This window comes from Talpa occidentalis, unplaced genomic scaffold (assembly GCF_014898055.3).
Source record: "Talpa occidentalis isolate TD23 unplaced genomic scaffold, MPIMG_talOcc4v2.1, whole genome shotgun sequence".
Lineage (NCBI taxonomy): Eukaryota > Metazoa > Chordata > Mammalia > Eulipotyphla > Talpidae > Talpa > Talpa occidentalis.
In genome coordinates this window covers 116,558,086-116,702,264 of record NW_026555331.1, presented here as the reverse complement: position 1 = coordinate 116,702,264, position 144,179 = coordinate 116,558,086, and the positions used below count along the sequence as shown (strand labels likewise).

General features: G+C 33.3%; 1 protein-coding gene across 2 annotated transcripts; it reads right to left on the bottom strand.

Moving 5' to 3' along the window:
* Positions 1–82,663: 82,663 nt before the first annotated feature.
* HGF (hepatocyte growth factor) lies at positions 82,664–143,726 on the bottom strand. Of its 2 annotated transcripts, XM_037510847.2 has the most exons (19): positions 143,655–143,726; positions 143,275–143,401; positions 136,402–136,567; positions 133,212–133,324; positions 131,654–131,768; positions 127,104–127,246; positions 121,068–121,188; positions 119,511–119,629; positions 110,170–110,344; positions 107,313–107,440; positions 104,011–104,113; positions 100,564–100,697; positions 96,412–96,450; positions 95,161–95,257; positions 92,674–92,748; positions 91,278–91,424; positions 90,765–90,871; positions 90,511–90,656; positions 82,664–86,261 (listed from the first exon to the last, which is right to left on the bottom strand). In XM_037510847.2, exons 2-19 carry the CDS (start codon positions 143,360–143,362, stop codon positions 86,085–86,087), a joined length of 2,193 nt encoding a protein of 730 aa, XP_037366744.1. In that variant the 5' UTR covers positions 143,363–143,401; positions 143,655–143,726; the 3' UTR covers positions 82,664–86,084. The 2 variants fall into 2 exon arrangements, with proteins under 2 accessions (XP_037366744.1, XP_037366753.1); XM_037510856.2 differs by lacking the exon at positions 143,655–143,726 and having other exon boundaries at positions 127,104–127,231; positions 143,275–143,572.
* Between the last annotated feature and the right edge of the window lie 453 nt (positions 143,727–144,179).

Sequence of the window (144,179 nt, the reverse complement as noted above, 5' to 3'; positions counted from 1 at the left end):
CTATCACCCCTCTTGTCAAGAATTTGAGTTCCAAAGAATTCAACGTTGAGAAAATAATTTTTTGGCATAAAGTTCCTTAATTTTTTGTACAAACATAAATTTTTAATCATTTAGTCTCTGGCATCATGCCAGACATCAAAGAAATCATGACATCAAAGAAGTAAAAACTGAAAAACAAAATGAAATAGCATACTTCTGTTATTCCAAATATTAAATGCATAGAATAGTTGGCAGTCGAATATAAAAAGCTAAATATGTTCATTTTCATCCTGTTATCTGTTGTCTTGTTATCTGGTATGATGAAATGCTGTCCAGAGTCATAATGTATTCAAGAAAGCTGTCAGGATTTTTTTATGTAAATTTATTGCTTACCTATTTAAATCATAATAATGTCCAACTAATTTTCTATTTCTTATGTATTTCTTATTCAGCTTTCCATTCAAACATGAGACATTTATTGATAACCTGTAGTGTGTCATTCCACTTTATGCACACATGAATAAGCCTGCTCCTGTTCTTTAGGAACTCACTGCTGTGTAGAACACAGATATAAATAACTATAAAGTTATGTGATAAATACTATAACTTTACTACAGGTTTAAAGAGAAGGAAAGGCTAAACCTAAAACTGGCAGAGAGTGTCAAGGATGTCTCAAAGGAATACAATCAAAGGAAAGGGAGGTGAGAAAGTGATACCATTCCTGTGAGCAACCTCTTGACCACAACCATCCAAAGTAGTTTCTCTTTTACAGTGTGACTTTTCCTTTATACTCTAATGTCTGTTTCACTAATTGTAATTTAACATACTATTTCTCAAGAGATGAAAAAAAAGTTATTTGATACTGTCTACAGTATTTAATATTCTACTAAATAAAACCAATGAGTTAATATATATTGAATGAAACAGGAAATTGTTCCAAAGAGTTGGTGATACTTCTATTTCAAATGAAGGTGGACCGTTAGAGTAATTACCCCCTCCCCCACAAAAAAGATATTAACTGATCTCCAAATTTGGTTTGTTGTTCGGATAACTTAAATTAGAGAGAATCTGGGAACTCAAACAATGATTTACTCTCTTTAGTCATTTGCAGGTGATAACTATGATAGCAATAATAGGAAAGTAATATGAAAACTACTATTTTCCTATTTTTCTCTTCACCAATCTAAGATGTATTTGCTTTTCTTTATTGATGGTAATATATTTGATTACTATATTTTGAAGTATGGGAAAACATTTAACAGACATTCATAATGTGCAAATGGTTTTTGAAAGTTACAATTATACCTCAGAGATGAAAGTTAAAATACTTCAAACTGTGTTTTAAAATGTACACTTATATAACTATTTTGTATTTGCTATAACAATAACTTTACCAAAACTTTTGAGAAAGAAAACAAAAGGAAAAATGACACATCAAAATGCACCTAACAAGTTGGTCCTGTCTATTTTTGCTTCCCAGTATTTTGTAATAAATATTTTACTTTTTATCATTATATGTATTAATTATAGATATAGATCACATTTTTAATATAATACCATACAATATTTCCTATGTAGAAAAATAATCTTTACTAGTAAATTATTATATATATGAAAACAGTTCAGTTTGTCATTTTCCCATGATTATAACTTAAATACATATGCTTACTCAAATTGAGGCTTCTCATCATTTATGTTTCTAATTGTGATAATGAGTGTCCCTTGACAGAACAGGCCTTTTGTATCTGTTGCTCTGAGTGCAAGTTGAAAAACCTGGAAAAGAGTTTTAAGAACTTTACAAGTTGTAATTTTGGTAATACATAGGTATTTCTAAAATATGTCTCCGGTTCAGTTTATTTTAGCTTGTTTCCTCCAATTAGCCATAACTTTTTATTTTCCTTCTATACATAAAACATAAATATTAGTGCTTTATTAATTAACAGGATTAGTTATAATTTTCAAAATAGCTTCATTTTATAAGCCATTACATTTTATTAAAATGACTTTGTTGTTTGATTGTATGCCTACTTATAGATGATGTGAGCAAAAAATAAAAAAGTAAATTTCAGATTTGATCATAAACCAAAAAGCATTGCACTGAAACAATTCACAAAGAAGGCTGTGAATTTGTAGGGTTTTGAGGCAACCCTACAAAACAGGGTGTTGAATCACTCTTTGGGATAAAAGAGAGGAAGTAACTGCTGAATAATTAAGAATGTCATTAGATCTCAAATATCTTCCTCAACAGTCTGTCACATATCTCACCCTTTATTCATACATATCAGCAAGTGTCTTTGTGGAAAAGAAAACACTAATAAAAAAAAAGAAAAGACTCTCGAGGCAGTAAGATACCTACTCTAAATTTTTCTTAAGTAAATATTCTGCGTTTATAATGTAAAAGCATCCAAGCTGAGTGAAGAGTTGAAAATGATAATATCAAATTTGAAACTCTTGAGTGGGTCTCAACATATCAAACATCATAATGAATTGATTAGTCATGTAGTTGAAAGGCAAGTAGGTCTTAGCAGAAGTTGGTTGGATGTATAAATCAAGGGTCAGAAATATGATGTGGAACCACTTAATATGTAACTCATGTGCATAATCTCCTTTTATTCCACCTAATTTTAACCTTGTATTGTAGTCCTCACAATCAATTGCTTAAAAGAGCTGTGCCATTGGTTTTTCCATCATCCTATTGAAATTGAAATAGAATTCACTGTAGTTCTTCAATAATTTATGTTCTCTTAGGCTAGAAAGTTAAGACCACTTTCAGTTACTGAAATTCTTTCTCCTAAATATCTATTCAGCAGGAAATTCTCTATGTTTTTCTATAAACTCATGCATTTTCCTCCTATTTGCTATTTTCTAAAACATTTTGTTGTAATTATACATGTAAAATATTTCTAAAAATGGAAATATTGCAATAATAAAATAATCATAATTATTTTATTTCTCAAATTGTACCCCCATTTCTCTGCAGACAGACTATCTCAGTAGCCCTATAGCTGCTTTCTTTCCAGTCAGTTGTTCTTAAGTATTCTTCATTTTCCAATCAGAAATGATACTCCCCTGAAATGCTTTCCTTACCTTACCTTTCTCATAGAAATATCACAATTTGTTCTTCTTTCCTACCACATTAGTTTCAAAATCATCTGTAAAGTTTATTGATCTTACTTTGACAAATGATTTTTTTTTTGCCATCTTAAGTGGGGTGAAGCACGAATGTTCAATGAGCATCAATGTAAAATTGAACTTTAAGTTTCTTCCATTTCTTTGATGTTCAGAAAAATTTTAATTTTAATGATTTACTTGTTAACTGATGGGGAGACATTTGAAGTCCTCCCTCCCCCAAACCTCTTTAGATAGATCTAAAAAATTCAGATGTGATTTCTAGGTTTTAAGTAACCACACAAAAATTGATCTAAGCCATTCCAGTCTTTCACAAAAATCACACAAAATATCATTCCACCTTTAAAATATAATATTTTTCATTGCAATGTGTTTCATTTCACTCTAATACCAAAACCTGACAGAGACTCCACAAATAAAGATAATTATAGCACAATTTCTCTGTTGAACATAGAAAAGAAAATACTCAGTGAAACAAATTTAACAATACATGAAAGAATTATACATCATGAGCAAGTGGGATTTATTCCAGAGACATAGGGAAGTTTCAAATCTGACAATCAATGTAATTCACCAGATCATTAGAAGGAAAGATAAAAATCATGATCATTGAAACAGAAAACAGTGTGAAGATTTTACAAATACTAAAAATAGATATACCGTATAAACCAGCGATTTTTCTCCTAGCTATCTACCCAAAGAATATAAAACACTAATTTAAAACAATATATGCACCCCTATGTTCACATTAGCCCTATTTAATAGCTAAGTTATAGAAGCAGCCTAAATGCCCTAGGACAGTGAGTGGATCAGTGAAAAGGTGTGTGTGTGTGTGTATGTGTGTGTACCCAAACAATGGAATACTACTCAGCTATTAAAAAAGATGAACTTTTGCCATTTGTAACAATACTTTTGCCAGTATTACTCAAGAGGGTAATACTGGATGAATGAAATCAGAAGGAAAAAGACAAATACCACAGGTTGCAAAAATAGTCAGTCAAAAATGAACCAATGAAAATCTCTTGATCTGACTGCAAAACGAAGGCAACCAGAAGGGTAGAGTGGCTGGGGGGTAGTGGGAGAGGGAAAGGGCTCTGTGGAATATGGTGGAGGATAATTGGGGCACTGGTGGTGGGTATGGCTTGAAGACATACATTTGTAGAGGTATAAACTTATAACCCCGAAAGCAAATACAATGATAGAAAAATAACTTTACCTCAATAAATATAATGTGAAAAACAGTATTGTATTTAATTTCTTACATATATAGTTGAAAATTATAAAATTCACTGTCACTTAGTGAAAATATTAAATAAAGTATTAATTACATGATATCCAGCATCAAAATCCAAGGGATCTCCGCCTCCTAAGCTAACAATGCCACTTACAGAATCTACTTCAAAAGAATTTGCTCCTGTTTTTGGTCCAGATAACTGTGTCTCAATGGAATACTAGAAAAAGAAAAGATACATTAGGTACACAAAATTAAGAGAAAAATCATTATGATACAATAATGGAGCAAATATGTAGACAACTCTCCACTGTTAATTTCAGTCTTTCTTTAAGAACTAGTTTATGTTAAAATCACTGGCATACCCTGATATAGAATACAGGAAAAATAAGAGTTGTTTACCCTATTAACACAATTAACAGATAGGCTATTCTTTTTAGTGTACAACACTATATATTTTTCTAAGATTTAAAAAAATACCTGAATCTGATTCTACAAATTAATATAATTCTTAAAGATTGTGCAAAATAAACTCAGTCATTAACTTTGAATTTTAAGATGCAAAACAAGAATTACAATGATACAGGTCAATTTCATATATTAAGTTGAATGTGCAATTTGTAATTTATCTTAAATTTTTATTATGCTTAATCACTTGGTCACTACCTTTAAGAAGAGCTGAGTAGATAAATTTATTCTCAAAAGTAATGAAGAAAATTTAATTTGAAATAGATTTGATTTAAAGACTTCAATTACACCTGCAGATTATTTAAAATCTGATATGTAACAAGTTCCCAAAATATTAAATTTTAAAATTCACCTGTTATATCCCTATCATTCCTGCAAGTGGCAGAATGAGTAAAAGGACTATTTTCAACTGGGTAGTAGATATTTTTAAAATCTACTAAAAAGACTTATAATCAAGTAAGAATGGTTGCATATTCCTCAATAATTTCATATTGGCTAACATAAAATATTTTGAGCAGGAATTTTGAGTACTTTCACTTGCAACACCACATATATTATTGAAGGTTAAATAGAAATCAAGGACAAGAGAGAGATTAAATGACTTCCCCAGGATTACACTACGAGTGGAGGTAAAGCCATGGCTTAAACCAATCCATCTGACACCTCCATTACTTCATACCCACTCGGGCTCTATTACTTCATATGGTGAGTTACTAAATTAGATATAGTAAACTATTCCAATACATGTTTAAAAAGAACAGCTGCAGAGCAAGTATGCTGACTTTCGTAGTCCAATGTACCACTAAATTCTCCAGATAGAGCTTTATAAGTTCTTTTTATTTTGCCAAATCGCTAAGATACTTTACAATCATGAATCAATTATGAGAAGAGCAAGTCTTTCACAATTAGATCTAGTAATTAGGACACTGAAACATCAAAAAAATACATAATCATATTCACATGTGTCATTGAAATGCTAGAAAAGTTGAACATTTCTGAATAGAATCCAAAAGACAAAGCCTCAGTTTTGGCTCAGCATTGACATATTTCTCCCAGCTGCCCATCTCTATTAAACATCATATAATTTTCTTGTATACATCAAGAAAAATAATCTTCGTCTAAAAATGCTATTTTCCAAAACTAACACCAATATTGCATTAGAATGATTGTCAACTTCATTTACTCTAATTTGCAAACTAAATATATTAAATACTTAATCTCCAAAGCTTAGTGATTGTATGCCCAAGAATCTATATGCATCTCACACAATAATCATCACCTACCATCAGCCTATCACCATTTGAAAAGTCCTCATCTGTGGCCATCACTCTATAAATGGACTTAAATAATGGATAGTCCTCATCAATTTCCAAGGAAGCTGTGAAACAAAAAATAATACATTGTATCAAAAATTAAAGTATATGCTGAATACATTCACATCCTTTCTTTCTCTCTCCAAATACATATTTACATGCACAATTCTCAAAGTTAGATCAATGGTAATTTGAGATTGAATTGAGGAATTGGAAGAATATTTTAAGACAGCTATCTAATTTTTATCTTTGGCTTCCTCTCCTCTGTCTTGCCTCGAAGGAGTATCTTTCCTTATATCCTGACACTGTTTGTGGCAACTACAACTTATAGAAAAAGAGTTTGCTGACAGACTGCTTCAGAGTCTCACAAAAGGTAGTCTCACAAAAGATTCCTGTACTCCAATTTCTAGACATGATGAGGCCATGCATGGAGAAATACATTAGTGATTGACCACCAACTCATACCTTCTAACATCTCCCAGAAACCTTGTACCTTGAGTAAAAAACCCAAGTTACAACACATCATGTATGAAGTGACCTCAGAAAAATCTCAGGTTAACTTTTTTCTCCCTGGTGTTTGATGTGCGTGTGTGTGTGTGTGTGTGTGTGATTACAGTACACACTAAGGAGTATGAGTGTGAAATAGAGTAACTCAAGTTCATATAATAAGACATTTAAATTTAAAATTTTTCTATTTCACACACATACATTTCTGGAAAAGATTTGTATGTGTTATAATAAATAAATAAATAAATAAATAAATAAATAAATAAATAAATAAATAAATAAATAAATAAATAAATGTGTTTTTTAATATTTATTTTAAGATTTATTTATTTATACAAGCACTGGGTACAGTCAGAAACGCGGGAGGGTGAGAGAATTCACCAGAGCTAGAGCAGGGAGCAGAGCAGGCAGACTGACAAAGTACACTGCTGAGGGGAGCAGCCGGCACTGCAGGAGAGGTCTGCACACCATGTGGGACCCTCACCTGGTGGCCAGGGATCAAACCGGCACTGCAGAGGCTGCGAGCAGCTTCACAACCCAGCGCTCAACAGCTGCGCCAACTGGGGAGGCCCTGTGCTATAATAAATTTAAATTTAACATATTGCCCAGCTAAGTTTAATTTAATTGTTTCTAATTGATTATATTTAAAGTGAGGGACCAGGAGATATTTGAGTAGGTGAAGATAAATGATAACGATAGCTACCTCAGGCTTCCAGTATTTTCTCTTAAAACAACATAGGAAAAGAAACGTCACAAAAAAGGCTTCCCTCAGCATAACTTGAAGCTAGAACATGACCAAACTTAGTAATAACTAAGTATTTTTTTAAAGAAACAAGTTCACCAAATCCTGACAAATAATGGCCCAGGATTCCATTCCACCATGAGACTTTGTATCAATCAAAGAGTGATGCAGAAAAACTGTCAGTAATATTTTTCCTTGTCTTTTAGAGAAAGAAAAAAATGTATTATAATTACCATAGTACTATAGGGAGAATCATAAGTGATATAAAGCAAGTTTCACACCTCCCAGTTTTTTTTAAAAGCAAATACATGTAAAAAGAAAACTGATTTTAATACAATATTTTTAAACAGAACAATGAATGAAAAAAAATATGTGCTAAAGATATACTGCCATCTAGAATTTTTTTTACTCAATCAGAAAATTGAGATTAAAACATGTTTTAAACTTTTCAACATCAGATAAAATGTTAGATTTTATGACACTAAGTGTAAGCATAAAATATTAATTACAAAGAAAATCAATAGAGGAATAACTGTAATGGACCCTCAGTGGTTCCAGTAAGTCATTATTTTATTTATTCTTCACCTTTCTACCTTATTTCAAACTTTGCCCTTCGCTCTGAACTTCTTACTCAAACTTCTTTCTCACTTCTCTTACAGGCTCTTTCCTCTTAACTACAAAATAAATAGAAAACATTAAACTAGTGATAGCTCACCTTTTCCCATTAGATCTACACCCTACTTACATCTTCTCTCTTAAAAAGAAGGAACTGCTTGTCATTAAAGATAATCTCTGCTGGGAGGTGCCTCTTTCTCTTATTTTCTCAGGAACTTGTCTTTGGCTTTATCTCTGATTGCCAGACACTCCCTTACTACCATCTACTTTCCATTAGCATTTAAACATGACCAATTCCTTCCATTAAAACACACATACACACATACCTTGACCCCCAAACACACTTAATCTATAGCCATATTTCTCTCCTACCCTTCAAGACCAGAGTTTTGTGTATTTTACCCCTTGTTCAGTTTTTTGTCAACTCTGCTAGTTCTGCCTCCCTACAAATGTTGAAACTTCTCCCAAGGGTAATTAAGAGCCTCTGTGGTGCCAGACCCAACTGACACTCAGTGTCCATCTTATTTGTCTTCTCTTCAACATTTACACAGTTGACTTTTATTCTTTCTCTTGGCATAAAATGATAATGGCACTTTATAGGATTTACTCTAAAACTTTTGACTATTGCTAGAAAAATTGCCATGGATCAAACTTGGTAAGTTTCTTAAATAGCCATTTATTTCTCAGATCACAAAAAATCTTTCTTACAGCTTTTCAAATCTTAACCTACAACTTCTTAATTATTTGTGGTCTCCATTAGTTACTACCTTATTCTGTTGGGCTTGAGCACATACCTTTTACCACTTCACATCCTTAACAGAGCCAGCACTGGGAATGGAAAAATAGGAAGGGGTTCTGAGAGCCTACGAGAGCTTGGGAGAGATGATCTGAAGTCTTGATTGAGAGAGGAAAAATATAAATAAAAACAATGAAAGTTTCTACTTATATCCATAGCTAATATCATTATTGAATGTGTATGTGTGTGCATGTTGGCAATGAAAAGTTAATGTACATGGCTAAGAGAAAGCATTACATTTAATAGTGAGACAGAAAAAACAATATTTTTGTATCAAAATAATAAACATGCCATTCCTGAATGTAACTATGTTCCTTATACAGTTTTTAAGAGAATGTCTGTGATATTTGAGCCTCAAATAGTATCGATATACATAGAAAAATCCTATTTTTTTAATAATCAAATTAAAAGGCATTGACTATGGTATTTGAAGAATTGATTTTGCTTTACATGCGCCAAACTTCAAATTGGAAATTTTAAATTTTATGTTTTCAAAGGATATGTGTAGTTTATAGTTATGATTTTTGAAACAAGGAATAATAACCCATGTTTTCAGAACACCATGTTTAAATTATAAGCATAGAGAAAATTTCTTTCAGTCACTCCTGAAATAAACTGGAACCCTTGATATACTTCTACTTTTTTAGTTACAGGTACAGTCCAAAAGGGGAAGCCTTGAAGTTTTAAGGCATTTTGAGTTTCATAAATCTAAAAACAAATAGAAAGTTTAAATATGGACATGTCAATATTTATGGTTTGTGAGTGCATTAATAAATAATTGATTGCTTGGTTGATTGCACCTGAGCTTTGATCCCATCCCTTACTTTCTCTTTCATGAATTTTCAGCCATCTAGTCAAATGGATCTGCCATTTGTTTGTAAATTTTCCAAGAATATCTCTTTAAAAACAAATGCAACAGACAAAATGGAATCCAGTACAAAACTGCTCTCCTTTATCTTTTCCCAATTCATTCCTCAGACTTCTCTTCTGGCTTCCATCCCTATAACACCAGTAAAAGAGTTTTCAGTAGGCTCATTAGTTGCCAATGAGTACATGTACTCATTGGCAACTAATTAAATTAATGGACATTTTGATACTAATATTATTTGATTTGGGAATACATGTGTGCTACACTGTTCTCAATAATATTCTCTTCCTTTGTCACTTAGGGCATAAATACCTCCCTTTTCTACTACCACTTTAGTTGTTCCATAGTCTCCTTGGCAGCTGAACTTCTCCAGGTCATTAAGAGTAGGAGTTCTTCAAGCTTTGGACCTATGCCCTCCTTTCTTCTAATGCTCTACTCTCTGGCTGAGTAATCTCATCCAAGTCCATGGTTTCAATTAAAAAACATTTATAGCTCTGGGCAAGACCTCCAAGCTCAACTGCTTACTTAAATCTCTCCTTTGATATAACAAAGGCATATCAAACACGACATGTTCAAAAGTGAACTCATAATTTTTCTCTCCAAATTTAGTCTATTTCTACATTTTCCTATCTTAGCTAAGGATCTCCAAACCTGTTAAGTAAATCAAAAATCCTGGTGTTGTCTTCCACTCCTCTTTTATATTTAAGTACCAGATTAATTTACTGCTTATATATCTCAAGACAATTTTTTTTTAATCTTTATCTTCATCACTTTTCTAGGCCAAACTATACCATTCCATGCCTGGATGACTGAAGTAACCTGATAATTGGTCTTCCTCTATCTATGATCTTCAAGTTACTGTAAATGAACCAAATCTAGACTGCTGCCTGTTTTTTGTATGACTTGTGAACTGAGTGGCTTTATATTTTTTAATAGCTAAAACAGGGCCTCCCCGGTGGCGCAGCGGTTGAGCGCTGGGTTGCGAAGCTGCCCGCAGCCTCTGCAGCGCTGGTTCGATCCCTGGCTGCTCCCCGGCCACCCGAGGAGGGTCCCACAGGGCGCGCAGACCTCTCCTGCCGCCCGCTGCTCCCCTCAGCAGTGTGCTTCGGTCCCTCTGCCTGCTCTGTTCCCCACTCTGGCTCTGGTGAATTCTCCCACCCTCCTGCGCTTCTGACTGTACCCAGTGCTTGTATAAATAAATAAATAAATCTTTAAAAAAAATAGCTAAAACAATCAAACAAAAGAATAGTATTTTGTGTATTTTGTGACACATGGAATTTATTAAATTAAATTAAATTAAAATTTCCAATTTGAAGTTTGGCGCATGTAAAGCAAAACCAATTTTTCACAAAATATATATGTCACAAAATATATACTTATTTATATATTTGCTATGGTTGCAACCTTGTGTTACACTGGCAGAGTTGAATAAGAGATCGTATATGGTATCCTCATTACTTTATATAAAATCAATGTGATAACTATGTTATAACAACTTCCTAAGTTCTATGTTAATTTTCATTATCAGACCTACGCATCATGGCTAAAAAATAAATGAAGAATAGACTTGAATGATGTGCTTTTAAGGCATGATGAAGTGTGAATATTTTGTTACTGAATTATGAGGTAAAACATTGTGTTTACTATACACATCACTATAGCTGTGCTACTATGTACATTAAGTACATAAAAAACACTTATCAGATTCCAATTTGATGGTAAAACAATGATCAGAAGAAATGGAAAATTTAAAAATATCCCATCATGATAGATTCCATTCACAAAAATAAATCAAAATGAAGCTGCAACCAAAATAAGATTCTGAGTGATTCATTTATTAGTCAATGAAGGAAAACCATTCACCTTCCCATTAATAGACCTATATTACAAAATTTAACCAGTTGCTTCTATTATAATTATTATATTTAAATTTCTTAATAAAAAGTTGTTTTATTCACTGTTATGTAGGTACTACATTAACACTATCCTTGATTTTCATGTCTGTTCTTCAAAACTCAAAACTACTGTATCTGTGGACATCTCTTTAACTTAGGTTTCCTTACAATCTTTCTCCACATTCAATTGAATGGTTCTATTTAAAACATTTATCTACTTAAAATATTTCCAATATCTCTAATTCAATAAATGGCATTGTAAAATTCACATATTGTCTTTAATAATCTTTTTATATATTATTTAATGTTCTCTATTAATCACAGTAGCCTTTCAATTCCTCTTACTCATCATCTCTCTCCTGTCCCCAAGCTTTGTACATGCAATTCCTTATACATGAAACATTGCTTTCTCTATTGCTATTTACTCATATCAGATTTTGGATCTAACTAATGTTACTTCAATAATTTTTTAAAGTAAATTCTCAATTCTTTATAGAAAACTTTTCTGACTTGGTTAAACTCCACACACAAACACACATTGTTAGTTGTCATAATATGAAAATATTTTGTGAAACCTGGGTTATTAAAAATAAATTGCTTTTTGTGAGTATTTAACAAGTAGAAGTTTAAATTTATGTATTAAGTTGTAAAAGCCTATTTAATATTTTCTCTTTGCCTCTATTTCTTATAATATGTTGCTTGAAGAATCTCTGTTGAGTTTTTGTAATTACATGATTTTCTAATTTTTTAATTGTAGAATGATAATTTCTACACGGTAAATATTTTTTCCAAACTATTCTATATAGAGGTTATATGCTTTTCATATAGATGAATCTCTGTACATATTTTTTGTATACTTATATAAACACATATTTAAAAAAAATAACTGAAGATCTCCAAGTAGAGAAATATACCTGCCTCATTCAGTTTAGATAGCTGTTGAAAAGTAACCATAGGAAAATGACAAAAGATACCTGTGCCCTTAGTAAACTGGGCATCAGCAGTACAGTTTGGGGGTTCCGGGACATCAATGATATTAATGGTCAAAACACGTCTGTAGATTCCTCCAGAATCAATGATCAGCAGAAACTTTCTTGGATCAGTTTCATAATTAAAAACTTTGGTAGATGTGATTATACCAGAACCTAGTTGGAAAATAACCCATAAATTATAATTATAATAAATATATAAATGCATAAGTGTTAAGCCTTGAAATTTTAGAATTTCATAATTTTGCTATTTTATTTTATAAAGAACCTAAGCAAGACAAGACATGATCTGCTCAAAGTTATACAGAAACATCATATGAATCTTTAACTGAAAGGAATAAAATGAGGAATGAAAGTAGTCTCAATTATATTTTTAGCTAACTCACAAGGAAAAACATGAAAATAAATAGCAAATGCTAATAGTTGGTTTATTAGCAAAATATTTTGCTAATTCCTTTAAAATGTTTTGCATTCATATTTCTTATGTACAACTTCAGATTGGAAAATAATTTACAGGAGACAAGTGAAAAAAGTGGTAGGAGCAAAATCTGATAAAGATAATAGGAAAAAAAACCTGATATGGTGATAAAGGAGATGCAATAAATAACTTGAGAAGTTAGAATCCATAGGATTTTGTGATTGATCAGAAGTAAAAGTTGCGATAAAAGGAGTCAGTAGTGCATGTCTGCCATACTTGAAAATTGATTATATACATCAGTGTTTGCTTGCCTGTGCCCCTAAGATACCTACTTTATAAAAATCATACAAAGTTTAAAATGAAATTAGATCTTGGAAGAGGTTAATCAGCCCAGATTTGAATAATTAAATTTAAGATAAATGTGAATGTTTCTTTAAGGTACATACATTGGTTTTGAAGTTAGCCTCAATGTTTGAGATTATACATATATATTAGAACATAGGTTGTAACTGTAATCAAGGGAGAGATGAAATTGCTCAGATAATTCATATATATTGTGAAAAGAAGAAGCTCTAAATAGTCCAGATAACACAAACATATACACAATAAGCAAAGGAAGAATGTACATGAAAAAAAGAACACAGGAGGACCTATATAAAGACAAAAGATGGGGAAATCAGCAGAATATAGTGTCACACAAATCAAAGGATGAGAGTATTTCAGAAAGCATGAGGTGGGTGTTACTAAATGTTCTAATTTTTTTAAGATTTATTTATGCATACAAAGAGCTGGGGTACAGGCCAGAGGTGTGTGTGTGGGGGGGAGTTTAGAGTATCCACCAGAGACAGAGTGGGGAACAGAAAAGGCAGGTCTACTGAAATACACTGCTGAAGGAAGCAATGGACAATACAGGAGAGGTCTGCTGTGCCATGTGTGTTGCTCCCTGGCCAGGTGGGGGTTTGAACTCTGTGCTGCAGAGGCTGCGGGCCACTTCATAGGTTGCTTCTTAATCACTTGCGCCACTAGGGAGGCCCCCAATAAATGTTCTAAATCCTAAAGAGATATTGCATGAGTGCCAGAATATGATACTGCATTCAATAATAAAGAAGATGGCTATGGGGCCTCCCCAGTGGCGCAGCGGTTGAGCGTCGGGTTGCGAAGCTTCCCGCAGCCTCTGCTGAGCCGGTTCGATCCCCGGCTGCTCCCCGGCCACCAGAGGAGGGTCCCATATGGCGCGCAGACCTCTCCTGCCGCCCGCTGCTCCCCTCAGCAGTGTACCTCGGTCCTTCTGCCTGCTCTGCTCCCTGCTCTGGTTCTGGTGAATTCTCTCACCCTCCTGCGCTTCTGACTGTACCCAGTGCTTGTATGGATAAATAAATAAATCTTAAAAAATATATATATAAAAAAAAAGAAGATGGCTATGTACGGTGACATCTTAGTGGTAGTGTTATCAGTATTCATACTGTACTTTATTCAAGAATAAATGGAAGGTGCAGGATGGGAAAAAATGGTGTACAGACTTCTTTAAAATGATTGGTCAGTTAGAGAAGTAAAATATTTTATAAAAGGTCAAAAGAAAGACAGAAAAAGGAGAGAGATAATGGTCTAGAGTGCATTTTAAGGTAGAAGAGGCTTACAAGACAACTTAAAACGTAATCCTATAAGGGAACCAGCAGAAAAGAAAAAAAAACAGGAAAATAAGAACAGGATTATAATCAGTCAGGAAGATCTCTGAAGAAGGGAAAGTTGGAATTCCAAACAAAGATGAAAGGATGAAAGTAAATGAAAGAGAGCATAAAACTTTTTTTGTCAAGAGAACAAGGAAGATAATAGGTTAAAAAGAGCAGAATGTCTACAGATAGCAACAGAAGTAAATTATCTCCTGATTGTTTATACTTTTAGTTGAGTACATCTGATAAGAGAAGAGACTTAGGGGAGTAGGAGAATTGTTGAAGAGTAGGAGATATGTTGAAGGATTACCAGAGAGTATATTAGGTCAAGTAAACTTTAGAGTTAATATTTTGACTCAGTTGATTTTCTCTGAAAATACTCATCAGCCCGGGCATAAAAGAAAGAAAACAGTTGGATTTATGTGGTATTAAAGTGTTCCTGGGTAAAAATTTATAGAACAATGAATAGGTTATCTGAGGATATTGTCAAGGAGGGTTTAAAAGATGGATCTAGAAAAAAATAAATCAATGGATATGTGGCATTCTTGATAGTGACAAAACAATGTAGTAGGGATAACTGAAGAGCTTAAAGATCAGAGGCGTAAGATGTTGGAGAATAAGAGTACAGAAGTGGAAAAGTTTTGGCTATGGCCATGGGAGTGTGTGGATGGAAGATAATTTTAAGTGACAGGGATTTAGGAACAGATTTACAACAGACAAGGTAAAGATAGTGAAAATGTGAGATGCTGGATTGGCCATAATATGTATATTGAAGAAACCTAACAGATGTTGGCAGCACTCGAGATAGACAGAAACAGTGTGAGTGTGGTGTTCAAGTCTCCAGGGCTTGAGGGGGAGCGATTATTGTTTTTGGTAAGGAGCCAAATATCCCGAGTTCCAAATAGGCATGGGGAATTCCAAAGAAGATCAGTGTAATGGTCAGAAGTCTGCCTCGGAAGTAAGAAGTATGCTGACTTCCCACTTCCTGACCCAAAGATAAAGAGATGTGTGGGTGAATGAATAACATCAGCTGGAGGCATGTTGTGGTTGTGCCATAGAACAGCAAGTTTCAGCTAAAGCAAGAAGTATAGAAATGATACAATAGGTGGTAAAAAAGTGAGAATCAATTAGTTTATTTGTTTATATGCCACATAATGGAGATTTCACAGCCCTATTCAAAATATATGTAAATGCAAGATGAGTGTGAAGTTAGGTTGGGGACAGGAAGTTTGGAGAAGTCTCAAGATAAGAACTCCTACATATTTGCAGGAGTTTTCATTGTAGGCAATTACCAAGGATTACCAAGAGTATGAGACACAGGGAGTTTATGTGGGCATACATCCACTATATAATTTGAATCAGTCATTTCCATATTATTAAGGAGGCATTGTACAAGAGAATGGGACAATCTTCTGGGCTTTTGGCCAATGTTATCACTACTTACAGAGGACAAAAAGAAAAAAATAATGCTTAGGTCCAAATGGTTGACAATCAGGGAGCCTGAGGAAGTAGACATTAAGCATACATTATAGCAGGGAATTAGAAACTCTCATCAATGAAAGGCTTCTAGTATCTTGATCTTCACTGAGAGGAATGAAAGGCAGACAAAAGTGGAACCACTTTGAAAAAGGGTCAGAGTTGTCATGGTGGAAAAACTGCTTATTGTTTGTACTGGGTCAAAAAACCTCTAGACTGGTCAAGTAGCAATTGTTTCATGAACCTCTGTGTGAGAACCTAGCAGAACAGACTTCCTGATCACAAAGATTGGTGACTATGAACGTTTGTCAGAAAACAGAGTCAAGAATAGTTTAACCTTGTTAACACTTTTCTTTAACCAGGTACTCATCTTCTTTGCTTTCGTTATATGTCTCTAACTTACAAACCTTCTCAGCAAATATTTTAGGTTTCTGCCTTTACCTGTGTACTCTTTTTTTTTTTAAAAAAAGATTTATTAATTTATACATACAAGAGCTGGGGTACAGGCCAGAGGTGTGGAAAGTGAGAGGATTCACTGGAGACAGAGTGGGGAACAGAACAGGCAGACTGACTAAAGTACACTGCTGAGGGGAGCAGCGGGCGAGTCAGGAGAGGTCTGCTGTGCCATGTGAGTTGCTCCCTGGCCAGCCAAGGAATTGAACTTGTGGCTGTGAACAGCTTCATAGGTTGTGTCTTAACCCCTTGCACCATCAGGGAGGCCCCTGTAACTGTGTACTCTTAATTACAATTATTTAATCCCAAGGTACTTGATCACCTCTCATTTCTTTTTTTTAATGTCTACATTAACAGAGGAAACAGAGGCTCTTTATTGTTCAAATATTACTGGGAATCTGTAGGCTTAGAGCACAGTCCTAATGACTAGGAGGGAGGGAAGCTAGTAAGTCAACAAAGCTTAGAATCTACTTCTGAAGAAAAAAGGGTTGGACTTGCTCTCAGTGTGGAACTGTGCTGAGCCACAAGCCAAGCTTTCAAGAAAAGTAAAAAGTAACACTGTACTATGTTTCAAGAAAAGTAACACTGGGATGCATGAGACATAAACTTGTCTATTCCTATTTTCAAAACCATTTTCTTAAAAGTATAAAAATCAGGTCAGGCAATATTTTGATATTTTGTGATCAAAATACATAACCAAATACATATACATTATGACAGGTATTGGAAATGTAGGTAACGGCTCTCCTCTTTGAGGTCTCAGTTTAGAATCAATGCCTCGTTAATTGTGCATAACTATAGAAATTATAACCCAAGTACAATGCATCCTAGTGAGAAAATTGGTAAACTTTATTTCAGAGGAATTCAAAAATATCATTTGTATTTTTAACTACCCTTGATTGGATTACTGAAAACAAGTTTTTTTCAGTTTGGGTTTTAGGTGAAAAAACTATTCTACTTTTTCTTTAAAACTACTGAGAATTCACCATGCAAAGCAGAGTGGGTGCTGTGGGGAGTGCTAAGCATAGTACATTTTTCCTGCTTTAACTAATTTTTTAATTCTTACTTTTTTTTGGAAAATTTAATCAGAATTTCTTTTAATTTTTCTTTAGTAGTACAGACAGATATGTTCTGAATCACCAGCCTTATCATTCAAAGATCATTTTTCTCTAAAATGACTGGATTCAATCGCATACTAATCAATGAACAAACGTGTTTTTGTTTGTTAGAAAACATTTATGGCAGTATTGGAGTATTACAGATATGGACCAGGAAGGAATAGGCTACTTCTTTAAAAATTAAATGTTTATATCAATACCTACAACAGGTTTTGTTCAAGAAATCCAGCATCAGACTTGGGTTTAGTTAAATAATTTTTTTCATAGTATGAATCTTAAAATTGATAGATATAAAGTAAATAAAACGTAAATGCTAGAAATATTTACTTGCATCGATGATGAAATCCTTTGTTTTATTCAGAAAGTGGTAGACATTCGCTTTTCCAGCTACGTCCTTATCATAAGCTCGACTTAATTGTGTCCCAGGCACAGAATTTTCAAGCAAATTCACTGGTTCAATTAATATCTGAAGTTCTGCTGCCATGAGTGAAAACACTGAAGAGAGAACGGAGACCGTTTTTAGTAAACCCAAGTTAAAATATAAAAATGAAAATCTTTATCAATAATTACTTCATATATTCCATGCATTTGTCCCTCTAAATTACATCTGTAAGTAAAATTGATAAAACGAGTTTCATCTAAAATTGAGTAAAATACTTTCATTATTTTTTATGAGATGTCAAAATTATTATTATTTTAAAAATAACTTTAAAATTTGACTCACACTTCAATATTGTTTTTGCTTTGTTTGTGCAGAACCGATGAAAGAAAGAACAAGTTAAAGCCCCAGCTTTACTAAATCTTTATTTTACCCCTTTAACAACTACTATATAGAATAGTTAGTCAAAGGCCAGTTTCATTAATTTTCTATGTTACTGCTCTTTTCAGACAAATCATTTCACATGTACACATAAGCTAAATGAGATATCCTTTCTGCATAATTAAATTAATTATTTCATTGCTTTTCTTTTTGTTATAAAGAATCGGGACTATTTTTGGTTAAGTTGTGAGTCATTGTATATTATATTATACTACACCTCTAGAGTGAAAGGTAGAAATAGACATACCCTACAATTCAGTACCAGAGTAGGCAGTATTACTAAGAGACAATAGAAATAATATAAAACTTGCCCTATATTTTTAAATAGATCAATAAATAATATTTCATATGGAATTTTGTTATACAAGAGAGACATATTTTATATAGAAAGTTGCTCTAAGGCCCTAAAAGAAGAAAAGTAGAGTGCTGTTTGAAATAATTCAAGATTAAGTGTTGAATTTTAAACATATACACATGCATGCACACATATGCACACACACAGAGAAACATACACACCTAGTGAGTGTAAGAACGAGTAACAGAGAATAATATTCATTAAATGAAAAGGATGCCATCAGGGATTCAAGTTCCTTAACTAACATTTAAAGTAAAGTTTCTTAATAGTAAAGGAAACATCAGAGGTTAAACAAACCTGTGCATGTTAATAAAATCTTAAAGATGTTCATCTCTAGATCAGCTTCTCTAATTCCAAAGCATTGCCTACCAACAGATGTGTGGCTTTCGCTATTTATACGAATTCAGTCTTTATTAAAATTAAGCCAACAGGTCAATAAATTATTACTCAACCTTGAAGCCAATCATTTTACTCTGTTTAATGAATGATTGTGTACATATCATATTTCAGCTTCTGTGTCTGTTTTCCATACATATTGGTGAGAAGATTATCAGCAAAGCTGGTATCTTTATATAACGTCAATTTAAAGTATAAGTATTTAGTAGGTGGTATCCTATGGCGATTTTTTGGCAAGCAGTGTAGGTAATTTGCACTTTAATCCTTATTGACATAATAGAATGTGTTCTGTAATAGGAGAGTTATTTTTAATATGACTCCATATATATTTCACACTCTAATACAGTTCAATCAACACACATAACTGAATGCTACTAATTACACTTCCCGACTCTTTTGATGACTAAGGACTCCAAAGGGGAGCTAGAACCATAAGGGAGTTTGCAAACTTGCAAAGATATTGGATGGTAAAACAAGCTATATCAAAAAAGTGGGTCATATCTTGCAATAAAACAACATATAAGTTCAGAATAAGTAATACTCGTAAGAAGAGGAATAGAAACTTTCAAAGAACATGCAGCTTTTATAAAAAAAGATTTTAAAACACCAAAATATTTTGATAACAGAATCCATATTAGGAAAATGATTTTTAGTGAGTGTCTCCAAATATATGTTCATTTTTTTAATCTATAAAATCCATATGTAACAGTATAATATATTATGCTTATATGTAAACAAAATTAGAATGAATTTAAAAAAATGATATGTTTGGAAAATATGTCATGTTATGCATATTATGTATTATAATTATAAATATTATTATATTGCTATATTATATGAACATACCACATTAAATGTTTTATGTCTTTAAAATATTATAAGTAATATGGTTTATTATTTATTACTTAATAATTCATAATGAGATGAATATCAGCTGAAGATCAATCAAGCAGTATTTAAGAACCCATTTTACCCATTTTACATACAAGAAGCATTTTTTACATATTATATTTTATATAATGTGGTATATCAATATTTTTGTATTACTTAATAATACATAGAGCAAAACAAATGAATATGCTCATTTAAAATAATCTGAATTTTATATTGTGTGATTAAGTTCATAGCCATAGTGTAAGGTTTTTTCTTATGTACATACTTGGTGATTGTTAGAGATGATAAAGACCACAAACATCCCTCTGAAGTAACTATATAACTAAATGGAAGAAGTATATCAATTTAAACTAAATAAGCCATGAGTTGATCTTTCAGTTTTATTTCCCAATATGCTAAATAATTAGTACTGACAGCTATAAGACATATTTAATCTTTCTTTTTTTTTTAAGATTTATTTATCCAAGCACACAAGAGCTGGGGCACAGGCCAGAGATGCTGGGGGTGAGGGGATCCACCAGAGACAGAATGGGGAACAGAACAGGCAGACTAACTGAAGTACGCTGCTGAGGGAAGCAGTGGGCAAGACAGGAGAGGTCTGCTTCACCATGTGGATTTCTCCTTGGCCGGCCAGGGATTGAACTGGTGCTGCAGAGACTATGGATTTCTTCATAGTGCCGTGCTTAATCCCTTGCGCCACCAGGGAGGCCCAAATCTTTCATTTCAGGCAGATTTTTTTCAATATATATTTATTTCAAAATAATTGAAAGGTGTTACATTTCCCATCTTTGTCAGCTATTTTTGAAGTTTCTGAGAATTTTCATGTGGAAGATTTAAGTACTGAATAGGAAATTCTGTTTCTCAGTACAGGAGGGCTGACTTGGGATTTTTGTAGGTAACACATTTGTAATGGTTTGGATCATAAAATTATGCCAACATTTCTAAATTTCTCTCTCCATAATGGTAGTTTTTCAGAAAGCACTTGCTTTCTCTCTCATTGTTAAATGCTATATTAATCTTTAAGGGACTGATAGGATAACATTATTAATATTATCTTCCTTGAAGATTTACATAGTACAGAAATAGTAAACAACTTTGGAAGACTTGTTTTTTGCAAGGGAAAAAGAAATAACATCCTTGGGCCTTCCCTGGTGGTGCAGTGGTTGAGCACTGGGTTGCGAGGCTGCCTGCAGCCTCTGCAACGCCCGTTCGATCCCCAGCCACCGGCGAGGGTCCCCCCCCCAAAAAAGAAAGAAAGAACATCCTTAAAGTTGGCAATTCTTTCTTTTTTTTTTACTTTTTATTCTTTTTTAATTAATTAATTAATTTTAAGTGTGAGGTGTTTTTGGTATTACCACTTTAGTGCACCCACCACCATTTCCCCCATATCCCCCCCAACATAGACCACTGTGTTTCCTTCTACAAGGATGTTAAAAGCTTAATTTCTCTTCTGGATTTTAAATTTAAAAAGTAAGTATAAGTAGAAATACTAACATTTCTTTCTTGTCCAATGGTAGATTATTTTCCATATTAGCTTGTGCATGAGATTCACACTTTAGAGAATGTTACTTTAATTTATATGAAATATTCCACTAATATTTATTCCTTTATCCATTAATTTATACATTCATGTAATAAAGGGTAGAAGAAAATGGGAGCATGTGACATTGGTGGAGAGAGCAAGTTGGACAGAGAAAATATATTTTTGTTTAATGAAATAAAGCAGTTTCCCATTATTCAGTTTTGAATAAGGCTATGGCATGTCCACAAATGCTTCTCAGAAAGTTTCTCTTGAAGGGACACTAATGCTTGACTAACAAGATTAGAAAGTAAAGGATAGAATGATAAAACAAAGCAAAGCCAAGATCCTTTATAATGATCTATAAGAGCAGTAATGAATACCCCAAATATGATGTTATGGGGAACATTAGAGAGACACTTGTAAGTAATTTTATGGAACAATGTCTGTCAGGAATATATGTTCATATTGCAAACAATCATGCATATGTATGCATATATGTGTGTGTATGTGTGTATATATATATATATATATATATCAAAAATAAGTTGTCCCTTGCTTTAATGGTATTGTAAGATTGTAAATATGCTCCCTGAAAATTGAAATCATGCAAATCAAAATCAGTAAGGGGCCTCCCTGGTTGTACAAGGGGTTAAGAGACAACCTATGAAGCTGTCCACAGCCACTTCATCATGAGCTCGATCCCCAGCCAGGGAGCTAACCCACATGACGCAGCAGACCTCTCCTGACTTGCCCACTGCTCCCCTCAGCAGTATATTTCAGTCAACCTGCCTGTTCTGTTCCCCACTCTGTCTCTGGTGAATCCTCTAACCCTCCATACCTCTGACCTGTACCCCAGTTCTTGTATGCATAAATATATAAATCTTTAAAAATATTAATCAGTAAGAAAAAATATGATTATTCTAGCACTATAAAAATGTTCATCAAAATAGTAAAAATTGGGCCTCCCTGGTGGCACAGCAGGTTGAGCACAGCATTGTGAAGCTGTTCGCAGCCTCTGCAGTGTGGGTTTGATTCCTGGCCAGCCAGGAAGATACCTACATGGCGCTGCAGACCTCTCCTGGCTCACCCGCTGCTCACCTCAGCAGTGTCTTCGGTCCGTCTGCCTGTTCTGCTCCCCACTCTGTCTCTGCTGAATCCTCTCACCCTCCCACACCTCTGACTGTACCCCAGTTCTTGTACAAATAAAATAAATCTTAAAAAAAACCTTAAAAAATAGTTAAAATTTACTATAGGTTATAAATGAAGAGGGAATTAAAAAATTGTAAGCTAATATCTATTTGCTGCAATTTAAGTGAGAATAAAGGTGTTTTATTTCTTTATAAAAATCACTTCTCAAGAGATGATTGAACATTGCTTGCCTACTTCTTTTCACATAAATTGAAGTGTGGAATAAGGACATTTCTGTATGTTGGCAAATTGTCCTATTCTTCTCTGGGTTTGAATCAGCTTCCCATGTTTTATCTTTTGCACCTTTGGTGTTGTGAATTTTTTTGAAGATTTCCTTTAATGTTATGTTTTTTGATGATATTAAATTTACTGGTAGATCTTTTTACTCTTTTTTTATCACAACCACTTTCTTCATTTATGTTGATAAGTCACCTTCACTATGTTTCACTGACAGCAGGTCTAGAGTTCCTCAAATGGTGTCACTGTCAAAATTACCACAATCAGCTATTTTTTTTGTTAACTCCATTTATGTTTGAATGGAATTCTGCAATCTTATTTTCACAGGCTGTAAATGTTTATGCCACTCTGCATGAATATCACTCACTATTCCTTAGTGGGCAAATACCCAGAGCAGGGCCACTGAGGATCAAAAAGCTTGCACACAAGCCTAAGGCATCTTCTGGTGGGGATCAGCAAAGAAAGGAGTAAGGCAGGTCTGAAAGATCTGGGACAAAAGGAGATAGCACATTAAGAGGATGGTTACCATTTTCTGCCTCCCTACATGTCTCTCACCCACGTGTTCCTCTCTAACTTCACTCCAATTGTACCAAATATTTATAGTAAAATTTGTTTATAAATTAAGTCTATTTGCAATAAGCCTAGCCTGTTTTCTTTTTTTTTTTTTTTTTTTTTTTTTATTTTTTTTTTATAGAGGCATGTTTTATTTATTTATTTTGTTTGTTTGTTTGTTTTTTTTGTTTATACATGCACTGGGTACAGTCAGAAGCACGGGAGGGTGAGAGAATTCACCAGAGCCAGAGCGGGGAGCAGAGCAGGCAGAAGGACCGAAGTACACTGCTGAGGGGAGCAGCGGGTGGCAGGAGAGGTCTGCGCACCATGTGGGATCCTCCGCCGGTGGCCGGGGAGCAGCCGGGGATCGAACCGGCGCCACAGAGGCCGCGGGCAGCTTCGCAACCCAGCGCTCAACCGCTGCGCCACCGGGGAGGCCCAAGCCTAGCCTGTTTTCAAGGAAACAGTCTTAAAAGTTAGAGATGTCTCTTTCTAGACCAAGATCCTGATTTGTTTACTATCCAATATAAAGTTTCCCTTTAAGGCAAAGACCAGGTATTCTTAATTAGAATTTACTAAATTCAAAGATTCTCTTCCCTAAGTTAGCCCACTGCATATGCAGGCTTTAAAGGTCTCAGTTTACATCACTTTTTGGTATTTCCTACATAAGAAACCACTGTGGATGCTGACACTTGCCTTCTGCAGTTCTCTTGAGTAGTAATTTCCTGTCTTTGATTAAAAAGGTTCATAGTCTTCTACCAAAAACCATGAAACTACCTATGGGAAGCAAACCTATTTTCTTGCGTGTAACAATGCAAAATTTCAGACCTTTCAGAAGTTCTCACCATGAGAAATGCCATTATTTCTTTGTATTCATTCAAACAGATCCAAAACAAATCCAAAGTGCATAATCCAAAACAAATCCAAAATCCATAGGAGAGAAAATATCCCGTATGTATTCTGTGCCTTAATGGAAAAATATTAGATTCACAAATACTTGTCAAATTTTCAGGGAATTAGTGTAGCAAAGCACTTGCAATCAAAGGTACCTTGTTCTAACAAAAGTTGGTTCATCTCTAGATGTCATTAAACCTCCCTATACATCATTTCCCTCATTTATAATATAGTTATAGTAACTGCTTCAGAGCTATTATGAAGACTGTATGAAGTAATGCATAAAAGGAATGAACACAGTACAGGATATATAAAAAGCACTCAACAAATAGTTTATATTGTGTTAGTGTTACTTAGCATACCTCATTACATAACTCAAAGTCTAGGACAGAATCTTGTAGACCCTCATATAGTATACCCCATGGGATTGTGATATGAATATTTCCGGAAGTAACCTATCCTACTTTGAGTTCTGTTCTACATCAACACTAGAGTAAGATTCCTATGTAATGTTACAAAGCTTTCCCTAAGGAATTAAAGCATCTTTATTCATGTATCTACAGGGATTTCTTATGAACAGCTGGTAACTGTAGAAGGTTGCCTGAGTGGTACAATCCATCCTCCACACCCACCATCAAATAGTCCTAGTTTATAAACCCGATTATTCACTTTTTTACTAAAACATTCTCCTCACAGAAGAGAGTCCAAACAACCTAGTATGCAGTATTTCACATTTTGCTCATTCTACCTTTTCCCCTCCCATGCACCACATGTCCCGTAAATCAAGGTTTATTTAATATTCTCTTCAATACCTCCGTTTTTACAGATATGGTTCCATGCCCAGAAATGTCTCTATTTGTTCCTTCTGAAATCTTATTTATTTTTCAGGAACCAGATCAAGTATCATTCCTCAGTGAAACCATTCATCACTTCCCCCTTCCCCAGGATAATCAGCCATCTATACTACTATCACCAAAAGATGTCTTTACACACTGTATTATGGCAGTTAAGATGTGGCATATAAAGATTTGTTTACATGAGCATTTCCCTATTATTTAACTTGTGTTTATGTTACCACTGCTTAGGACAATTAAAGACTCATTCCCTGTCTTGTTTCTGAATGAATAAACAAGTCTCTGCACCTACCATGACATTATGGATTAAAATTAAAATCTATGAGAATTTAGTTCTTTGGATGATTTATTACTCATTTTTATTTATTTATAAGCTCTATAGTTTCATAGAACCTTATATTAAAGTCCTATCTGCAGGCTTATCCTATCAAACAAACTGGAGCCACAGTCCTTTTGAAGTAACCATCCTCTCGTTAGTTAGCCTGGAACATTCTTCAGACATGTTCACATATCTTGATCCATCATCTCCTTCAAGTTTTTGCTCAATTATGGCATTCTCATTGAGGTTTACTTCTGTAATATGATTTAAATAGAAATTTCTTATTTTTCCCCTTTCCCTGTTTTATTTTTTTCATGGCATTTATCACTCTTTAAAATACTATAAAATTGTTTATAATAGCTATTGATGATTCCCACTTACTTTGATATATACCACATGAGGACATTAAGGTATTTATCTTTTTTCCCAAGGAGAAATCTCCAGTAACTGGAGGAATATCAGGTTCAATGATTATTGAAACATTTCTATAGAAAATATTTTCACAATGAATTATTTCTAATTTCAGCAGTCTATGAAAACTGATTCTGAGAAAAATGTAAGGATTTGGTTTATGATATAAAAGTGGAAGATAAAATTATATAAAAGGAGGTAACTCTGCAGTGTGAGATTTCGCAATTCCAAGTACAAGGAGGTGCTTGGCAGTCTAGGTGACATAAACCAAGGTATTTAACTTTCCCAGCACAGTGTGTTCTCAGCAACCAATAGATGTTTGTTTCTGATGTCAGTATCAACCTCAGAGGACGCAGAGAATTTTTATTAGAGATGTAACACAACCAATTTTCCAAATCTCCAGTAACAAGTTAATAGTTAATCACAAGTAGGGGTAAAGGAAAGAGAGAACAAAGGATGGAGCAAGTTTAATTCTGTTTATTCCTAATTTTTAGTCCAGGGAAGTTTTTGTTGCAAAATGGAAGAGATTAAGCTATACTTAAGTAATTTCTTTTTTCTTTCAATGATTATCTGTTAGTCATATCCCTCTAGAGTAAACTTAATGTATGAAATAACTATAGTTTTTTTAAAACCTCTTTGAAAGTCAAGAACTAAGAAAAGCAACAGAAGGGTATGCTGAAAACAGTTAATTAATTTGTGTTCTGGCTAAGCAAAAAGAACAGAGGGGAGTGGGGGGAAGGAAAGAAGGCTGGCTCTGTTTGTTACTCATCCTGTGAGTCACTGGTTGCATGTCTGAAAAATACAGATCTTTTGTGAGTAATTCAAGCTCTTTTGAACCAAAGGTTTAAGTAACCCATAGAGGAAATGGGAGTTTGTAATTGGTTTCTGAATTATTACTATATTTTATAACTGGGAAAAACCCATCGATACATGAAATTCCTCATGCAACATATTAAATTAACAGATAGAGTTATAAACTTACAAGGTATCAATCTGTTTTCCTTAGTTTATATGTTTATTCAGTACTACACAATTTTAATTTATCAGAATTGAAAATTCATTTGAGTATTTGTTTCTTATTTGGTTAGTTGATAGGTTTTCACTTACATTTTATTCTTATAAAACACTTTAAAGAGACTAAGTTAAAGAATTTTTTTCTGTTAATTTACCTCTGATAAAAAAACATTACAGTTAAAAAGCACTCTAATTTTGGCTTTGTTTCTCCTGAATAGAGTGTTTATATTGACAAGCAATGAAGTAAAAGATCAAGGGCAAGGACTTTTTTGTACTTATTGCTCTTCTAAAATATTCTTTGGAAAGTTTCATTGTTTATACAAGTAGAAGTCTTGAATTCTTAAAATTAGCAAGCAGTATTTGGGTCATGTAGAATCAGTCTGTCACAAAAGACATATTGAAAAAGATTTTGCTGAGATTTAAATAGGAAGTCTTAAAGAGTCAAAGCTTACTGCACTAACCCTTCAACTTCCTGAGATTGTGATGACAAAAGAATTTATTCATATATTTAAGTATATGGAATGAACAAATGTGTGCAACTTTAGTTAATTTGTTGTCATATAAACAGGTGATGAATCTATAGAAGAACATGATGCAAGAACATGATGAGGTGTTCTTTGAAGCTTGAGATAACATATTAATTACTTCTAGGATTCTCTTTTGCACATAAGAAATCCAAGATCATGAATGGATATATTGGACATTCCATTTCATTTTTGGAGATTGTACTTATATACCTGGTTTGTGGGAGAGAGAACTGAAGGCCACCTAATATCTTAATAGCTCTTGTCATTTTCAGTTTCTTAAATCTCCTCATTTTTCTTCTCTTTAAAATTAAAATAAAATTTTCCTTAAAGTTTTAAAATTAATCAGTACATAATGACATATTCATGACATATATAACATTTCTTGGCTCATAAGGATACTAGATATGCTTAACTCAACCACTTTTCTTTGTATACCCAGTGATGAAAATTTTATCTTTATCTTCCTCTTCATCATCCCAAATTTGTTCTTGGAAGCTACATTAAACAAATTTCATTGCAATTTTTATTTTCATGAATTTGAAAGAAACATTATAGTTTTTCTTTAGCATTCCATCATCCTATTCTCTAGGTAACATAATATCAAGAGTCCTCCAAAATACAGTTGCTTCTTTTCAAAAGCACACCTTCAGATTTCTGAGCCGTGATGTCCTGAATCAACATGTGCAAGAGAAGGATGCTTGGTTCCAAACAGAGTACAATTATCTTGCAGTGTACATTGTACTTGGTAACATTTTAATGACATTTTATTCTTTACTAACTCCTGTTTATTTTCTGCTATTTTTGAGAACAAAATAGCTGTTACTAATTATATTCTGAGAAACTTAGGTATGAATACTAACTGCATAGCCACAAAGCCTACAATATTTCCCATTATGTCTATTATATTGTTTTGGGATACCCTGACTTTGTATAAGCCTCAATAGTCTCTTTAGTAAAATAAGTATAATCATACCCATAATATAGGTCATGTTGAGTGTGGCATTTGGCACATGGAACAACATTACTTAATAATGATAGGAATAGGAAATTATGTCATACTTTAATTTCATCAAAATTTGAGGGTATTCTAAATAACTACATCTTTATGCAAATTTGCCCTTTCCTACTTGAAAGGAACAAAGCTTGCAATTACAGTTTCAAAATATTCCCTCCTTAGCCATGAGAATTTTCAGATGTGAAGTCTTTTTCTGAAGTTGGGGCAGCCCATATTTATATATATATATATATATATATATATATATATATATATATATATATACACACACACACACACATAGTGTGTCATTAATTAAATATTGAAATAAGGAGTGAATTATTAATTAACTGAAAGAAAGAATGAATGAATGTATAACTGAAAGAGTGAATGAATCACTAAATATGCAGGGTTATTAAATCTGGAACACCACCATGCAAAATGCAATTATTTTATTTCCTACACATAAAAATACCTGAGGGGTCAAATGGACCACATTCATGCATTGCACTTTAGAAACCCATTTTGTTTTACATTTAAAGTGAGTAAAATGTCAGTAATTAAAAACCTGGAGATTGCATATGAAATTCCAAATCCAAATCCCTTGGAAAAATCATAAGACTTGCCAGCACATAGTATGCATTACTACATAATTGTTGGCTCAAATGAGATAGTAGTTGCCCCCTTTAGTCTGGCACAAACAGTTGCCATTCCTATATTATTATATAAAGAATGCCTCATGCATTATTCATGTCTCATGCATTATTAATCAATTAATGGATTGATTTGACCGTGAGATATAGTGAGTTTTATTAGAGCACTAACCTGGGATTTTTTTAAAAAATTTAACACTTCTATTCTCACTTAAAAGGGAGTAATTGACATTTTAAGTCGGATAAAAGAAATCAAGAAATGTGGGAAGATGGTAAAATGAAAAGTATATAGATGACCTCATCTTTATCTTAAAGGAAGCAGTTTAGTGAAGTGCTTAAGAAACTGAACCTTGGAATAGGAGATCTGACCTGAATTCTCACTTGTTTGGACAAACTGCTTAACTTCTCAAAGGTCAAGTTTCCTCATCTGAGAGGTAGGAGAAATAGTAATTATACTATTTCTACCTCCTAGTTGTGTTGTAGAGACTAAATATAATTATTGATGTACTTTCTTGGTTGAGCATAAAGGATTTAATCATGCCAAGACATTGATAAGTGACTGAAACAAATATCTGAGCTCAAAGAGTGAGGAGCTGCAAGCAGAAAGTGAAGGAAATGTCTACTGAGAGTGTATGAGATGAGAATATAAACAGATATGCCTGTGAAGCTTGTCAGTATATAACACCCCAAAATATACCACTTCAGCATGAGGTTTAATTGGAACTAAAACACTTAAAAAACTGCAGATGCAAAAAGGGCACTCTGGCCTCCCTTTTGTTTCTGAAAGCAGTAATAAAACTCTCATGTGAAAGATTCCCTCCCTCCACCAGAAGGAAAAAAAAACATTCATCCTCAGAGATGGTAAGCTAAGGCTGAGAAAAAGCTACACAAGCAGACTTTGTTAAATAGTTATCTTACTTTAGTCTTCTCATATAATTTAGCTGTGTTTCCACAATTGCTACTCGTTTTTTTTTTTTTTTTTCATCATACCATATAACATATAAACACTTGAGTTTATCCACATTTTGGGTCTTTATTTTCTTATGGGCTTTCCCATGTGCATGTAAAAATATGTATGCCTTTTTACTGTTACTCTGTGTAACATCGATTTAATTCTTAGGCCCAAGCAGTGACCATAAGAAGGCAGGGGTAAATTTTGCCTTCTTTATACCTAGATATACCTTGAATACTTTTCCCCATTTTGCAATGTAAGATTGTGTAAATTTGATGTCCTGATGGTCTATGATGGTACTGTCTTCACATGTGCTTAGTATATTTAGGCACAGCAGAATACAACAAATGATCCATCTGGAGAAGGTGGTAGAAACAGTAGAAATTGATACATAATGAATGGAGAGAGTGATATTCAGCAGCTGCCTAACAGAGAAAAGGTGGTATGGCAGGAGTTGATGTCTTCTTGAGTGCCAATGAGACATTTTTAGAAGCATAATTCAGGGCCTCCCCTGATGGCGCAGCGGTTGAGTGCTGGGTTGTGAGGCTGCCCGCAGCCTGCGCAGTGCCAGTTTGATCCCCGGCCACTGGCGAGGGTCCCACAAAAAGAAAGCATAATTCAGATTTATAAGTAGCTGACATACTTTTTGAAAAGGACAGGCAAAGTACTTGAACAACCTTGACATTTATTGTAAAAGTTAATTATGACCCTATTCTGATATCTGCATTGTCTATATATTTAGATATATAATGAAATATAAAATATTTTGTTTTCAATATTTGAAGCACTTTATATTTAATTTTGCTCCTGCGTAGAGCAGAGATAACTGCATTCATCAAAACTTGTATCCTATTTTTCCTGGTACACAACTAGAGGACATGTTTGAGTCTTCCTTTTATTAGGTGTTGCCCATGATATGTAGAAGTACAATGTACAATCCCAGGCCTGACACATAAACTCTCCACCATGATCCTACAAACTCTCAGATGATCTGGTTCAGTACAACTATTTGTGGTCTTTGGGTCCTATTGACTGGGAGAGCTACATGATTGAAAGAAACCTGAATCAGTGAATGACCATGTAGAAAACTGTTCACAAGCCAAAAACATCTGCATTAGTTGAATAACTGGTATTTGGGGGTACTTCATCTAACTTCAGCTAAATAACTTGAAATTCTCTCTTCACATCTTCCATTTGATTATCTCTGAGTCTCTATAAAATGAAAAATATAACCAAAACTAGCTGAAATCAGAAACCACAATTAGTCACAAGTTAGTAGCTCTTTGATCTAGCCACAGCCAAACTTTGCATTGTCTACCTGAGAACTATAAGAAGCACTGACTGTCATATTGTTCCTTGTGTAAAAGAAAGTAAACATGTTCAAACTTTTGTGGCCATCCTGTAAGTATTGAAAAGAAAAAAAAGAAGCACTACACACTCACAAATCTGTACTTTCCTTTCTAAAATAGGGTGTTGACCTCAAACAAAAACAGTTTTAGGCTACATCTACATGGGTGACCATGTGTGGCATAAAATAGATTTTCCAGCATGCGTTTATTTGGCAGTGACTTGAAAGTGCAACCAGATGTTTTCATGGAGAACAGCTCTTTTAGCCACAAATGTTTCCAATTTAAATACATTTGTTTTGACTCTATTTTGCTGCAGATGGAAAACATCCATTTTCTTTCTTTCCAATGGGGATAGACAGTGAAAGTTGGCAAATCTCATAGAGAATGATTACCCGTGTAGACAAAACTTCAGTGAAAGCTGTATTTCTGTAAGGAGAATTTTTAAAAGACAATTTTGCATTTTAAACAAGTGGGCTTATTTAAGGCCATTTCCCTGCCTCTAATTTGTACCATAAGTCTTAAACATCTGTATGTGTTTGACTACCTTACATTTAAATGATAAGTCAGAAGGATCTATCCAGCATGACAGCATCACTTCTGGTATGCCATCAATAGCTACTGTGCATAGATATTTAAGAATTTATCAGGGTGTGTACTATTAGAAGCTATTTAACAAATTTATTTGCAATTAGGAAGTTAAAAATAACAGGAACTTTAAATATCATGTAAAAATAACAGAACAGGTTTTCTTATATAGTCAAGACATGAAAAAAATGTCTTGTACATGACATAGTATAAAATTATCTTGGCTAGAATATAGATTTTTGTTTTTAAAAGCTTGGAATTATATTTAACTGAAAATACAATATCTTCTTTAACTAAAATTTTCTTAACATTTTGTTGTTGTAGTTTATGATTATAAGCAGTTTCTTGAAATACTAGAAGATATTTTAAAATTGTATTCACTATTGTAGCTATAAAATGAGTTTAAAAAATCCAAACACTGGTTTCAGCAGTGAAATTAAAATTGCACTTTCTCCTGAAAGTACAATATCTATCTTGCAGAACACTATATTTCCATAGACCAAGAACTGTGGTATATACATATTTAAAAATATATAAATTCTTCCTCTTCTAGAGGAGATAAAAAATGCTAAAATGTTAATTTTTATGTTAGTCACTATATGGATACAAAAATCATTGGTTTTTCATCCGAGACTTACTCTTTTAAATGTTTTCATTTAAGGTGTCATTCTTTATGGCAAGTATTCATATATATTTTATTCATATTTATCTTTCAAATTGTATTAATCTTTACTTGTTAGATACCTTCTGCCATTGATTTTCCAACAAAATTTCAGCAAAGTCAAACAGAGGACATGTTCCTAAAAACACTCTTCATACTGTGTTAACTACTTCAGTTTTTGACACCCAATATCTGATCACTTTGTCTTCATTTACAGGATATTGATCTTGTGAATGGATTCCTGTTAGGGATAATTTGTGTTTCTCCTAGATTACAGTTAAGGAAAAAAAACACTGAGATCTTGGCCATGTTTCCAAATCTCTCGAGTGGTTCTCCCAATTTGGGTTCATTGGGGGAAAACAAATGTATTGCTAGATCACAGAGTTAGACAGTGCCCTGAAAACTGATCACAGATTGTTTGAATGGCCCACTGGATCTGGCTGTTGGCTGGGAAAATTACAGATTAGAAGTAAATTTTTAGGGCCTCCCTGGTGGCGCAGCGGTTGAATGCTGGGCTGCGAAGCTGCCCATAGCCTCTGCAGCGCGGGTTCAATCCCCAGCAGCCGGCGAGGGTCCCACATGGTGCGACAGACCTCTTCTGCTGCACCCACTGCTCCCCTCAACAGTGTATTTTGTCAGTCTGCCTGCTCTGTTCCCCACTCTGACTCTGGTGAATTCTCTCACCCTCCCGCTTTTCTGACTGTACCCAGTGCTTGTATAAATAAATAAATAAATCTTTAAAAAAAAAGTCAATTTTTAGCAGCAGCGTGAAAGAAATATTCAGAAATTATCTGGAAAAGGAGAAGAAACAGTCGTCCATTTATGTTTTCTTTAATAGCACTGTTCTGTTTTATTTGTAAATTATGGGGAAAATATGAAATGTGATCACTTTGTTATTTACTTCAACGTAAATAACTAAATGTGATGGGTATAACTATAATAACTATAGTTATATAGTAATATAACTATAACTATATTATTGGATGGAATAATAACAATGAATATTCTTTTTTATTTCACTCAGGGTAAATCAGTAATTTTATGCTACATTTAATTAAGGAATCCAATATCTATATATTTTTCTAGAAAATTTATGCCTATATAAAATACAGCAATCTATTTTATGCTGATAAAACTTCTCACATACAAAACTGATTACAGAAATCTAACCTTTTATTCCATTTTTGTGTTTTTGATGTCACAATTTACCTCTTTTGTATTGAATTATTTTAGCTGCAAATATATGTAATACCCTTCAGACTTGTAAATATAAACTTACTGTCCTTTGAATTAAATCTTTCACAGAATGTTTAATTTAATGTTACAAACTTCTGTTTATTCTTATAAATGTACCCTTTTTAAAAACATGAATTCAAAGGGATTCAAATCATATTTTATAGTCACAAATGTAGACAGGCAAATGGTATTTCAGTGATTTTTCTGAATAATGTACAAAGAACACAAGTGTTGAAAATCAATATCCTATGCTCTAGGAAAATGAAAATAGCTATATGAATTTCAAATAAGATTAAATTTGTGCCATCATTTGCCTTTATATTAAATATAGATAGCTCTTGTTGTAATATAGGGTGCAGAAAAGATTGTTATGAATTTATAAACAATTTTCTTTCATAAATGACACTCTGGACCTATAGGAAATTGCTAAGATCTATATGTAATACATGGTGACTAATACTGAGTGACCAAAGATGATAATAACTCAGTAAAATGGAGAAACCATAATAAATTTGAAACTTCATATACAACTCAAAATTCACCCATGAGAAGGGGTCCTGTAAAATCAAGTATCTTTGAAATTTATGTAATAAACTTAATTTTACAAATAAAAAAATTAATTGAAATATGAAGAAAATTAAAGTACCTATTAACTTCAAGTAATTACTTAAAAGTCAATGTACAAACAATAAACTAAAAATACAAAATAGTCCTTAAAATATATGAGGTCTAAACAAAAATTTAAAAGGATATTGAGCAGAACATTAATAATCAATTTACTCTATCTTAGGACTCTTTAAGGGTCACAAAAGCAGAAAAGTAATACATCTAGATGCTGAAGAATCACTTTGTAAGAAATATATATGCCAGAAGTTGATGAACATGTGCTACAACAATAGAAAAATGAAAGTCAAAATGAGACTTCATTTTCACACATTGAAGGCAAAAAATTAAAAAGACTGACCTGACATTACCAATTGATGAAAGATGTGGAGCAGCTAAAGTTTGCAAACACTGAGTGGGAGTAACAATGATACAATACCATTGAAAAACTGACATACAATCCCTGTAATGTTAAACATACATTTATCCAAGATCAACAATTCAATCCTGGATATTTGGGGAAAAAATAGCTACAGATGTATAGGTACAAAGTCCTGTAAAAGAGTGTTCAGAGTGGTTTTATTCATAATAGCCATAAACTGGAAGCAACCCAAACATCCATTAGTGAAAATGAAAAAAAATGCAATACATTCTTATGTGGAATAAATTAATGGTAAAAATGAATAAACTATTCATATATGCAGTCATGTAGATACATTTCAAAGGTATTATATTGAGAGAAAGCAAATACAAAAGAATGCATGTTGTAGAATTCCACTTAGATAAAATTCAAGACCAGATGAAATTAATCTACATTGGTAGAAATGAGAAGTTTGCTGTCTCCAAGAGTGGAAGTTGGAGGAATAGGAAGGGTGATTAGGAAAGCACACACAGAGAGTTATAAGCATGGTTATATAATGTTAAAACTCAACACAGCACTACAGATGTAACATTTTATTTTATGGAGATGTAGCTGATTTGTAAATATAGACATGTATTATTATACCTTATGAATAAAGAAAAATATTAAAAATTATCTTTAATCATTAAAGATATTGAACAATTAACCCACCCCTCCTCCCACCAATAAAGAAAACAATTTAAACACACCAAAACCAAAATAAAAGGACCACTGCTTACTTGGTTTAAGAGTACACTGCTTTAATACTAAGATATGATAAAGTAATATAAGAGAAACTACTTACAAGCCAATTCGTCTCATGAATATACATTTTAAAATTCCAAATGAAACACTGGCAATTCAAATTCTACATGTGTGTATGTGTGACTCCGTGTGTGTGTGTGTGTGTGTGTAAAATCACAACTGGGTTGGATTTATTCTAAGAATGTAAGAATCTTTTATAATTGAAAATTCCCTCAATATAATTTACTATATTTAAAAGGTATATAGAGAAAATATATTTCAGGTGAAGAAAAATAATTTGATAACATTCACATTAATGATATCAAAGTCTAAGAATCAGGAATATAAAGGAATTTTCTGCAAAAAGCTATAGCAAACACATGTGGTGAAATTATGAAAACTTTGATTTTGAGTTTGGAAATGAGACAGTGCTATTTGATATCACTGTTTCTGTTTAACATTTTACTTGAGGTTTTACATATCCAGTGCAATAAAGCAATAGAAGAAATAGTGAGAGAGAAGAAATATAATTGCAATTATTCCATATAACATGAATTTGCATGAGAAAATCAAACAGAATACTAAAATATTCAGATAAGTAAATTTAGTGGTTCAAACTATTAAAAAAAATTGTATTCCCCTAAACCACCACAATTAGAAACTTAAAATTTTAAAAAGTCTTATTAACAAAAGATTTTTGCATCAAAAAACAAAGTACTTATAAATAAGTGCAATGTCTTATTAGTCTACAGAGAAAACAAAAAATTCAGAAACTCACATACACATAACAAAAATAGACTGAAGAACAGTGGGGGGAAGAATAATCTTTTAAATAATTAACCCAATACTTGGTAATGACAAATAAATAAATTTAGATTGTTTTCAAATAATGAAAAACTATACAACACAGTGACCCTCTCAAGGTGGTTGGGGCAATCATGGTGGTCCCTGAGCTCTTGCAGTTAGTCTGAAAACCAAAAACATTTTCTTAATAATACTGAGACATTATCTGCTATCATAACTCTTGTTCTCTCACAAATGTTTAGAGTATGAACATTCTCAAGTACAATTATTTTTCTAACTTTTCTTAAAACATTACCACTTGTAGAGCTTTCCTGTGGTATTAAAGTCTATCCACAATTACCTGAAAAAAGATATCAAAATAAACTTTTTTTACCAGCTACCTATGTGCATAAGACTACATATCCTTAAGTGGTCAACAAGACATGAGCAACAGATTGAATGAATGCAGAAGCTGTTATAAAAATCCATGCTAGTAATAGTGATATAGATTTGAAAAAAATACAAAGTGCTATTCTCACCTGTTTGTTTAGACAATATAGTTTTTTTTTCATTAAAAATATTACTTGTATTGGGCCTCCCTGGTGGCACAGCAGGTTGAGCACAGTGCTGTGAAGCTGTCTGCAGCCTCTGCAGTGCAGGTTCAATTCCTGGCCGGCCAGGGTGATACCCACATGGTGCGGCACGCCTCTCATGTCTCACCCACTACTCGCCTCAGCAGTATTTTGGGTCATCTGCCTGTTCTGCTCCCCTCTCTGTCTCAGGTGAATTCTCTCACCCTCCTGTGCCTCTGGCCTGTACCCCAGTTCTTGTATAAATAAAAATAAATCTTTAAAAAAAATTACTTGTATTGACATATAATGGTTTTGATATTGCTATACTAAATTATTAAATATTTTAAATATCTGATTTAAAATATTAACACATTGGTGGATATATGCTTATTCCATGATAGTCTACTATTCTGTGCACTTGTGATAGGTTTATTTTTTTGTGTGTATATTGCATTTCAATTAAAATTGTATTAAATGTTAAAAAATATTTTATTGGAAGTAGTGATTGTGCTATAAGGTAGAATTTTCTAGCTCTTTTTCCATAAAATATCACCTATGTTTATATCATAATTCTTTTTATTTCTTGATTACATTCTCAAGAGATGAATAGAGCCATTACTTCTAAGATTAGAAACATCAATTTCATTTCCTCATTATTACTCTTTTCCATATTTAATCAGAATGGAGATAAAAAAAAGCATTACTAAAAGTCTCATGATTCTTCATGAGGTAATAATTTGGCTGTTCTTCAACCATTCTGTTATCTGAATTAATAAAATGAAGCAATCAAAGTTTTTTTCCAAATTCATTTTCAGAATGATCTCAGTCAAGATGATTACCAGCAATGTAAACATTATTTCAATATAATCAAAGGCTATCAATAGAATTCACAAAGTATATTCCAATTTTTTCAGGGCCTACTCCAAAGATGTCAAGCAAAGTGAACCGAAGTTTTGGAGAAAAAGAAAAGAAGAATTGTCATTAGAATAAATGACAAATACTTGTTGTGCTTCAATGAATAGTAACTTACATATTTACATAATACTTTCCATAGCACTATGAAATAGGTGATTATTTTTGGAATTTAACATCAATATATTATTTATCACACATCAACATATCATCAAAACACCAATATGTCAGTATCATTATAATGTCAGGCTCTTGTATAGCTATCAGTGATCTAACTCTAGAGCAAATGCAAATGTGCACTGCCAAAGTTGGTGGCCTCCCAACTAATCAATGCATCATAGTCACCAAAAGTGATTATAAAGATATTAAATCACCAGTGAAACAATTATTAATCTATAGTTATTATACTTATGGGGTTAGAAAATTAGCAACCAGGTTGATTTTTCTTGAAGAAAAAATATTCAATAAGTCAGCCAGTATTGGGGATCTTTGGTGTCCCCAAAATTATCCAAATACAAAAATATATGACAACTAGTATTCTAAAAGTTATTTTCTTAGCCAAAATCCTGTCTACTTCTATATAATAACATTTCAGCAAATTTACTCTTTGGATGAACTAATTCTTATTTTTTTTTTTAATTTTTTTATTATTTTTTTATAGAGGCATGTTTTATTTATTTATTTGTTTGTTTGTTTATACATGCACTGGGTACAGTCAGAAGCGTGGGAGGGTGAGAGAATTCACCAGAGCCAGAACGGGGAGCAGAGCAGGCAGAAGGACCAAAGTACACTGCTGAGGGGAGCAGCGGGCGGCAGGAGAGGTCTGCGCGCCATGTGGGACCCTCCTCTGGTGGCCGGGGAGCAGCCGGGGATCGAACCGGTGCCGCAGAGGCCGCAGGCAGCTTTGCAACCCAGCGCTCAACCGCTGCGCCACCGGGGAGGCCCCTGAACTAATTCTTTATGGACATAAGTGACTTTACACTTGAGTCCCCTGATTTGAACAGTTATAAAGAGTCATATAAAGCATTTCAATTTTAATTTGCAGAAACTTAAATAGAGAGAACTAGAAGTAGAAAATAAAAATGGGAAGCTTTTCTTTTTTCTTTTTCCTTATACTTCCAACATTTCTTCTTAGGATCCTGTATTAACTTTCACTTAACAACAGTCTCTTAAGTATGCCTCTTAGTCAGTTCCCCAGAGAAAATGGTAAACCAATAAAAACAGAGACTGTACAATCATTTTTGGCATGAGAGCATAACTTATTTGAGCACATCAGGAAGCATCAATAAAATAGAGTGACACAGAAGATAAATGGAAATGTGATACGCTGTAGAGTTTAGATTAAAGAGTGTCTCTTCTAATATACACATCGATCTTGCAAGAAGATGGTCTAAAGATCTCTGGTGTCTATGAGGCTTCGCAGTCTTCTTGGGAAGATATAATGCAGATTTTATAGAGATCTACAAATAGAACACTGCACATAAACAGGGATTTCTGTCTTTATGGATTTCAAGAGATAATGTTTCGATTAGAAAATTGTATTGTTGCCTTGTGGACTGTTGCAAAGTACAAATTTTAAAAATACCTTATTTGAAGCAACCACCTTTGAGATATTCCTTGATTTAAAAACATAGAAACAAAAGAATAAAAGAAAGAAAAATCCAGATATTGTACTCCACTCCACAGAGCTTAAATAAGGAAATTTTACTAGCTCATCTGTGAGAAAATTAAAACTTAAAACAAATCAATTTCTACCAAAATGGCTAATAATACTTTATTTTATATTAAATTTTTTCTCTATTTCAAATCTGTACATGTGAAAATATTTATTAATCTTAACTTTGAACAGTGGCATATTTAAATATGTAGACAAACTTGAATAGTGGATCTGAGAGAGCATAGAGAAGAGAAATCAGTAACGATTTCTTCTTTTTCCCTGGAAAGAAAGGAGATCTCCACAGGGGCTTTGAAGCAGGAACTGGTTTCTACAGGGAAGGTGTCTGAAGTTCTGAAATAAGAAATGAGAAAATAATCCAGTAAACATCCACCAATTGACCTGTGGGATGTGATTCAAGTTGACTACGTGCCTCATTTTCTTAAAAACACAATGGTAGATTATAGAGGTTGAAGAGAATTGATTTGAGTAAGTAAAGAAGACTAGAAAAGTAGGGCAAGGGAACAAAAAAAAATAAGTAAAGAAACACAGAGAACACTGTGGTTGGTATTTCTCTATTATACATTTTTAGTTAGAACTTTTGGTTCCAAAATCAAAGTCATCCTACTCCATTCTCCAAAAGATAATTTTATATGACTGTCATGGTGTTGGAAAAGAGGAAATGTTAAGGAATTTGAAAATCATAAGAAAATTCTGGAAGCTATAAACAAATAGAATTTGAATTATGGGATAAATTGAAGAAGATGTGCAGCAATGCAATACCTAAGGGTAACAGGACCTGTAAGAAGCTTCAAAATGGGAATTAATAAACTCAGAATTCTTGAGTATAACTCAGAGTAATTGTCAGAGCAATTATAGGGGACTTCATTCTGAACAACTTAGCTAGATAGACAAGTGGGTTTTGCTCTTAGCCTACATACCAATATCTGCTCTTGAAGCAAATTAAGCCACCTATAAAGACACCTATTCCAAATATGGGTATTGTAGGACTAAGGAATCAGCAAAGCAGACCTTGAAGTGACTCTAGAGTCTGGACTACCACACATACAGCTGTTTACAAGCAAAAATAGGTTTACCTGTGAGCGAAACACTCAAATGCCAAGTGCAAATCTCTTCCTGTTTTGGTAAGGTGTATGTAAATGATGACTTGAAAATTCCATCATTACATGAATGATTAACTGGACTTACATAATAAAAATTTCTTCACAAGTATTTTGTTACCTGAAAATATGATTTTTACAAGAAATTCACAATAAATTTGTCATACTTACCTTGACTGATTTTATTTTAAAAGTGGTGTCAGCCCATAGGTCTTCTATGATCCAAGTCCTTTTTTTGTAAGCAAATAAATATTACATCATACATTTATATGTGACATATTTATCTGATACATATGTAGCTGTACATTTTCCCCCTATATTATTAAATAACCAATATTCTTAATACAATTTAAAATTATGTGACTTTTTTCCTGTGTTTTTCTGTTGAAAAACACCCCATTTAATATGTGTTGTTAATTCATTAACATAGAACTCAACCAACAACACTGTCATTCAGGTCTGAATGAAGTTTATATGACTAACAAGCACATTTTCTCTATAAGATACATGATAGCCCGCTTGCACTTTGGAACACTAGACAGCATTTTTATCACTGTTTAGGGTCCATTTTAAACAGTGAAATAAACAATGAAAAGCACCAAAAAAAGAGAAAATATAACATTAATGTGACTGCAAAAAGGACACTAGTTTATCCTAAGAGAGTTGAAACAAGGCATGTTCACCATCCCCTTCTTCAACCTTCACTGGAAACTTGCACACTGGATCCCTGAAATTTTTTTGCTATGCTTTGCATATCCATAAATGACTATGTTAGTATTGACTATGTTAGTATTCTGTTAGTATTGATTTGTAAGATTAAAAATAGATTTTAGCATGTAGGTAGATTCTCAAATATGGAATCTGACTAATAACAATTTACTCTGCAAAAGATATGTAGATAACATACAGAAAAAGAAGATATATGAAGTTGGATGTGTGGAGAAAGGTGATATCAGATTTACTTCTCAGTTTAGGAGCTTTAACCTAAAGGAATTTGGGTGAGTGATAGGAACATTAAAGATTTTAAGCTGAGGACGATAAGACTGTATTTTGGTTTTGTAATCAATCACTTTGACTACATATGTGGGGTGGGGAGAGAGAAGTGGTAAAGGGGAAGGTGGAGACTGATCAGAGGCATAGAAATAATCCTGGGAAGCCATTACAACACATAGCAGCAAAGGGGCAGTGGTCATGATGTGAAGGGGCTGACATTATAATTGTTTCAGTTTGAAGAATCAATGAAAAGGAGGAATGAAAGTTATCTTCCTTGCAGTTGAAGGTGCTGTGTACTGAGACAAGGATTAAAAGTGGGGGGGAGCCAGTTTTGAGGGAGAAATTGGAGAATTAAATCAAGCCACTGTAAGGGAGGAGAACATTTTTCTCTACCCCCTGTGTCAAAACAGATTAATGGAAGAAACCACACAAGTATTAACTTTGTTTTTAACATAAGTCTTCACACAAAAATCAAGAGCCAAAGAAGCAATTAGAGTTGAAGACTTAGACTGAGTCGGACAAAAGTAGTCAGTTTTGAAAACATGACAAGGAAAAGCGACATTGGCTAGAGCAGTTAATTGGGTGAAGTAACTGGGAGATCCAGGTTGTTGTTTGTACAGATTTCTTTTGACCTCTCTTTCCTACTTTTGATGATAATATTTCTTTCCTTCTGAAATTGGAAAAACTTCTCCCACATGAAAATTTCATTTGCTTTTAAGAAAAAGGTCAGAGTGTCCTTACACCAGTGTTTTCCATTATCTTTAAATCAAAATAGTATGCCAGAGTAGCATATTTGGATGTGGTATGTACTGAATTTCTTCAATCAGGTTGAATTTTAGGTGTCAATCCCATATCCAGGTTAGGTTTCAAGAAACCACTCAGGCATGTGAACCAGCTTTTAGATTAAATTTAAGTAATGATGAGGGGGCAGAGGGCTAAATTTAAAAACAAAGGAAAACAGCTAAAAGATTAAATGAGTTAAAAGAATATATGAAAGGAACAATAAATAAATAAAAATGTGTCCAGAATGGTAAGAAGGAAGTGGAAAATGTTTTAATGAATGCTAAATAAAAGTTTCCACAATGAAGTGGATGATAGTGTTAATTATGGCAAAGTGAAACAAGTTAAACTCAGATAGACTCCCAAGAAATATGGCAATTGGAAGGATTTGGTAATCCTCACACAGACAGTTTCACTGTATTGAATGTGAAATTAATTTAGGTTGAGAAATATACAGAAATAGTAAGTCTAGAGGATCTATTTATGATCAAATACATGAATTCAAGGTTATCAAGGGTTCAAATCTCAATTCTGTCATGTGGAGATTGTGTAAACTTTGGAAATTCATTCAGTGTCTTTGTACTTTCTACTTTGTACTTATCTATATAGTATTTTTTTTATAATAGCATTGAATATAAGAGTGCTATTCTGTAGAAGAAATGAATGCAAGTAAATGCATTGGAACATTACCTAGCAGAGTAAGCAATTGCTAAGCTAAAAGTTACACTCTGTTAACATATTTTTAAAATGAACTTCCTGTTAAAAGAAACACAACAATCAAATAGAGCATCTGTATAATTTTAAATCTGTTTGTTAGACATGTAAACTCTTTTTTTTTTTTTTTTGTGGGTCCCTCGCCGGTGGCCGGGGATCGAACTGGCACTGCAGAGGCTGCGGGCAGCCTCCCAACCCAGCACTCAACCGCTGCGCCACCAGGGGAGGCCCAGACATGTAAACTCTTAATCTTTAAAAATTAGGGGAGCCTTTGTTTACCATTAAGCAAAAACAGACTGTAGAAAATTTAATTATGTTATATACTTCAGTTTTACAAAACCAGTGTTTAAAAATAAACACTGGTTTTCTAGGCACAGAGAATTAAATAGCTTTCCCACAACTACATAGTTATTAAATAGGAGCACTATTATTTCAAATAACTACAGAAATTATTTGCTTAGCCAAAGAACTTATGATCTCTCTAGACTAAAACCTTGAGTCCTTCAAAGAAAATTTAATAATATTTTATACATACTTAAGGATAGCATGTATCATTTTAAAATCTATTCTGTGTTATACATTACTATGTTTCACATCTTAGATTTACTTAGGCTTAACACATTTTAAAATTTCTAAATTAAAAAATATATTAGATGATAAATTGTACCTTTATTTGATTTGATTTCCAGTTTAATCAAAATGTTATGTTTCATTTCTTTATCCTTTAACATCACGAAGTGTTGAAAATTTTTTTTAATGTTGTGGTTTTCTTGGACATTGCATTACCATGAAACTGCAATGTTTTAAGTGTGAAAGCACTAGAGCTTCAAGTTTGATTTGGCATGAATACTTTTCTTTGGCAAACCTTCAACTTCAAAGACATACATGCCTATTTGAGTTTTCTTATGGTTTTGAACCTCTGTGTGGGAAAAGAGGTTGGCTAATATGGTTAAAAATATCTCTGTGGTGTGCTGGCAGGTAGTAGCATAAACTGACAAGAAATGACTGACTCCATGAAAGATTTTCAAAGACTGTCCCAAGAGGAGGGAAAAAAAAATCATTCTGTTAACCATCTTAAACAAAATATCCTTATTAGGTACAGTTCATACTTGACAAAATTGTGCTTGATATTTATGTTAGCTAGATTTTCCTTGGTATTAATTCCAACAATTCAGTTTTTTGTTTTTGTTTTTTGTTTTTTTGTTTTTTTAATTTCTGGAACTTATTGCTAGAATCGTCTTTATGTTAAAAAAATTCTCTGGGCCCCCCTGGTGGTGCAGGGGTTAAAGTCTCAGTGCTATCAAGCCATTGCCTGAGACTGCAGCATGAGTTCAATCCCTCACCAGGGAGCTGACCCACATGGTGCAACAGCCCTTTCCTGTCTTACCCGCTGCTCCCCTCAGCAGTGTATTTCGGTAGATCTGCTTGTTCTGCTCCCCACTCTGTCTCTGGTGAATCCTCACAACTTTCCCCCACCCCTGCACCTCTGGCCTGTACTCCAGTTCTTATATGCATAAATAAATAAATCTTTAAATTACATACATACATGCATACATACATACATACATAATTTCTCAATGTCCTGAGCAATACACAGTTGTCCCACCAAATCCTTAAGATCACTTTACCGAAGTACTATGTTTCAATTCTATCTCTAATTCTTCCACTTACTCCTATAACAGAAAGTTCATTTTATCATTTTGAGGATTCAGGTTTCCTTTCATTCTTTCAGAATAGCAGTTCAACAAAATATATCAGGAAGTAAAAATACATTATATAGAAGTGCTGGTGACAGAGAGATGAAGAAACTCTGAGCAAAAATCCCAATATTAAGATACTTAATTTAGAAAGTAGTAAAATCAATAGTAATCATTTTAAATCATTATAATCACATCTTGCTAAAGAGGTATAATGAAAACTATTCATAAAGAGACCTAGACTAGTATAAATTCTGGAAGTCAAAGAAGCAGTGGATATGACAACCTTCATGGTATTCACGGAACTATGAAAAGGCCATCAAGACTTAACTAAAGGCTTCATTGGTAGGCATGGGGTTAGAAATGTATGTGCAATAAATATGGAGATGAAGGCAGGTATTATAGCATGAAAAATTTAATAGCTATGAAAATATTTATTAAGTGCTATAATAAAGGTACATTAATAAAGCTAGAATTATTTAAAATAATTTAATTTTCACACTAACTACATAGTGGAGGTTCATTTTTATCCCCATTGTATAGAGGAATAAAGTTGGCACAGAGAATTAAATAGCTTTCCCACAACTACATATTTATTAAATAGGAGCACTATTATTTCAAATAACTGCAGAAATTGTTTGCTTAGCCAAAGAGCTCTGTGATCTCTCTAGATGGACTGCTGGGTGATACTAAGAACTTTACATTATTTTATATTTATATTATTCTAAATCATTTTTTTGAAATGACATGAGAAACTAATAAAAGCTTTTAAGGGGGGTAAAGAAGTGGCATGATTATTTTATATTAAAAATACTCTGATAATTCTTTGGTAAATGCAGTAAAAAAAATACTCATTGTGTCTATTACAGTTTCCTGTGCATGCAATAATGGTGGCATAGACTTCGATGATGATAATAGGGATACTGAAAGTGGATAGAACAGAGAACTACTCAAGATTTAGAATGTAAAATTTTTGATTACTTGAGTTTCAAAAGTACAGGCCTTTTACCTAAAAAACTAAATATACTAACATATACATATAAACATGTATATTGTTTTTGTATTTCATGGGGCTAAAAAACAAAAAGTAAAAGAACAGTCACAACAATTTCACTGCTAGTTATCTACCCAAAGGACACAAAAATGCTCCACTCCTATCTTTATTGTAGCGCGGTTTATAATAGACAAGATAAACAATCTAAATTCTCTAAAACAATGCATGGATTAAGAAGCTATGTTATATACACAGAATGGAAAACTACTCAGCAGTCAAAAAATATAAACTTACACCATTTGCAGCAACATCAATGTATCTGGAATAGATTATACTAAGCAAAATCAGTCAGGAGGAGAAAGACAAATATCAAATGTGGAATATAGAGGAACCTGACAAATCTTCAAATTACACAAAAGATCTGAAGCATCCAGAAGGGGAGATAAGGAAGAAGGAGGGGAGATGAAAAGGAGGGGTCAGAGCACATTGAACTACCATTGAAGCTACAATAAGGGGGATGTGGTGGGTGGGAGCAAAGGGCAAAGCGGATCACTGAATTCCCATAGGGAGATTACTGAAGCTGTGGTGTCAGGTGTGGTGAAATAACATGCATTTGTAGAGGTGTAAACCTATACCCCTAACACATACATTGTGATGCAAATCAACATTACCTCAATAATTATAACGTTACCAAAAAAAAGTGCAGTACTTTGAAACAAAAGAACAGGCAAGGATTCATGAATCTCAGATTAAGAAATTCCATCTTATGTATCCTTTGCATCATAAATAAATTCTAAGCATAATTTATGTTTAGTGTGTCATGCATAAAGAAAATCAGTTTTCACTTGAGCCATTTTGAGCAAGTATCATAGCAGTACATGAAAACTATTTTTTTTTCAGAATATGATTCTGTTGACAATAATATTATGCTTTTTCTAAGGAATATGATGATATATCCATATATAATATAAAGAACAGTTTTGTTGTTCATTCCTGAATATAAATGTTCTCTTGGTTTCAGAAGAATGGAATGATAGTGTTTTATTCCAAATTAGTGGATATTTTTGACAATTGAATTTATCTTTGCTTTTTAGAAACTACGCTTTCAGGGTTATGGGCAAATGCTCCAGGAAAGCTAGTGGCTTGCAAAGTGGGTAAGATCTATTTGTAATTTTCTAAAAAATTGCACGTAAAAAACTAATTGCAAATGCTTTTATACATTTAAAAGCAGTTATGTTTCAAACCTTGTGTTATTAATAAATAGCCATTATGGGGCCTCCCCGGTGGCACAGCAGTTGAGCGCTGGGTTGCGAAGCTGCCCGCAGCCTCTGCAGCGCCGGTTCAATCCCCGGCCACAGGGCGAGAGTCCCACATGGCGCGCAGACCTCTCCTGCCGCCCGCTGCTCCACTCAGCAGTGTACTTCATCACTCTGCCTGTTCTGCTCTCTACTCTGGCTCTGGTGAATTCTCTCACCCTTCCGCGCTTCTGACTGTACCCAGTTTTTGTATAAATAAATAAATAAATCTTTAAAAATAAATAAATAAAAGGCAGCAAGATAATGTAAAAAAAATAAATAAAATAAAAAATAGCCATTATGATAAAAATTGAAGGCAAAATAAAGATGTTTTCAGAAAATAAAAACCTGAGAAAATTCAGTGAAACAGCTTTTCTAAAGGAACTCTTTTGGTAAAAGGAAAATCTCCAAAGAAGGAAGAAAAAAAAAATTAGGAGGCAATAGAATTATCAGAAATGGAGAATTAGTATTGACTGAATTAGTATCTGAATTAGTATTGACTGCTTAAGACAATATTAATAGAAGAAACCATATATCTCACCCCCCCAAAAAAAAAAAACCCATAAAAGTCAAAGGGAAATAAAAAAATATCTAATAGATCTAAGATCCCCGTACTGTCTTGGGAATGATGAAAATACCAATATACAGCAGCAAGTCAAGGATATATTATTCATATCCACGAGGTAACTCAAAATAATCACTGAGAGAATATACAAAGAACAGCTAACAGATGGGAGAGAAACAAGGTAATTAGAAGAAACCATTACAAGATGATGGCGAAAAGAAGGAAAAACAAGCAAAGAAAAAAAGTGGTCAAAGAAGATAAAAATTGTAAAGTGGTAGCTATTAGATATATCATTAACAACATTTCAAATAAATAGATCAAAATGTCCAATGAAAAGGCAAGATTGTCCAAAAGCTAAGAATTCTACATCAGCTACCATGCTGCTAATAAGAGATACATATTTAAATTCCAGAAAAAAATATTTTAAAATTTTCCCACAAACACTTGCAACAATTACTAAAAACTTAAGTACTTTCTCAGCATGCCCACAGTTGGGCTCCAGTCATGTTGGTTTGGGAAGCAGATGTTAATCAAGGCCTTGTGAATCTGGGAGTCTATTAACATTACTTCAGGAATGAAGTAATGATTTGATTTGAGGAGAGTGAGGGCCTTTTCTCCTGGCGTAAATTTTTTGCTCTTCTCCAGTGGAGACATCATCTCTCTGTAAGCTCCTGCCCTTTTCCTAGTGGAGAAGCAATAACTGCTCCCATCTTTATGACCTAGAAAGGTATATTTTGGGGGGGGGGTCTCATCCAGTTTTATGTTTATGAGTGAACTGCCTTCTCTAAGAATCTTGTCTTTACTGTCAGAATAGAGATGAGGTCACCCCCTTCTTGTCTGTAAACCAGTTGTTAAACAAGAAAACAATGGGAAGAAGATGATAACAAAAATCTTACAGGAACTTTTTCAAAGGATGTGAAAAAAGTGGTAAAACCCCCCTACACACTTTATAAGAACATAAGCATAATATCAAAACCTCACAAGAATATCACCAGAAAGGGAAATTATGAGTCAATGTTTCTCACAAAATTCATCATAAAAATTCAAAACAAATATCAACTAATTTGATCCAGATACCTATATGAGGATTTCTTAATATTTAGAAACAAGTGACTAAATAGTATCTTCTTGATCTGAAATGAGCCATATACAAAAACATGCATACATATTAATTCATTTTCAAAACAAACATATATTTTTCAAATATTGGAAGTATGCCCCATTTCCAAATTTAGAAATGAGACAAGGATGCACTTTATCACCATTTATAGTGTTCATTATTCTGAATAGCTTGCTAAAATAAAGGAGAGTAGTAAAACTGTTGTTATTTACAATTGGCATGATTATATAGATAAAAATGTAAAAGAATATACAGAGTACTATTATAATTATTTTCGATGGTTGCAATTTTACTATTAAAATTACCAAGTTAAGAAGGTTGATCAAAAATGGTTAGTATAAAAGTCACATATATAATTTATACATTTATAATCCCTCAACGTTACTGATAAAAATTAATTCCCCAGATTGTATAGTGGTAGATGTGCTTAAAACTTAAAGATTTATTTTTATTTATTTATGCATATAAGAACTGGGGTGTAGGTCAGAGGGGCAGGGAATGAGAGGATTCAGCAGAGGCAGAGTGGGGAGCAGAACAGGCGGATCTATTGAAATGCACTGCTGAGGGGAGCAGCAGGCGAGGTAGGAGAGGTCTGCTGCCCCATGTGCGGTAGATCCTTGGCCAGGGATCGAAATCATGCCTCAGTGGCTGGCGATAGCTTGATAGCACTGATACTTTAACCGCTGTGCCACGAGGGAAGCCCTGTACTTAAGGTTCACATTGTTTTACTGATCCATGGAGTAGGGTTAGTATGAGAGGAAACAAACAAACAAACAAAAAGTGGTATTCCCTGGAACCACTCCCACCCAAGCACAAAGGCTATATGTGGGTTATACAAGCAGGATATTAGATTATGCCTAATCAATGTGACCTATCAGGCACTGTGGGTGAAATTCTAGTTCCAATTGTTACTGTCAGATTTGGCAAAGAATGCTAAAGTAACTGCTCTGATTCCATTCTGCTTTTTAATCTGAAGGTAAGGACAGAAGATATACCCTAAATTTATGTGACATGTCCACAGGATTTTGTGGTTTACCATCCACCTTATGATCTCGACTTTTTGCTGGATTTGTTAATTATAAAAATTCTGGTAACATTCTGAAAATTAGAGGCTATTAGTTCTCAACTTTACCTAAAAAAATATAATGTAGGCAAAAATGTTCTCCCAGTTGGTGGGGTTTCTCTGTGTTTTTGTTATTGTCTCTTTTGCTTGCAGAAGCTCTTTAATTTGATGTAGTCCCAGCTGTTGATCTTTGCCTTCACTATCACTGCTTTGGGTGATGTGTCTGTAAAGATGTCTTTGATGTGCATATCATGTAGTGTTTCGCCTATATTTCCTTCTATGTATTTTATGGTTTCAGGTCTTATGTCTAGTTCTTTAATCCATTTTGAGTTGGTGGAATATTACTCAGCATTCAAAAAAGATAAACACATGCAATTTGCAGTAATATGGGTGGCGCTGGAAGGGATCATGCTCAGCGAAATAAGCCAGAAAGAAAAAGAAAAATACCGGATGGTCTCACTCATAGCAGGAATCTAGAAAACTTAAATAAGGGACCAGGAAAATGAATAACTATAAGAAAGTGAAAATCAAAATCAACAAAAACTATGAACCAGAGACCCTCTATGAGGGGTGGGGTGCGGGGAGGGGAAGGATTGGGGTCAAAATAAGGGGGTTGCAATTGTATGGGGAATATAAAAAAATAAATAAATAAATAAAGGTTGAAGCCAGAACTCAAAAAAAAGAAATACATTGTAGGTTTTTTTGATATTTTATTTATTTATGCATACAAAAACTGGGGTACAGGCCAGAGGTGTGGGGGGGTGAGAGGATTCACCAGAGGCAGAGTGGGGAACAGAACAGGCAGATAGACGGAAATACACTGCTGAGGGGTGCAGCGGGCAAGACAGGAGAGGTCTGCTGCGCCATGTGGGATTCTCGCCGGCTGGCCAGGATCGAACCCACACTGCAGAGGCTGTGGACAGCTTCATAGTTTACGTCTTAACCCCTTGCGCCACCAGGGAGGCCCAGATCCAATTATTCTTATAAAGATGAGGAAATGAGGAAAATGTGTTGGCTGTTACTAGATCATATTGAGTTCCCAATGTTCTTTCAGCAAAGTCTGAAAGAACAGATTGGATCATTCTTTGCAAACAAGATAAGATACAGAAAATAATTGAGAAGTATCTCCAAAGAAAGGGTAGTAGAAAACTGTCTCCTTAAAGATTGAGTCACAGGGTGTTTAGACTTGAGAGAGGAGGACCAGGAATATAGGGAAAAAATACTCAAAGGTTTAGCGAGTGATTTTTAAAAAGACATTATAGGCGCAACTTCAGATACTGCCTATAATTAAGAGATGTGTGAAATACAGCCTCTAAAAGAAGGTCCAGGAAGGTAAAAGACACATGAACCACAGAGGATAAAGACAGAAAGATAAGGACAGATTGACTCCAGGTCTAAGTGATGCTCTGATGGGAGGACATCTCCTGGGTGTGATTCTGCCAAAGACTTCAAGATGTATTAGATTTATTGGTACACTGGTGGTTTGGGGATTCCCTGAACAAATTTTCACTATTTATTCTATGGAAGACCACACCAGGACACAAATAGAAGATTATAAATGTGGAGTGCAGGCAGATATTGGGCAAGGAAAAAAAAAAGGAAAAGGAAAGAAAGCATTCTGATACAGTTTGGTTCAAGCACACTAAAGATGACAGGAAACAACTGGAAATCAAACTAATACCCACTCAGTTAAACATTTCTAAAATAAGTTAAAGAGTATAGAGAAAATTAATACTGAAGTAATAACACACTTGCTAAAGAGTGATGTAGCAGATAAAATGCTGTTCCAGGTCCTAAAGATACATAAAATCTTTTAAAAGTTAAAGAATTGTTGTGCTTTGGGATGTTCACCAATGTACTGCTACTTCTTTTTTTTTTTTTTTTTAAAGATTTCTTTATTTGTTTATACAAGCACTGGGTACAGTCAGAAGCGCGGGAGGGTGAGAGAATTCACCAGAGCCAGAGCAGGGAGCAGAGCAGGCAGACTGATGAAGTACAATGCTGAGGGGAGCAGCGGGCGGCAGGAGAGGTCTGCGCGCCATGTGGGATCCTCCTCCAGTGGCCGGGGAGCAGCTGGGGATCAAACCAGCACTGCAGAGGCTGTGGGCAGCTTCACAACCCAGCGCTCAACCACTGCGCCACCGGGGAGGCCCAGTACTGCTACTTCTGACTTGATCAGGGGACCCTATTTCAGAGGCATTAACTGTAGTCTCAGTTCAGAAATCTGATTTCTAAAAAAAAAAAAAAGTCAGAAGGAGAAAGACAAATACCAAATGATTTTACTCATATTTGGAATGTAAAGAAACAAAAGAAAGGGACAGACAATGCTAAACCAAATCAAACCCTAGAGATCTAACTGCATAATTGAGGATCCAGAAGAGAAGGGTGAGAGTGTGAAACAAAGTGTGCAGGTGCCTTGTGGACTGTGGTGGAGCATTATGATTGCCTTGGTGATGGGTGTGGTATGGTAAAAATCCATCTGAAGAAGTCTGAACCTATACCCCTAAACCATATATGGTGTTGTAAATCAATGTTAGCACAACAAAAAATTATACAATAAAAAAAAAAATTTGAACAAATACACAACTGAAACAAAAGGTGGAGATGGGAGATCCTGTGGAAGACATCTCTATTTCTATCTCTATCTCTATCTCTATCTCTATTGCTATCTCTCTAGAGACCATACACCCACCTCAACATAGGAGGGTGATGCTAAGTAGGAGAATTTGAATGGGCTGGAAGGACACAAGATCCTTCTCTGAAAAGGAGGAGAGTAAGAACAATGGCTTTTCCTCTCCCCCAACAGGAAAATATACAGTGCCAAATTGACCACTTGGAAAGAGTCTCTCAATTAACTCTAAGATCTCAAGCTATCTGGACACTAGCACAAGGGAAAAATGGGCTCGGTTGAGGCAAAAACATATTTTCTCCATTTATTCTCCTTACATGAAATACTACAGCACCTCCAACTTTGCATTTTGGAATCACTCTGGAGCCCTGTGTTTCTCAGGAATAATTGCCTTTGGGGCTAGGGCTTGACATTTTTATTGTTTTGTTTTGCTTTAAATTTGGTAGGTGAGAGGTCATGCTGTGATCATCTTGTTTATTGTACAAATTCTGGAACCCTCTTTCAAAGTGAGGCACTTGAGAGGCTTATTAGCATTCTGAGGTACTGTAGGAGGCACAGAAATTTCATGGAATAAAATCCGGGCTACAGCTTCTTAGTGGTACAGATTATCTATCCAAACAGCAAAAACATCATTTGCTGAAACTGAGCAGAAAAATAATCAGGGAGAATGGTTTTTTAACTTTAATTTCTTTGACCATTTTGGTTTGTCCTTTAGCCATTTCTAGTCTTTGAACTGGTGATTGTAAACTCCGCCAAAGAGCTATCTAGGGCTCTGAAAAAATGGCCAAAAATAATTTTGTCCTCTTGCGTTATTGTGATAAGGAAAGTTTGATAAATAACCAACAGTAAGATATTCATTAGGAGAATAATATCTAATAATTGCAAAGTATATATGTTTTCATATATGTAGGTTTATATAACTGTGTGTATGTTTTTATAAAAATGATAGATATGGTTCCTTTCCCTTATTTCTCTTACTGATAATTCAAGAGTTCAGGCAGACACACTATTTCACTATTTTGAGAGAACTGGAATTTTTTCTGCTCAAAAAATATTTTAAAATGAATTCTTTCATTCCTGATTTTCTTACCTGCCTTTTTTTTTTCAATTTGTGTGAATAGGATGAAGCAAATTTTTTCTTTTTTAAAGACGACCAACTGGACATCCCTGTTTTTCCAACATTTCCCTAGCATAGACTTCAAAAAGGTAGGATAACTAGCTGAAAATTAATTTAATGCAATGGCAATGACAATAATAGCTAACATTTATTAAAGTACTTATTACATGCCAGATGCTATTACAAAACATTTGCAATACTAAGGTATTAAATCATCATCACCCCAAACTCTGTCTTATTGTTATTCAGAGAACTTAAATTTTTAAGCACTTTATCTAAAGTCACAGTTTTTCCTGAGAAAATGTTTATTAGATTGGGAATTCATTCTTGCTTTGTGCAGAAATTTATAAAAATACATTCAAATTTTCAGAGAATGACTAGACATTTCTGGCAATATCATTCTATGTTTAAAAAAATTGTTGCAATTAAAAAATCCTCTAGAATGATTTGAATTTGCACTTAATCCAACATATTACTAATTGTGTAATCATAGCAAGCTAGTGTATTTGATATTATTTCTTTCTTCAAAGTTTATGTTAAGAAGTTATGCTAAGCATAGAGGATATGGTCATGAAAATAGAACAAAATCAGTGCTCTCTTGCGGGATTGTTCTAATGAGGATAATATATAGTAATCATGCAAACAATAATAAGATAACTTCAGATAGTTAACACTTCCTAGCCTTATTTTTCTTTCTTCTGAATTAATAAAAGTGCTACGTACTTCATGGTGACTGCTGAGATTAAATGAAATAATATCAGAAAAATATTTAGCAGGGTAAAAATTGTAGGTCTGCTACAGCTACCATGGAAATATTTAATGTTTGAATCTCTGTATAAAGTTTGTTATGCTTATAAAGTAACACATCCATGCTTTAACAAGATTTAAACAATAGGATACTAACTTTATCTTTGAAGTCTAAGCCATTTGTGTCCCCAGGGTTAGCAATATTCTATTTACTCTTCGAAATCTTTGCATTCATTAGTAGCTTTAAGGAATTTAAGATAAATATTTTCATAAGAAAGAGTTTTTATTCAAATGATCCCAAATCAACATATGCTTTGTCATTTGCCATATTCCCCCTAGGATGTAGAATGAATAATAAATGGCCAGCCAGATGTAGAACTTATTTAAGTACTAAACAAAGAGTTTATATTTGAAGCATTTATCCATAACCATACCTCAGCTGTGTTTTCGTCTGAAGACACATATTTCTTCTCAACTTCATGGATACACACCTTCTCTCTCTCTCTCTCTCTCTCTCTCTCTCTCTCTCTCTCTCCCTCCCTCCCTCTCTCCCTACCCCCCAACAGATATACACATTTCTGTAGTAAAAGTGCATGTAGTTTTAATATGATCAAGAAAACTTAATAAACTTTTTTTAATCTAAAAAATGGCCATGTTCACTAAAGTCTATAGGTCAGTGATTATCTGTGAATATAAAAAGTGTGTTCAAGATATTCCTATTTTATCCTCATCAAAAGTATATAAATGCTGTAAGTTTACACATATAAAATAAGTAGATAATTTAGTGTTCATTTTTGTTGATTTATTTTTCTGTAACTTTTATTTTATTGAGGTCACATTGGTATAACACACTGTATGTGATTAGAGAAAGGTAAGTTTACATTTATTCAGATGTATGTCATCACACCACATTCACCATATGTAATGAAGACTTTAACTTAACAGCTGTTTTATGGCACTTAGAGTGTGCCAAACAATGTTTTAAACATTTACAAATATTGATTAAACCATCATAAGAATGTAAAAAGGAATATAGCCCCTATATTACTGAGATGAGAAAAAATATTCCCAAGGCTTGCAAAGCAGGTAAGTGGCCAAACCAGATTCCTGGATAGCAGCTGGATTTCTGAGTCAAGGTCCTTAACCATAGCCCTCAGCTACCTCTGACTTGCAGAGCATTTAGAAGAGTACACTTATGAATAGTAAAATGAAAGTCAAAGTTGGTCTTATTTAGTATTATATCTCCCTGAATCTTTTCTATCCCTTTTTAACAACATGATTTCTAATAGTAATAGTATTCTAAGGTAATTTTTATATTCCTCAATGATTATCATTTGATTTAAATAGGTATTTGAACGTGGCATGGTGTAAAATAAGGATTGGCGCAAAATATATAGACATGCTAATCGGAATTTTCAGAATTTTTTCTAAAAATTTTATCAGAACTTTTTCCATCCTTGGTGAAAAACAGGATGCATGTGATAATAAATACAAAATGCATTTTTTGAAGAGTTGGGAAATAATATTCTCTGAGAGATTCACATTGTAATATACAGCTGTTAAGTAAACGTCATTTCACTAATAGTATGGTAATACACCAATTATTCAAAACTGATATATTCATCCAATTAATGCTCTGCTGTCTTATAATTACATAATAAGTGATTAATCGTTAATCACTTGATCGTTAATCAAGGTCAAATTCTCCATACTTGACAGACAGAACTGAATAGTTTCTACAAGGGTTCTAGGACATTAATCTTGAGTTCTTTCTATGTAATATCTACCAAAAGCTCATTATTGAATAGCAGCTAATGATTGTGACCTTTTTCCTTATTCTCAATCTGCCCATGGATTAGAAAATCTGGATGATCAGAGAACACCCTACCTTAATCCTATTAGGTACTTTTCTAGTTGGAAAGGCATTCCTTGAAGTGGCTCATATTCAATGGTGTTTGTTTAGATTTTAAGATATTGTGGGAATAAAAATTACCACTAAAAGAATTTTAATTGTGTAAACAGTGTCTTCTATTACATTTATTTTTTAAGCATGATTAGCACAGTTTCTCTTTTCTTCATTAGACCCTGACAGTTATCTTGCTGAATTGTGTGTATTTCCATATAAAGTATCATAAATCCTTTTGGAACACAACAAAGTCTATAAAGATAGGAAGAAAGGGGAAAAGAGGACAGAAACAAGAAAATAGAACCAAAAATAGAGACAGACTATGTAAATATTGTAAGTTTACAATGTTTGTAAATGAATTTCTAAGGTATAATTGCTTTCAAAATTGCATTTGTCAGCTTCTTTGCAATTCATTCAGATTTTTTAATCCATTTTTGCTTTCTTCATAATATTTGTAATGTCATTGTAAAAGAATGTTGGGGACTCTAACTTATGAAAAGAAACAATTAGCTGTTTTTCGCATGACTCTCAAAGTAGCAGTGACTTTTTTTTTTAGTATTTTCCATTTCTCATTTGGATTTATTTAAAGCATTCTTCAGTCTTGCCTAAAATAACATTTCTTACTTACATACTCTTACACTTGAGTCAATTCAAAAATAATGTGCAAAATCTGATTTTTTCAAAGAAAGACACACTTGTTTTCTTTTTAATGTCATTAATATTAATCACTCCTAGAAGTCCTTGATATTCACATGTGGGGAGTAAAATGGAGATATTATAAATCTGTTTAAACTTATAGCAACCTAACAGCTGTCGTATTCCATATGTGCTCCAGAGATTTTTTCCAGAATCTTTTAATGAGACATACTTGTATTGTTATGTACATACGATTTTAATGTGTTTGTTAGGAGTTTATATATTTTTTATTTCTCATTTTGTTAAGCATTCCTTTCTGACATGCCATATGTCAAGAAAAGAGACACATGACGTGTAGTTGTAGCTCTTCAGTAGCAGATGTGTGTTCATGGAAAACCTCAGGTTTTCTTATGTTAAACATTTATGTGACATTCACACCACAAATTAAAATCTCAATAGGCAGCAGTGATTTTTTTGTCTACACACAAATCTTACATAATAAATAAATCATCAAAGACAGCGACACTTAATTTTATCAAATATGATCAACATAAAAATAATCAATTATTACTAATTATACTTTTTAATTTTTGAGATATACTCCCTTAAAAACAGAGGGCTAAAGTTTCACAAATCGATGATTAATATTATTATTCATTTCCAGTAAACTTTAGCAACTACATGTTGTGAATTTTTCTTTTTAAAAATTAATTAATTAATTCAATTATTTACATAATATTTTTGCTGGGATAGAACTTGGAAAATGTATTCCAATAGATACTAAAGATGTCCATTAGAGTGTCTTCAAATGTCAGTGTCTGAAAGAAACACTGGAAGATGTCAGATGACAATGAAGCCATAATTGAATCCTCTGATAAACATATTTCATCCAGATATGCTTCTAAAGTGAAATTCATAGCCTTATATAGCAAAAGCTAGAGAGCGAAAGTCATCATTATACCTAAAAAAGCTTTTAATTGGATATTACACACCAAAACAATTCAGAATTGATGCAGCCATAGGCATTAGCAGTTAGCTACAAGTTTGCTAACTCATATGTGACCTATAGCATGTAATTCATACTATATCTATATTGAGTAAAGAATTATAAAAATCCATGATGAATTAAAATATAGAGCTGAAAGTTTTGATGCTGTCATTTAAGCCTATAGACTTAAAAAATGGGAGAGTACATATAAAATGCAGCCCTATTTAATTATGTAGAATTGGTATTGTGATGACTTTCCAGGCATCAAGCCCAATCTCAAGTAAATCTATTACTAAAATATGGTAAGTGTGAAGACTGATGTTTCGGTTATGTCTTTTTATAAAGACAATTTATTCAATTTAATCAATTCATTAAAGGATATACTCCATGATTATAAGTTGAATAGTAAAAAAGATATCATGTAAATTAAATAGTAAAAAGATAATCAGGAAATAACAATTTCACCATTTCAAGTTGGGATTATATCTGGGTATAAATGATATGGTAATATACAGCATAAAAGATAACTAGCAAATATTAAGAGAACAAATAAAAATTTATGTAGAAAGTGAGGGGAAAAATGAGAACATTAGAAGCAATGTTAAAATAGTTATCTTGATATATTGTCCTCTGTTGGCTACTTCAGGGACTAGTTGAAGGGATTTCTGGATATTGTAGCTTAACAAATGATAACCACTAGCTTGTGTGTGTTCAAGAATAATTTGGGTTTAAAACAAAGACTTTGTATATTAACTGCTAAAATTATCTTGTTAATTGCCAAAATATACTTGTTAGAAGCTCTAACTTCTAACTGATTTAAAGGACAAAGAAAACATAGGCAAATACATTAGGTGGGTAAAACTCCTAAAGTAATACTTACTTATAATTTACTTGTAATTCATTTGTAATTTTCTTCTTTTGTAATTTCTAGTTTATGAGAAAGTCATTGTGTATGCTTAGTGCCTACTGATAATGAAATTATTCGACCAGTGGCAGAAGAATATTATGAAAAACAAGGTTCATTTTTTGATGACACAATTTAGAGTGGAAAGTTACTGTAACAACTTCAGTCTTGGTGACAGTAAATCTTAAAGACTTCTCTTGAAGGAATGATTCTGGCTTTTCTTTTATCACATAAATTTAATTCCCTTGAAGTCAACTTTTAATAACCTCTACCATTCCTACCCATTCTGAAGTGCCCTACCCCTTTTCTGCTATCTGCTTTCTTTAATAATTTTTGATGAAAAAAATCATTTCTATGAAATTCATGGTTGTGTCAAGAAAACATTTTATAATTTTTAAATAGTAGTATAACTTAAATTCAACTATTGTGTATTTCTATGAAAACTGGGACAACAGATAAAATACAGTAACAAACACATTTATTCGGAGATGTAGTATCCCAGAGGACAAAGATATGGCAAATTGAGAAACTTGCAACATCAACCTTCAAGGAGATGGGCTGGTAAACAACTGAATTGCCCAAGAAAACCCTTAAGGAAGACGTTAGTTTTTCACATGCACAATTGTATATTATCATTTTGGGCAAATGAGAATAGTATGCCACTTGATATTATATGATTTAGCTAAAAGTATATGTGCACATACATAATTTTTGTTCAACTGTAGTAATGGTCTCCTTTGCTCTGACAAATGGAAAAAAAAAAGGAAAAGAGGGAGGGAGTTGGAAAGAAGAGAGGGAGGAGGAAAAAGGAGGAAGAAAGAGAGCAGGGAGGAGGAAAAAGGAGGAAGAGAGAGAGCAGGTAGAAGGAAAGACACTCTGTTAATGAAAATACTTGAAAACACTATTATATATTATATATCAGCCTGTATTTGTGCAAGTAAAGTTACTAAAATATCCCCAAGCAAAAATATTAAAGAAAACCAGTTTCTGTCTGCAATTCATCAGTGGAATCAGAACAGTGAACTAATTGGAATAATGTAGAAGTATTTGCATAATTGCTGCCTCTTCAATATTAGGAATTATCTTTTTCTCTTCTTCCATGGAATTTTTTCTTCCTACAGTCCTTTCTGAAAGGGAAATCCACTCTTGAATTGATTTCCTACATTTGGAGTTAAAAATCAACTCTAAAAACTTTCTACAAAACCCCCAGTTGCTAAGTTAAAATGTAGCAAATGGTTTTATCAATTGTTAGAAAAATAAAATATAGATGTTTATGAGCTTAATAGCCTGCACTGCACATTAGCGTGTCTTCCATGATCATATTAATGGCATAGACTAGACATTATTTCAATAACCACCTCAGTGCCTCAGCCAAAAGGATTGAATTTATAAAATAGCCTTATATTTATAACAGATAAATGTGCAGTGCAGTTGTATTTGAACTTGATTGAAAGCTACATTGAATTATATGCCATTCTTTGGAGAGAATTTTACTTTTAGATTTGCTTTTTGGAAAAAATCAAACAGCTGCTTTTAGTTTAAATAGTTTACTCTTGCTAAAAGCAATGACAGTCCAGAACATTTTTCTATCAAGGTTTATCTCCACTTGTTAAAGTTCAGATAAGAGACTGCCAGATTTTCTGCTTCAAAAGAGATAAGAACAAATGTAACCACAGACACTGCTCATTTATCACTAACATGTATGGTTTTACAGAACAAAGTAAAAATGCATCTATCTCTGCTTAAAAAGAGGATACATTTGAATTAGACCAAGGAGGAAACATCAGATATTTAATTTCAAAAGATAGTGGCAAAGTTTTTTATATGAGAAAAGAAGATAATTCATAACTAATACAATAATGAAATTAAAAAAATAAAGTTGATGAATTAGTTTTGAACTTCACTAGACTCAGGTGTTTTAAGAGTTTTTGGAAAAGACTTAATGTTTTAAAATAGTCATGCATCATTTTTCTAATGCTTAGGATTATAATAATGGTTTTACCATCCAAGAAGATTTGCAGATATTTTTGATACTTACGTAGAATCCTTTTCTATTTGGCTGTTAGCATTTATGTACACTTTATTGAACAAAATAATTTTCAGGAAATGTATGCAGGTAGTATAGTTTAGGCATGACACTATACTATAAGCACAGTGAATTGAAAAATAAAAAAAGTAAAGTATACTGGGGGTGGAGGGGAAATTAAAAAAAATAATCAGAATATTGTGTGATAGAGATTATGGGAGAAGAATGAATGAGTGATTTATATACAAAGGAAAATATTGGACATTGGAGTTGAAGAATAATCAGAATTATGCCAAATTAAGAAAGGGAAAGGAATTCCTGTCAAGGAGCTTGCAAAAAGGCACTGAACCATGAAAAGAATATTAGTATTATTTAGAATAGATATATATTATGCCTTGGGAATTTATTACCAGGTTATGAAATGGTCTGGTGGGAAACAATATAGGAAACATAGATTTGGGCCAGGTAATAAAGAAAATTTAATTGAAGCTTTGGCAAAATTGCATGGTATGATTCTGTCATGGCAAACACATCACTATGGTTAAAATATCTTTCGGTAACCCAGAAAAAAAAGGAACGATATTAAGACTGAAGAGTCATGTATATAAAAATTTGAGAAGGGTTTTGTACATCACGCTGTGTTAAAAATCTTTGTATTTTAATTGTTGTCGATGAAGGAATGTAAATTTAAGCAGGGAAATAACATGATATCTGTCTTTTGGGAAAACTACAGTGATGGTGCATAGTCTGAGAATGTGAACTTAATTGCCCAAGTCCAAGGTCATGCTAATTTTATCTTTCTATTTCCCTTCTTCCTTTTTCCAGTGAAAGCACCTTTTTTTTTTTTTTTTCTTTTTTTGATTCTGGGACCAAGGGGCATAGTATTCTATCTTGGTTGAGTTAATTATATTATCCTTGATCCCTACAATAAGAGGGCCAGAGGTGAGTATGTATGCCTGGCAGAGGAAATTATGATTTCCCTTGGGACTATATTTTTTTTCAAGTGTTACTGCTGGGGAAGTATTTACTTTTGTTATAAGCATGGAGCCCCTTGCAACCTTAAAAGCAACCTGTGGGAATAGCTGCCTTGAGAATTACAGGTTAGAACTGAAGAGAGGAAGAGGAAGACTGAATCCTGATAAAATTCTATCCCCATACCCAGTCTTCTCTGAGAGGAGCACCATCACATTCCTAAATTTTGTTTACTTGAGTATAACAAGTTGAGTGTGAAATGGCACCAGTCCTTCCTTTTCCGATCTCTATGTCATCTGCATTGTGAATTTTCAGCTCCTTCCATCAAAAAGTGGAGTCTGGGGGGTGGGGGCCAGGAAAGAGGGCTTGGGGTCAAAATAAGGGGGTTGTAATTGTATGGGGAATATAAAAAATAAAATTTAAATAAAATGTGAAAAAAATATTAATACACATTTGACTTTAATTCAAATAAATTGAATATCAAATTTAAAATAGAAAAAAAAAAAGTGGAGTCTGTTCCCCACACCTTGACTCTGGGACACTCTTGTCAATTGCTTTGACCAATAGAATGAGGCCAAAGAAACTGGACCAGTTCTGAACCTGGTCCATAAGATACCTAAAGAAAGTCAAATCCAGGGAAACCTGTATGGAGAAGAGCTGAATAAGTACAGCCAGCTAATAGCCACCCTGCCAGCTTAGCTCAGACATATAAGTGAACCCAACCAAGATTATCCAAATCCAGCCTGTATCAACAGAACTACTCACCTAACTCACAGACTTATAGAACAAAATAAATTTTAGTATTATGTTCTGCCGAGAATTTTCGGTTATTTCTGATACAACATTATTGTAGCAGTACACATTTGATAAAATAAACCAGTAAACTTCCCATTTTCAAGTAATTTGGTTGTAGTTAAGATTCTGATGCAATTAAATGAATCCCAATATAACCAGTTAAGAAGACATTTCAATAATAGATAAGAGTTCAAATCTGAAATAGTATGGATGCCCAAGAATTAACATTAAAAACCAACCTGATGGGTAATGTACAAAACTTATTATATAAATTAATCTGTTTTGGGGAAAAGGGAGGCATTATTAAATACAAAGCTAAGATTTTAATCTTGAAATTTGAATTATTTGTAATAGTTATATATAATTATTTGCAATGATTATAATAATAATTGTATATAATTATTTGTAATGATTACTTATAATTTAATCTTTAAAATTGAATTATTAGTAATTAGATATGGTAAAAAAAGAAACAGAACATTTAAGAGGTACTGGGAAAAGAGTTAAGAATAATTTAAGTATATTGTATCTAAGACATAGGACAGAAGGGAGGGGAAGAGTAAATGTTTAATATCTCATGTGACTATGGAAGATCTAATGCAATGGCTTCTGAAATGAAGGCATTGGGTTTGATAAATAGCAAGGTATAGGTGATTTTTCCAAGAGCAATTTCAGTGGAAAAATAAAATAAAAGTGAAAATATGAAAGAAAATACAATCTGCTTAAGTCATTAATAGTTATTATTCTATTCCATATATCTCAACACTAACATGTATTATTGAAAGGTACATGTACATTTACCCATTAACTCTTTCAACATTTATTTATTTCCTGCTTTGTCATGTTTATTACAAGTCATTGAGACAGACTCTTATCATTGTCTAGAGGAAGAAATAACATGTACACATGTACATGGAAAACATCAAAAATAAGATGAGGGAGGAAAACATTAAATAATATAAAATGTCAGGTGACAATGCAGAAAGGAGAATTCAACTCTGCCTTTCATAAGACTGCTTAAAAATAATATATGAATTGGAGCTTAAAATGTAAATATAAGTGCAAAGCAAATAAATGCTCATCCAGGCAAAAAGAAAATGGTTTCCTGAATGCACAGAATTTTTAAAGTTTTATGGAATATTATCAAAGAATTTTATCAGCCTGACTTGTCTGGAACAGAAATTATGTTATGGAAGTTGTAATCAGTGAAGTCAGAGACAAAAGCAGGAGCCAGATCCTGAGGACTTTGTGCATTTCTAAGATTGGGATTTGTTTTATGGAGAAACTTAAGAGCAAAAAGCAGGGCCTCCCTGGTGATACAAGGGGTTAAGCACAGCACTGTGAAGTTATCTGCGGCCTCTGCAGAACAAGTTCAATCCCCAGCTGGCCATGGAGCTACCCCACATGGGGAAACAGACCTCTCCTCCTATCTCGCCAGCTGCTCCCCTCAGCAGTGTATTTCAGTCCGTCTGCCTGTTCTGTTCTCTGCTCTGTCTCTGGTGAATCCCCTCACTCCCCCACCCCCACACCACCTCTGGCCTGTGCCCCAGTTCTTGTATTATAATTAAATAAATCTTAAAAAAAAAAGAATAGAAAACACTTAAGGTGAGAAGTTAGATGATCATATTTTTATTTAGAAATATAATTCAGAGGACAATTTGCAAATAGAAAGATTAGAAAATAAGAATGGTCCAGAAAGCCAATCCAAGTAACATATTTTTCAAACATCAATCATTCTTATAAAAAGCCATTATTTTTGCTTATCAATTTATCGCCTATATATCTCTTTACTTAATCCTTTGCTGTAATCATCTTGCTTTAAACCTTATACATTCAGATAAAAAATCTTTAAATAAAATGCCCGTTCATGACTTACTCTTATGTGCTATTTAAAATAATCTTCTATACTACTAGTTGCAAATGAACAACTTGCAAAATGATGCCCTATTCATCAAATAAAAGAGGATAGAGTTGAAAGACACTAAGTCCCTCCACAGTGTGGTGAGCGATTAGGCAATGGTGGTAACACTAGCTCACTCCATATTATACACTTAATATATGCTGAACACTGTTATAAGTACCTCACCTGCTGAGAATATTATTGTGTTCATTTTATGGAATTGTCAGTATTATGGATGGAAAGTGAGGCGTAGATGATTCAAATAGGATGTGAATTAGGATCATTCCATTGATTTTCTCTAAAGATTTAGGTATATAAAATAAAGGAAATATCAATGTTATTATAAATAAGCTAACTTTTATTGGGAACCCATATATAATTCTTTGATATCATAGTGGGATCTGATGGTATTTGGTAATATTAAATCCAGGGCCAAAGAGGTAACTATTTCTCCCCTGCTATTATAAGACTGTCCTTATCTTCTACCAGCATGGGAGTTTCCCTGTAGAATTACTCTTTAAAAGGGCAGCAAATTGGGAATTAAATACCCATTGAGAAAGTATTCCATAATCCCAACAGAAAACTGGTGAAATTAAGTTGAAATGTATGATTACATCATTTTCACTTCTGCCAATTTATCTTTTACTCCCCATTTATTTGGTAAATGCTGAGTACCTATTCTGTGTAAGTACTAGGATTGCAGGATTAAATTTATACCTCTCTACTGTCATAGAGTTTGTATTTTATTTTTAGTTCATTGGAGTGGCATGGGGAACTAAATAAAGCATGGAAAATCAGCAAGGAGAGTCAGATGGATAAGAATGAAGTTTGTAATAGGGTTGACAAGAGAACTCATTGAGAGCTTTGCTCTTTGACAAAGATCTAAAGGCAATAAGTCATAAAATAACTGAAGTAAAAATATTCCATGTATAGGTAGACAATGAGAGCTCAAAGACTGGCTAGGATTATCCACTCAGCTACCTACAAAGATAAAGTGGACAAGAAAGACCCAAACAATGGCAAAATCCACCTTTCAAGTTATGACTCCCTTTCTTGATTATTGTGTTTTATAATATAACCAAGCACTAGAGCAGGCAAATTTGCAACTGTCTCTTACTTGAGGAAAGCTAGGAATGGATAAAATAAAGGCAAGCGTAGTAATAGAAAAGGGCAAATGTATTTTTCTCAGTACAATTCTTAGAGTACTCACAGCCAAATAGAGGATCATTGAACAAATGATTGCAGTCCATGCCACGTTGTGTTCAAAGGATTGCTTTTGCAAACAGACTTTCCTGTGTTATCATCTTGTGTTCAGCATCTACGTCATTTAATTCATAGATGAAATAAAGCCAATGATGGGCTTTATAGCCATTTTCTAGTATATAGTGAAATAATTGAAGATAGTAAGTTTAAACACCATAGCAATGCAATTATTCACTATTTTGCTAGAGTTCTCTCACTTAAATGCACTCTTATTTGTTGAATAAAGTTTTGAGTTTCATTTTATGGAAAAGTATTTTGTGATAATAAGTATGTATCCAACCATTAAATTTTCTCATAAGAAGAAAACAATGCCAAATATAGGATATTCTGGAAGGGAATTTCTTATATCTCCCACCAGAAAGATTATTTCTATAAACACAAGAAAAGGGTGCTTATATAAAATGAATCAAAAGTTGTATGAATGTCAGCAAAATCCAGTAAGAGACACAGACATGACTTTCCAAAATTGGCTTTATCAGAACTAGAAAATTATAAATGGAAAAGGCATATCTTTCATGAAACTACAAAAGATTCTGGTGCCTCTAAAAAAAAGCTCTTATTTTTTGTGCCCAAATAAACAATATGTATAACTTAAACCTTACATCATAGTAAACACTGGCAATATCTGTTGGTGTCTTTGAATTTTTCTTATAATGTAAAAAGGCACCTGTATTGCAGTCTAACATTTTTGATAGCATCTGTGGGGTAGGCCACAGAAGTGAGAAGGTTTAGAACATAGTTAGTATCAATTAATATCATCCTTAAGGTACAAAAATGCTCTCTTTTCAAAGATGCATATTTATATTAAAGCTAATTAATGATCTTGTCTAGATTTAGTAATTTCTTATTCTGTGGTCAAAGTTAATATATAACCTCGAAGTATTTCATCTTTTTATTCAACTCTCATTTTAAACAATTTGCCTGGCGATGGACTGGATTATGAGAAAGAAATAGAAGCCTCAAACACAAATCTTACCTTTCAGAAATTTATGCATTTCAAGTGGAAACAGAAACATAATTGTAACATAATATTAAGAGCTACACTATGGTAATGAAATTCCAAATTGCTTTGGTGACTCATAGCAGGACGTGATTATTCTCTCTTAGGAAGTCTAGGAGGGCTTCCTGGAGGTGGTGATACATTTAATTGTATATAAAATATGAATATAAATTCATCATTTGTAGAGGAGAGATGGGGTAACATCTGAGAAAATATGCGGAGTTGTTAAAAAAAGTCATGTTGATGAGTGAAAATTAGTTCTGCATGAGATGGTAAGGGGGCAAGAGAACAAAAGAGTCTGAATGTTTTTTTTTTTAATTTATTGTTTTTACAATGTTTGATTTATTTTCTCAGGTGTAGTCCCCATAGAATGATTTTTTTTTTTTAAGATTTATTTATTTATTTATTTATTTATTTATTTATTTATTTATTTATTTATTTAGCACTGGGTACAGTCAGAAGTGCGGGAGGGTAAGAGAATTCACCAGAGCCAGAGCGGGGAGCAGAGCAGGCAGAAGGACCGAAGTACACTGCTGAGGGGAGCAGCGGGCGGCAGGAGAGGTCTGCGCGCCATGTGGGACCCTCCTCCGGTGGCCGGGGAGCAGCCAAGATCGAACTGGCGCTGCAGAGGCTGCAGGCAGCTTCTCAACCCAGCGCTCAACCGCTGCACCACCGGGGAGGCCCCCCCCCCCATAGAATGATTTTTTAAGCATAGTTGTGATTTAAGATTAGATTTGTAGAGAGTTTGAAATCAGTGGAGATTTTTAAATAGGATTATGAAAATTTATTTTTAGAAAGATAGAATGTGACACAATGTAAAACAAATATTTCTCATTGAAAACAAATAAGCAATGTTAGGTGGTTTAGTGGAAAGAATAAAGGCTATATGCATTTATACAGATATGTTAAAATACTGTCAGAACCATTTATCACCTTCTCTTTTTAACCTCTTAGAAGCAGTTTTTCCTCCTTTTTGTGTATTAGTAATAACATAGCTAACTTGCACTTACAGCTGTTTAAAATTCACACTGCATCAGGCATGCTGTGGATGTTTGAAAAATATTTTACCACCAATGGCTTTTATTCACAGGGTTGTTAAGAAGATAAAAAATAATTTATACATTTAAAGTTCTTAGTATAAATCCTGACACATAAGAAGCACAATATTTCATTTCCCTTTCTCTTTACTTTTAATGTAAATAAGCAGTGGTTTGATAGATATTTTCATTAGAAAAGGTAAAAAATCACTCATTTTGAAAGTGCCAGAAGGAAATCTAGGGGATTAAACAGTGTGTTTGCAGGAAAAAAAAAAAAAACCACAATAATGAAGTTAGATGATATTCCTTCACGCACAAAATAATAGTTTTCAAATTATATGCTGACCTATATATGAACAAAGTTCTTAACAGTTTCAGATACGGGGGAAGGAGATGGTCTATAAATGTGGAATGATGCATAAAAGGTAGTATCAAGCATTAAAACAAATTACACAACAATTTTGGTAGACTGACCATTTTTTAAAGCAAAGTATATATTATTATAAAAATAGATTCTATTTGAAAGATATATGCCAAACCATTAATGTCAATTCTGTGATGATAGCCACTTTTAATTTTACCTTATATTGTTACACTTTAATATATTCTTTGCATTTTTAAAATCATTAACATATTAAAATTTTATTATAAATACAAAACTTGATAATACACAGTCATGCTCACACGCTGGCATGCACACACTCACCCTTCCCTCAATCAGCTATTTATTTATTTTACATTATGATAATACAACAAAATATTAAAGAACAAAACACCAGTTTTCTTTACACAGGGACCCAGGTCCCAAAAACACAAAGGAGAAGTTGTGACTTTACCTTAATGAAGATAAAGCTGACATTGAGAATGTGCAGAGAAGGGTGATTGAAGAGACACGCAGAGATAGGTCTCTACTCTGAATGGTGATGACTACCAACATTGCTGCTGTGCATGAATAACAGAGACAATCTGTGAGGCTTAGATTTAAGTAAATAAAGATAAATCTCACCCTATATTCCACATAGAATTCGAAGCAAAAGGGGTCAAAGAACGAGATGATAAATAGCATAAAATTAAATGTTGGCATATAAAAACTATAGCCACATAGGGTATGTTTTCAGAAACCCACCTAGAGTTAAGAAAGTTTGTATCATCTGTAAATGATAAATCGAAGTTATAAGATTATGAAGTGGATTAATATGGAATCAGAATCTCATTCTGAGTCGCACAAAGAAATGTTGGCAATGTTATGAGGAAAAATGCTATTTTTCATGTAGATGAGAACTCAGATTTTTCTCTTTTAAACATTTTATGAACATTTTGTATTTGTATATATTATATTTTCTGCTTAGATAAACCCAAGGCTTAGAGAGAACATTTGGACAAATGCAAACTAAAATTACCTGCTAATCCAATACATCATGTTTAATTTCTTTTCTCATTCAATTGAGTCTTATATTTCTAAGATCAGCCATGCCAAATTACCTGCCAAATTCTATAACCTTTTTCCATTGTATTAAATGTTTGTACACACTATAGAATAATAAAATTTAGTGAAAAGTAGTGAGAATAATTTAAAAGCTCTTCTTTTTCACTATCTTATCACATCTTGCTGTTTTTATTTCTTACATTCACTAGGTTTCACTTTTATTTTCACTGTGATATCTTCATATCTTCATATCTCTATACATAGAAGTGATGTACAGATGTATAGCATATACCACAGTTCTTATATGCATAAATAAAAATAAATCTCTAAAATATTTACATGTAACCTCAGCAATGTAACATTTTAATAGCAGTAAAGTATATCTATGAGTTTATACTAAGTATATCACTTTAAAGTTGGATACTTAGGTTATTTCAGTGTTTAAATATCATAAAAATGCTATGACACACAGCTGCTTTTTCTGTGTATATAATTGTTTACTTAGGATAGATGAGTTAACATTCACAGTCTTGCTCTAAAGAATCAGTTATAATACTTACAATATTTAAGTTCATAATACCACTGATCCTGGCCAAAATCAGAGTTGCCTGTGAGTGGCAAGTCAATTCTCAATTAACACCTTTTCATTTGGACTATCTGTTTGTCTGAATTTTAATTTTGGCCTCATACATGAAGCAGTCATTTGTTTTCTTACATGTTTTTTCTATAGAATTTTCTATAGAATTTTTTTAGCTTTATAAGGTATAAATGAAAAAAAGTCTTACAATGCAAATGCTTCTGTGAGTTATTACTGATTGACCTTCATTTGGGTGTCTAAATGTAACTAAGTTGACATCTTCTGAAGCATAATTACATTCATTTAGGAAGCAGGCAGACATGCTTTCAAATTCTAGCTCTTCTTGGAAGCCAAAGCAGGACAACATGTCCCTTCTGTACCATATGAGGAACCAAAACACATGAATCCAAATGGCAAATAATGCTCCAATAACAAATAAGCTCTAATACATTATTGATGGAAACTTAAATTCATGCAACCCTGTCTTGAATAAAATTTGATTATATATGTGAAAAATTTCAGAAATAATTAGTATGCTAACCTAGTGATTCTTCTTCTGAGGTTTTAAATAAATAGATTTCAACATGTTTGGTGGCTCAGTTTGTTTCAGTGAAATAGAACATTTATTTTTCTTTTTGCAAAATTGGAAATATTTATTTTAATGGTAGGATTTAAATTTTCTTACATAGAATGTATATGAAATTTAATCTGGGGATCCAGAAGACTCAAAATGAAAGACAGTTATTGTGATAGTTATGGTAATATTCACAAATGTTCCTTGTCCCTTCCTGGGGAAGATTACACTATCTGTTTCACAGAGGCAAGCTTCACCACGTGACATGCTCTGGTCAAAAAACTGAATGCAGAAGTGATATGTGTTGCCTCTGGCAGCAGTTTTAAGTCTCTTCTGGAATAATGACTGGCTGTGACCCAGCCTGAAGTTTTTCCATCAACCTGAATAAGCAGAGCTTTCTAGTAGATTAAGAATAATTTCAAATTTCTAACAATTACTTACAAAGTTCTCTGCATATGATCTTACTTCTGTCTACCTCCAATCCTCATCTTCCATTATTCTTCAAAATCTCCTTTAGATATGTAGTTTTCCTCATTGCATTGCTCTCCAATCATATGCCATATCATGCCCTTTATCTCCCTTTCCTTCCAATAGAGCATGGTTTTTCTCTCTTCATGTTTTATCTGTACTCAAATACAAGCTTCATGGAGAAAGAGATATTTTCTCATGTAGGTTTAATACTTTAGTTCTTGTGATTTATTTCCTTATTCTTTTTTTGCCTTGTCACTTCTAAAACTATAGTTTTCATATTTTTGAGAGTGTGTTTACTGCCTGATTATTCACTGTTGTTTTCTCAGTGCATAGTCTATAATATCTGTGCAATAAATATATATGGGCCTCCCTGGTGGTGCGGCAGGTTGAGTGCAGCGCTGTGAAGCTGTCGGCAACCTCTGCAGCGCGTGTTCTATTCCTGGCCGGCCAGGGAGATTCCCACATAGCGCAGCAAACCTCTTCTATCTCACCCACTGCTTCCCTCAGCAGTGTATTTCAGTCATTTGCCTGTTATGCTCCCCACTCTGCCTCTGGTGAATCCTCTCACCCTCCCATGCCTCTGGCCTGTACGCCAGCTCTTGTGTAAAAATAAATAAATATTAAATATATATATATATATGTACAAGTAAAATGAATACATATAACTTAGAACAGTGCTGAGTTTCACATTCTTGATTAGTTTGTTGGCTTGCTACAAGAAATTTTCATGAATATCAACTAACAAAAAATGAATTACCTTCTTGACGTATGTACTTAAAAGCTACAAAGTTAGGCCATACATTTATGGCAACAACACAAACATATCTGTCAAAATAGGGTTTTTTTAGCTATTTTATCCTTATATGATAAAAGAATGAAAGTAAAGTGCATGTCATAGTAGAACAAGATGAAAAATCCATGGCAAAGAGCATAAATTGGAAGCATATCAGCAAATAGCTATTACTATTCCATACCTGGAATGGTATAATGAAGATATACTGCTTACTGTAAAGATTAAATTATAAATCTATATTAATTTCTTAGTATAATATCTGTCATATAGGAAGCACTCATAAATACCAGCTGTTTTATATATCTTAATTAATATGTTTAAATTTTAAACATTGTTATTTGAAAGATTATCAATAAATATTTTCCAAATAAAATGTCTATTTAAAAATGAAAATATAAATATTGTATTACATATGCACTTTAACCTAAAAATTTGACCATTGTAAAATAACACTCTTTTCCTCATAGTACATAGACTCCATTGTGAAATTCCACTGGAATATCAGGTAATATTTCTTGTATGTGCTCTATTTTTATCCTAGGAACAAAAGTATTTAACTTGAAATAGTTATAAGAATATGCATAAATGGCATGATACATTCTTTCCTGTATAAAATCCATCTCTTTCATAACTATCTAGTATATCATCCAATCGCATGAATTTTATCTGAAGTACTCATGATCAGATGTTAAGAACAATTTTGTCTTCCTAATTTTAATGAGATATTGTTTAGACTTTTAAAAAACTAACAATTGTATAATTATTTTTCTTGCCACAAAGTATACAAATTTGGTTATAATAAAAATATGCACAGTAAAAGATAAAACATATTAAATATGAAACTTCATTGCTATGTTTAGATGAAAGCAGTAGAAAATGAATTTAAGAAGGTAATTTGGAGAATGTGAACTTTCCTTTTTTTTTTAAAGATTTATTTATTTTTGCATACAAGAGCTGGGGTATAGACCAGCGATGCAGGGGGTGAGAAGATTCACCAAACACAGAGTGGGGAACAGAACAGGCAGATTAACCGAAGCACACTGCTGAGGGGAGCAGCCGGCGAGTCAGGAGAGGTCTGCTGTGCCGTGTGGGTTTCTCCCTGGCTGGCCGGGGTTTGAACTCGTGCTGCAGAGGCTGCAGATTGCTTAATAGTGCAGTGTTTAACCCCTTGCACCACCAGGGAGGCCCAGAATGTGAACTTTCTTTAGCAAATATTTCCATTCTTATTCTGTATCACTAGGAATACGTATATGAACTCCTTAACAATACTTAACTGTCCATTATGTAGATGAAGGCTATCATTTAAATAAGAGGGTATTATTGATACCCAGGCAAGGGACTCCCTGCCCGCTGTGAATAGAAACAAATATTCTGAAACCTGGAGGAAGAAGAGATTGATTTGCAAAGTAGACTGGCAAGGAGACAGGGAGTCAAAGCTCAAATCTGCCTCCTTTCCCAGGAAATTAAGAGATTTATATTGATTTTTGATGTATAGAATCAAGAACAAAAGATTTGAATGTTATTGGTTAAGGGGTGGACTGAGGAGGGCAAAGGAATGTGGACGCGTTCAAAATCTATTGGATAGTTGCATATCAGTCCATGTGAGGAAATGTCTTCTTTATTTTTTTTTTAATTTATTTATTTATTCACACAAGAACCAGGGTACAGGCCAGATGCACAGGCGGGTGAGAGGATTCACCAAAGACAGAGCGGGGAACAGAACAGGCAGACTGACGAAATACACTGCTGAGGGGAACAGCCAGTGGGCACGACAGGAGAGGGCACCATGTGGTACCCTTGCTGGCCGGCCAGGATCAAACCAGTGCTGCAGAGGCTGCGGACAGCTTCACAGTGCAGCGCTCAACTGCCTGTGCCACCAGGGGATGCCCGGAAAGGTCTTCTTTAAAATTATCAAATCCTCAGGCCTCCCCAGTGGTGCAGCAGGTTGAGCACAGCACTGTGAAGCTGTCTGCAGCCTCTGCAGCGCAGGTTCAATTCTCAGGCAGCCAGAGAGAGATCCACATGGCGCGGCAGACCTCTCCTGTCCCGCCCGTCCATCTGCCTGTTCTGCTCCCCACTCTCTCTGGTGAATTCTCTCACCCACCTGCACCTCTGGCCTGTACCCCAGCTCTTGTATAAATAAAATAAAATATTTTTAAAAAATAAAAAATAAATAAAATTATCTGATTCTCCTGGTCAAATGCACCCCCTGCTTTGAACTAAGTTTGATACAGAGACATCTACATTAAAAAGGAAGGTACCAAAGTTACTTTTTCTTTTTCTTTTTTTTTAATTTATTTTATATAATTCTTACAATACTGGAATAAGGATTAAAAACAAGAGAAAACATGACAGTCTATAAATCAGAATCCAAATAAAATTTAAACCTTGAAATTAAAAAAACAAAACAAAAAACAAAACAAAAAAAAGGGGGGGGGGCGGAGTTACCATGGTCCCTGACCCCGATTAACAAGGTTTGACACTGAGTGCCAGGTGAAGCTGTATAACATGAAAGATGGATGGGCTTTGGGAAAATAGGAAAGAACTCTTGCTCCTGCCACCCAGCTTGCACCCTGGCATTGCTGGGAAGGAGACAGGAGGAAGACATGTGGAGGAGAGACATATAGAAACACTTGAAAGAGATACATGGTGAGGAAGAGAATGGCAGCCATTATCTTGATATGGTAGCTCCTTTTGTCCCAACTTTCTGGGAACTGCTTTAGAATCCCTTTCTCTGGTTCTCTACCAGAAGGTGGCTTGGACTTGTGGCAAGCTTTTGGGCCTCCTTAGCCCTGCATCAAACCAACTCTGTTTGGCTGGATATTTGCCTACAAGGGATAGGTAAGTTTTGTTTGTTTATTTTTAAGTTGGGGAAACTTATTAAGAACTTTCTTCTCTCTATATATATACATTAATACTATTAAAGTTCCTTCACACTAAGAATCTGCTTTGCCTTTGTGCACATGAATGGTTACACCCCTTTAGAGCATGAAAATGTAGGGGTCACTGGGTACCCTTGGTACAAGGCTGGGTTTCAAAATATTTTTAGAGATGTGAATGTCCTGAGAATGAGCATGATATTCTAGGTACATAAAGGCAGACACTGAAGATTCAAAGTTAGGGATGAAAGTAACTGAGGAATATATAAATCATGTGAATGACATTGGGTACTCTAAGTACTGTTTAATAAGTCATTAACCTTTATACGCAAACTTGTATTTGGAAAATTTAGAGCTAGAATTTGATATTAATCTTCTCATAGTTTGTACAACCACAAAAACGTCCCTGGGCCTATATGTGAAACTGAAAATGAAACGAGTCTTCTAAAACTGCTTTTAAAAATTGCCTCTTGCAGATTTCTGAATTGGTTAGCCACGACAGGTTTATTTTACCAGGGGGTAGAAAGGATGGTCATGCACTCCTCATTCAGTTTTGTGCTACAGCTTTATTAGCATGTGCTTTTATTTCTTGTTTGTGCTGCATCTCAATTTCATATCTGCGAAAAAAACAACAACAACAACAACAACAAAAAAGTAATCCCCCATTTTGTCCTTAGAAGGCTTCATTGCAGTTAAGGGGAAGGGGTAGGGGTAAGAACCCAAGGCAAGCTAGAGAAAGAAGCCAGCTGACAGCCTAGCTCACTCCAATGGAGAAACCTGTAAAATCTCTACCTGGGACTGGCCTTCCTGGCCAGGTCTTTGTCTCAGACCTTTTAGGCCATAAAGGAAGCTGAGCTTCTCTTTTGCTTGGGCAATGTTTCAAATTTTTCTTAACTATCCATCACTTATATAACTCTTTTTAACTACATCAGTTCTTTTGAGGTTTTGACCAAATTTTAATAGTATATGATTTCTTCATTGATCAGTTTAAAAATAAATTAATAATAAAACCAAGATTTTTAATTTAAAAAGTAGTAGCTTTTATTTCCAGGGCTATCTCTGCCTCTAGCTGTGTGACCCTGGGTGAGTCATTACTCATTTATTTTTCTTTGTTTCCTCTTTAAATCAAAGAAGTAATTTTTAGCACTCTTGGCAGCTGTCATAGTCTGAGATTTCATACAATATAATTCAATAAATCAATCCAGCTCTTTCCAGGAGTGCAGCTGCCCCATGTAAAAGATTATAATTTCCTTTGATAGCAAGTCCCTCTTTCATAAAATACCCTGTAGTATCACAATAAAAGATAGGAACAATTACTGATTTTTTATTTCAGAATAAATTCTGAGCTTTTATCCCCCACTGGAATTTCTTTGAATTCTTACCACTACATGTTTTTCTACCGTTCTTACTATTTCTTTTTTTTAAAGATTTATTTATTCATGCATACAAGAATCGGGGTACGGGCCAGATGTGCAGGAGGGTGAGAGGATGCACCAGAGACAGAGTGGCGAACAGAACAGGCAGACTGACTGAAATATACTGCTGAGGGGACAGGAGAGTTCTGTGGCGCCATGTGATTAGCTCCCTGGCCAGCTGGGATAGAACCCGCACTGCAGAGGCTGCAGACAGCTTCACAGCACTGCACCCAACCACCTGTGCCACCAGGGACACCCAAGAGTTCTTACTATTTCTATTTCACAAATCTGTTACTTTTCTTTGTTAATAACTATATCCTCCTTCCCCAGCAAATAAATTCTTAAAGAATCTCTTACTCCACTAACCTTAAACTTCATAGTAATTTGCTTTGCAAACAATTCAAATTTCAGCATTCAATATATTAAAAGATAAGGGAGCCACAATCCATTAGCTGATGTCTCACAGTACTTTGGGCAAGGCCTACTTGAAAAGCAGTTTGACCTCTGAATAGTTTCTTGCTCATATCCTGCCCAGATGATGGCAGCATTTTCTTATTTAAATAAGAGTTTCCCCCCTTTTCCTATTGTTTTGGAAAATAATTAAATTAAATGCTCTTTGGACAGCATAGAACAAAAAGGTTTAGCCAAATTATTGAAAACCTGTGCTTGACTGTATTCTTATTGTAAGTTATTTGAATATTTTTCTTTAAAATGGATATAATCGTAGAACCTGCCTAAGTTAACATTGTAATGATGGCTAAATAAGATAAAAACAGACTTGGCAAGTAGAAAGCAATGAACAAGCATGGTCTATTGTTATTAGGTCATCTCCAAATAAAATTAAGAACTTATGGTGATAAAATATGTGTCATTCTTATGCTAGCAAAATAAAGTGCTTCATAGTTTGATCTCTAAAAATTACTGGTGTTCTCACCATTTGAGAAATTACATTATTCCCTTAATAATGAATGCATAATTCCCTCTATATCTGCTAATAGTGTCCTAAGATTCTTAAGAACGTAAGGAAGAAGGGGTAGGATTTAAAAGATTAGGAATCTGGAAAAACTTCCCCTTTAAGAAAGGGGAAGAAAAAGAAGAGTAACTCTAAACTTTGTGAAGTAATTAATAATATAATGATGGAAATGTTCATAAAATAGGAAAAATAATATGCAACTTTATAGGATTTAAGCCTATAACAGTAGAGAAAAATTAAGGGCAGATGAGTCAAAAGCTCATTTAAAATTTGCTCTTTGTTCCAGAAGACACTTGGACTTCTCAGTTAACACTTTCAGAGTCTCATTTCATTCCTGTCTTCCAGATTTATCTGTATATATAAGATGTTTAGGGACCAAGTTTTATTTACTCTAGGCACCCATTACTAAGTAAATAATTAATAAATATGACCTAAAACAAAAGCATATAGCAGAAGTCAGCAGAAATCACTTCCCCAACACTACCACCAAAGAAACTTTGGAGGTAATGCTGTTTAATAGTAAATAAAATTTAGAGATTATAGTATGATTATATTTTGTAATTATACACAAAAAAGCTGCAGATAATTAATTCTATCTGTTTAACAAATATTTATCAAGTATTGAGCCCATACCGAAGATAATTGTGTGAAGAATGCACACCTAGGTTGTGTACTTATGGAGTTTACAATATAGTAGGAGAGACTACTACCTATAATATCTAGTAACATTATATTCATAATATACTGCTATATTAAGATAAATATTAATATATTTTATATATTTATAGTGTAGTAATTTATTTTTCTGAGATAAGTTAACAATCTAACTGAGGTTTGGTCTTCTGAAATAGAAGTACATCATATTTTGAGTTATGTCACTCAGGAAAGTGGGTGGGGACAATTGGTGACATTTATGCTGAAGTATGAAGTAGACATTAGTCAGGCAAGAACTGGTGGGTGGGGGAATAATTCCAGGCAGGAAGAACAGCAAATGAAAAGACATTAAGAAAAGAAAGAGCTTCTTAACCTTTTCTTAGATTAGAGAGTCTGATATCACTGTAATATTGTGGGAAAAAGAAAGGAACTGATGGGAGACTTGAACTGTCAGAGATAATTCACATAGGCATTGGTAGACCTGTGGGAAACCATTAAAGGGCTTTAAAACGTAACTCCTCAGAGTTTTGTTTATACATATGTTCTAGAAGCTGAATAGAAAATACTTTGGAGTATAAGTGGAGAAGCAAGTTTTAATATCATTGTAGTAATGACAATGAGAGAAAATTGTGACTTGGAATATGATATAACCACTGGAGATGAAAACATGAGGTATTCAAGATATATTCAGGAGTTTAAATTGATGTCTTGCTGTTTGTTGGAGATCCAGAAATGGACACACCAAATAGTGACTTTCTACCTTTTGGTTTGCACATAAAAATATTGTTTTTATCAAGAATATTTAAGGTAAAGGGGTTCTGTTTTGGATATATTCAGTTTAGATGCTGAGAATACATCCAAGCATTGATGTCAAGTGCTAAGTTGAACTTCTGTCTCTGTGTCTCCGCCTCGTGCTTCCATGCTGCCCCACTAAACTGCCTTAGTGAAGTTCCAGCCAAAGTCACTTCTAACTTATGGTAGAAAGATGCTGAAGTCATTGAAGGTGAGAAAAATGTTGTAATATATTAAAGAGCAGCACTAAGATGTAAAGAGAAGGCTTTGTTTTTCAGTTACCTTGGGTCGTAAGCATATAATTGAAAGCAAAATGAAGAGGAAGAAAGAATAAAAAATGGAACACTGAATGAGAATGTGGATTATCTCTAGTCATACTCTGTTTGTAATTTTAGGATGACTCATTTAGTGTTTACAAGTGGATTTGGAAAATATAAGTGATTGTGACTAATAAGGAAAGATACTACTAAAAAAATAACTCACTAGACCTTTTTGTTGACTTTAGTTATGGGGATATGTAAACTCCAGAAAACATCTCCTAACTCCCCTCCATTTTTTAAATAGTGTTTTTTTTTACATTTTTCTCTCTCCCTTTTCTTTTCTTTCATAACCCTTATTTGTCATTATTTCCTTACATCCCCTGCTTCGAAAAAACTGAAGATTTCAGTGGAAGTGAGGATTTTATAAGGGCTAGTAAGATTTTTTTTTTAAATAGGCTATTTTGATCTTACTAACTTTGGCTATTAAAATAATATCACTTTCATATATTTGGGCTATCAATTTTATCTTTATTTTGATAACGTATGATGAGAGGCCAAGTAGATGGTACACATGTAAAGAATAATATACCTTAATGCCTCCTACGTGTCTGAATTTTGCTCAAATTTAATATAAATAAGCAAATCATATAAAAGGAAGACTGAGTTGGAAAATTTGTCAAATGGAAAAACTAATGAGAGATGCTTTTATAGAGAAAAAATTATTATAGATTTCAATAGACTAGAAATCTCAAGGTATGTAGTTGTCACTGTCACTCAGAAAATAAATATGTAAATCAAGTTTTCGGTACTGCATTTAGCAGTACACTAACAGTATACTAGTACTAAATAGCATGTTAGCATTCTAGCATTTAGCAGTACACTAGTACTAAATATGTAAATATTATCTCCATAATTTTACAGGGGTTCTGTGCTATGTTAAATTGGTATAAATGCCATAACATGTTCTCTTATAGAGCTTAAAAATATGCATGAATACATGAACACATAAAGACCCTTGATAATTCTACAGCAAAGTGATCTGTGTAACGTATCCTGGCATCTTTAAAACTTACTGAGCCTTGACTGTTTTGTTCTTCTCAGCAGTGTCCTGTAAAATGTTTTCTACCAGAAACTGGTTTGGGTAAAAACTGTCCACAGCTACAGATTCTATGAGGTTTCTATTCATTCATATACTCTGTAAACTTCATAATTAAGAAGTTCTTCCTTATATCTAAACTATCTGACTGAAATATCAATCTTATTTTTCCCAAATTTTTCTCTAGTATCCAGAAGGACCTAAACATTTCCTCTCAGAATTACTCTTTGAACAACCAAAGAAAGATATTCTTCTCTGCTCTAAATATCCGTAATTACTTTGATCTTTTCAACCTGTCAAATTTCTGCTTAGTAAATTAGTCATAATTTTATATCCTATATATTTTATAGGATATAGAGTTTTCAATTTAGGACAAGTCATGTATTCTAAACTATCACTACATTCAGATTTTAGCCTCCAAAAATCAGAGAACTGAAAACTGAACCAATGTAAAAACATGATTTTGTACAAATTAAAAAATACATGAAAACATTAATGTAAAATTCCATTTGACTTTTCTCTACCTTATTTCATTGCAGTCTATTATCCATGTTGATTTCTCTGAGTTAAGAAAACTCATCCAATGAATACTTTTTGTTAATTGAGTAATGATAATGTAAAACTTCACAATGCACAGCAGATGGCATCTTTGCATATTAGTAATGAGTAGACAATTATTGAGTCAGATTTATTTTTGCAATAACTGATATAACCCTTTCCCCTCAAAGTTATGCCATCGACCCTTCGTGGAAAGAAACTCAGGTGGAAAATGTTCACCAATATAATCTAAATTGTATAAGGTTTTATAAAATAAATACCTGTATCCATTAGCCAGCTAAAATGTAATTGTCTATTTAATTTTAGTAATCACATTTACAAACAAAAATCTTTTCCTAGCTGCATGGTCTAGTGCAAGAAATATGTTATACCAATTTAGAATAGACCAACTTGGGTCTCTCCGGTGGCGCAGCAGTTGAGCTCTGGGTTGCGAAGCTGCCCACAGCCTCTGCAGCGCCAGTTCGATCCCTGGCGGCCAGAGAGGGTCCCACAGGGCGTGCAGACCTCTCCTGCCACCCGCTGCTCCTCTCAGCAGTGTACTTCATCAGTTTGCCTGCTTTGCTCTCCCCTCTGGCTCTGGTGAATTTTCTCACCCTCTCGTGTTTCTGACTGTACCCAATGCTTGTATAAATAAATAAATAAATCTTGAAAAAAAATTTAAAAAAATAAAATAGACCAACTTACCCATTCAAATTTAAATAATGCAATTAAATATGAAACCCTAAGATTAACTTTCAGTTGCTTAATTTCTATAAAAATTCTAAATCTTTGAGAAGAGATGAGGGTCTAAATAGTTTGGAGTTAGTCAGATTAATAGGTTTTATTTTGTTTGGTTGTTTACTTTTTAAAGTATAAGCATATACATAAGTCATCTATGATGTCATACTTCTTTTGCATTTTATAAAGTAACTATGAAAGTACTAGAATTTTCTGTTTTATGTAGATATGAATAGCAAGTTCTTTATAACATTGTAAACTTTGTCCAAATTTCAAATATTGTTATACTGAAATTACATTTAAGTTTCAGCTTTCCTAAATAACACAGGGAATTGAGGTATTTGTAAATGTAAAGGATGAAAATATATAGGCTGTTAGAAGAAGACTTTTATCTGAATTTTATACAAAATGGTTATAACTTTGTGAAAGTGCTATAGAATACTTTTAGGATGGTATAGATTAAAGATGTTGCCTATGTAGGGAAAATAATGAGAAAGAATGGTGATAAAAATCCCTGACTTTAAACAGACAAAATGCAGACCAAGATGATTCCATTCAAGACATTGACAAATGGCGACTAATTAAGTCATTAAAGAATATAAGAAAAAATAAACTATTTTAAGAAATCATCAAAAAATATGGGAGTTCTAGAAAAGGGAGGAAAAATTCAAAGTTTAGGAAAAGATCAACAGCTTAGATATTTGAAATATTCTTTTTGACACCAGAGGTGGTAATTGCATATATTCTACTTGATAATAATCATAAAAAATTCATATATTTTTACCATGGGCTACAGGATTAGATATATTAGTCATCATTGAAATAAGTATAAATGCCAGAAAAATTAATGAAGCAAACATTTTGGGTAAGAGACAGTAAAATATAACTTGAAATCATAATTGATTTTACCAGGCTCTTTTTATTAGGTCAGTTGATTAGTTCTTCCAGTCCCTTTCAATTTGAATTAAATAAATCAATTTGATTCATATTCTGAATTTAACACATTTTGAAGATAAATTGCAAATTGATTAGTTGAACCATTTAAAATTACCTCTATACTAGAGAGTGATATGGTGAAAGAATTTAGGTTATCTATAGTGATAGTACTTTGCATATGTTAGCAAATTACATTATAGCACTATTCTAGCAAAATATGAACAAAGACTAAAAAATTAGCTAACACAGTAGAAGAAATAGAGGTGAATAGAGACTAATGATTTACTGAAGACCACTGACGTTGCCATGATAGAATAGAAATGATGATTTTTTTTTCTCTTCCTATAAACAGTTTGTATAACATTTCTTGCAACAAAGTATGTGCATTTTCTGTCAATAAGATCATTCTTGTTTCCTGCTTTAAGCTGTAGAGCACTTTGAAATATGCCCATGTACATAATTAAAATAAGAGAAGGGGAGCATTTTGATAAAATATTTTATTATTATTATTAATAATAATATAATCAGGCTATAAAAATAGCAATTTTATTAACTACAGAAACTTTATATACAAGTCATAACCACAGTGTTCCCTCTTTGGGTAAGCATCCAGCTACAACACTCAATAGGCAGCTTTTTAATTTCCTATTTACACACAAGACAAATAGTCATAATATCCACAGTATTCCATTTTCAGTTTCCTAAAGACAGAAACTTTCTGTGCAAATGGAAATGAACCTACTTAAAATTACACTGTCAAGATTTATACAGTCCAGGGAATTTTAACTTTGTTTTGATAAATTGTAAGATCAAAATTCCATTGACTATTGAAAGATAAACCTTTTTTGGGACATTATTGTGAAAAGTAATTTATTCACACAGACCCTTTGTCCCTTTATTCAAATTAATTTCATTTTCAAATGACTTTATAAGTATGAGATATGATTGGTTGGAATCATTATTTCTTGAATTAAATAAATCAATTTAAAAATTTTAGTATCTGAATTTATTAAAATTATTCACATGATCTCTGTATTGCAAAAATATTATTTTATAAAAAAATGTTTAGAAACAACTAGAAAATGCCTTACAGCAGTTTCTCACTTCTTGACAGTGTTCTTTTCAAAAGAATGTTGTGGCTATAACATTCACTTTGTACAGTACCATTGGTACCAACAAGAAATATTCACAGGAATAAGTGAAATACAATTTTGCTATCACATGCCATTATTGTTATTTTTCTTGCCTTCCAGTGTCTCACACTTCCCATAGTTTGAAACACTTAGTTAGCAAGCAGGAGCCTGTTAATACTAGAAATTGACTCAATATAATCCATTTTACTGAGGACCTGCCCACAGCAAGTTGGTAAAAGTTATTACATATTTTACAATAAAATTAAAGAAGTATACAAAAGAGTTATCATCCCTTCTGCACAGCAGAGGCATTAAGACAAATATTTTAATTTTACATTTCTATTCATTGTAGACATAAGAAATGTCCATAATTATAGCAACATACAACCATTGTTAGAACAGCCAAAACAAAAAATAGTACTGAAACTTCTAATTTAAAAGATCCTTTTACCCAGAACTCAAAATAAAATGGATTTTTGGATACATTGGATTTGTGAGATTTTGTAGTTTATTAAGAAAAGAATGCCCAGAAAAATAGTGTCTTGCAACAGAGAAAAATGGCTGACATGATTATACCCTGCCCTAATATAACATGAATCTTGTTCATTTTGCTTTTGTTGTTTATTTTACTGATCTTCTAGCACAAAAGAAACCTCCCAAAGAGAGAGATGCTTTGTTCACCATGCTTGATGACCTACTGGTAGTCTTGTTTTTACCCTTTAATAAACTGGAAAACACTGAGTTCAAAGTGTCTAAAAAGTTAGCTGCAGTAGTATCTTGGTAATCTCTCTCTCTCATTCCATGAACACTTAGAGGAAAAGACATGAATGAAATATTTTAAAATGTAAACTACTTAAAACTATAACAATTTTATAACTGTTTTACAAATATCATTAATAGGTAACTTTTTAAAAGTTTGCCAGCTTGGCAAGAAGAAACTGAAAATTACTTTATAATTTTTGAGCAATATGTCTTTGAAATTTCTGTTTTTATTTAAGTGCTATATTGTACAAAGAAAAGGGAAATGCAATCTGATAAGATGATGTAGACTGGCCAATTGTTGAATCTTTTTCTCACTCTTTCTTGATACCAGCATTTTTGGATTTGCTTCCCTATACTCTTTGGACTAAATTCTCAAGTAAATTTTAAAACCATTTTACTCAACATGTGCAATGTCCTGTTGGGTTTTTAGAGCATTGTTTGGATCTTTAGCCTTAAGAGAAATCATTTGAGAGAGTCATTTAATGAAGTGGATACTAGATTCAAGTCTTCAAATAATTAATTTTAAAAATCATTTGTATGGGAAATTTCTATGAAAATTCAGATGCTAACTTTTTACTCTGTTATTCCACTTCTTGACAAACACATGATACTCAGTAACAACAAATACAATAATAAATATGGTGATTTGGCTATTACACAGAATACAAAATTTGAATTAATATATACCATGACATTAGGGAAGATGCATGTAAAATGAAGTAAATGAAATGAAGACATCTTGAGATCTTATTCACCAGATTTAATTTCCTTTTAAAGAAAAACTGGAAACAGTTCAGACAAGCTAGTTCCTTTCCTTTAACTTTTTCCCTCTACTTTAGTAGTTTTATTATGTTAAAAGACTTCAGAATTGAGAAAAGTATTTTGATTTTTTTTCTTCACTATATACTTTAATGCATAATTTGGTGAAGGGCTATTTACAAATCTTTGGAGACATGGAAATGTTCCTATTCAACAAATTTTTAAATTTGAAGAGGATGAGCTAGAAGCCAATCACAGCAGCAAGTCTTAGAAATAACCTACTAAAATACATTTTCAAGAAAAGATACATTTAACTCCTTCAGTTAAACAGTGAACTAAGAGTTTAAACAGTATTTTTAAAAATATATATAAAGAATCTTGCATAAATAAGTGGCCCTAAATTTGTAGAAAAGGAATAATACTAACACATACATTACCCTTTTCACTTTAAGAATTAGATTCTGCACAAAAAATTAGGATGATAAGTCTATGTACACACCTAGACCAGGGGTTATTTAACTTGTGGGTTATGTCCATACATGCCTTAAATGCCAATCAGTGTAGGTTATCTGCAGATTATGTACAAAAATAAGCCAGTCACTTGTATCTTGCACCTTTCCTTAATATTACTCCTGGTTTTCAGAAATTTATATCTTTTCTTTAGGAAAAGCTATAGGTACACAACATTCAAAATATTAGGGGTTACATTAGATACTACACAATTTGAATACTAGTGCATGGACATGTGTACCCAGGCATGAATATATGGGTACATGCTTTTGTAAAAAGTATGTGTACCATTATTATAAGATACATGGTTAGGAGAAATGAATTAAATATAACATGATGCATGAAAGTTAATATAATTTAATATAGAGTAACAATTTAAGAACAAAGGTATAAATTGTTTTGTGAGGTTAAAATAATGTTTAACTTATGATTTATTCATTATTAAGAAATTAACCTTGGAAAGCAGCATAGAGAGATTAATTGATGTGTTCCATTAATTCTTTTATCATCCAGCAATTATACCTTTGCATTCTTTTAATCCATTCAAGTATCTTCAGGAGATATGTTACTACACTTGCATGTACCTTAATTCACTTCAACATTTATAAAATAACACTGACAAACAAAACAACAGAAAACACTCATAAATATTAATGAGCATCTTTAACAAACATGACACTGAAGTAGTTGTCTTAGGATGGTTTTAAGTGACATTTTAATTCCATGTTCTCTGAAATCTTCTTGTAAAAGAGAGTTGTACTGATGAAAGCTTCAGGCACATATCATCAGTTATGACTGTTGTACCTTATATGTTAATATAATTTTGTGTATCCATTTTGCATAATAAGCTACTCGGACAAAAATACCAGGACGATTTGGAATGGCACATCCACGACCAGGAACAATGACACCAAGAACCATTCTCATTTTATGTTGTTCACAAATAAGTGGGCCACCATAATCCCCCTAAAAAGAAGACATGCAACAATAGAAACAACACAATATTATTTTAGAAATAATAAAAGAATAATTTACCAACACTTCCTAAATATATTTGTATCTCAAAAGTAACTACATTTAAAAAATGAGAATTACTACAATAAAAATATGAAGACTTAAAGATGTACTATAACACTGGGTAGACTTCTATTGAATATTCAACTGAGATAAATACAAAAGTTCAAACAAAATGTTCTATCATGCATAGTAATTAAAAAATAACTTTTTCCAAAACACACACTGAAAGCATTTATATTGAATGAAGACTAATTAACATATAACCACAGGTAGCGATTTAATAAGGTTGATTTTATATTTACTTTTGTCTTCTTCCAAAATATGTCCAATATGGGAAATTTGGAAAGTGTAGAATAATGTAAATACAAAAGAAACCCACTTGTAATTACACAATTTTAATTATTAAACTACACTAATTTTCTCTTATTTCTAAAGATTTTTGTTTCATTCTCCCAACCCTGTCCTCCAGAATGATCTTAACAAGTTAGGCAAAAGCTTGCAAGTTGATAAAATTTTTCTATTTACTATTTGAAAATTGCTTTCCCAGGCATAAAGAAGTTAACATAACCCTATTTATATTTGGACTAACATAAGTAGTAAATATAACCCTATTTATATTTTATACTTGTTAGTGGAAGATAACCTATAATTTCATGTTATTTCTTATAGAATAACTATTAAATCATCATCTATAGACAGATGATATGTAGGTAAAAAATTAATGCATTAATAGGTTGACTTGTGAGTGTATTTTCAGATATACACATGTACATATATGTGTATATATATTTACAAATATTATCATATATAATCATTACAACTGTGCTATATCAATTTCATGTACCATGTAGCCTCCTAAGATTGAGATGATTGATTTTGGCATCCTCGTAAAGAAGAGTGCTTAGGACTATCTTAATTTTCCACTAACAGTGATATAATGAGAGAAAATTAAATTATTGCAAAATTTGGTTCTGTCATGCAGGTGGAAAAAAAGAGACTTATCAAATTCTGTGCTGGGGCAAAGGCAGATGAAGTAAAATGTCAAACAGTAAGGAAAAAATAGTTTATTCTAAGAGACCTCATATTAACTGTACTATAAGAATTAATCTTACTATTAAATTAATGAACCAGTGATTACTGATATGAACTCTTCATAGTAATTTACTTTGGGAAACTCTCCCTAAATATGGTACAACTGATATTATACAAACATCTCGGAGATTTGTTTTGCAAGAGGTAATATTTAAGTGGTTAAATTGTTGCATTTTAAAAATCAGTAATATAAAAAATCATTTTGGAGGATGAATGAATTCTTTAGAAGTCCTGTCAATAGGTATTAAAAATAATAAGCATGTGATAATGTAATATACTTCATTGTTAAAGTTAAGAAACTAAAGACATATACATGAAGAACTCTAGTTCTTCAGGCTATTCCGGTAGAGCAGTTGTCAAAGCATTTTTAGTAATGACGGTAGCAATGGGATAAGTGTGTAGTTTCCTAAATAGTCTCTAAGACTGAATGTAGCTCAAAGTCTTGACTCTTCAGTGATCCTGGGTAAACTTAATCACAGAAAGCTTTTTTTGATGACCTTTTCTTCTCAGGGTTAGTGATAATGACCCATTGGTTTTGCCCTCCTTTCCTTTTCATGGTGGCTCTATTGATAATTCCAGAGTTTTCTGAAGAGGTTCTGAGATGAACACACTGGCCTGCAGTATCCCTTGCAGTGGTGTCGGGAAACTAACATGAGAGCTGGTCCAGAGTCTGTCTTACAGTCGTAAGGAGGAAACCAATGTAGAGGCTTCTTACCACTTGATTACAAGTTGCCATGACTTTTTCTTGCTTTTCTTCATCTCCTTAGATCTTCTTTCTGCTGTTTTTCATTATCTCTCTCATTTATTCGTCTTTGCTTCTTAGTTTCTTCCTTGTCTTCCTTTATTCTTTCATTCACTCTTTTTTTCTCAGAGAAAACATCTTCAGGATAAGGGAGTTAATCTGATATGCACATCCAATGTAATGCCAGCTACTTCTACCTATTCCATCTTGAGTTTTGTTTCAACCATTTTGGAGCGACTTAGATATTTATGTGACTCCCATTTGTCTTAGATTGCACAGTACAATTTAGATCTTCTGGTAAATATAAGGTATAAGGAACACCGACCAAGTGTTAATTGGTTAAATTTTAACAGTTAAGCAATTTTTGTACAATTTTCAAAGAAATCTTTTATAATCCACTTTTCTTCAGTAGAATGATATGAAATGTCCCCATTTTCATTTCTAAATTTAGTATGTAGTCTACTCTTTTTTTCTGTCTTCTTAGTCTGTCTGATTAAATGTTTGTCAGGATCACTGTTGGTTTCAATGAACCAACTTTTGATTTCATTAATTTTCTTTATTGTTTTTTCTAGTCTTTATCACCTATTATTTTCTAACCTTTATTATCTTCTTCCTTACTTGATTTTACTTAGTAATTGCTTTTCTATTTCCTTAAGTTGTAGATTAGGTTGTAGATTTGGTCTTTTTTTCTTTTGAGATCTCTGAGATCTTTCTTGTTTGTTAATTTAAGCTTTTATAGCTATAAATTTACCACATAGCACAATTTTTTGCAGGCTTCCCATAAGTTTTGGTAAGTTGTGTTTTCATTTTTATTCATCTGTCAGTATTTTCTAATTTCATTTGTAATGTCCTCATCGATCCATTGGCTAAGAAAATGTTGTTTAATTTCAATTAAATTGTAAATAGTTGTATTTCTGTAATTGACTTCTAACTTCCATTGTGGTAAGAAAAGTTACTATAAAAGTTACTATATTTTATATATTGACAGTTAAATTGTTTTCTAATATATGACCTATCCTCAAAAATGTCCCATACACACTTGAGTAAATTTTCTGTGGTGAATTTTCTGAATGTCTTGTATGGTGAGGTGTTTTAGTGTGTTACTTAAGATCTCTGTTCTTTTAGTCTATCCATTATTGAAAATAGGGTATTAGAATCTGTATTAGTGTAAAGCTATCTATCTTCTCAAGCCTGTCAATTTTTGCATCATGCATGTGCTGATTATGTGCATACATGCTTATAATTTGTTAGTCTTCTTGCTTTAAAAGCATAAAAAAAAAAACCTTGTCCTTACAGGACTTTTACTGAAATAAATAAATAAATAAATAAACTTTTCCCCTAGTACATTTTAACTTGTTAAATAAACACAGCACACTGATTTACTGGATAAACACCAAATTTGAAAATAGTTACAAACACATAATCTAGTTCTAAAACTCTAACTTAATAAACATTTTCTTTAATGTAAACCAATGTTACCTCATTAAAAAAAACTCAAAGAAACATTATATATATAAAATATAACATTATATATATATTAAATATAATATATATATATATATATATATATATATATATATATAACACATGCACTTCAAAACATATTTATGCTCCCTACTTAGGGCAGTTTCCTACATGTCAAAGGATATTTCAGTATTATTGAAATCATTCTATGCTGTGCTATACATAATATAATACACAGTATACACAGCTTTCATTCTTGCAAAGCATGTATCTTACATTCAAAGTACATCTAAAATAATAGTTTAACAGCTTGTCTATGTAAAATAGGGATAGGAACACTGCCAAGTTGAAAGAACAGTTGACTAACAAATGAAAATATCCAAACTATTGAAGCCACAAACTTTAACCTTTTGATTTTTTAAACCAGAATTTGTTTAAAAATACACACACACACATGCACACACAGGCTTAACCAAAAACACATTTGAATGTTTAAACCCAGGCATGTATGTTTTAATAATATTACTAATAGAGTCCATTTGGGAAGATAAGTTAAGAAAACATTACAAAAATGCAGGATAATATATCAAACTGCATATTATAAATTGCTACTTTGAATAGCTTTCCATTAGCATTCTGGTTGTATTTGTTAATTAATGAATTTATTTTGGGGGCAGAAACAAGTGTCATCATAATTTGCTGCTAATGAAAGATAGGGTTGTCCTACTGTTTAGTAGAAAAAATATATAAGGCTAATAATATATGGTTATCTTTCCTAATTCCATTTTCTTAGAATAGGTTGGTATACATGGTTTTTGGTTTGTGAGAAATAGAATAAAAACAAACAAGAGAAACTATGATGTCCAACACATATTCATTATTTTAAGACTCCCTTTTTACCTCACATGGTCCTGATACAATATTTTCAGCCCCAGCACATATTTCAGATTCAGTCAGAGTCACTTTCCCTTGATGATACTGGCTGCATTTTTCATTCCCCATTATATAGAGATGTGCTACTCGTAATAGACCATCAAAGTTGATCACTAAAATGGTGCAAAATAGTTACAGTTAATGAGCACAGGGCGAGGTGAGAAAATAAGTCACAAATACAGAATTGTTTTTATAAAATATGTTATTTAAAAATAGCTTACATCCAGTGTAGCCCCAGCCATATACACTGCAAGTGGTTTTTTCAGGAATTGTGCATCCATAATTTGGTAAATCAATTGTATTAACAAAATCATCAAGGACAGCAGGCCTGAAAAGAGAAAATATAATTTTATTGATAGATTCAACACAAAATTAACTCATTAATTGAAAGTTAATGTTTAATTATTATAGTTCTAGTCTTGTATCTTAAAGAAAAAGATGAAATGTCTAATATATACTGAAGAAATTTTGAGTAGTCAAAATATGATTATATGCTAACATTTATGAATAAAGGACCATTGATTTTTATAACATTATTGTATCTGTTAAATTTATCAAATAATGCTCACTAAGCTTTGGTTTTAAAATACTGATGATACAGCTTCATTTTTGAAAATGGATACATACATACATGACATGTGACATATATTTTAATAAATGTGTATGAGAAAGAAGGTAATTCTTCAACAGTTCTAGTCTAGGTTAAAAATTCAAAACTTTCTTAAGGAACTAACTTAGCAAGCTTCAGTAAAACCAGATCTGATCCTTCCGGTCCATATACCAGCTGGGAAATATTTAGAACTTGTTTGCGTTTCTCATCTCCTCTTCCATGGACATCATGAATTCCAAGCCAAGCTTCATAATCTTTTAAATCTTTGTTTCTAGGTAAAAATTTAAATGCAAAATATAATTTTAGATTGTGTAATATTATTCTTATACATGTTATTTTAGCTTATAAGCGTGGATATGTAACCTAAATTTAAATTTTAGTTTAAAGTATTACGAAGACTTTAGTGGAAAACTGTGGGTGCCTTATATATATATATATATTATATACATATAATATATATATATTCTCATATATATGAGAGATGTTGTAAACCAGTGTTATGTCAATTACAAATGTATAATAAAGAGTAATACATTTGGGGCCTCCCTGGTGGCGCAAGGGGTTAAGACGCAACCTATGAAGCTATCCACCACCACTGCAGCATGAGTTCGATCCCTGGCCAGGGAGCTACCCACATGGCGCAGGAGACCTCTCCTGACTCACCTGCTGCTACCCTCAGCACTGTATTTCAGCCGATCTGCCTGTTCTTTTCCCCACTCTGTCTGGCGAATCTCTCACCCCCCCACACCTCTTGCTTGTACCCCAGTTCTTGTATCCATAAATAAATAAATCTTAAAAAAAGAGTAATACATTTGTTATGAGATATTCTCAATATTACAAGAATATATAAGTAGGAAGAGCCCTTCAACTGCTGAAATTCTAAATGGCTATTTTTAAAAAATTGATTATGCTCCTTAAAGAGTAAGTCATTTGTGAAAAATTCTCAGGTAAAGCACATGACATGAATTATGATTTTTATGGCAAATTTTTCTTTCTATTTCATCTGTGCATTTTTGGTTTATTAATGGGGTTGAAAATTTATCCTAATAAAATCAAAAGTACCTTGGTGAGAATCAGGAATTATGCTTACAAACACTGCCTCTTAATATTTTTCTTAGGTTAATTGTCATTGAAAATTATTCCTAGGATGAATTTGAATCTGACTTCACATAAGAAAGGAGAAACGAAGATTGAGAAAAGTTTGTTGATAAGAAAGTAATTTTTATCTAAAAATAGAACATATAGTTGGATGTTGAGGTAAAAATTATTTACATAATTCTAACAAAAAATTCTCCCCAAATGAGAATAATGCTAGTTGTGAAAAGAGCATACAGAACCCAGTAAGTGAATAGCAACTAAAATAATGTAAGTCATAAACCAAATCTAAGAATAATAGTAATTTTTCATCCCATGCTGGTGTACCTCTATTAAATGGATACACATTCTAAGCCTAAAGCTTAGTGGAAGCCATATATATTTTTTAATGATCAAAACAAATATTGGTTTCAGAAACACTTTACCGAGAAGGGAAACATTGTCTTGCAGTAAGAATCCAACTTTCTTTTATCAACGATCCTCCACAGATATGTTTATTTCTATGAGAAAGAGGAAAGAGAAACAAGTAACATCTGTGCACAAAGGGTGCCTGCCAATTAATGAAAATCTATGGCTGCATTTGTTAAAAATAAAAGCATTTGAGAGGAAAATGTAGAAATTAACCCAACTCAAATAAAATAAGTAATTCTTTTATCTGAAGGATGGCATTTGCTGATTGTAACATTAGTACTTTTTTTTTATAATGTGATTAGAATTTTGTGAAACAAACTTTATTTTTGTGTAAGGAACCCATTCATTCACATCAAGATACACTCCCAATACACATGTTCACACATGTGGGTGTCTATCCTTGTGATAAAAGGTTTATGCTACAAATATAGGATAAGTAAACACAAAACAACAAAAGCAATGTACTCCTAATTAAAATTCAGTATGAATCATGAAAAGGACAGATTTGAGTTTTTATTCAAACACTGAAAACCATCTAGTGGTAGCAATATTATATATTATATTGCTACCCTTGTTTCATTACCTTTATATAACAATATTCCATTTATATAATTAAAATGATTTTCCAAAAAAATATTATAGTATATTATAGAATACTTATAGAGAATAATACATACTAGTACACTTATTTGATGATATCCAAAATCTGTAAATCCATTTTTTTCTGGCAGAGAAATGGTAAAAGTACAACCTTTCATAATTTCATTTCCAAAGAGTACAGATGTTCAATGCTTCATAGAGTAATAGAAGAAGATTCCCAGACTGAGACCACAGCTATTTATGGCCTGTACCACACAGGAGGATAAGAGTATATATTGAGTTTTAATTCCTATTCCTTTTAGTATGTGCTCTGGAAGAATCACTAAACAGCTGTTATTACTAAAAACTTAGACTTAAAAGGATTTTTTTTCTCTAAAAGTTTATATTATTCTGATTTGATCAAAAACAATTTCACTTGCTTCTTGAAGGATGGAAACTCCCAAAGGCATATACTTACACATTCTCCTATTTGCAATAATAAATTCACAAGCACATGCCTCTTTCTGCCCAGAGTACTACAAAGAATCACCAAGTAATTCAGACATGTGCATTCTTGGAGTAGTTCATATAATAAAGTGAACCCCTCCCCACATTTTTATAGTCTTCATTAAAGATTCATAATACACAATCAACTATGTCTTCTTAGCCTCACAAATCTATATTGATACTATATACCTAGAACAGTTATACCACAGTCATCAACATAAATATTTATAAAATTTGATAAGTTGCTCCTTGAGAGGACATACTGTAAGACAACTGTAGTCATCACCTACATTGTGATCTAAAGTCATAGGTGTCAAAGAAAATGAACTCTATGCTTGCAAAGAATTGACTTACTCAAGAGATTTTCAATTTTAAGTTGTTTCTATTTGATTCTAATGGCACTATGATTTAATTGCATTAAAAATATACACTTTCTTCCACTACTCTAAGATGCTAGAGGTAAAGGAACAAGTAGTTTTCCAAAAAGAAAGTATCCAACTTCGTATTTGAAGACTAAGAATGATTTTCCCTGTATAAATTATGGAGGAAGAAAGTGAAAACTTGTAGTGGGAACAGCAGCATAAAATTTGGAGGAAGAAACATAGCTTCTAGAAAACAAGAGAAAACAAAGCTTTCCTTTAGGTGCAGTTTGGGGTCTGTTGCATGATGAGGTTCCAATAGTGATGGATAAATGACAAATTTTAAGACTCTGATTGCCATCTAGAATAATATATGTAGTAGAGAGTAAGCTCAAATGTTAACTTTTATTTTCAATATTTAACTATTACACATATTGACTAGCTTAATTTTTTACTGTATTTTAAGTGGGTTACATAGGATATGTCATTAATTCTTCAGAGCATTAAGAAATAGATATGTCAAGAATTTTTTATCCATGCTGATATTACAAAAGCAAGACTATTCAATTATCAAGTTTGTTCATCTGTTTTATGATGAAATATTCTTGAATTTAAAGTTATTGCCATTTTCATTAGAATTACAGTGAAAAAAAGCAGAAATTAAAAACAAATACAACATTTATATACACAGGCATGTTAGAAAATAAAGTCATGATATCCTAGATTGGGAAAGTGATGACATATGTATTAAAACTGCTATGGTGGAAACAAAGTGTAAGTAGTTGTCTTTTGCTCAAATAGGACTGAATTGTCACTTCCAATCAAGGATAATGACAATACATGTGCTCCTTTTTGAACTCTTAAGAAGGCACTAGGAAGGGGCAGAAATGAGAAAAACCAAGACTTAAATTTCAGCAAGCAAATTATGATCAGTCCCCTCTCATATGGCTGCTCATGTGGAGGGCACAATTTTTATGACCATGCATGGCCATACCGCTGAGAATATGACTTTTGCAAATAATCCTAATAGTATAATTTCTTTCTACTAATATTTACCTGTATTTCAAACTAACCATCCATCCTACATTAGTTCGTGTTGGAATCCCATTTACAACTCGCAATTGTTTTGTTTTGGCACACGATATTACAGGATCTAAAAAGAGGACCGAACATAACATTTTGAAATAATCAGTGATAACTAGAGAAATATAACTACTCTAATTGTGTCAAAAGAACATTTTTTTGAGGAGAAGGTAAATTCTATGACTACAGTCCCCTGTCAAACCCAGAATGTTTACAGTCCCATCTAAGTGGACAAGTAACACAGAAAAACAAGTCAACTTAAGGTTGGTGGCATTCCCATGACAATGACAGTGGTTTTGCCCACAGAGCACTAAGTACTAGTTCTTCAGGTTTAACATTAATTGTATTTCCTCACCAACCTCAACATAAAGTGCAACAATGTTATATATAATGATTGTTTTTACATTTCAGTGGAAATCAAAAGACTGGGTGAAAAACAAACTATATTTGCTTTATTGCTTCTGAATTTGTATGTACAGTGAGGATGAAGAGCTATTTTGAAACAATACTAGCATTATATATATTGAAATGCTATCCAAGTGATGTAATTATTATGTCCTAGTCACTCTGTCCAAATGACATAATACATAATTCTTTGGAGTAAACTTTTTCCTGACCCTCCTCTGTATTCATTGCCTTATCCTTTATATTCCTGTCCATGATCTAGAACAGTTTTCCATTTGCTTCCTCAGCTTGGGACACAGCAGGTGGTCTCTTAAATCAAAACACTTGAATAGCTTCATTCAGCCCAAGAAATATGTGAAAATCAAAAATAAGCAGCTCCCAACAGATTTTCTTAAACTGAGGATTAACTGAACCTCTCAGATCCTGTCATCTTTTGCCTCGTAGACTGTAGCACATGCAAATAGCTTTACAGCTACAACAGGAGTATGCATAACTTTACAAACTTATGGGTTTATTCATGACATTACATTCTAATTTCAAGGATAGTGAAGTTCTTTACATACGTTGTGCCCAAATCAAAAGTAAATACAAATGCTCTTTTCAAAGTCAAATAAAATCTTAAAGATTTTCTGATAAAGCATTGAATTTTGATATCTAGTATAAAGTTGCCTTTGTGCACATAGAAAAATATATTTTTTAAATAAACTTTTTTATGATGGGTGTTAGTATAATGATAAAATATTTTTCTATGAAGTAAATGATGGTATTACTTCCGACATAGAGACTCAAATATGTTACATATTTTAGAATATTACTTACGGTCTAGATTGACTATTGTAGGTGTGGTATCACCTTCACCTGTAAAATAAATATATACATATATAATCCATATATATATAATTTCTGCTATACAGAACCAAAGCTGCATATTGAAATGCAAATATCTATGAATTGGATAATCTACTAAAATTATTTACTTTCAAGGACAAAATATAGTACTCTTTTGACTAATTATGTATCATCCTTACTGGACAATATTGAAGGCAACTATCTACTGGTAGTAGATAATGTGAGGAAGGCCCCTTTTATAACTATGAAAGCTCTCTGGTGTGTGGCTTGGGAGCACTGGCAGCTTGAGTTATGCAGTGGACATCGAAGAGCTGTTTCATACTAAGATTCATTGCATTGTACATAATGGACATTCCACTGAATAGCACCAAATGCTTATTATTGTTTGCTTGAAACATTCCTATAGATAGACTCTTTTTTTTTTTTTACTGTAATTTGGACTGTTTCTTTTTTTCTAAAATTTAATTTTATCTTTATATGATTGAGGATAATTGAAACGTCACATGTCAGAAAACTCTTCAAGAATTCTAGAAGATAGAAATCAATGTCAATAATAGAAAAAAAGGATAACAAAATATAATTATGTTTTCTTAGAATATTTCAAAGATCAGTCTTTCCAGATGGTAGTAAAAAAAAAAAAAAGTATGGAAAAAGAGACCACTGGAAACACAAATTAGATCTTACTAAAACCTCATAATTTAATTCTTCTTTTTTTCCAAACTTCCCATCTGGGGTCTAATTACTACAAAAAGAAAGGCTTAGGAGAAACTAGGATTTGAAAATACACAATAATGAATGAGGCACAAGACATTTCCTGGAGTTTAATGTCTGACTGTTCAGAATTGATGACATAGAGTTTAGTCAGACACTATTTAGATCCAGCTGGTTGTTAATCCCTGGAAATGCCCTGAGCTCAATTAAACTGGCAACAACACAGTAATGGCATATGGAGTCCTTTGCAATAGATGCAAATTTGATTGTTATTTATGGGGAATCTCAAGAGAATTAATACACGCTAGAGGATTTTTATTTATGTTCCTTTTTCAGATGTGGGATTTTAAATGAATAAGTGTAAAGGTGTCCATATAAATTTCATCATTTCCCTTTTCCTTTAGCTTATCCTAGGGGAGGGTTTTGTTTTTGAGTCAAATGAGGTCAGTGTTTAAACTCATAGTACAAATTAGGATTGAGAGTGATTATGGTCATTAAAACATCAAGGATATTGGTTTTCCACTCAAGTTAATTACTTGGAAATTCTAAAATAAAAAAACTAAGTATTTATCCCTTATGTTGTTGTGATGAGTAAGACTAGGCTATATGTTCTTCTTTTTTAAAAGATGTATTTATTTATGCATACAAGAACTGGGGTACAAGCCAGAGGTGTGGGGGTGAGAGGATTCACCAGAGACAGAGTAGGGAACAGAATAGGCAGATTAACTGAAGTACACTGCTGAGGGGAGCATTGGGTGAGTCTGCTGCACCATGTGGGTAGCTCCCTGGCCGGCTGGGGATTGAACTTGTGCTGCAGGGCTGAAGATTGCTTCATAGTTTTCATCTTAACCCCTTGTGCCACCAGGAAGGCCCTAGGCTATATGTTCTATCCTTCATTGCACATCCAGTCTCCTGTTACAAAGCATCAAGGTAAAAGGTCAATAAAGTTCATAGTTCATTGTTATACCTTACTAAAATATTTAAGTGAATCAAAAATGTGTAGATGTTGTAAATTTTGGGTTTTAATAATTTATACTTATATATATATAATTTATACATTATATATATATATATATATAATGTTTCTCATACTTTAGAATAAGCTGTACTACCACTTAAGGTTAGATTTCTGGAGATTATGAGTTGGTGGCTATATTAGGAATTTTTTTTTTTTTTTTACAATCCCTCCCTCAAGAAAATCCAAGGGTGTTTTTTTTTTTCTTTTTTTAAGATTTATTTATACAAGCACTGGGGTACAAGCCAGAGGTATGGGAGGGTGAGAGGATTCGCCAGAGACAGATCAGGGAGCAGAACAGGCAGAAGGACCGAAATATACTGCTGAGGGGAGCAGCGGGTGAGACAGGAGAGGTCTGCCACGCCATGTGGGAATCTCTCTGGCAGGCCAGGAATCGAACCGGCACAATGGACTATGGTGGTGGGCTATGGGTGATTTTAGTCGTGGGTGTACTACAGTGACAGTACCTGAGGGGAACATCCTAATATTACCTCAATTAAAAACAAATGTATTAGGAATTTTTAAGTGTCACTACAAGTTCTTTTGTCACACACTTAGCAAAAGTTTGAGAAATGGCTTTCCAGGCCTTTTGCATTTTATTATTGAATACTTTTCTCAGTTTTTTTTTTAAGATTTATTTTATTTATTTATGGATACAAGAGCTGGGGTGTGAGGTGAGGTGGGGTTGAGAGGATTCACCAGAGACAAAGTGGGGAGCAGAACAGATGGAGTGACTGAAACACACTTCTGAGGGAAGCAGTGGGTGAGCCAGGAGAGGTCTGCTGCACCATGTAGATTCGCTCCCTGGCAGGGGATTGAACTCTTGCTGCAGTGGCTGCCATAGATTCATAATACTGATACTTTAACCTCTTGAGCCACCAGGACAGTCCCTTGGTTTTCTTTGACTTCCTCCCCACTTTCTTTACAACAGTACTCAAAACTGAATGTATAAACATATGTAACATGTGTCTTACATATGTATATACACACACATACATATATACACAAACTATATATTTATTCAACCTAAATTTGAACAAGGAAAATCTATCAATCATTAAAATTTTACCTTTAGAAAAGTAAGTCAGATTTGAAGTTGAAGCTTTTAAACACTATATTTTCAGTAGTTTTAAGATTTTTCTAAGAACGACTAAGTGTGTATGTGTATAGACAAACATACAAACATTTCTGCAGTTTTGTTTTTGCACATTTGATAACCTTAAAATATATATTAAATATTAGTAGGAATTTTTTAAAAAGGAATAAAAATCTTTACATGTTTTGTAATACAAATGTACAGTGTGAAAATGATCTATACAGTCTCTGCAGTTAAGTAAATAATATCTCAAATTTTTTAGCTATAAATTTTATTAACCTTTCACCAAGAGGAAAATGTAAATAAATCCTGGCAATAAATACTAGTTAGAAAAGTGACACTGTAAAAGTATTTATTGAAATTAATGTTCAGAATACATTGAAATAAAAATGAGTTATCTTCAATAGTATTTAATCAAATACTAACAACACTCTGAAATCTTTCAGTAGCACATTACTTTTAGTTTACAAATGTTAGTTGAAAATAATTTTGAAAATTTTTAAATTATTAGACTCCTGTGTCACTCAGGTTTATAAACTAAATCACAGTTCCCTGAGATTCCATGGGACCATTTTATACTTAACTATATTTATGTCTTAAAATTAAGTCACCGTGGTATTTACAAATTTAGAATTCTAAAGAAGGACAAATTATGCTCAAGGATTTCCCTTCCTCAGAAGATTCCTATTTGGAAACCAATGGCCATTGCTCTAATATGACTTAGCAACATATGTAGCATACATATCAGCTACATGTATACTTTGCATATGTCTTTTATACACTAATATCCTTTCAATAAGCTCAGAGAAGTGGATAGAATGCTCTAGTCTTCTTAGTCTTGGTCTAAAAAACTGAAAAGAAGATGGATTCACCGTTTTTCAAGTCAGCTCATTGATCTGCTAGCAGTCTGGGGACTTTGCTAAGAGCTCTGCTACTTTCAGAGGCTAAATAGGTAGTATCGTTGAAGACAGGGGGAGAGGTCTTTCTAGCTCAGTTATATTAGAGCAATGGCCATTGACTGTGTCTGGTTTCCAAATAGGAATCTTCTGAGGAAGGAAATCCTTAAGCATAATTTGTCCTTTTTTAGAGGAAAGAGAGAGAAAGAGGGGGGTGGGGGGGGCCGGGAGAGGGAGAGAGATTGATTGTGTGTGTGTGTGTGTGTGCGTGTGTCTGAATGCATCCTCATTTTCAGATCAACTCCAGCCTCATATATTATTTCCTCCTCTGATTAAGATAATAATTTAGAGTAGATCCTGTAATTTAAGATATTTCATCTTTAAAAGAATACTGATGTACTTACAACGAGAAATAGGGCAATAATCCCAAGGAATGAGTGGATTCCCTGTGTAACACCAGGGACCATGGGCATCATCATCAGGATTTCGGCAGTAATTCTTATTCAGCTTACTAGCATCTGGTTCCCAGAAGATATGCCTACATAAACAACAAACTGTTACCATGACAAGACACTCATGTCATCCAAGAAAACAAAACACTATTGAGAAGATATACTCTTAGCACATAACTTTGATTGAAGATAAAATGCAAGTTTCTATTTGGTGTGAAGTTTGGTTATTTTGATTAACATTTTTTTGTTGTTCTTTTTCCTAAAGTTTGAAAACATGTTCTTTAACCCAGAAATATGAAATAAGGCTGCATAATTACCATAGATAAAGTGATAAAAGGGTTTGTGACTTCTATTTTATAATTACAGTGACAAAGTAACAATACCCATCTGCATAGAATTGGAGAAGCATTGTCTAAAAGAGAGCAGATAGCAAAGAAGATCAAGGTTATAAAATATATGGATAACACAAGCCATTGTAAAGTATAGTTTTATATTTAAGAAACATATGAAGCAACAATAACATTAGTATGACAAAGCACAGAAAGATGCATTGGTAATTTCATAATAATATGCTATTGAAATAAAATTCTGAAATTTCATGGGTCATACATTTGCTTATATTTATCTATAAACAAAATAAATGTTTATCAATAAATGAGTAATGGTTTATATCTTAACTAAAGAACTTCTCACTTTACATCTTTAGGAAGTTTATTACAAAAGGAAAACAAGCAATCCTTACTCATATGTTATCAATATTTGTATTTACCTCAGTAGCATTAATGAAGTCAAATTATACTGATGGTCATGAAAACTAAACATCTGTCTGAATTTGTTTTGTATTATTAATTATTAACTAACCTGTTTGGATGTAATCAAGGTGTCATTTAAAAAAAATAGGAAAAGCTTAGAAATGGAAACACACACTATTTTTCCAAACTCAGGTTCTTTTTCTAGATCAATAACAGCAAACACATTTAGTACTTACTATGAGTCAGATTCCATTTTATGTGGTGTAAATATAGAAACTTAGAACAGCCTAATGAGACAGTTTTCAAGGTTATGCCATTTTATATTTGAGGAAATTGAAATCTGAAAAGGACAATTAATTTTCCCAAAGTCACATGGCTTGTTAGTGGTAAAGTAGGGGTTAAATACATGGCTCTTTCTTGTGTTTATGTTCAAAAACCAAGGAAAAAAATTACATACTATTCAAAAATTAACAAAGCTGTAAGAAAATGAATATATTTAACATATAAAACATACATGCTGTCTCATTTCCTTACTCAGTTGAAGTCAAAATGGTACCCTGAAAACTAATCATTCAGGGTACAAAGTATTTCCAAATGATTTTTAAATATTTCCAAAATTCATACCTAACCTCAATGAATTAAGAGTCATTACTATTATGGTTCCTGAATAAATATGCACATATTTCCAATGGTAAACTAGTAAATGTTTAACAACTGGTACTCTGAGGAGTATGGAAGCAGTGAGAGGAGACTTTTTTTTTTATAGGATTCCCTTGCTAATATCTGTGATATAAATAGTTCCACCACCAAAATGTAAAGTTACTGCAAGTATTTGAATTTGGAGGAGATGGGTAGAACTGTCTCACAAATTTGTAAGGCTGGATCCATTGCACCATGTACCTAAAAATACTTTCAAAAACAGCAGTGTTACAGTTGGCATGTAATTTTAATCATGCCTGGTCTTACTTAAAATTCTTTAATGAATTCCTTTAATACTTAGGATAAAATCCAAACTTCTTAACACAACTTACAGTCTCAACACTCAAGAATTTTTTCTCTTTGGACATTGAATAAATTATACTGTTTCAACCTTATCAAAATTATTTATGATTTTCAAACACTTCAATATTTGGATTTTTGCACAAGCTAATCCTTCTGCCTGATGTACTCTTCTTTCTACACACCCTTCGCCCAGGTCCTACTTATCTTTTACGTCCCAGTTCATGTGCCTTCCTCTAGGGAACTTTCCTGACCATCTATAGCTGGGTTACATTTCTCTTTGCATCCCAATAAAATCAGATGTGTTGTAATGTGGTATTGGCATTTGCTGTTTGCTAGCATCCCATATTAGGCTGTAAGATCCAGAAGGGCACAAATCTAGATGTCTTTGAAGTCCTAGAGCTATAGTGTCTAGTACTGTAGCCATTAGCCATGTGTGACTGCTGGGAAATTGGTATATAGCTAGTCCAAATTGAGATGTACTGTCATTGCAGATATAAAACAGATTTTGAAATTTTAATATGATAAAAGATTATGAAGGATCTCAATAATTTCTATATTGAATACATATTAAAATGAGAAAGTATTAGATCTATTGAATTAGTAAAATATACTATTAAAATTAATTTTGTTTCTTTAAATATGATCAATAGAAAGCATAATCGTTCAGTGACACATTTGTGAATGGCATTGTATTTATGTTAGCACTGATTTAGAACTACCACTATTTGTGAAGTAAATTAATTGAAATTCTATGATCCACTAGTCAGTTATTTCAAGAGAGAACAAATACTTTAAAGTTAAAGTAGAACTGCAAGCAAAGTGACTCAAACTGTCTGAATCCTTAATTTCTTATCCACACATATAAAAATATCTTCCACATAGGATTGTGATGGCCAAATGAGGTGACACCTCATATAAATCAACCACATTGTAGATATTTATCAAACAACACTAAACTTTTCTTTTATATCCTAGTACAGATGTTCTGTCATATTAACAAAAAATCTATTTTATTTCACAACTGTGAATCATACTTCATTTTAAATTCCATACACACCAGCACTATGACTAGAGTTGAAAGGATGCTACCTTCTTCATCTGTGAATATATCTAATATCAAAATCTCTAATTTTCTGAAATAAGTAGTCTTTTCATTGATAAGTACATTCATTTAATTAAAGAAAATTTCATGTGTCAAAATCAAAGTTATACCAGAAAATGTCTCTATACATCTTAGTAAATAACAAGCTATTTAAGGTATGTATGTACATAAAAATGGTAACATTGATATTTCATGAAGTAGTATTATTAATAGGTAACTATGAGTACATAAAGGTCATATAATATGCACTCTTTGAAACACTAGACTTACTATTTAATTACAATTATATAAATTCATATAATTATTTTCTCAATATACCCATATTCTCCTCAAATAGCTAGTGATCAACAAATATATGCTGGATAAACCAATTATTTAAGTTTTCTACATAGAAAAGACATTTCACCATATAATCAAATTGAGTTTTTTACTAGTACATTATGATATATTAAAGAATAAAAAGAAGTAACAATGTATATATCTGAATATATGATCAGCTGTTGTCACTGCATGCTATGTATTCAAAGAAAGAAATTTATGCACCTGTGCAAATCTTCCATGTTCTTGTCCCACATTGAGCACGTTAGGCCAGATCGTGTTTTGGATAAATTGCCCATATAATTTTTGCCATTTCCAAGATAACAATCTAAACATAGTTATATGGAAAGAAAGACAATGCATATTAGGGGGGATACACCCAAAAACAAATTTATAATCATATGAATTCATGAAAATCAACATAAAATTAAAAAGCATTCCCAAATGAGAGATTTGAGTATCTCATATTAAAGTATCTTTATTTTCAGCCAAATTTATGAGTCTATGAATCAAATTAAAATTTCAAGGTTTTTTTACCAAAAAAGGAAAAATTTAACAAATGGTTTCTTAGGTATACCAGAGAAATGAGAATTTTTAGAATGACACATATATTTGCCAACATTTTCTTCTGAAACTTTGATTTTATTTTATGAGATGTCATTCTGAGTCACGTAAGTCAGATGTTTTACAAATGATCTATAATGTTATTTTATCTGTTTGTTTTCTCAGAAATAAAATCTAATTAAAGGCAGGGATATTACATAGGTGATATTCCGTCCTCAGAGTATAATAACATCATATGATCATGTGGGACATGGATATAGTTTATTCCATTATTGGGGATAAGTCTGATGACTTGGTTAAGGTGTGTAAAAGAAAAACCCTCTCTTCAAATATAATAACAACAACAACAAATATGTTGGGATCTTTGACATTGTATAAGCATATTATTGCCAAAAAAAATTTTACAAAATGACGGTGATTCATTTTTTGTGAGTAAGTTATTGCTATGTTGTTTTTAAATAATTATTTTTCCATTTCCCATATTTCTTTTATTCTCTGACATTCTTCTGTAAATGAGGATTTTCCCTTCTCCCGTACTCTTTTCATAGTCATAGCTACAGTAATAGCAATAATAGTAGTTCTAGCAGTAGAAGTTGTAATATAAAGATGGAATCATGGATTATCTTCTTATTCAACATGATATTCAAACTGTTTCTATTGTTTCCTTTGATGCCCAAATTTTTACAAATTTAACCAATTGAAGCCACTTTTAACTGGCTCCCATATATTTTATGTCCCATGTGGTTTTATTTTTCACCTTTTTAAAATTGAGAAATTTGTGTTCTCTGACACATTGATAGAAGTGTCTATGTTCTTAATGAAAACAATATAAAAAGAGTAAAGTTCTTCCAAGTATGTTTGTTCCAGTCCTACATTTAAAAAGAAACACTATTCCATATTTTGAAATTACATTCAGTCTATAAAAGTGACTTTTAAATGTTCCTATTCGCATTCCCTTAGGATATGTTATCTTTCATGTACTTTATGATACACACTTCTAAATCATCAATCTAAATGTGGAATTTATATTTCCTTTTATATAGAGAAGGATAATAGTGACATTCTTTCAAGTGTTTGTACATACATATCATACATATAATAATGCATACCATTAACCTGGCAATATCCTACAACTACATGTCCATCAAAATTTCACACCTATATGTTAAATTGACTAAGTGTGTTACCTAAGTGGAAGCACTTTGTCATTTTCAAATTGTTCCATGAAACTCTAATTCAAGAATAATATATTGGTAGTGAAATAATGCACCATATTGTTAAATTATGGATGAAATGAAGAAAGGATGAAGTAATGGAAAGGTCCTTTTAAGGAGAGTTAGATCCAACCCCAGCTGTGTTCCTTTGGAAATTTAGGCAAGTTATTTAAATTCCATAAAACTAGTTTTCTTATCTATTAATGTGCATATTTAGTATATTTGCAATAACATGTGCCTAACTTTCAAATTCTTCATATTCTACTGTCTGTGCCTTTGATTTTATATGTATATAAAGCATCTTAACACACACTAGAAGCTTACAAAAAAAAAATCGTTCTCATTTGCTTCCATCAAATTATCAGCAATTAGTTTAACTAATTCTAAGTCAGAGACTTAGAAGATCCAGCTGGTTTCAAACTTTCCTTAATTATTGGTTTCCACATTATTTCCAGCTGACCTTTAGAATCTTTCAAAGAGCGGTGAAATTGACTGAAAAGAGACTCATCCCCTGTTCCCTTCAAAACTGCTTCAAACTTGTTCATGAAAAATTGTAGTAGAGGATAGAAGTATGTAATGCCAATAAATCCATGAAATGGAGCTTTAAATTTGGCTTGAACTCTTTAGGATAAAGTGGGACTGACCATGACCATCACTATTAAAGTCATGTGCAATAATAAGGTTACTTAAAAATTATTTTTAATTCATTATACTACAATAAATGTCTAGAGCTTCAAATTACTATTAATATTTAACAAATTATTTCTCTTTAAGATCTACTTTAATCTGACTTTACTACTGTTCCCTGAAACAGTTCTCTCCAGTTGCCATCTGCAATTCCATTTAGTGGATTTTTAGTTCCACCACTGTACACCATCTCCTTTGCTAACACCCATGTCCACATCATTCTCATCTTTTGCTTGAATTATTGAAACAATTATTCAATAGATCCCCCTATGTTGAACCTTTTCAGAAATTCTGCCTATTTGCTATAATATAGCTAAAGTGGTCCAATTAAAATTTAAGTCAGATGTATCCTTTAATTCATATTTTACAAATTTAATCAGGGTCTTTTCTCTTTCAAAATAAATGTAAATCCTTCTAATTCCTCCAAGTCTTATGCAGTTTTAGCCCAGCTGCCTTCTAATCTCATCTCTTACTACTGTCTACCTTACTCATTTTCTATCAGCCACAACGATGTGCTGTTTTCTTTTAATTTATCAGGCACTCTCCTATTTCCTGTCAGTTTCCTCTTCCTATTGTGTCTTCTTTAAAAACATATGCATATGGCACAAGCTGCTCCCTTACTTCTTTCAAGTCCCCCATAAAAGTTATCTTAAAATGCAAGCTCTTCCCAGACTATTCAAATATGAAATAGCAATAATTCCCTCCTCTAACTCTGGGACATTTTTCTCCATAGCACTTACCACAAACTAGCTTAGTATCCTCATCACCATCTTAATTTTGTTTGTGTTCTGTTTGTTGAAAATTAGGGGGCAGAGGATTGCATTCTGTTTACTAGAGCAGTGGCTAGAACTGTGCCTGGCACTAGCATATACTCAAATAAATAAATAAATAAATGTTGAGTAAATGAATATATCAAAGAATTTCAACTTTAGATTTGATGATTTTGTTTTTTAACTAACAAAACAAATCCAACAAGAAGCAGATCTGCTGTAAAATGTCCTCTCCATTGAGGCATTTCCCCTGGATTTAATCATGCCCACACTGCAAAATGTCAGCTGTTACCTTGTCCACTTGACACGTCACATTTTGGAATTTGGGAACAGTAGCCAACTCGAATGTTTGGATCAGTGGTAAAACACCAGGGTGACTCAGCCCCATCTGGATTTCGGCAATAGTTTTCTCGTAGGTCCCTGATGAGAATAAGCACGGTCATGTAAATTGCATGAGTTCTTACATTGGAGAAGTTAGCACTATTACATTTCTGAAATCTCAAAATGTGTCACTGTCTATAAATAGAGTCCTAAGTTTTTCAACTTAGGATAGTTATAACAATTTAGAATTCATTATACATAACTAAGACTGCCCATATTACTAAAATAAATGCTGTCAGATGTCGGTATTCTTTCCCTTTCAATGCTTCATGAAAGAGAAATGGTACTTCATTCTTCTCATTCTCAAGACTTGGTCTCTCAACTGTTTCAATTTTAATAAACTGACCTGTTATTTATTATATTTTCATAGCCCATATGTAATAAAGAAAAAACATATAACCTCTCTTTCTGCAGAAGAGGCTTTTATTTATAGTCACTAACCACTCTAATTTACAACAAAAGTTCAACTATTCAAAATCACACATTTACCATATACACAAAACAACTGTTTTTTCCTTGAATTCTACATTCTTTGATTTACTTGGTTTTCTACAATTGCAAAGTAGTTTTTTTTTTTTTAATGAAAGAAGCTACTCAAAATCTTTGTAAATATTTCTTTTTTTAAAAGATTTTATTTATTTATACAAGAGTTGGGGTACAAGCCAGAGGTGCGGGAGGATAAGAGGATTCACCAGAGACAGAGCAGGGAGCAGAACAGGCAGATGGACCAAAAGCACTGCTGAGGGGAACAACAGGCGAGAGGCGAGACAGGAAAAGTCTGCTGCGCCATGTGGGTATCTCCCTGGCCGGCCAGGGATCAAACCGGTGCTGCAAAGGCTGCGTACAGCTTCACAGTGCTGTGCTCAATCCACTGCACCACTGGGTAGGCCCTCTTTGTAAATATTTATATAAAATTAAGGCTTAGTTGTAATATAGAAAAACTAACTTTTGGGGCCTCCCTGGTGGCGCAAGGGATTAAGACGCAGTACTATGAAGCTAACCACAGCCACTGCAGCATGAGTTCAGCCCCCGGCCAAGGAAGTGACCCACGTGGCCCAGCAGACCACTCCTGTCTAGCCTGATACTCCCCTCAGCAGTGTATTTCAGTAGATGTGCCTGTTCTGCTCCCCACTCTGTCTCTGGTGAATCTCCCTCATGCCCCCCGCTCCGCATCTCTGGCCTATATCCCAGCTCTTGTATGCATAAATAAAAAAAAATTTTTTAAAGATTTATTTATTTATTTATTTATACAAGCACTGGATACAGTCAGAAGCGCGGGAGGGTGAGAGAATTCACCAGAGCCAGAGCGGGGAGCAGAACAGGCAGAAGGACCGAAGTACATTGCTGAGGGGAGCAGCGGGTGGCAGGTGAGGTCTGCACGCTTGTGGGACCCTCCTCCGGTGGCCGGGGAGCAGTCGGGGATCGAACCAACACTGCAGAGGCTACGGGCAGCTTCACAACCCAGCGCTCAACCGCTGCGCCACCGGGGAGGCCCAATAAAAAATTTTTTTTTAAAAGAAAACCTAACTTTTCATGTTGCCAATTTAGTACATGTACATCCTTAATTTTGCCAGTGATTTAAATAAGGTATTTAAAGTTCTCAATAAGTCTCTTGAAAGTCTTTACTGATATCTCTGTATGTAAAAGACTTTTATCTTAACTAATCTTTTCTTTTCTTTTCTTTTCTTTTCTTTAATATTTATTTCCGAGGTGAGAAATACATGGATCAGGCATAGAAGGTGAATTGCTGGGGAGGAAATTAGGTAACTAAACCTTGAATGCAAACTATGTATTTGTTATTATAAATAATGAAAAAAAACCATAGCAGATGAATATTTACTATCTAAGCAAATATGTTAAAATAGCTTTTAAAAAGACCATAAAATATCTTCTCTCTCCAATATGTCGACCAACCGGTGCTCACAGTTTTCCATCTTGAAATGTTAAGCTCTCTTATTAAAAGCCAATTACATAAAGCCAATATATGTTATTTATAGGTGCTATTTCAGCAAAGCCACTATGAATGACACCTGTGTTATAAATTTCAAAAGCAATCATTTTATGTTTCTCATAACAAGGTGGACAATTTAAAAACAGATGGCATTGTGGCTGTGGCTGTCCAACAAAAGTCAAGTGCTGAAATGGCAGTGAGAGAAAAGGCACGTAACAACTACATAATTACCATGCAGGGAGGTTTCATTGGCTTGATTTATCTAAATAATTGTTGTACTTCCCCACTTTTTAAGAAAATCTAGAAATAATATAAAGCATTAATTTAAAATTTTAAATATTTTGTTTCAAGGCTTTTCCGCTTATCAGTTTATCATGTTGGCTGAAATAAAAGTACACCACTTAACTTCTTGTAAGAGAAAAAAAAAATGCACCCTAAAGTTAACATGAAAATTTAAGAAAGCACTAGTTTGAAATTTGCCTGGTTGTCATTACCATTAGTTGGCTATTAAATTGATTTGCAGAACAAACCTGGATAAGACCTAGGAATGTGATTACTGAAGATCGTACATCAACCATTGTATTCAGAATCACCTAGAGTACTTCTTAAATCTGTATTTGAGATTCAAGTGTCAGATCAAAGGAATCAGAGTCTCTGCATGCATAGATCTGCCTCTTAACTCCTGATTATCCCTAGGCACAATATAAGGAACACTAACACAGGAATTGGCAAAAAGAAACAAACAAACAACAACAACAAAAAAGCCTCATTTTCTCAAGTACATACTGAAATTTATAATATTTGCTACTTTACTCACTTGCACTTGAAATTTTCAGGAGTTATGTCATGTTGGTGAGGATATTGTGAATCCCAACGCTGACATGGAATTCCATTCCAAATGGTATTAATAGTGCCCCTGTAACCTTCTCCTTGACCTTGAATGCATTCGGTTGTTTCCATAGGGACATCAGTGTCATTCATATTACTGTGAGCTATTGACAAAAATAAATATAACCTTAAGTAAATTTTTTCAACCTGTCATCTCCCTCTTAGAGTTAATTTGTGCATGTATTACCAGCGTTTTTTGTCACATACATTTTTATAATAATTGAGTTTATAATATTGAATTTATCACTATTAATATCTCACTCAACCTAATGGTATTGATATGGTGGACTCAACTGTGGAATTATTCTGCTTATAAAACAGAACATTCTAACTTGGCGTTTAATCTAAGCCAGTTTGAAGATATCATCAAATACTACTTGTAGTTCCTGGCACTGTCTACTCATTGATTGAATTACCATTAGATATAAAATCTCTCTGCATTTTAATGTTTATGTATTGCATATATGTTTTTATAAATCACTTTTATTACTTTAGAAATTGAAAAACATTTATGAGTAATATAGTGACCAAGAAGGACAATAAAAAGCACTATCCTGTAATTTGGTTATTAAAAAGGGTAAAAAAAAAAAAAAGGGTAAGAAAAGAAAAATTAGTGTTGGTCTAGAGGGCAGTTATCAAAAAAGTTCAACTTATTAGTATTGCTATTTCCATTCAAGCTTTCCTTTTATTCAAATATGAAATTAGTTTATTCTTGAAAAATTCCATAAAGGCATTTTACTTCTACTACCATTTACAGATGTTAAATATACAACATTTCTGAAATGACTATATATATCTATTCCTAAAAGTAATTTGTTTCAATAAATACAAAGTTAATAATGGTATTAACCATAATTTTTCTTTTAATATTTTTAATATGATATATATTCTAAGTTGATATGTTCATTTTTAAATCAACTTACTGGCATTAAAAAGTATATCAGTTGTTCTTAGGAAAATTTATTTCTTGTGTCTTTCCTAGTCTGAATGCAATACTTATCACACTTCATGAAGATCATGAAAATGCAGTAACAAAGTAAAAATACAAAATTAAATTTTTATCACAATTGTATTCTTTCTTTATGTCTTTGCTGTTTACTGTAGTAAAATATAACTCAAAACCTTCCAGAGTAACTAAAATTCATATACCTTTTCAAAACATACATAAAAATAAATGTTTATAGTTTAGGAGAAGGAAGTCAGTATTAAATCCCCAGTTACCTATAGAAATTGACATCATCTAGAACAATTCTAAGATTAGAATAAATATCTCTGATTCAATTATTCTGCAATTAGATGCATTATTTCTTTAAGGGAGAAGTCAGGGTTAAACATATTTCTATGTCTTAAACATGTTCCATTTCTAATAGTATAAGTTCTTTTCATATGGTTCTTCAACTTAATTTACATTTCTTTCTTTCTTACAAATAATTACTATCTTATGAGACTGAATGGTTTAAGTAGACCTTAAGTTTGGAGTTCTGTCAAGCTTTGCTTTAAAAGGAGAAGGATTAATAACTGACTATCCTAACCACTACCACTGGAATGTGTTGTAAATACAGATTACCACAACTTTCCTTTTAACAATATTTCTTCAGCTCATTTAAAAATGTTTTGATTTTTTTTTTTGAGGTAACAATGGTTTACAATGTTGTTTTTGATTTAAAGGTATAGGATCTCCCCCTTCAGGTGTTGTTACCGCATCACCTCCCCCACCATTTTTAAAAGTAACAACCCTAAAATCCTTATCATTTGAACCATTATATTAAATAATGTTTTCTAAATTTTCATTGGTACATAAAAATTTTATAAAACATCTTCAAGCATTCCTAAATAGTCATTAAAAGAAAATTTCAGTTATAATGATTAAATTTTAAAAAATGGATTTGAATTAAATATGTACTATTTAACAGATTCTAATCTGCAGGTAAAATGCAAACTTTATGAAATTTACCAAATTATAAAATATAAACTCTTACTGCTCATTAACAAAAATATTGTATAAATATAACATCTTAGACATCGGTGTAGGCTGAAGGTTTTTGTCTGCCCCAAATTCATATACTGAAAACCTAAATGGTTAGGTTAGAAGGGCCACGCCCTCATCAATAGGATTAGTGTTTTTGTAAGAGAGACACCTGCAAGCTCCCTGGTCCATTCAACCACTGCCACATAAGAACTGCCAGAAACAGTCATCTATGAACCAGGGATCAGATCCTCTGAACACACCAAAACTGTCAGAGCATTGACATTGGACTTCCAATCTCCATAACTGTGAGAAACAAATGCCTTGTTTATATGTCATCTAATCTGTATTATAGCAACCTAAACAGGCTAAGACAGGCCACACAAAATGCAAAGAATATGAATAATAATAAAACTTTCTATCCTTTGTTTTCATAAGCACCTACAACATTAGAATATATAAACTATAACAACTTGACCATTTTATTTATTCTTCCATTTTAATTCAGTGAAAATATGCCTTATTACTTCAACTACAAACTTACAGATAATATTGTTATAGTGTTCAGTTAGTAATTTTCTTTAACCAAAAGGGGACCTCAGAAGTTAGTGCATCTATTTATCCAATTTACATGGAGTTGCTAGGTCCCATAAACAAAAACAACATAATCCTGATGTGACTTTATAGAATAAATAGTAATATCAAATAAAGATATGTTAGTTTTCATAAAAAATAAGGGTTATTATGAGACATCATGTGGCTGTTTAATAAATATTATCTGATAAGACCATGAATGATGAATGATTTGCCCATAGAACATTTAACTGGGTTATAAATGTTTGATCTTTGCTGCCCACATTTACTTAGTATTCAAACAAAATTAGTTATTTTTGAACTGTAGTAAAATAGATTCCTTCTGTTGCAATAATGTATACACATCAAAATGACACACAAAAAAACAAAAATTTCGGGGGGCGGGAGGGGAAGGATTGGGGTCAGAATGGGGCGTTTGCAATTGTATGGGGGAATATAAAAATAAAATTTATTATTTAAAAAAAAAATTTCATGCCAGTTGATTAGGAAAGGACTAGTAAATGTTGGGAAAGCTACTCCTTTTGACGTAACTCTTTAACATGGAAATTGAATAAGGTAGAGTTTTCTTGAAGTTTCAGTAACCAAGCAAAGTGTTAAAGAAGCTTAGAAACATCCCTAACTATCAGCTGAAGCTGATCAACATGTTTTTTAAAATACAGCACCCCCACATATACAAATATTTTTGCAAGTGTGTTTACCAAATCACACTAAAAATACCAGGAACTCTTCTGAGAGTTCCTTACAAATAAAACATTTTGCCGGAGGTGTCAGTAGTGGCCACCCTTTGGAAGCTGATGCAAAGATATTTATATGACACTCAGTGCCCTATGAGGGAAGGAATGTTTTTCTTTGATGATTGACAGAGTTTTCTGTTTGGATATGTTTTAAGGAAAATAACAGTTGCTATTAAAATTTTTCACTGTCCTCAGAATATGATCAAATACAATGGGTGCCACTTGGAACATTAATCTCACTTGGCCGGTGTACATGTGCTGTGATCTGATTGCTATAGTATTTGGTAGGGAATTTTAAGGTTTGAACAGATTTTTTTTTTGAGAAAAAGAGTATCAGCTGCTGTGTATTCTTGGGAAGGCATCATGCCCCGAATTGGGGTCAGTGTAACAAGGTCACAATTAACACATTTGAACAATTTTCTCTGTGAAACACTAGTCAAATCCTTACAGTGACCCCAACGTTTGATGGAGATCTGTGAATGGCAATTGGAGAACATGAGTCCACAGGCATAATACAGAGCCCTAGTCAGGGCTCTGTAAGCTCTCTATGAATGATATATAAATGCTACCATTTTCAGTCCTCTCTCTGAAAAAATAATCTATATTTCTTAGTGGTGATAAACTATTAGTGCTGTGTTTCCTACAGCTAAGAATACATTGTATCATAGGCCATTGACAAATACCTGATTATTCCAACCCACTTCTTATTTCTAGCTACAGATGAGCAATGAAACCTAGGATTTGCTTTATTATAGTGAAAAGTGATTGAGAACAGTATGTAAAGCTATTCTCTCATCACCAGACTTATTCTCTTTGGACCACAAAGGGCAGCATCTGTCTCAATGTAGATTTAAAGTGTTGCCTGTCTTAAAATTGACATGGGAAAGTAACACAAAGACCTCCAAAGCACAAACCTCAAATTGCTTGCACGTTTGTTTTCCATGTGAACCTAGTATTCCTATCTGAAACTTTTCCCTGGATTTTATCCAAGCCCTTTGTAGTATTAAATGCTCAGGAGAGAAGACTTTTTTGAAAGATTTTTAATTCTATACCCTTATTCCTTAGAAGATAACGTTGGAAAAAACCTGTAAATACAAGACCTTTCCCTTGAGAAAGGGTATGGATAGCTTTGATTTTTCCACAATCAGAAAATAAGATTTTATTTCTATGAATCTCTATTTTAGCCTTGGATGAATTAAGGAGATGCAGATAAAATTACCTTTCTTACATGCAAACACACTGAATATTAAAAGTTTAGATAGTCTCTTAAAATGATGCCAATGTATAATTGGCTAATAGTAGGAAGGGTTCTTTTTATTTACAACCCATGGCAACATGGGTTAGTCTGCTTGGAATGCCATAAAAAAAAATACAACAGACTTAGTGGCTTAACCAACAGAAATTTATTTTCTCACAATTCTCTAGGCTGGGAAGATCAAGATCAAGATGCTGGCCAGTTTGGTTCTTGCTGAGAGCTCTCTGAAATACAGTCGACCATTTTCTTTCCATGTCCTCACATGGAGGAGGGAAGAGGCAGATGTAGGAGAAGAAAGAGGAAGGGGGGGGGAGAGAGGGAGAGAGAGAAAATCTCACCCTTTACTTACAAGATCACTAATCTGATTGCATTAGAGCCCTACCTTTACAATCTCATTTGAACTCCAAAGGCCCTATCTCCAAACACAGTCACATTTGGAGTTAAGGCATCATTGTCTGAATTTAAGTAGACAGAGGTTTTAGCTATCACTTCTAAAATGGTGAGCTATTATTCAGCAGTTAGAAAGCCTCAGTTATGCTGGGTGAGTAAGTACTAGAGCTTTTTTGTACAATTAAAGCCTATAGCTAACAATAAAATATTGTTTACTAAGAAATTGTTAGGAGTTTAGATATCAAGTTGAGAGTTCTTCCACCACCCCGCCCCCACCCTCACAAAGGTGTGGGCAGGAGCACAATTTTTGAGGTGATAGACATGGAGTAGATGCTTTCACAGTGTATGATTTTGTGCAAACTATCAAATTATATACATTAGATATCTTTAGGGGTTTTGCACATCAACTATACCTCAATAAAGCTGTTAAAAATAAATAAAATGTCTCTCTGGACACATATATATATATCTAGAAGTTTAAACAATAACAAGGGGGAAGAAAGATGTGGATTAAAATTAGGTAAACCATGATAAGACATCTATTCTTTTTTTTAAAGGTGCAGCCGTTAAGACAACTAGCAATAAATGAACAAACCTAATGTATAGGAACATGAATTCTGGGGGTGAGTTGAGGTGATGAGTATGAAGCAAATCTTCCTAGTTGGCAGTTTCTGACATAAAAGCCAGGTTTTCATATGAACATCAAGAAGCGTGGAACCATTTTGGGCTGGATCAGAGAGCAGGGAGGAAAATGTGGTAATATATGATGTTAGAGACATATGAAGGGGGAAGAAAAATATTTTTTTTCTCTTTGTCTTATGGTCAAAGGAAATCATGTGTCTTTATCTGGTGTTTATGTATGTGGTATATGTAGTAGGAAAGGGGAAGGATATACTCAGACTTTTAAAATATCATTCTCTTTGTGGTATGGACAAGGAATTGAAGGGGAAAACTATTGAATTTAGATACAACTACATTAAAAAAAAGTGTTCAAGATTAAAAAAAATAGCCTCTTGGATAAAAGAGATAGTTATGGGATAAAAATGACTCATTTTAAGAGGTACACAGGAGATAAATTGACAGGTCTTGATGATTCCATCTTGAAAAAAGGAACCGTCATGTCTAGGATTTTTCTAACTGTTTTAATTTTAAGGTGTGTAATTATTGGTACCAAACATGCAAAAGAGAACCTCAAAAGCTGATTAGATAAGTATAAACAGAGTGTCTTAAGAACCCGTCCCATCAGTTTCTCCTTCACATCCCTCGCCCAGGCACACACATACTGCCCAATTGATCTGTGCACATGTAATGCACATTTTCCCACTCCTCTCCCCAGCTGGAACTCACTGTCTTCTGGTCTTGGTACTATGGAAACTGTTTGCAAGAGCTTAAGTCCTGAGCCCTCCCACCTGCACACACACCACAAGGGCAAGGAACCAGAGAAGGCCAGCATGAAGCCTTTGGCCAGGTCTCCTCGCAAGTCACTTGCAAGGGTCAATGACTGGCCTGGCATTTGCCTGTCCTGGCGAGAGAAGTTCTGCAGCCAGATCCTTGGGGCTTACTGCAGACTCAATGCTGCAATTGTATAAAGGCTCAGGATATCTTGTTAAATTTCATGGTGAGTCCATACTGTCTCCTTCCCCCGCCCAATCCCCCCAACCCCAAATAGTATATTGGTGGCCACTGTGTCCACCTTTCTGTAGGACTCTACTGGGTTTTTCTTTTAGAAATGAAATCTGTGTCTTACGTACTGAAAAATTAACCTCTGGGGGCCAAGGGATTTCCATCTTTGGCTGAGTTACTTTCAAACTTTCTCTGATCCAGTTTATCTATTGTTTTTGTTCAAGAATTGAATGTTATCTTTGCTTAGTTGTCAAAGTATACGTTCTGGTGTGGTGTACACTGGTAGGTGTTCGTTCATGATGTTATTACATTTTTTTAAAGATTTATTTATTTATGCATGCAAGAACTGGGATACAGGCCAGAGGTGTGGGAGTTGAGAGGATTCACCAGAGACAGAATGGGGAACAGAACAGGCAGATTGACTGAAATACACTGCTGAGGGGAACAGTGGGCAAGTCAGGAGAGGTCTTCTGTGCCATGTGGTTATCTCCCCGGCTGGGGATCGAACTTGTGCCGTAGTGGCTGCGAACAGCTTCATAGGTTGTGTCTCAACCCCCTGCGCCACCAGGGAGGCCCATTATTACATTTTTATTGCCACAATTTTCTCTATACAGTAGAGGGTGGAGAATGTTTGTGGTTTAGGAAATGTGGTGCTTTTCTTTGACTGTTAAATGACTTTATGAAATACATCTTTATATTAAAAAAAGAAAAAGATATTAGATGACTATTAGATCTAATTAAGTGTGAGAAAGCTCCAATCAGGTGAGTTGCTGGTGGTGAGAAGTGAGGAACAAGTGTGAGAAGCCCTCAGGTATCCGGTGGTCCGTGTACTCTACTGAAAACATGTCAGCCTTGCACATTTTAACATATAGGAAAAGTGCTGTTTTTAAAGGGCTTAGGAACATCTGGGGTTCCTGAGATTTTTAGGGAGTCCAGAAGATCAAAACTATTTTTATAACAATGCTGAGATGACCTCTGTCCTTTATGTAATGAGATTTCTAGTCACCATTTCATGTATTCCAAAAGAATGAATGCAGAAGGAAATACAAGATATTTAGATATATTCCTCTAATTAATGTGACATCAAAGAGATTTGCTAAAAAGCCCAAATTTGTGAAAAATCTAAGCAATGCTAATGGTCTCCCTATTTATCTGAAAATAAAAATTATCTGAAAGTTAGAAGTATCATAGTCACTCAATTTCTTTCCCTTCCAGTATCCTTTTAAAATAGCCAAATATTGGTTGGAAACAGTAAAGGAAGGTGACATTTGAATTTTCCAGTGGCTGCATTTGAAAGGTGAATGTAGAGGTAATGTAATGTGTGTAGGGGGACTAAATTAGGTCTTTTCAGAGGAATATCCCCAAGATGATGTTCTAGGAAAATGAACAATACATATCCATAGCCTCATAATTGTATATTTATCATTCTGGGTGCTGGTACACAATCCAGTTTAGATTCATTGTCACTATGTATATATATATGTATAGTGGCACTATATATAATATATAAAATATATATAAATATTTATAATATAAAGAGATATGCATATATGCATATACACACAAATTATTATATATTATATATTATATATATATTTTATATATACATATACACACATGCATACAAATATATATATTTGTGTATATATATCTTTATATTATAACTATATATCTTATATATATTTATATATTATAAATATATATCTTTATATTATAAATCCAATTAATAATATTATTACCTTACCAAATTTATGCAATTCTTCTGGTCTTATCATTGAGGTTTTTTTTTTTTTTGTGGGACCCTCGCCTGTGGCCAGGGATCAAATGGCTGCGGGCAGCCTCGCAACCCAGCGCTCAACTGCTGCACCACCAGGGGAGGCCCAATTCTTCTGGTCTTAAAGCATTTCAAAACCTAGTTGAAAAAATATAACTCCTACTCATAGCAATAAAAAAGTCTAGAGTTAATTTAAACTAACCAGCATTATTCATAGAATAAAAAATGTGTGAGTTAACCATGAGGAGAGAACCAAGTATACAGATTTAAATGTATACAACAAGCAAGTGAAAAAAGAAGCTTTTTATCCTCCATCCAAGAGGGGAGGGTTAAAGTGAGTCCATAGAAAGGAGGGTAGTTCTGCTAAAAGGTTGGCAAAGAACACAGGCTGCTACAAGGGCAGCCTGAGAAGTGGGCATCAGCTACTAGAAAATAAAGACGTCTGTGAGAAACTTCTATCAGACTTACTATTCTTCCCTGTAGCCTCTGTCATTAACCAGAAAAGATTCAGTCAGTTGACAGCTCTTTTATGTCTGAGGACAACAGGTAGAGAAAGGATACCTGTTCGATAGGTAAGAATGTAAGGTCCTAACTGGTGCCTCCTTGATGATGTTATGATACTGTGCATGTTCCCTGATCTTTTCTCCCTCTGTGGATTTTTCTCTTTTTCTCCATAACATGTTTGGCCTATACCATAGTATGGATATTTTGTGTGTATGTGCCCACTTATTTATTTCTTTCATAATAGTGACTCACTGAAAATTCCAAAGATCAGGTAGGATTACATATCACATTCTTAAAATATTAAAACCTACACACATTAAGACATCTAGTAAGCATCTAGTAAAATAGTTGTTAATCTGTCTTACTAATAATTGTCTGCTTAGATCCAGTCTGCAAGAGGAAAAGGAAGCAATAAATTTGACCAACTTACCACACATTTTAATTGCACAGTACTCCCAGGGGGTGTCAGGGTCAAGAGTATAGCACCATGGCCTCGGCTTGCCATCAGGATTGCGGCAATAATTATCATCAAAGCCTTTGTCGGGATATCTGCAAACCACACCAAGAAAAGTGTCACGTAAATCTGCCTTGAAACGCCACCCGGCCCTAGACTTCAAAATAACTTTCAACTTTACTGGAAGCTACAAGCTGGAAGGAAAGAGGTTTTCCATGTTTTGCCTTGAATAGACAGCTAATCATTGACTATTAACTTACATATCCTACTAAGTCCCTTTACTAGTAAGTTAGATCCAGTCAGTACCTATCCACCAACTGATTTCCCCAATAGATTCCCCTTCTCATTGGGAACAATTAAGGACAGATTACATATATATGACCTCATGTAGAATGTTCATTAAAAAAGCAGGCCCTATTCAAGGGCAGGCTTAAAGTTCAAACTGAAAGTCAGGTTTCAGTAGCTCTGTTACTAATGATAGCTCAATTTTGGAAACAGAGCCTTTCTAGGTCATGCCCTACACCTACCAGAGAAAGAGACAAACTCCAACACACCACTTTCTCTATATCCTCCTCCCTTTAAATGAACAGAGTCTTGAATCAGTGACCTGATTTTAATTGCTAACATATCCTTTCTGTTCCTACTTAAAAGATAAGATATTCACTTAAAAATAAAGCAGAGTTTTAATTTCATTTAGAAAAACAACAAAGAAAGAAGAAAGAAAAGACACCTCTCAGCAATTTCCAAAGAAAAGTAGGGGTGGCATTTCCTCTATAATTATTTGTGTTTGTATTCTTTATAGAATAAACTAAGGGAGTTTCTTTTCTTTCATCAATTAAATCAAATGAATGGGTCAGAGCAGATGTATAATTTAACCATTTAGACTCAAAACCTACTTCTGGTGAGAAAAATGGATTTGGTTTCCTGATTTCTCTAAATTTGCATTTTCAAACTATATGCGGATAAGCAGCCAAAGAACTACTCCACCTTCCATTCCTTTTCTATGGCTATGACATGTGTCATGGTGTCACACAAAGTGCTCCATTTTACCTAATTCACTGATTATGTGGCTCTAAAAGCACTTGGGTTTGCATTTAATGATCATGTCCACCCACCCCCAACATTGGGTCTGTCAAAGGGGTCATGAGTGAATGGACTTCTTTCTACTATGGAAATGAAAGAGGTGTGTATGTTGTTAGTTCTGTTAGAACTTTTGTTAGTTCTTCCCTTGGTTTAGGACCATCCCGATTTCCTGGACTCTATCTAGTCAGCCATTGAGTAGAAGGCATAGCCACTGTCCTCATCTATGTCACCATAAATGCCTTTGCCCAAGACTACCTCTTTCAAATATAATGGTTCCAGTAACTCTGTCAGAAGGATCCTGAATATTCAGAGAAATTCTAAATTTTATGTTCATCCATTTTCCAGAAAACATTATACTAAATAAGGAGAATTTCCATAGCAGCTTATCATGGAGCAAAACCAGACTGTATAGTAAAGAATCATTGGAAACATGACGTGGTGATCTTTTACCTTTCTGGCAAGAATTTGTGTCGGTGTGGTGTCTGATGATCCCAGCGCTGACAAATCTTGCCCGATTCTGTATGATCCATAGGACCTCGATAACTTTCTCCATTGCAGGTCATGCATTCAACTAATAAAATTAAAGTATGGCATGTTAATTGCTTCTGACAGCAAAACCAAGAGTACTGCTATTCCATTTAAAGAACAGTAAATCATCTGTTTAGTAAAGAGATTTTTAGAGAAACTTAAATAGTGCATAAAATGCTCCCTACAGAACTCTACATATAGTTTAAATGGGATTTTTGAAATTAGTGTCATACAGATTTAGTGTAGGGCCAGAATGTTGCCTTGCAAATTTATCAACAGTGTCCCAAAGATACTAAAATCTGGAAATATAAGATATGCCCTTGGAGACTCTGCCTTTATTAGTCTAAAATAAATAGAATCTCAGTATCTATACTGTTAGCAAAATAGTGCTTCTTTCTCAACTTACACATCTAAATATATACACAGAAAATACGCATTTTAACATGAGTACATGTCATATTCCTACGGTTAATGCAAATATCAAGACCAGACAGATTGGAGAAACTAGCTTTGGTCAGAAATCTGGTACTATGAAAAGCACACCAATATTTTAAAAGAAGAAATCATGACTCTTATCTCTCAGTGAATACCCATATTGAATGGGCAAGCTTACATTCTTCCCTAAGTTAGCATAGGTGACCTGCTATTGAACTCCTTGTACTCACTGTTTTGAAAATGTATAAGCTGATCTAATTATGCAGGATCTTACTGATGATTCTGTGAGGTTAATTAATAGTTCTAACTGGCCTTTTATGTCACACTGAAAACTCTGAATCATATCAACTTGCTGAAAATGAGACTTCTCAAATGGACAGAATGATTTGTAGCACAGCAGGCATCCTCTAAAATAAATCATTGCTTGGCTTTGCTAAGAATCCGGCAAACTTCCCCAAACACATCATTTGTATTGTGATTACTGATCATATAACTTCATCTGAAGGGAAGGAAAGATATCAATGTTTAGTTTTGTCTACCAGGGTCTAGTTTAATGAATATTTGTAATAATTTGGGATATAAGAAATATCTCTTTTGAAATGTTGATTTTTATCATCTAATAGGGCATTAACTATTAACTTTCTGATACATGAAACTATATGGCTTGATCCATCTACTTCTTTCATATAGGTTAATCTGTGAACTAAGACAAAGGGCCAGTTCAGTTTCTATTCATTTGATATTGAGATTCCCCAGTCTACAGTCAGTAGAGACCTAACTATAAATGAAAGGGATCTAAGAGCACATAGATAAAGGTGCACTGTTTGGCCAAGGTCATTTCCATGTTGAAATGTTAATATAGTTTATATATTATATTTCAGCTTTCCATTTGAAAGGGGTTCAGGTCTATAGAGTTCCCTTTTGTTAATAAAATGCAAGCTTTGATATAGTCACAGAAAATGATGTAGTATTTCTAATTGTAGTTTGCTCCTTCATATGCCCATAACTTAAGAGTTAAGCATCTGCATGTACAACTTGTAAATTTGTATAATACCCAGCAATCAGAATATACTTCCTATGTATCCTTTAGAAAATGCAGTTTATAAGACTATAACCCTTTTTAATGAGCATGAATAATTATTTTTTCTGGGAAGCTGTACTATAGGGATTGTTATAGAAAAGCTTCTCTTGACTTTAGGATTTTTAATTTTATTAGGAAAAAATAGTTATATAAATGAAACAGCTAATTATGTAAGATGACTACTTTCCAGAATGAGTGTGGTAGAATCAAAAGCTTATCCAAACTTTAATGTACATAAAAGTTACTTTAAAACATGATTAAAGGAAGTTCTGAGTTAGCGGATTAGGGCTAGAACATTAATACCAAGCTTTTAGAGGATGCTGATTCTACTGGCTCCTGGACCTACTTGAGTAGGAGGTTTTATTTTATTTTGTTTGTTTTATTCTAAAACTTCCAAGTGTTGAACAATAATAGCTTTTATAGGAGAGAATGGATTTTATTTGGACCTGGAAGGATGGATGTGTTGAACAGCGATAAAATGGCAAAATACGTAAGATGACATATAAGACACATGGATTAGTATGTTATGTTTATATGAAAAGAAAGTTAAGGGTGCAGTTGAAAAACTAATGAAATTTTTAACTAAAAAAGATATCACGAATGAGGCTATATTTTGGAAGGCAATGAAAGTTGTTGAGGTAGATATTAAACATACCCTGTGATTGGACTGAAATGATAAGTAGAGTTATATATTCTTTGAGTATTCAGTACCTTTAATATATAAGATATCATTTGATCCTTGCAGTAAAGAAAATAAGGCTCACAAAAATTTTAAGGAACTTACCTAAAACAGAAAATATCAAACCTGTGCCTGGAACACAAGTTTTCTGACCCACAGTCCAGTGTTCTTTCCATTCTTCCTAATTGTCTTTTTGTCCTACATACTTTTAATCTGTTTCCTATCCATTCTAACTGGTCATACTTTAAGACAGACTCACAGAACAATCTTAGGAAGTCAACCCTCCCTCCTTCTTCAACATTGTTCCAACAATCCTCTGTCCTCTTGTTTACAACAGTAGGTTGTCCTCCTGTCAGATTCTCCCTCACTGGAGCATGAGGAGAAGGAGGCCAAGGGGAAGCAACTAGATGGTCACTTACCCAAGGCTGAAAAGTTTGTTTTATCACTACATCAAACCATCATGTTCGTCATATACAACATCTCAAAAAAAAAAAAAAAAAAAAACACAAATTTAAACTTAGAGTTAGTTTTCAAATTTTCATAATTCGAAGAATGTTCCGAGTTTTCCCAGCTCAAGGTCAAACAGTAAGGGTGGAAACCAAGTCCACCTGCTCAAGGAATCAGTGAAAGCACGATCTATATGACAGTGCAAGAGAGTGGGCATGTCCCTCCTGTCCCTTCTTCTTTGGGGTCTCTCTATTGTGGCCAATGTATTATTTAAACATGTCAGCAAGTTTTTTCCCTTTAAAAAGAAAAAAAAAAAGGAAAATGCTATCCCAGATTACATAAATGCAAACAAAATAAATGTTTCTACTCATAAGTAGAAGAGTTCTTTTAAATATGGTTCTATTCTAAATGATAGTAAAAAACAACAAAAACTGCACATGATTTGTATATATAAGTAGCATTAATTTAGCATCTTTCTTGTCATACAAACTAAACTGAAAAAAATCACTGTTTCAATTATCTCCATCCTAAAACCACAAGTGATCTGTGTTTACAGACTAAACGAACTGTTTTTAAAGTATCTCGTAGACATATCCATGCTAATCATCACTTCAGCAAAACTAAATCTTGAACAGTCTCACAAATCCACATTTATGTGGTTTTATTAAGCCTTTTTTAAAAAAGTATTTCTCCATAAGAGCATGGCATTAAACACAAAGTTATGGCAGTATTATTAAGTATTTTAAGTACCAAAAAAAATAAGGATTATGACTGAATAATATCCATTTGCTTGAATATTTGATAATCATTTAAAAAAATGCCAATGTTTGCTTTATTTTAAATCCCAAGCAAAAGTTAGAGCAAGAAATTGAATTTTACATATCTCAATTTTCCATAATGATTAATCTTACATTAATGGTAATGTTTTCTTTACAGAATTATGTCGGGTTCTAAATTTTATAAAAGGTTTTTCATTTTCTTTTGGAATGCTTAATACATTTTGAAGGTTTAAATTATTAAAGTAATCATTGAATACCAGATTTATTTCTTTGAAGAACCAAAATTTTATGTGATTATTTAACCAGTAGTTCATTACAGTTACAAAAATTTCAAAAAGCATGAATTGATTTACATGTCTTGTTTTTTCAAAAGAATAGTCCAAAGTTTAATCATAGGTACTGTTCCTGTATAATTTTAAATACGTAAGATGATTTGATTATTTTATCCATACTACTTTATTCATAACATTATAATCTTTAGACTTGGCCATTTAACAAATTAATATTCACATATAAAAATGGCTCACCCATCATATTACTTAAGTATTCTCAATTTAGAGGGTTTCCCTCATATATGCATCTGAATAGAAATTTATATCATATCTACACTACTTTGTATATCTTGTATTATCCATTTTATAAATAACTTCTTTTCTGTGTTAATGTATTGACAATACTTTTTAAAAATCCTCTTCATTAAAATCCTGCAAAAGCATAGTTCATGTTAGTGTGAATTTAAATATCGCAGCTCAATTCACACTTCCTGCAATATGTTTACCCTAGAGGGCAGGTGTTGGTTCATTTCTCTCTCAGGAGGGTTATTCTACTATTGTCAGACTTCTAATTGTTTCCAGAAAGAGCACATCTGCAACCTCTAATGCCATGGTGACCAATTGCATCATTAATGAGCAATGCCCTTTTCTAAGGGAGGCACAGTGACCTCAAATTATTAAAGGATATTAAAGATGTGCATTCTAATGAGATATGGATAACTGGAAATTGTATTTTTCTCATTACTTCTTTTCCAGCATGTTTATTCAACATTGGCTATCAGTTCAGATCTGTGCCAGTGTTGTTTTTTCTTTCTTTTTTTTTTTTTGATGAAAGTTTTTATAAACCAGCAATTGAAAATAAAATTCCCATATGGACTAGGAGATAACATAAATGCTAAGCTGTTTCAGGTCACCTCCCCTTGAAAACACTTTCCCAGGTCAAATAAAACCAATAAACAAAACTTTTTGCCAATGACTTTCAACCTCAGAAACTGTGAGAAGGGAGAGTTCCTTTAAAATAGGGTTTTTTCTTCCATGTGTGAATTTAAGACAAATATTAATTACAGACTTATTCATACAAAACAGACTTGTTCATAACGTTATCACAGATCCGTTTATTATTTTTAAAAGAAAAGAAAACAATGAAGAATTTATAGTAAACAGGATATGATATAGAATGGAAAGTAAGAATTTACAAACAGAGATGGAACTGGCTCTAGCACATGAAGTCATGAATTTTAAATTAACTAACAACAGAAAACAAATTCACCTTCTCTGTGACAATTAGCTAACAATGGCCTTTTTATGTGATAAATATCAACCTACTAGTAAATGAATATTTATAGAAGAAATATTTCCAAAAGAAATTTCATGAGTAACAAACAGGTAAGATATCTTACTATAAAAATTGGACAGCATTCCAGCAGCCCGTCCCACCCCAAGTACTTCAAAATCCTAATAAATTTCTATCAGAATTTTATCCGTGTTTGCTTTGGCTGTTTAGAATTTTAGTTTCAGACAGAACTAGTTTAACAGCCAGATAACTAAGAAAAATGAAACCGCATACAGTGCTGAAATGGTTACTCTTCCTTCTTGCCAGTCATTTAGTTTTCCACTGCATGAGTAAAGACTGAGAGGAGGTAGAACATAGACATGGATTTAAGATGCCTGCCTTCAAGGCAGCTTGGGAACCACTTAAATCTCTTCAGATACTAATCTGAATGGTATTCAGTTCCAGTCTAGGTATCAAGTTTCGTTCTAGTCACATTTTCACCAAAACACACACTGGGGGAGCTTCCAGTGATGCCCTCCTGTATTTTCTTCTCAGTCAATATACCCTTGCCACACCACTTTAGAGCAGCTTTGACAACATTTCTGCTGAAATAGGTGCTGAATTAATACAATTAGCATTACTCATAAAGGGCTAACTTTTTTTCAGTCACTTGCAGATGACATGTGAGAGTAGAGTTTGAGGTATATGAGCTCAAGACAATATGAGGAAGTCCAAACTTTCACTTCCTCTGAGGGATGCCTCAGGCTCTGTTGAAATTCAAACTGACAACTGGCTCCATTATTGTGCATTAATCTGAGAATAATCAGTTTTTAAAACATCCTGTAAAGTGTTCAAAATAAGTCTATGGTTGCATTTGAATGAACAATGTATTTATTGGGACTTGATTAGTTTCTGTTAACCTTTAATGTGAGTTGCAGTTCTAGACAAAAGGGGGATCAGAGTACCCCCACACGGCATTCAGGTTCATTTACCTTCTGAACACTGAGGAATGTCACAGACTTCGTAGCGTACCTCTGGATTGCTTGTGAAACACCAGGGTCCCCCTTCTTCCCCTCGAGGATTGCGACAGTAGTTTTCCTGTAGGTCTTTACCCCGATAGCTCGAAGGCAAAAAGCTAGTTTTAAAATGATAATCATTACAGTATAAGAGCATGCAACTTATTTTTGACCAATTAATTTTCTAATTAGTTGTTATGTTTTTCCAAAATATTCTATCTCAGACATCCAAATATTTTTAGCTTGAATTCCCTCATTTCCATCCATTCTTAAAATACTTTAATTTTATTAACTTTCACCTAATTGAATATGGTAATGTTCAGCATCATTAAGAGTGCTCTGTCTCTGGGTTTGCTAAGAATCAATTTTCCCTAACTTAAATGACATTGTTTGAATCACAATTTCAAAGCTCCAATTCTAGCAAGTGATTGAGCAATGCCCCTTGTAAGAGAACGGAAGAAATATTGCAGTCAACCTTGAAATCTCACTATTACACTGCTTATCCAAGATAATTACTTGTTTATTGCTTTTCTTATGAAGAATAGTCCCCATTTTTTTCTGCACAATTGAGAAACAGACTGAAGTAACAAGAACAAAGAATCTAAAATTTAATTCAACATGGACTCAAATTTCAACTTTCTCTTACTCACTAGAGACTGTAGCAGGACATTTCATCTTTCTAAGCCTGTTAGCTTACCTGTTCATTGAATATAACCATAATTTATGGCAACTTAAACCTTCTATGGTTGTTTTGATTTCAGAGATGGCAGAATAATTGACACTAAGTTAATGTGATCTATCATCAGACACACTCCACTTGGTAGTCTTAATTTTGTCATAAAACAGAATTGCTTGTTTTTTTCAAAAATTCAAATGATTTTTACTATGCCCATGAAGTGGTACTCCAGGTTTAGTTAATAATAGTAGGCCACTGGTTGCAGAGACAGCAATATAGTGCGTTCACTTTAAATTTCACTTTTTTAATTTTTACTTATTTGCTTTTTTATTAATGACATATTATATTATTATTTTACATCCTTGTTTGTTTTTTCACAATATAGGATTTCCCCCCACAGATATGGGCACCATCAATTTCCCACCACCAAAGCCAGTAATTCCACTCCTATATAGCTGCTCAAAGAACACTTCAAATTTCTAATGCTCTACTTATAGTTTTGTTTGTAGCATAAAGTATTTCAAAACAATTTCAGAAAAGTCCAAAACCTTTTTACTCTTTTGTACTGCTTGTGGCATTGGCCTTAATGATAATACACTGATACAGCTATATTTATCACAAAAAATCGTAATAAGTAAGAAATATATACTTTTAGGTATTACTAGCAAATGCTTTTTGGAAAATCCAGTTGTGTTTCTCAATATTCAGTTCAATAATTTTTATAAAGTTTTATTTCTAATTTTACTGTTCTCTGAGTTCTAAATAGTAACTTAAAGTCCAGGGATTTTAGTCTCAGTATATATTCTCATTCAAATGTTTACCTTACCCACTGAAACTTATATTTTAAAAAATATAAATATACAAAATATTTATACATCTTAAATGTATAAATATAATAAATATACACAAAATAAATATACATCTTAAACACACATACATTAAGTATATCTAGTTGTAGAAAAGCTTTCAGCTCTGTGTGCGCGCACACACACACACACTCACACATACACACACACACACACACACACACGCCCTTTTCCAGAGGATGTGTAAGGCCAGAAAGAAGTGTGAGGAAGCAGTGGCTGAATCAGTCAATAGTTTAGTAGGGAAAATGCAATTCGAAAGGAATGGAAAAAAATATAAATCAAAACTAGATATGGCTAAAAGATGAATAAAGTTTTTCCCACTGGAATTAATAAAATGAAAAATGAAGAGAAAGGATGTACTGCTTTCCACAATTTTGTGTCAATTTACATGAACTTCCTCTTTAGGTCATGCAGCATAAAGAGCAGTCCTCATAATATCTTTTCCTTATTCCTTGGTACATACAACTTTTTAACCAAACTAACTAGTTTTCTTCTGGGTTCTGAAGTGTTCTGCCCGCTATTCTTTATTTTCTCATTCTTGACCAAAAGATGAAGCTTAACCTTACTCTTTTCACTTACATTTCATTTAATAAATGTTTATTAAAACCTATTATATGTAAACCCTATGTTTGTCAATAGGCTCTGTAATAAATTTTATTCACATTCATGCTAGCTTTAGTTCTTTGTTGTTAGCAAAGCTTTAAGAGAGATAAATGAAATAATAGTTACAATTGAGTAATACCCAAATATACTTCAAAATATAAATTTGATCTTCTTGCTTCTAGTCTCCTTTTCTTTTCTTTTAATATAAACTGTGTTCGTAGGAAACTTGATCTGTTCCATCATCTGCTTCATTAATGAATGCTGGGTGGCCAGTGAAGGATATAGATGTAGATATCAGGTCACCTGATTTTCTGGTTAAGCCTCTATACTAATTTCATCATCTATCATCATCTTCCCATTAAGTCACTTGTAAAATATTTCAATTTACGGAGTCAACAATAAATCACTCCTCTAGACAAAAACATATTTCTTTTTCCATCTTCCATAAAGTTAATCTTTAGTCAACAATTTAAAAGTGTGAAAATATCATGCAGATATTCCAATGAGATGGTATTTGATAGAAATTAAGTTTTGTTCCCCTTGAATATAAAAGAAAACAAAAAAAATGATTCGATTAATATACAAAATCCTTTCAGCCCTTAACCTCTATGTCACAAGAAAATGTTTTTTTGTAAAATAGCTGATTGGACCAAGAAGCCAGTTCCCAGGGAGATCTGTTTCATATTATTCCTCTAGCAGAGAATCACAATCATAGAGAATTTGGGCTGAAATAAAACCTCTACTGGGTGAATATAGTACACTCTTTAACTAGGGTAGAATTGAATTCAAAAGCTATTTCTTTGTTCATGAAAAACTTAGGCCTATTTAAATAAAGTGTTTTCTTCACTATGCAAGGAATGACCCCATACAAATCTTTGAGAGGAAAAAAAAACACATATTGTTTGGTTGTTGTATCATAAGGATAATACTATGTTTCAGAAGTATTCATGCATAACTGTAAATATCTGCTTTTGAAAAAAGCAGTAGTTTTCTCTTTTGGAAATACTGTAAAGCTGATCATCAGCCTGAATACTACCTAGCTGGAATTAGTTAGGACTAGAGCGACTAAATTACAGGTTTGATCCCAATGTGGAGCGACTAATTATTTTTCTGTATATGTTGTCCAATTAACTAGCTTCTGTTTACTGAAGTAAAATCACCTTGTGCAATTTTGCTTTACAAAATTAATTAAATGTGGGGAAAAAAAGTGAATTCAACAAGGCAAAGTAATCACCACTATTGCAAAAACAAGTCACAGCATGTGCTCTACTGATTGGCCAAGTGTTTCATGCCCTTGGGTTTTTAAAAGCATGGTTATAGAGTGCCTCTAGCTAGACTTAGATTTTGGCCGTAACATTTTCCAGTTTAGAGTTGTGCATGACCTTGGAAAGTTACTAAGGCTCATTGTGCCCCAGTTTTACCACATATAAAATTGAACTAAAAATCTACCCACTATGTGGTTCTTGGGAGGATTAAATGTGTGGTACTGGTAAACTACTCAAAAAGGCACTTGGTATATGGTAAACTAAATCTTCTAATTCATTTAATAACCTCAGGGAGGTTTTCAAAACTATTTTAGCTCCTCTTTACACTTATTTGTGAAATAAGTCTTGAAAAACTATGGCTATATTTAGCTCTTTAGTGGGTATTAGATATCTATGTTTGTCCTCCACAATGATTAAAACTCAGACTAATGAGCTGATGGATATTATGTTTACTTGTCTTTAAATAGAATTCATCTGTTATAATGAGCATGCATCTTCTCTTAAGGGTAGATATTTAATTTCCAAGAAGTAAGAAGTTTTCTTTAGTCATTAGGCAATAGGTGAAATGGGAAAGATGGTCAATCTGAGGGATGAATTTTTAGCAATGGTTCTAAGTTTTTGCTGTACTTTGGGGAGCTTAAAAAATACCAATGCCTGGGTTTCCCAGTCAAGAAATTTAATTGACCTGTAATGATACCTGATTTTTGGAATGTGTTAAAAACTCATAGGGGCTAATTTTATTGTGCAGCCAAGGTTGAAAACCACCACAGTTAAAGAACATTTCTGACTTAGTCAACCTCTCCATTCTGACTGTGTAGTGCTATACCTTCTCGAATGCAGAGAGGGGAAAATTGTTTTTTTTTTTAATTACATTTCCATTATTGTTCACAAACATCAATATCTATACATTGAGGATTTGAAGTAAAACAATGTTAGTAGACTACATGTGAATGATAAATTTATTAATCTTTGGCTACATCAATTGTGAATTCAAATGAATTCATCAAAGTTAACTGGGTCATAGAACTGTAGGATTAGCCTGAAGGACTAAAGTGAAATGGCTAACATGTATACAAAAAGAGATGCACTATCCTCTTTTTTTCATGCTGTCCTTACCTGTGTTCATGTGGTATCATGGAACTCCAAGGTTGGCATTTGATGCCACTCTTAGTGATAGATACTGTTCCCTTGTAGCTGCCTCCTTTACCAATGATGCAGTTTCTAATGTAGTCTATTGGAAGAAAACAGAGAAAAGATTTTTAACTGTGTACTAAATAAAGGGAAAATTAAAATAAAGTTACACTCAAATCTTTATGTAGTTGATACTTGTAAACTCTCTCAACTAATAATTTCAAATTTCTTTCCTTGCCTAGTAGAAGCCTAAAGCTTTTGCTGATATTTTCAATATAATACATTTCAGAGTAATCAGAAAAAAACTATTGAAAGACTTTAATTTTGTGAGCAAATAACTACATAACTGCAGAGATTAGTCTATGTTCTTAACATAGATTAGTCTGTATAGTCAGCTAGTCAAGCAAATTTAATTTGGCAGAAATGATTAACTCCAATATACAGACCATTTTAAGAAAATATTGAAAAGTGATTTGTAAAACCTATAATGATTTCAGAGAGTTTATTGAGATGATAAGGTTAACTAATTTGTCCTTATCTCAAGAAAATTGTGTGGATTTTGTGTGTGTATATATATGTGATAATCACATTAAGGTAATTAATGATTCCAATATTCTTACTAATATTCCATCAGCTAAATTACAGGGCAACCAAATTGCAAAACATTGTGCATTCCTATAAATAATAGTACATGCAGCTGTTATCAATGATAATAAAAATGATCTTATCATAGATTGTGAATTGTGTTTTAGAACATGTGGAATTGTTAGAATGTATAGAGATTATCTTATTTTCTACCATTAATTAATTTTAATTAAATACCTACTCTCTTAACAAGGAAACCTCTGTGTACATTACCCAATACCAAATCCAGTCAGATACATTCAAGAAAATATTACAACTGAAACATTATTATTGTAAGTATAATACATAATTATTATTTTGTGCGAAAGATTTAGTATGTAAAATTCATATTTATTCTTAAATTATTTCATTGATATAACTTTTCCATGGACAAAGTAAATACAATGTCAGACTTCTAAATCAAACAAATCAATTTTATTTTTAAAGATTTTCTGAAAGTATATGATTAGAAATGCATTAAACTAATCAACTAATTTTTCAAAATCTCCACATTTTGTTTTCATCAACAGACACCACTATAACTAGTTCTCAAAGTTGTTAAAATTTAAAATCCTATAGTAGGTTCCAAATATGCTGTAATGTAAGATGTCTTAAACTAATAATGTAAGGTGGCGCTTTCTAAAAGTAACATGGAGAATACCAGTTGTAGGAGACAGTCTTAGAAAAAAAAACTAAAAGGGAGAAAGTCATCTAATTATGGTATATTTGGGAAATGCTATCTTTATTCTAAATTATAATAGTAAAAATAGCCAAGTGTACTAGTGTCATCTATTATAATGGATGGATTGCCTGCAAAATAGAGCCAGTATAAAATAGAAAAATCATGAGCACTTTAGCAGCAAATTACATATATTCTATACTTTACAAATTATGAAATACTGAGGAAGAAATCAGTTACCTTTATTTTCATATAGGTCAAATTCATGGCCAAACTCTTTTTTTACTCCACTTGACATGCTATTGAAAGGGAACCAGAGGCATCGTTTTCTTGTTTTATCAAAAACAAAGGCCCTGAAAAAAATGTCTGAATGAAAAGAAGGAATACTACTATTTATACAGTTCTTAAAAAATGGGCACATGGTTTAACCAAGGAGGATGATATAAAAACAGTACATTATTGCATATATCTAACATGAGTGATATTTGCACCTATCATTTTGATGTCCAAATGAGAAAGAATAAAATTAAGGTATTATAGCTATAAATTTAAACGTCAGATCAAATACTTGAAATGTTTACATGTTATGCTCAATGACTTCTAGAAAATTGAGGACTTCAAAAAGAAAATCAGTATGTAACACAACCTTTTTTTGTAATCACACAGAAAGATATCTATATAGAACTCAATATATTTGAAATATCATGATTAATTTCCAAAGTACATTCTAGAATGATAATCACAAAGACAAATCATCAGCCCAGGAGATCACCTAAGAAATAGGAATCTAAAAGCAAATGCTTGGAAAATTTTGTACATAATAGCCTTTCTTGGTGACTTGTAAAACTTTGAAGTTTATCGAAAGCTACAAAATCTGCTATAAGATAACTGTTTACTTAAGCCAATGTTTTCAAAATAGTTTGTTTTCATAAGCATTTTAAAATTAAAAAGACTACCAATATCATAGAAATATGCTTTTGGTATGTCATCCTGAAGAAAAGTACTAAAATGGGTTACTTCTACAATTACCATTCCTATAGTTAAGTATTATATTGACTTTCGTTGTTTACTCAAAAAATCTTTCTAAAACAGAATGATAAATATAAAAATCCATTAACTGGGAATAGTAAAATACTTGGTGAAATTCTCAACATTAAATGTTTTTTAGTTAATTTTTTTAATGAGGTAACATGTAAAATTACATATATAAATAGTTATATGATTTGGAATAATAGATTCATACATCATGCCCACCACTAGGGCACCCTTAGTCCTTTACCATATGGATCTCCTGATCTCTTTTTCACACCCCTTTCCTTCCTCTCTTCTAGAAGCCTCAATTCTGTAATCATATTTCTTGGGTTTGTTTTGGTTTCCTTTTGTCAGTTCCTTTGTTTTGTTTCTCTGTATTCCACATGAATGAAATCATTTGATATTTTTCTTTCTCCTTCCGACTTATTTCAGTGAGCATAATCCTATATAGTTCTATGTTTTACCAAATGCCAACAGTATACCTTCTGAGAAAGAAACATTTCTCCCCATGCTCACTGAATCACAGATGCTTTCCTAAAGTTTTGTTCGTGTTTTCCAAGAGCTTTCACATATTTGCCTTTTTTTCCCAATGGTTCCAAAAATCATATAAGTTTCTAAAAAGATCCTTTATTTCATTTCAGAGTATAATAGTATGTCCATTCAATTATGAATAGCTAATGTATTCAGTGATTCCAAACATGTTTGTGTATTCATATATGGGGAAGATGAATAAAGATGGTGATACCATTTCTGGGCAGAAGAAGGTTGGCTGTATACAGAGTATTATCACATATGCTTTTCTGCATACATTTTCATATATTTGGAGATCAAAATTAACAATCAGAATATGTAGAAAAGTAAGAAACCTCATTCATATAGTGTATGTGAAGATTTATTAATCAAATCTATTCTCTGACACAGCAAGTCATTCTAGTGTCTCCAAAAGAAAAAAAAAAAAAAAAGAGAGTTCTCCTTCCCCACACCAATTATAAGCTAATGAATGTCAAAATTGAGAGTTAGCAATATTTTCCTCATTAATGTATCCTGGAGGGTTATATTTTCAGATTCAATGTTCAGAAATCAAGAATGAGACATGGTTCTCCCAGTCCCTTTGCCCTGTTCTTTCAACCCTCAGGGGAAAATTCAGCAAATCCAAGTCTTCAGTTGCCAAAGGACATCTCCAAAATTCTACATAGTTGAAATGTGGATTGAGAATAGTTTTCTCTAATTTATTTTTAACAATCTCAAGACGTTTATAGGAAAGTTAGGGAATGAAACAGAGTTATCATAGGACTGTACATGCAAAGTCAATTCCCCATCTCCTTTGCCAGGAAACATCCCTCTGAAAGTTGCAGTTTGGCTATAAAAATACTTCCAAAAGAGCTGTAACTTAATAGAAAGGAGATGGTCCCTCCTCCCTTTAAATCTGTTGAAGATCTCTGACATGTTCTTTCTCCTCAGGCCCATAGCATTAATTTCTCTGAGAAGGCAGGGTGAAATTGGGATCTCTTGTTACTGTATTAATAAAATCTGTGTTCACATCATATGTCACTACTCATATGTAATAGGGTAGAATTCAAAATTTATAGAATGTCATATACAATCCTATACAAAATGTGATGAAATGGGAACATAACAGTAGAAAGTGAGGGAGGAAAAAGTATATAAACATGTTTATGAAAGAGAAAAAGCACATTCTCCTGACAGCTTAGAAAATTGTCACCTTCATGGCCTAAAACTCCAAGTTTTAACCTCTAGGATCATTGGCAAAGTAGCAAGGGATTTTTCTCTGTGAGGGTATAGGTAATTTCAAAGAAAAGAAAACTCTCTATTTGATTCCCTCCATGCATCTTGAATAACTCCATAGTTTTTCACCTAAAACTTCATCATCACTAACTCCTAACTTCTTTTAAATAGTTTCTGCTGCTGACACAAATCCCTCTAGTTTTTTATCTAATTCTCTCAACACCTTTTTATTTCAATCCCTGAAGACAAAGATGTAAGTTTTGCAGTGAACTTTGGCTGTTGCCCAACTTATATTCTGAAAATCCCTCTACTCCTCTTGCAAAAAAGGAAAATGTTTGAATGGAATATTTTTAAATATTAGAGATAAAAGCCAACCTAATGGAACTTTAGTTCCTGAAGTTCACTTTTTTAGAAGATGAGAAAACATAAATTCTATGACCAAAGTCACTGTTAATTCTAAAAAAGTCAGTTTTTGAATTTTCTCTTACTCATATTTCCATCAGCTGAGATCTAATTCCTTTGTTGTAATTAACTAAAATCAAGCTTATTATTTTAAGAGAAAGTTACATTGAATAAAAAATAAAAAAATGATGATAATAAGTACATATGCTGTATAGGAAAATGTTTCTAAGAACAAAATGAAGCAACTTACTTGCAAGTAAATGGAAGTCCTTTATTCCTAATACATCTATTGGCACACAGGTCTGCAGTATTCATTTTTTTTGTTTTTATCTTCAGTGATGGATCTTCTTTAATTAGAGTAGTCTTTGCTGACTTTTTGAATTCATGAAGTGTGTTTCTTCTTTTCTTTTGTCCTTCTAATAATAATAATAATATTCATGATACTAAAACATGGCAGAACACTTTTGAGGCTAATATACAATGTCCTTAAGGATCATCTACAAAAGATTCAGTATCTGAAAAGACACTAGACCTCTAGGAGTTGAGGACACAGTAAAGTAGGGAATGATACTCTTAAACAGTTAAGAACAAGAGAGGAAATCAGGTAAGAATAAATAACTTCTCAGTAAGTGAGCATAATCACTCATGTACATTATTTCAAATGAAGGATGCTTTTAAAAAATAGGAGAAAGTTCACACTAAAGCAATAAATAACATGATAATCCTCCAAACAGTGAGGAAGCAAGTATCAGAGCATATCATATCATCATTTATAATTAAATTGTTCGTTTCTTTCTAAAATTGGTCTTCCTGTAATTTATTAAATTAATTGGATAAGCCAAGTCAATGACAGGTAAGAAGCTTTTCACTAAAAATTAAGCAATGGATAAATTCTGATTTACTCTTTAAAGTGTTTCAAACTATTCATATTTTAGCCCTTCTCATTTCCTATATAAATGTTTTCTGTGCTTTGGGGCACTATTTCTTAGTATCATGAACTATTTGTCTTGAAGCCAAGCCAAATGCTGTAAATCAAATGTATGTAAAGCATCTTCCTTTAATGTAACAATATCATTTTTCTTCAGGAAAGTATTCTACAAAGCTCCTAGATAGCATGAAGTGTCTTATTCAAAAATTAAAAAGCTGAAGTAAAACATTCCCAAAGGTTTGATCTGGATAACTTTAAAGTATCAAGAATTTCCTATTTTATTCTCAATCTTTCCAAAAGTTACCCAGTTTGTAAAGATGATCACCAGCTTAACAATGAGGATCAAAATGTCTAAGAGATTTCAGCTATTGTATAATAAGGATGGCCAAAATTGTACCCTCACTGTGCCTGGCAATTCTTTTGAACATCCTTATAACAAAAGCAGTAATAACATATTCATTTTTAAGATTAAGAAACCAAGACAGCTTCAGAATTCCTATGCTTAAATACTTGTGGTGCCATCTTTTTCTAAGAATTCCCAAGAAAGTATGTGGATATATAGTTTATAAATATTTTCCCCCAAATTTTTTTAAAGTTATCAGTAATAACTGATGGTAGAATAGGAAATGAATTCCTGGTGAGATTGTCAGAAAAGATGGTGAAATTTTTGTGCAAAACATTTAGAAATGTGACCACCAGAGTTTGTCTACCAAGACCAATTACCAAGAATGGCATCATACACTAAGCTACCAGCAACAAACTGGCTCCAGTTGGTTTATTAAACATGCAGATGCTACTCATTAATGTTGACCTTAGCTTGCACTCCACAATAAATAAGAGAAAATATAAAGTCCTCTAAATTTCTGGTCCTCTGTACAACTCCAGAACACAATCTCAAAAAAAAAAAAAAAAACCTGGTACTAATTCATATAGTAATGCTTTCATTTTTTATTTACTTATTTTATTTTGTCCCAGAAGATGGAATGGATGCAGTACAACAGATATACTTTAAATGACACTTTATTATAGTTATTAAATCAACCAAATAATTTATCAGCATGTTATTTATTGAGTGTGAACCAAATGCCTTACATAATATTGGCAAACAGATGGTAATTCTGGCATTCTTACTGACTTGCCAAATGACTTTGTTTACCTGAAATGATAGTATTCCAATTACTCAATTTACAGAATGAAAGTTACCTTATATGTGAACTAAAAAGTTTTTAAAACTAAAATCACAAATATTTGTAGATCAATTTGGATAAAAATGTTATGAATATGCAAAATTTTGTTTCTGAAATTTTATCATTTAATTTCTAGCTTAAGAGAAGAAGCTATCACTCTCCCAATCAAAGAAGAGGTATAATTCTTTTCAAGCTTTGATTTCTGCCATAGACCCATGTTAATGAAGATGAGATTCTCCATTAAAAGTTTATCCTTCTTTTGACTTTAGTGCACTCTTTCTAAGGGAATGTAAGATGCTATAATTATCCAGCATTATAGGTTGGAATATTTCTTAGGAACAAATAGGAGTTCATTGATGCAGAAAATCTATTACAAAACAACTACCTGCCAAAATAGAATTATGTGTGTGTGATTGTGTGTGCATGCAGGTGGGTGTATTTCTCAAATAAATTTTATTAATTAAAAATATAGAATTAAAAATGACCTGATATGTATTATAAATGACTAAGTGTGAGAGAAGATCATCAAACCAAATTTTAATGATAAATCACAAGCATTAAATTCCAATATGCGTTTTACTAATTATCAGATAAAGTAAAACCCCTGGACAATGCTCTGGTTTCTTTTCTCAAACTGCTATGATCTAAACACAAGCATTGGAGAATATTGTAGAGGAAAGAGGTCTTTATGGGATTGTTGTTCTTGTATAGTTCTACAGATCTTCGGTTGTTCTATTGAGATGTGTTAATGTGTTATTGTACCTCATAAAAACAGTGCACTCTTTGCTGTTAAATTTTTCCATCGTTATATGTCATATAAAAAGCAAAAAGCATACTGGAAAGCAAATAAATGTATGATTTCTTACTAGATAATACATAGGAGTAAAAAGCTTGTCTGGGGCTACAAAGATAATCATAAGCAAAGGGAACCAGAGATAGGATTCCCTTTTCACTATTTCTCATGACTTGGAAGCTTTGCCTTATATTCAGTCATTTCTACTAGCTCAATAACTACTCAAAATGTTCAAGCTAGTTGTATATCATATAATCCACACATTTATCAAATTAATTGCAAATTACTTCCATCTTCAGTAGAAGAAAAATTCAAAACAGAAGTCATTCAAAACAGCATCTGAAAATAAAATTCCTTTGCTGAAAATAGCTACAACTTTCTCTTCCATATGTATTAACAACTGATGTTTGTTTTACTGAAAACAGTAAAAAGAGAAGCTTAATTTGGGAAAAAACTCAAAAATATCTTTGGATCAGATTTTTGTCTACTATTTTTTGTGCGTGACTGTTAGTTGAAGTTTATAAACACAATATTGAAATGAAGTCAAAGGGTGAGAGATCACTGCAACTTTGTCATGCTTTCCTGTACTTTAAATTAAAACTCTTTTTCCCTTTCTTCCAGTTTGGGAAAACATTCTGGAAGCTATATATGCTGTATAATTCCTGAAGAATCTTAAGTCCCTATTTGAGAAAGAAAATCATTTGGATTTTAGTGAAAACCTACCAACAGAAAGTAGGGTCAAATGTATCAAGGTGCTTGAAGTAAGACACATTTCTCCCTCTAGTCTCCTGGCCTCACACTCATTTCTCTCAGTACCTCATATATTTTCTTCTCTGTATGGACTAACCATTGACTTCAAAGGAAAAAATCATGCAAGGGAAGGATTTGCAGGGTGTGGAAAGAAGCAGGAATCTGGCTCCACATACTCTGAGAAACCTACCCACATGATTAGTGATTAACAGCTTGAAGTGACAAGATGTTAAGATGAAAGTATACAAATAATTAATGGAAAGGGATGGTTGTGACTAGAGATTTTTAAACCTCCCAACGACAAGAATTATAAATACAGCCCCAGATCTTTATTGCTATTATCTGGGACTTGAATTCTACAAATGGACAATCCTCTCCTCTTCTTTAAAGAAGGCAGCAATACCACAAATAAAGATGTCAAGAAGAAAGGGAACCTGTCAGATTTAAATCAAACGTTGGTATTTAAGAAGTAGCTTCTCAAATATCCAAAGAGATTTACAAAATGAAGTGATACTCAGTGTGAGATAAGGGGCCTCCCCAGATATCGCTCTCCTCTGCTTCCCACTTCCTTGTCAAAATTTCATTGCTATAGAAGGCTCCACCTGGTATGATTCTTCACTGCCTGTTTCTGCCTAGAACTCTCCCTCCACACAGCAATCAACACAGCCACACTACGGTCCAAAATCATTCATGTATTTTGTCAACTCAAAAGTTTTCAGCAGCTGCCCATAACATTCAAAGAGAGAGCACAGGGTTTAGCATGACATTCAAGCTCATGTGTGTTACCTTATCTTACTTTTTGTAGCACAGACCAAACTCCTGGCCTACAAAAACTCAGTACCCTAGCCCCACAGGTAACCTGACCTTTCTGATACTTTCTCACCTCTATATCTTTGGAGGCTTTGTGTTCCCCTGACTTAGTACTCACCTTTCTCCTACCCATCTTTTCATCCTCAACTTGGGTACCAGGTACTCCCTAAATCTGGTTTGCTCTTTAAACTAGAAATGAACTCTCAACCATAGTGTAAGAGTATTTTTAATTCAGGTGTTGTGTTGTTGTTGTTGTTTTATGTTACTTGGCAATGGATTTTTTAAGGAAAGTTTCAGTTTATTTCACAACTGCTGCTTCAGTTTAACTAAAAGGAAAAAAAATCACTGCATATTTAATTCACATAGCTTTCAGTGGGAATCTAAGCTCTATTTCTTAAATAAAATAGTAAGATAATTAAGGTCTTTAACACCAGTGTTCTCATGCAAGGTAAATGCAATAATGCCAATTTTATTAGAATGAAAGAGGCTTTATTTTTAGAATTAGATCTATAATAGTTGCTCAATAAATAGATTTCTTTCTCATTTGTTTATGTTTACATCTCCCACAGGCTTCAGGATGTTAGTTGTTCATTTAATTGTTCATTGCTCAGAGGTATTTCGATGTTTGTTTTCAGTGTAGGTGGGAATGGATACAGGATAATTTCATGTAGACCAAGTCCTATAGGGATGTCTTGGGTTCTCTATATTGATTATTCTTTAAGAAAGTTTTCCATAGAGTATCTGCATAATAAATTCTACTCATAACTGGTTATCACCTTATTATAGTATCTACCTTTTTTCTAGTATTTTGTTATTTTACAGCATATACAAATATAGACTCACTATACATATCAAAAAGTATAATCAAAGCAAGTAACAGCAAAAACCTAAATATTCATGTTACATAATATAAAAAAAAAGAACAAACTTTCCTTAGATGTCCTAAGAGAGTTATCTATCCATGTTTTCCATTTTGAAGTATGTTATTAAAAAAAAAAAACTATCCACATAAACTTGTCACCCAAAAAAAGACAGACCCCTTTTTGATGATAATTTTAGCATTATCCACTTCAGGAATTATCCACAACATATCCATAATTCCCAATTGACCTCTCATTGCCTGCCAGCACACTCTTGGGCTGCATTCTCCCTATACTCAGGAAAAGCAGTCATTTCAACATTAGCCAAAGTGAAATATAATTACAAATGTATATCTCCTGCCAAAACTTCGCAGTGCATGCCAAAAACAAATAGACATTGTCTATAGTTGATCTACTGTTTGGGTTTTCCACACTGTGTTCCCCTTGCATTAGCACAGATGATTTCAGGTAACCATATTCTACTTTAGACTATCAACATTTTAATATTTAAAAATGAAAGTCCTCAAAATACTAGCCATGATTTCAGTTTATGCTGAAAATTCCCTGTACCAGCAATGTCTTCTAAAAATCCATTTTAACATGTACCTCTCAAGCACAATAGCCTGCTTGATTTGAATTAACTCCTTTTGTTATCTCTTCAGATATCTTTACTAAATATTTTCAAATTGACTCTTCTCATATAGTGTTGTTTTCCAGAAGGGCAACTTTACAAAACAGAAGACTGCAAGGTAGATTCTATGATTTTTCTTGTCAGTTAGTAAAATGTTGAGGATTTTCAGCTCTTGTATTCCATCAGAAACTAGATCAGAGGGCTGATGAATTTCATCTCTCAAAATATCTAACCAGTTCTCAGTTTATATTGCAAAAAGGTCATGTCCACCATCTGGGCATCTGTTCCATTCTTTCAACCCCTGTGCCCACACATGATGTTCACTCTCTTCTCCCATTGGCATCCCAGCCACTACAATGATAATACAGCCAAATACAGATGTTTCCTCTTGTCCTGATAATAATAGAAAACTTCTCAAAGCAGCAAATAAAATCTCTAAACTTCCAAGCAATATGAATACCCAAGTAACTCCTTCCTAATCCATAAATGCAGGGAGGAAATTTGGAGCCTGAGAAGAGCAGTTCTGCAGCTTTAATAAAGTCACCCAGTTTTTGCCTCCCTAGCACTGCAGTTTCAAAAGGGCAGGCGTGCATACCCAGGCAGCATGAGTCTTTTGAAGAAAGACTTTCTCCTTCATTTTTATAACATGCATATGCACAGTTTAATCTGCCTTCTCCAAATGAAAACCTGTATAACATCATAACTTGACCCTGAATGTTAACTGACTGATGTGGGATAGTAGATTGTCATGGAAAATTGTCCTCTAGAAAAAAATGAGTCCCTGCAATACTGACCATCATTCTTCCCTCTTCAGACCATCCCCTCTGTTCAGCTCTAAACTTGTCCAAACCAGCAAAGTTCCAGGCAGTGTTTCGCACTTCAATCCTCTCCCGTAGTCTACAACTATTAAGCTAAGGGAGACTGTGGCTGGGGGGGTGAGGCAGGGCGGCACAGACAAACTCAGAGGATGTTTATTATCTTTTAAAATGTTTTCCAAATAGGAAAAGTATGTCGAAAGAAAACACATTGAGAGATTTAAACAACCCATACCATACACTGATTTAAGAAAGGATGCTGAGAATAGGGCAAAGGAAAAGTATTAGAAAAGGGAGAGGTTAGCAAGAAAAAGTTAAAATAACAATCATAATGAAGAAAAAAACTAACCTGCATAGGGAATGGCGATGGGGAGCAGGAGGAGATGTAGGAGGACATGCTGCAGCAGCAGGACTGGCAGAAGTTTGGTCACCCACATGGTGCTGCTGGATGTGCTGGCGGATCCCACTGCAGATGCCTGGGTGAAAGAATCCTGTTTCTACTCAGAGCCTAAAGAGCCAGCCGTCTCTGAGCTGCTTTTTATTGCGATGAGCTAAGTTTGTTGTGTGATTAACTGGAAAGATCTAGGTCTGAACTCCCTCTTACGGTAAGAAACTGTTTAACAGCCCTCCACTCTCTCATCCACCCCCTCCTTTGCTCACTATCCACCCTCCCCACAACACCAAACAGATCCCAGCTCCCCTCCCCCCCCCTTTAGGAAAGAAACTTACAAAGAAAAAGGTCACCTGGCCTGAGGCCAGCGTCAATTTGGAAGCTGGAGCTCCAGATCCCTGTGGCTCCTATCTGAGTAGGGAAGGGAGGAGCAAGGCTCAGTCCAATAGCTAAATCAAGGCACAGGCAGAGGACCAATTCGCTAAATTCAAACAAGAAAATACATGTGTTTACATATCTATTTAGGAAAAGAGGAAGGGGAAGCAGCATAAGAGAAAGCAAAGAGCTGTCTTTCAGTCAAATGTGCCTTAGCAACTAATCTGCAGAATGTCACTGCTAGAGCACCCTGGGATTACAAACTCTGTCACAGGTTCCCTAAGCTGTTACAGGACCCAGAGGAGGGAGGCAGGTGAGGGGGTGGGGCGTGGGCAGGTCTGGCTCAGGTTAGGTAAGAAAAGTGTGAAGTGTTGTGGGGTAAAAATAAATGATCCTGCAAAACAAAAGTACCCACATGTCAGGTGGGAAAAGTGCCCCTGTGCCCAGGGCTCAGAACAGGCAGCTCTTTTCAGAAGCTGTGCTAAACT

Excerpts from the sequence above, each read along its gene's own strand:
- HGF (XM_037510847.2), bottom strand. The coding sequence starts at position 143,362 with ATGTGGGTGACCAAACTTCTGCCAGTCCTGCTGCTGCAGCATGTCCTC. Across the intron at positions 119,630-121,067 it reads CACAAATTCTTGCCAGAAAG|ATATCCCGACAAAGGCTTTG; the intron begins GTAAAAGATCAC and ends TGTGGTTTGCAG. Across the intron at positions 90,657-90,764 it reads TGGCTGGGGCTACACTGGAT|TGATCAACTTTGATGGTCTA; the intron begins GTAAGCTATTTT and ends GCACCATTTTAG.